This window comes from Candoia aspera, chromosome 1 (genome assembly GCF_035149785.1).
Source record: "Candoia aspera isolate rCanAsp1 chromosome 1, rCanAsp1.hap2, whole genome shotgun sequence".
NCBI classification, from domain to species: domain Eukaryota; kingdom Metazoa; phylum Chordata; class Lepidosauria; order Squamata; family Boidae; genus Candoia; species Candoia aspera.
Genome location: NC_086153.1, coordinates 219,677,713 through 219,821,891, shown reverse-complemented (window position 1 = coordinate 219,821,891; position 144,179 = coordinate 219,677,713). Strand labels below are relative to the sequence as shown.

At 39.6% G+C, this 144,179-nt stretch overlaps 1 protein-coding gene and 1 long non-coding RNA gene across 4 annotated transcripts; one reads left to right on the top strand and one right to left on the bottom strand.

Annotated features, from left to right (window-relative positions):
- The first annotated feature begins 50,157 nt into the window (after positions 1–50,157).
- SLC15A2 (solute carrier family 15 member 2) lies at positions 50,158–141,761 on the top strand. 3 transcript variants are annotated; one of them, XM_063288789.1, is made up of 23 exons: positions 50,158–50,240; positions 59,143–59,189; positions 64,129–64,216; positions 66,472–66,613; positions 66,979–67,071; positions 70,212–70,311; positions 85,237–85,327; positions 89,555–89,632; positions 95,134–95,216; positions 98,165–98,251; positions 101,840–101,929; positions 102,613–102,657; positions 107,012–107,044; positions 108,730–108,818; positions 110,217–110,298; positions 110,574–110,699; positions 115,078–115,242; positions 119,504–119,550; positions 121,632–121,742; positions 124,626–124,722; positions 127,777–127,923; positions 131,184–131,288; positions 140,951–141,754. In XM_063288789.1, the coding sequence occupies exons 1-23, from the start codon at positions 50,192–50,194 to the stop codon at positions 141,125–141,127; spliced, it is 2,172 nt and encodes a 723-aa protein (XP_063144859.1). In that variant the 5' UTR covers positions 50,158–50,191; the 3' UTR covers positions 141,128–141,754. The 3 variants fall into 3 exon arrangements, with proteins under 3 accessions (XP_063144859.1, XP_063144860.1, XP_063144858.1); XM_063288790.1 differs by lacking the exon at positions 131,184–131,288 and having other exon boundaries at positions 140,951–141,761; XM_063288788.1 differs by lacking the exon at positions 50,158–50,240 and having other exon boundaries at positions 59,085–59,189; positions 140,951–141,755.
- LOC134487171 (uncharacterized) lies at positions 87,145–88,168 on the bottom strand. The gene is made up of 2 exons (XR_010066831.1): positions 87,847–88,168; positions 87,145–87,750 (listed from the first exon to the last, which is right to left on the bottom strand). It is a non-coding gene; the product is annotated as an uncharacterized LOC134487171 (long non-coding RNA).
- Positions 141,762–144,179: the final 2,418 nt, after the last annotated feature.

The following is a 144,179-nucleotide window of genomic DNA, read 5'->3' as shown; positions in this document are numbered from 1 at the left end:
ATAGGAAGACTCTGCCAAAGGCACTCTTCTTGGGGCTCCCTTTTTGCTCTGACATCAAAAAAGCCCCAGGGCCTAGGAGACGTAGGACAAAAATCCTAGAAGATGCTGGAAGGGGCATCTGAGGTCAGGTCTCTTTTTCTGAGGGGAGACTGCTGTGCTCTGCTCTGAGAAGGAGAAAACTAGATTCCCTTCCCCTCAAGGTTATTTGATCCCCCACTGACCTCCTGGAAGAGCAGACGAAATGGTACTTTCTGATCTTTTGGCCTGTATAGATTTTAGATAAGCTGTTTAATTAGTTGCTGTCATGACCCATTTTGCCCACGTTTGAAAATCCACGTAACATCCCCCAGAGCTAGTGGACAAACGGCAGCCAGATTAACAGATCAGTGCATCTGCATGGTGCACTATAAATCAGAGGATATTCTAAATGGTATTCAGAGGTATCTGCAGGAGGGTCAAAAAAGTCAAGGTGGTGGCCACAACCATGCAATGAAAGCTCACCCCTTTTTTATGTATATCACAATGTTAATAATAATAATAATAATAATAATTCTCATAGTTGCGGCCACCATCTGGACTTTTTTTGAATCCCTTCCTGTGCACACTCTGTTAATGCGTTTTCAGTATTGTTTTCATGTAGGCTGATAATGAAACTTAGATCTTTGAACAAATTTTGGCTCCTCTCCCTTTTATCTAATAATATTAGGTGATTGTTGTTGCATTTAACTATGGAAATGATACAAAATATAGCAGTTCTGAACAGAACTACAAGTTCTTCTAGGATGGAACTGGATAACAAGCAGCCCTCGCTGTGCTCTTGAGTATTCCTAAGGACCCCTACTCATATTCCTATCAAATTTTGATGGAATGGTTTGCCACTGAAGGTAGGTTTTGATGTGATTAGCTCTAATTCTCACCAGCTCCTCATGCCATCAGTGCTGAAAGAACCTATGAGACTGATCTAGGAAGTTGTCAGCCCTTTGAAGTAGTCCAGACAAGAAACCAATAGCACGAGTACTAACACTTTATTGGAAGGTTACAGTAACAGAATCTTGCAAGTCTGAAAGCGCATCTCTCCCGGCTTGCCTGTTGGCATTTTTTTTCTGCTCTTGGCTACCATGGTAATTAAGTACTTCCTTAAGCATCGGCGGGGTGAAGAGGTCAAATTTAATTGTCCTCAGTTTAGGTGTTAATAGTTGCATTGCCTGAGGGGAAGGCAGCTTGCAGGACTTTTGTTTAGTTTTTAGCCTTGCAGCCGAGTAAGCAGATCACTCCTCTCTGAGAGCGTGTGTGCATGCACAAGCCTGTAAATATATTTTTGTGCTTTCTGTAAATAAATTTATTTTTATAGAAATGCCTGGTGTGTGATTTTTCTGATCTCTCTGGGCCAAATGCTTTCTAGCACTCTGCAAGATTGCCTTCACTTTCCAGGGAACTAGGGAGGGTCCCTTCTGAGGCGCTTTCCATTCCCCCCCTTCCTTCTGTGGGCTGAGATGTCTCTTACCTGACTGTTGCCCTGGCTCCTATCTCTCAAGGATATTCCCACAGACCATCACAGCAGTACTACTCACATGGTCTATTGTCTTGATTCAATATAAAGATCTTGCCAAATCCGACTTCTTTTGTCATGGTACTGCCCCTTTCAACATATCAGTCAGCTATTATCTAATTTATCCAGGAAGGAGAAAAAGCAACCATGGGGGAAAAAAATTACCAATGCATCAGTAGCTAGCAGAAACAGCATTGCTATCCAGGATTAAACCACCACCACCACAAAGATCGGCCAATATTTTTTGTTTGTGTTTCTTTCATCTGAATAGCTATTTCTATTTCTCCAAATCAAAACTGGAAAACTCTCACAAAGTTCTGAGCATGCTCACTCCATTCCACGAAGAAGTCAACTTATGAAATATAACAATATTGATTAAAATCAAATAGCTCAGTCAAAGTCCATTTAACCCATTATTCGTTCTCTCACAGGATATTTTTCACAGGAGCCTCCTTCCTGCTTTTGTGATGTGTATGAATGACTATTAAAACAGGATAGAAGTTGAAAATAAATTGGAATTGGCGTTACTCCTCCATGTAAGTGCTGATTCTATACAAAGCTGTGGTAGTAAACTACAGAGGGCATTCAGAGTGTAAGCCACCCGGAGTCACCCTGTATGAGTTGGGCAGCCATATAAATTTGTTTAATATATAAATTAATAAAAATCAAAAACAACCCTTACAGTTCTCTGTCCTCCATATGAGGTACAGGTAGGCATTGATTTTTAAGGCACAGATTGCATTTAAAATTAACATGGCCATTTACTCTTAAGGCCCTATTTTTACAAGCTTAGTATGCCTGCAACTATTCCAGGATAAAGCCCTGTTTCTCCTGTTCGTTGAAATTCCATCCTGAGCTAAATCAAGCTATGGGGCTTGAAAGAAAAAGCTCCAGATCAAACCAAACTGGACAATAAGTATGCAGGCCAGCAATAATATTCATAAACGTATAATGCCATTATAATTTGTAGCCCAACTCACTACAGTTAAAGCAGTGAATTAATATTAATAAATAGTAACTCATAAATGCTACAGTGTAATATTCTCTCTAATAAGATACTACATTGATCTACAGCAGCAAATTACAATTTTTTGATAAGTAATACCGTGCTTTTGAGTTGATGAGGTAATTTAAAACTTCCAGAGGTTTTGCTAATGCTGACTGAACAGAAGCAGTTCAAAGTTTTAGTTATTTTACATATCAATTGGGAAAAGTTATTCTTTCAGCGTCTCTCTTTGGCTTTGTTTCATCAAATTTTGTCAGCATAGGTGTAAACATGGCTCCAGGTTCATAAATCCAAAACAGACTCAGTTGTTTTAATTAGAATTTGGTTTGCTAATATGGTTATGTTTGTTCAATCTAGGAAGGGAGGGAAGCCCCAGAGTTGAAAGGGTATAATATTCAGTTTTATCACCATTCAACTGCAAACACCTTTGAGAGTCTTCACTAATTAAATGTAAACATGTATCTTTTTTTAAATATATGGATCTGAATTCCAGTGTGTTCTGTCAACAAGTTTAAATTTTGTCCTGACCTTGCACCTTTGTCCTGGCCCTGCCTAATTTTTGGAATATGACTCCTGGCAGACCAATCAAAGGTCCAGAGCTGGCCTTTGTTGGATGACATCTGAAGGATCATTTTTAGTGCCAGTAAAGACCTTCACTCATAGAAGAGGAGTGAGTGGTGTTTACCAAGGCCCATCCTGGCCTACATCCTATATTGTTCTAAGTAGTGTGCTTGCTAAGTTGTGGAAGTAGGGAGGCTGAGGTTCTTCTCCCTCAGCCACTAAAACTTGCTAAGTGAGTTTGGGTCAGTTCAGTCTGCCTCAGAGGGTGTTCTGATGGAGAAAAAATAGAGAAAAGAGTACTCCTGGAGGAGAATCAAGATTTAAATCCATTAATAAAGAATAGTAATACATTTGTAGTGAGCCTCGTGTGGCGCAGAGTGGTAGGCAGCAGTATTTATTTATTTTTATTTATCAAATTTATCACCGCCCATCTCCCAAAAGGGACTCTGGGTGGTTTACAATAAAGTATAGCAACCGAAACTCTCCCCACGACCCAAATTCGATCCCAGCAGAAGCTGGATTCTCTCTCGGGTAGCCAGCTCAGGTTGACTCAGACTTCCATCCTTCCAAGGTTGGTAAAATGAGTACCCAGCTTGCTGGGGAAGGTGATGACTGGAGAAGGCAATGGCAATCCATCCCGCTATAGTCTGCCAAGAAAACATCGTGAAAGCAGCATCCCCCCAAAGGGTCAGACATGACTCAGTGCTGGCACAGGGGACCTTTCACAATATATCCATAGGTTCATTCAAACAGGACAAAGGCCTGGTATGCATACATACACAAACATATGTACAGGTATAAGGGTCAACAACCTTTTGTTAGCCAAGGCCTACACTTTGGCTAACAAAAGGAGGAAGGGCCAACAGCTGCAAAGTGAACAGGGTGCTCCATGTCAGGATCCAGTAGTAACCAGGACTGAACACAAACATTCAAGGGGCAAGTCTTTCTGAGTTCTGATTAATAGATGTATTAAGAAAAAGATTCAATTGATTACCAAAGAATTTCAGTGAGTATGTTTGTTTTCAAATATAAAGGTAATACAAAACTATTTGTTGCCATGTAGTGATCTTCTGGATTTTAGCAGTCCAGATATGGTACCCCTAATCTTCATCCAGTGGCCCACTTCACTCCAGGGACACCAGTAATTTAGACTGTCTAGACACTTAATCCTATATTCAGGAACCTACTTACAGCAGAAACCCACAGATACAACATGGCTAGATAAGGTGCTTTATTATAGACAAGACAACAACTATATATGCGCAGAAGATCTCCGTACTGTAGAGATAGATAGATAGACAGACAGACAGACAGACAGACAGACAGACAGGATTCTTAGCCTTTCTCTGCCACCTTTTTGAATCAATGGATATTTGGCCATTCTCTTCCCAGCTCTGAGACTGGGAAACATCTGCTCAGTGCTGGTGTGATGGAACGATCTAACCTGAGAACTGCTGGTTCCCACCTCACCAGCTTCACCCCTTGCTCCTAAACACATCCCTTGGAGCTTTGTTTATGACTTTCCTCATACAAATCTGCATGAATATTAAAGTCTGTGTTGGTGAAGGATTCTGCTTTAGATTCTTTCTACCAGGAGGGTTAGATGCACTGGTGTATGAAGCCTATTCTCTTTGGTAGTGTTGGCTGAGGAATGTCTATCCAGGATAACTTACTTCCACATATGTCTCCTTATTTTCAGGAAGAAAAGTAAGACTTTAAATCATGGTGTTTGTAGAAATGTGATTTTTACAATACTCCCTTTTGTGGAGAAGAAAGGGATCAGATCTAATTCTGATCCACAATTTTTATTTCAACTCTCCAGAAACACATTTGTAACAAACATAAAATGACCTCTAGGTGGCAGCAGCTTAATATGAATGTTAGGATTTCCAAAATGGGAGAAAACAAAGCTATTTGGTGAACTGTTTTCTTTTGTGAAGTTTTGACCTTTTTCTGTGCTGATGACTGTAGGGATGTGTGTTTATGAAGTTTCAAGAACCCTAATGTGGGATATCAGACAGTAAGGAAGAGAAGCAGTAGGTATATGAACGGATCTAAATGTCAAGAGCACCCTTGCAAATTTCAAGTTGGAGGCCCCAAAGATGAGAATGAGTTCATAGCAAAGTTTGGATTATACTGTATTAAATTGCAAAACAAGATTGCACCAAAATTGTCCCCTTAAACACTGGCTTTTATTTTGTAATTGACAAAATAAGTAGAGTGGGAGAAGGATAGTAGAGACACTACTACATTTGGAGCCCTGCTACTTTACAGCATTTGAACCTCTTAACGTGTTGGATTACCAACTTAACCTACTCGGCCTCTTAACCTGTTGGATTAGTACCCAGTCCCTGATTATTTGCCATGCTAGTTGCAGGTTATGGGAGTCGTACTCTGAAACTTTTGGGTTATACTAGGTTGTATATCTCTGGACAAGGCCAGGAGGTGGGGGAGGTGAAGATTTTCATCACTGTTTCCTGCTCTCAGTTAAAATGTACAGATTCCCCCCTCAATGGTGAAACCAATACTAGGGAATGAAATACCATGGGCATAGCTATTTGGAGATGGGCTGAAGGAAAAGTGGGTTGCATCCACAAATTCCCGCAACATATTCTGAGGATGTCCCATTAAAGTCCCCTTTATCATAGAACAAACTATGAGAGGGGCTGCAACGGAGTCTTCTGCCCCCACACTGGGAGGTAGGGAGGGAGGGGGCAGGAGACCCCTATTCACAGAGCTGCTCTCCATTCATAAAGAGAGAAGCCAAGCATCCAACAGTCACTGATAGGACTGCTCAGTTAAGCAAGAATTCATTGGATCTTGCTATGAATTCCATATCCTGGCCTTGAATAATCTTATGGCACATACTTCCGTGTCTCTATAAGCAAAGTTATCAATGCAACCTTATTTATTTTTAAGCAAGAGATTAGGAGTATTTAAAATGTGCACCTACTGAATAAACATTAATTTGAGTTTCAACTGCTGACTGCTGACTACCTGGACATAGCCATGTTGTTTTCTTTGGTAAAATACAAAAAGGTGGTTTATCATAGTTTTGTTCTGTGATGCCTTTTAGCCTTCCCAGCCCTGGGATTCTCTGGTGGTCTCCCATCTAAGTGCTGGCCAAGCCAAATCTTAGATTTTTTAACAGGAGGTTGGCTAAGGATGGCTAGAAGCTGCCACTAAAGGTAGGCTATGCTGAATGCGTTAAATTCCTAAGCCTGTTTAATTTTTCTAATGATAGTCACATAAACCAGAGTTTGATCATACTCCATTACAAACAGTGATTGCGATAGACTTGTAACAGTGTCCCTCCACTGTCTCTCTTCTGCAGTAATGTTTAATAATGTAGGGGGGAGCAGTGTGAAAATCTGCAGCACTTTGCATTGCTAAGTGTAATGAGAGAGGAAAAGATGGAAGAACGGAGGCAGGAGGCACAGGGCTGCCATTTTCAGTATCAGACACCTTAGTATCTGATTCAGTATCAGTTCTGCCTTAGGTGGGTAAAACCAGATTTTCCTCTATTTCCATAGCATCTGGCAGAATATAGGTGAGTGTGATAGTCAGCCATCTAATCCCTTGTCATATGGCCAACTTGGTATCTTTGAATCAAAGGTCAATTCATGTGTTAATTTTCTAATGGGAAGCAACTTCCAGCTATCTTCAACCACCAGAGATCTACGTGACAGTCAGCCATATAGTAAGTTCAATAGACAGCAAATGACTCTCTTGCTGTCTTAGACAAACTGATGTATCAAAAAAGCTGGGAAGGGAATGCATTTTAAGGCTGTTAGGTTCATGTAATCATAGTTTGTCTGCATTTCCTCCTCAAGAGCAACCTATGGAAACCCAGAGCTAATATTAAGAAAATGCACAAGAGAACTCACTGTTTCTCTATGCTGTGAACCAGTCTGTTGTAAATAGCATTTTCCATTTATTGTGTTGTGAAAATATCCAGACATTTTGCTACCTTCCTGTTTAGCTGTTCTTCCTCCCCTTTGGAATAAAAACAGTTAAGAGGGATTTTAGAGCTGAAACCAAACTTACAATAATGTTTTTAAGTTCTCTGACTGGCATGAAATAAATATCACTTGTACTTGTATTCTAAAGCTTTTTGTGTAGAGCATTGTGGGCTGGTTTTGTTTTATCAGCAGCTTGCTTTCTTCCACCTGCTACTTCAACTAATGCTTAATTCAATAGGCACTTACAGGTTAATCCTCCTGATTGCATAGAATCGGCCTTAGGGACATTGAAATTTATTTATCATATCAGTGTAGCAGCTTTTCTACAATAATGCTGGGGATTATTCCATTTTAACTTCTGCCTTCTGATAATGACTAGCCTAAAGACCTTCATGGAGAGGTGAAAATATGAAAAGAGGGAGGTCTTCTTGGTCCAAGGGTGACATTTTGTCCACTATCAACCTGACAGTTGACCTCAAAAAACAGTAGTTGTGAAGCAGGGAGAAAGTTGATGCTCTATCTCTTTGGAAAGGCACAAATGACTCCTTTCTTTTGGCTATTTATTCACCTTAGGAATTTAATCATGGATTCTGCGGAAAATCTCTAATTAAAATCTGCACAGTGTCTTTGCATTCTGGATTTAACTTCCTTTTATGTCCTCATAGGCTGGCATTAGAACATGATCTTGGCACTCCAAAATGTGACAGTTGTACATTGCTTTGCCGCACTGTTGTAAAAAGGCTCAGAATCAGGTATAATCAGCTAGGTTGGAGGTTAACCTCCCTGGTCTAATTGGAGTTGTTCTTGTAATGAATGGAAATGTTTCTTCTCATCATTATTATAGGACAGAGGGAAACGGGAGAAATCTTTCAATGCCTCCCCCCTACTTTTGTGGGAAAGAAGCTGCTTTCTGTTCTAATAAAGCCTGTTTAAATCAGCAGTTAATTGAAAGATTATCTTCCCTCTGAAAGTGGGAATGGCGTTCATATAAAAACCCTGTACAGTAACTTAATAGCTTTGCTGCAGTGACTCATGTCTGTAACAGAGGAGGGAGGTTAAGAATTGTTGAATTCAGGCTGGTTCAGAGGTACCTCCAGGACAAGAAGAGAGAGAATGACACTTTTACTGTCTTATGTTTGTCTGGGTGGATCACACAAGCCACTAGGATTGATCTGTCTCTATTCTGGTTGCTACCATAACTGCATCACACATGATATATGAGGCAGGCAGGCAGGCAGGCAGGCAGGCAGGCAGGCAGGCAGGCAGGCAGGCAGGCATTCTTTGCTGGCATCTGAAGAAGGCTGTGGAGGGTAAACTTGTGATATGCCTAAACCTGATTAAGGTTTCTGCAAGGTTTCCCCTTTAGATGAGATTACAGATACCCATTCTCTGAGGTTCCAGATACTTCCCTCAGAGCAGGGATGGTCCACCCACAGCTTATGGGTCCTTCCCTGGTGGCCTCTGATTATGCCACTGAAATTACTCAGGAAAGTGGATAAGTTTTGGTAATACAATTCAGGAGAGTTTAGAGTGGGGGAGGCTCCCTACTCTCATTTACATCATAAAGTCCCCCAAATAATGTAGGGGGAAAGGCAAAACCTTGTCCCTGCCCTTGACATCATTAAGTCTCCAGATATTTATTGTACCCTTCTGCAAGTCAGGAAGTTGTGTGGCAGCTCTCAGCTGCCTAGTCCTATCAAGTGTTGATCAACCCTACTATAAATTGCATGCTTAGTGTATAATTACCCAACAATCTGTGTTGCTTGCAGTTCTTTCTTGTGATCCAATGGGGCATAAGCTCAATGGTTTAAACAACTTCAGGAAATTAAGAAGAAAAATATGTATCCATATAAATATTCCTGGCTTGTTGGTTTTTTGCCTTTTGTTCTCCTTTGTTGGATGCTAACAGCTTGATTGCATTCTGGCATTGGTGCCAGCTTCACAAGGATGGATTTGGCAATCAAGTTATTACATATAGTGCCATTTTCCTTCATTTTTGTTCAGCCAAAGAGGAGTGAACATTTTGTTCCTGCCTCAAGGATCAGAGTAATAATTAACATTTACTGCTTTGGCCAATGAAGGTAAAGGACATACCCATGATCCAATCCAACATTTTTTTCTGTTTGCATCAGTATTTTAGTGACTTCCAAGAGAACCCTAGAGCTATTTAGGCTATTGAAGCCTACTTCCCGTTCAGTTAAGGAATCCCAATTAAAGCATCCTTGCTAAATGTCTATCAGTCCATCACTGAAGATGTCCAAGGAACCATTTTAGGTAATTGTGCTCAAGACATGGATGTTCGAACAAAAATTCAGGAAATATGTGAATTCGCTTTGAGAAACCATGTGTGGCCTGCAGAACTGGCTGTTGCCCTGTTTTCCTTGAAATCCTTGAAGAAGTATATTTTAGAATTTATGGGGACACAATCCCCACCATTGTCAGCATTCTTAGTGGGCTAGAACATGTATCTATCCCAGTCTCCATTATGACTCTTATGGATTGCCATCTTGAAAGATGTTCAGTAGACACTGACTTTTAAATGTGTAATATTACAGGTGGTGGGGAGGAAGTCCTTGCTTCTCCAGGGCTCTTCTCACTCCTCCGGTCCTCTGTTAATCACTTGATTGATTGAATTGATTGATTGATTATGTACCATCAAGTCATTTTCAACTTGTAGCGACCACATAGCTAGATTTTCTCCATGATGATCTATTCTTAACCTGCTATTTCAAGTGTCCCAATGGTGCACTCATCACTACCATAACTGAGATCGCTACCACCTTGCTGCTGGTCATCCTCTTCTCTTTCCTTCCACCTTTCCCAGGATTCTTTTCCAGAGAGCTGGTCTTTGCATAGTGTGCCCAAGGTAGGATAATTTGAGCCTGGTCATTTGTGCCTCAAGTGAGAACTCCAGGTTGATTTGTTCAATGATCCATCACTTTGTTTTCTGGGCTGTCAACGGTGTTCTCAGGAGCCTACTCCAACACCAAATTTCAAAGGTGTGAATATTCTTCCTATCCTGCTTCTTTAAAGTCCAACTTTTGCTTCCAAAGGGTGTCACAGGAATACCATGGCTTGCACGATTCTGATCTTTGTAGGTACAGCCACATCATGGCATTTGAATATCTTTTCCAAGGCCTTCATGACTGCTGTACTGAGCACTAGCCTGTGGCGTATTTCTTGAGTGCTGGTTTCTTTACTGTTGGTGGTTTATTCTAAAAGGCAGAAATTATTCACCACTTTGATATCTTCATTGCCAGTTCTAAGGATGGTTGTTCTACCTGCTTCATTAGTTTGATCTACTTTATATTTAGTTTTGGTCCCATTTTTTCACTGTGGTCTTTGACTTTTAGTACTAGGGCTTGCAGATCCTTTGCATTTTCAGCTATCAGGGCAGTGTCATCAGCATAGTGCAGGTTACTGATGTTTCCTCCTCCAGTTTTAAAACCACACTCATCTTCTTCCAACCCAGCTTCCTTTAATATATATTCCGCATAAAGGTTGAATAAATAATGGGAGAGTATGCAGCCTTGTCATACTCCTTTGCCAACCTGGAGCCAGTCTGTTTCACCATGTCCTGTCTGTACTATGACTTCCTGACCTGTACATAAGTTTCTCATGAGGATAATGAGATGCTCTGGGATCCCCATTTTTCAGAGCACTTCCCACAGCTTGACATGATCGACACAACTGAAGGCTTTTCTATAATCGGTGAATAACATTGACTTCTTTGGGGCATTCTTTGGCTTTCTTAATTATCTAGCATGCATCAGCAATAATGTCTCATGTTCCTCAGCCTTTTCTAAAGCCAGATTGAACATCTGGCCCTCTTCTATTCCTACTGAGGCAAAGACAACTCCAGAGATTCCACACAGAAAATGATGCAGCTGGATTAGGAAGAGACAGGCAAGCAAAAATACTGCATTCTTCTGGAACAACCATTAATCCTAAACATTACTCAATCAGTATTAACAAGGTTAAGCTAATATTTGACATAAGAATGCAGGTGACACTTAGATTTAACTATAGATTTAAATTCCTCAGGAATTTAGAAGGTGGCAGAAAGAATACAGCAAAATGCAGGTAATCAAAATTGCAGAAAATATGCTGAGTATTTTCCATAAGGCAGAGGGAGAGAAAACAAGCAGAGTTGTTCCACAGGCTCTCTTGAGAGATTAGCTTCCTCTGGTTCTTCCCAAATGTTATCTGACACTTTTTCTTTTTTAGAAAGTATGTCTCAGGGCTTACTTCTAACCTGCTCTGGAAACTGTCTAGTAATTGAAGAAAAAAAAAAAGGTGGACAGAAGAATGGGATTTCTGATGTTGGATTCCCTACCCCTCAAGACTGGAACTTTTGCTTTGACATCCCAAATACTCTATCATTGTTGGACTACGTTTCATATATCTGGGTTATGTGTTGTGTTCTGTTATAAATGCATTGTGGGGTTCACTGTAGAAGTGTGCTACTTTCTCATTCTGGAGTTACAAAGCAGGACTGGTCAAGATGGTGGAAATGAAAACCCAAGCAGGGATTCAATCATGAATTCCTAGTGCTAGCAGGAGTTCAGATCCAAGCCAGATGGCTTGATATAAACAAGCTCTCAGTCACAATGGGCACCTTGGACTGCTCCAAGTGAAAGTCAGACAGTATGCTAACATGCAAACAAGATTCAGATGTTATTTCAGTAAAAGTTTCTTCTCCACAGAGGTTTTAAATAGGCTGCAATTTTGTCCAGACGGCTAGCTCTACTCTCTCCATGATTTTTGGCTTAATTTCCACGCTGAATGTTGTTGGAGTTGTTACTAATAGCATTGGAGGGAGAGATCAAGGCTTAATTTTAGTGGATTCTTTTGTTGTTCACAATCCAGGTATATGGATAAATTGAATGAATGAATGAATGGTGGTAAGAATAGTAGTTACAGTGTATACTAATTTATTATGGGATCTTATCAGGAGTTTTAATCAGTGACATCATCTGAATAAGCTATCAAAACCCATGTGGTACAGACATCACTAGATCACAAAACCAACTGGATGTAATGCATTGCCTAATCCCATCTGGAAAGACATTAGTGCCGGGTCATGAACCTCCTACTGGATATGACCACATAGGTTTTGATTTTTCACTTTGATGACATTACTTTGATTAAAACTATTGATAAGTTCTCATTTTAAGTTAGTATATACCATAACTAACTCCCCCGAGTGGGGGAGATGGGCAGTAATAAAAATATGACAAACAAACAAACAAACAAATAAATAATTACAGCCATGGTTGCTATACCTGGGTATACAGTCAGGGTAAATCCCTCTCCCACTTGGACTTTTCCTGACAGTTTATGGCACAAGGATTGCAATTCCAGGGTTATGACAAGTAGTGACATCATTACTTTTCAGCAGTTAAAGCTGGCAGCCAGCTTCTGCATTAAACATACAAAGCTACTGTAGTTTATTTGGAGGTTGTTCTTTGAGAGGAGATTTAGATATGCACGAAATGCAGTGATTGTGGGCTCCCTGTTCAAATCACGTATCTGGGTGCATTCTTCCGTTCTGTAGAAACAGCATTAAGACTGGAATGAAACTGTTTCTGGGAAGATGGCCGACTGAACAGACTGCCCGCGAGCTTAACGGGCAGACCTGGCAGTGTGTGACTCTTTTTGGAGGTGCAGGCAGGTTTTTCCTGTTGCTCTAGAGTGTTTTCATGGACAGAAAACACTTGGAATCATCCCATTTGTACTTCAGAAGTCACCTCGTAGTCTGTGGATCGTCAACAGCATTGGTGCTAATCCAGTAAGAGGAGACGGGAGTTGGGGGATACCACCATTTTCCAGATCATGCTTCAGCCTCTTTGGGACACTAGGTCAAGTCTTTCTCACTCCTAAATCACCCAATTTATATATTTTTATGTTTTGTACCTCAAGAGAAACTCCACAGCAAGAAGAAATGAATCTCTTGGAGTTAAACATCAATGTTTCTGGATTACTCTTAAAACCTTCCTTTAACTGCTGGCTTACTTCCCATTTAAAATTCAAGGAGGATTGAAAATAAATAAGCATCTCTCCACTACTATTTTTTGTATCTAACTTGAAGGATGTAACTTTTTCCTACACGTTTAATTTGATGTTTTGAGTTTTCAGCTTTCTGTTCACTTTCCTTAGATGCTATATCTGCTGGTTTGCATACTTTTTGTTTTGTCAATATCATTCAATAGCTTCTGGAAGTCTTTCATAGGGAGCTAGATTTTACTTGATGGATTATGGAAGACCTTAAGGGGACTGTTTTAGGACTCTGTGCTGAGCTGTGTGCTGATTTCAAACAAATTCTCCATGAAACTACTCAAGCTATTTTGCAAGATGTTTGGGATATTATTTTTTAAAATGTATCAATTGGCTGAGGACTTTGAAGGGAGTGGAAGAGATTTATCAAGAAGGAGGCATTTTTCCCGATTGTGAGAATCCAGAATGTGAAGAAATGCTAGCTGGTGAATATGTGCTGTTCATGAAGGAACTACAATTCGACTTGCAAGATAATGGCTGGTCTGTTTGTCTCAGGGTTTGTTTTGGGAATGAGATGGCTCTGTTATGTGGGAAGTTTTTTGCGGACTTCCTAAGGGGGACATTTGGGCTCCTTGATTCATTTACAAAAAATGTCCTGTGTAAATTAAGAATAAGTATGTGGATTGATTTCAAGGCTGTATGATTCTATTTTTCCATAATGATTCAAAGTTGGTTTGATTTTTTTTCTTTTTTAAAGTTTAATAGAGGCGAAGAAGATGAATATGTTAAAAACTGTATGATTAAATGGGCTAAGAATTTTGGGTACAATATTGTGATAGAACAATGGGAGAATATGTGGATCAAAGGTATGAAATTTACTTTGAATTATAATTTGAAAGAGAATTTTTATAAAATGATGTACCGTTGGTATTTAACTCCTGATAAGCTGTCTAAAATGTATAATGGGGTATCAAATGTCTGTTAGAAATGATCACAGGGGAAGGAACTTTCCTATAATTTATGGTGGACTTGTGGAAAAACTAAGAAATTCAGGAACCAAATATGTAGTACTATTCAAAAGATTCTTAAAGTGTACTTACAGCTGAAACCGGAACTGTTGCTCTTGGGTTTGATGGACCAACAGCTTGAGAAGCAACATGGAACTCTGTTCTTATATATGATGACAGCAGCAAGACTCTTATATGCTGAAAGATGGAAGGATGCACAAATTCCCTCAATGGAGGACTGGATGATTAAGTTGATGGAATTGGTGCAAATGGCTAAGCTGACAGCATTGATAAGAGAAAACAATGCAACTGGATTCGTTTCTAGCTGGAAGCCGCTCTTGGACTATTTGCTTGTAATGCAAAAGAATGAAGTCTTGATTTTAGGTTTTGATGATTGAATGGTTTGATTTTAGAGATACAGTGTTACTACATGTTTAATTAATAGTAAGAGATTAACGTTTTAAGTACTTTTATACCTGTGCTGGAAAAGGTCAGAAGCCACTGGTCTGATATGCTTTTTTGCTTATTCCTTTAGCCTTTCTTGTTCTTTTTTAGACTTGTATTATGTTGGTCTTATATTCTGCATTATGTGTCTTAATTATATCTTGAACAATTAATAATAAAAAAAATGAAAAAAGGCTGGAATGAAACTCAGGCCTACTACATAGCAGATGAGAAGGATTGTGAATTATGCTGGGCTGCAGGACAGCTTGATAGAGGTGTGGTGATTTTAAATCACCCAGGCATGGAACCTTCTTTCTTTCATTCCACCCATTGCATTTTGTTTATGTGCCTTCACTTTGTTAGATAATTCTGCCCCCTCCTTAGAATTTATATCTTAATACTGCTACCTTCTCCTGATCTAATAATCTCTCCAATAAGTTCTATAGCAATATTTATCTCTTTCAGTCTTCCTATTATAAATCAGTTGCTCCTACCTCTGGCAATTTTTAAACCTTTTCAGGGCATATTGCTTAACCAGCTAGCTGCTACTAGGCTTTTATTGTAGGAATATAGACCTATAAAATGGCAGTTTCCCAAATCATGCCTTCACCAACAGCCTTCTGTACTATTTACCCCCAAATAAGCTTCCCTGATAGGCAGTGGCACCTGTGTATGTGTGTGTGTGTGTGTGTGTGTGTGTGTGTGTGTGAAATACTGTAAATCAGTCTGATGAAAGCAACTTCATGCCATTGTGCCATACTGTAAGCCCCACCCCTTTTGTGCATGGCTTGTGATGTTCCACACACATCTAAAAGGAGCAAGCTTGCAATGTAACAGGGCCATGCTGCTTTTGTCATTTTGATGAAAGTAGCAGTAGCCTGCTGATAGGATATTTATCTGTCACTATTTATAAACCCTCCCAGCAACTCTGGGCAGTGTACAAGTTAAAAAACAAAATCAATACAATAAAACAGATAAAAGATGGCAATAACCAGGTGCCAAATATACCCAACTCATTAATGCAACTCATTAATGCAATTTCTCTTCAAGACACATATCTTACCTAACCCAGGGTCTGAAAAAAGCCCTGGGTTTGAAGGCCTGTTTCAAGGACAGCAAGGTCATGGTTGAACCTTCAGGGGGATCCTGTTCCAGAAGGCAGGTACTACAACAGAGAAGGCAAGTTTCCTGAGGGCCATCAGATGACACTGTTGTACTGATGAGACCTGTAGCACATCCACCTTGTCAGCACTTATCACATGGGCAGAGACAATGGGAGACAGGTGTTCTCTTAAATAACCATGTCTGATGTCATGAAAGGCTTTATAAGTAACAACCAGCACCTTGACTTGTACCCAGAAGTTTACTGGTAACCAATGCAGCTTGCTCAGCAAAAGTGCTACATAACTGTTCAAGCTACTGTGTTCTGGACGAGCTGCAGTTTCCGAGGGGTCCTCAAGGATAGCCCCCTGTAGACCTCATTGCAATAGTCCACTCATGAGGCAACCAAGGGATTAATGACTGTGAGAAAGGATTCTCAGTCCAGGAAGTAGTACAATTGTACCAGGTGAACCTGGGCAAAGGCCTTCCTGTGATGGAATGTGTCTCTGAAGGGGAAGGTGATGTGATGGACTTCAGTAATGCTGCTGGTTCTCAGGATGGAGGGAGCACATTCCAAGGAGGGGAGCAAGATAAGAGAAAACACAGTTTGGAGCTGGAACATGGGAAGACTAAGAGGTTCAGAGCAGCCCCGCCCTAGAGCCTCCCAGGTTATTTCTCCTTAGGTTAGGTAGAGTCTGGCAAGATTCTGTCTATACAGTGTGAGCAAATAAAGAACAGATGTTTGGCTGGATTGATTCCTTGTCATTCTTGGATGGAAGCTATGGTCAGGCATGTCCTGACACCTCCTGACAATAGCTTCCATCTGCTGTTTGAGAGGAGCTCTGAGTCCAGGAAGACCCCTTAATTATGCACCAGTTCTGTCCTGGGAAATATGACCCTATTCAGAACTATAAATGGAAAATCCATGCTACTGGAAAAACAAGAAACAAATAGCCACTCAAAGTTGCCAAAATAGAATTTAAGTATGTTCCTCCTCATCCAGACCCAATAGCTGTCAGGCACTGAGACAAGACCTTGGCAACATCAGTTGGCTGACTTATGGTCAAGGGATACATCTAGGTATCATCAGCATACTGATGATACCTGACCATGTGTTGGTGGATGTACTCACCCAGCAGCTTCATGTAAATGTTAAACAGGAGGGGTGAGAGCTTTGAGCACTACCTCTCTCACTCTGTCAACACTGACTGGAACTGGCCATGGAGAAAGAAGTAGAAACTCTGCAACACCATGCCTCCCAACTCCTAATCCCTGCAGTCTAGAAGGATACTATGATTTATGATATCAAAGGCTCTTGGAGAACCAGGAGAGTCACCCTACCTCCATCCTGGCTCTGCCAAAAGTTATCAACAAATGTGATCAATCCCATCTCCATAATCTATTCAGGCCTGAAACCCAACTGAAAGAGGTGACTGAAAGATGAGAAGGTTGGGAATGGATCCATGTCCCTAAACCATTCTCCCCACATCGGTTATGTAGAAATTTGGTCTGCCCAAAACCTCAACAAGTGAATAGAAGGGATTGGTTCCTGCATTCTTTCCTCCTGCCTTGCTATTATGTAGAAGGAAGGTACCAGTAGGGTCAAGATCAACAGTGTAAAGGGGATTAAGGGATCATATGGGATCCAGTCTCCTTCTTTCCTATTTTGCTAAGTAGCAACAAACACTATGAAGCACTTTATTGCAGTATTATTCTCAGTGTAGCATTCTGCTGCCTCTCAATTTTTTAAAAAAGCACTCTTAACAAATGATTGGTTCATATATATATATATATATATATATATATATATATATATATATATATATATAATTTTTTCTGCTTTATGCTGTACCATTTTCAGTTAGAATTCCATCTTACTTTAAAGTGAGTGGAAACTGAGTGTGGGAATTCACTCCCCTGAAAAAATATTCTGGAGGTGGCATTTGGGTATTGTCAAAATTCTGTGGAGTTGGATTCAGGATGGTTCATTCATACATGCAACTCAGACCCTAACTGCACACTCACTGAATGACATACTGTATGTATATGAATCTATCCAGAACCAGTTCTCTGATGGAACATAGGCCTGGAAATTCTATTATTGAAGTGGTATACAGTAATATGAGTGGCAAAACTGTTACTTGAAGGAAAGAACAAAGTGAAAGTGACTGTTGAATCCCCCCAGGGAATGCATTTCCCCCGCAACTTCTACCCAGACTCTGCCTAGCTGGGTTTGCTGACCTATGTTTGCTTCTTGGCACAGGAACAGGGGCAAAGTACAGGGGCAAAGGGCTGCCAAACATTTATTCCTTGAGGATCAACTCCTATGACGTTTAGTAGTTAGTTGTTCAATGGGGATTGGTTTTCAGACATGCATTGGACATTGGATAGCCATCTTGGTTTAAAATTCTTACCTGCATTAGGCAGAAATGTCTTGCTTACATTTCTCCTGGCAACCACTTGCAGTTCTTTAATCGAAGAGGCAACACTGATGGAATCCAAAGTTATTTCAGCAGGTATCATTTATGGAATCAGATTTCCTCTCTCTCACCTTCATCTTGTAACCCCCTTCCCCTATATGACCTCAAAACCTTTTCTGAAGGCTGGTAGGATCCTTCAGAGTACATGATGAGCATGTGAGAGGCTACAAGTGATGGGAGAATTGGTTTCTTATTTTGTGAGTAGAAATTACTCCTGTCCATCAAACAGTACCACTGGATTCTACCCCAAGTTTTTATCCTTTGTGTGACATCACTGTCATTGTTCTGTTTGTAGAATTTTGACACAGCTCAATAGAAATTTCCATTCCATGGACTGTTGAGAATAATAAGCTCTGTTGCCTCTGACTTATATTTTTTCCCACCACTCTACTCAAACAGCAAACTTCTGTTTTAAAAACATAGTTTTGTTTCATAGAAGGACATTTGTGCTCACAACTCCGAATATAAACATTTGGCTTAATAATTGATACATTGATCATTCTTATCAGCAAAGGTAAATGCTATAGTTGTATTACATCAAACAATATGAATAAAATAAATTTATATATATTTTATAAATAATAAGAAACTGAAATTATCACTCTTTTGATGATAACATACTTCTTTTAAATAGTGATGCGACACAATTGAGTTAGTTAATGTTATAAAGCATGATTGTCTTTACTTGCTGCAATCAGTGTTTTATTCACAATTTTACAATAGGTGTAATTTTTTATCTTTTGTTAGGCAGGCAGAAGAATGAACTGAACGTCAAGAAAATTGCTTAAGAATTGGCTACAGTGTCTAATGGAATAATAACTGGTTGAAGGTTCAACCATTTGGCAGAAAAGTAAGTATCATAAGGGTCAGATGGTTAAAAAAGTGAAGAAAAAGAAAAGTCTGCAACTAGGAATCTACTGTACCATATCAGCAAAATGGTTGTGAGTTGAAGGATAAAAATGAAGGCTTATGACAAAAGCTTCAAAAAAAAAAGTGTTACATCCTGGACTTCCTTTTTCATCTGTAAGAAACAAAAAGAATGTGAACAAGACAATGACTATATAACTAATAGAAAACCAGAGGTTCAGTTGGGTATAAATTCTAGTACATAAAATATTTTGGCCTAGAATTTTACCAGATAGCTGAATTACGTCAACAAGAAAATTAAATTCTAAATACACTGAATAAACCCAATAAATCTGGCAGGTACATATTGATGCATATTTGCTAAAGTGGTAGCCCTTTTCAAGCCACTGAGATTCACAGCACTTTCATAAAAACATGCTGAAGATGTGGCTCCTGTCCTGTCAATATTGATTACTATGGATTTTGGTTTCATTTCAGTAGGGAGATGAGGTGTTAGCAGGGCATCATTAAGGTGCTGCACTGATTATGGAGGGATCCTTAAATACCTACAGGTTCAATCACATGAAATATCCAGTGCAACTGTATATGAGGCTTACAGCAGAAGAACAAAGATGTATTAGTGATAGGAGCCACCCATTTAGAACTAGTAATATTAGACCAGTACATTTGGGCTACTGGGGGCACTGGAGATTATTTTGGTTTGGTTTGGTCACTAGGAAAAGGTATAAGATGGTGCAGTTGGGGTACTTGGTCTTGGATCTGTTTTTGTTCATGCACACCTTTTTTTAGGTAGGCACACAAGGAAGACATACTGTAGCTACACCACAAATTTAAGTGATTTTTTTTCTGATTAGGTTCCATAATGATGACATGCTATGTCATGGTGCAAAGTATGCTCCATGAATGATGGGGAAGAAGCACATGTTGGAGAGGTCATGGAATTGCATGCTGAGGCATCAGCTCCAAATTAGAACATCACATCTTTTGCCCATGAGCAAAATCTGTCCCCACTTATCTCAAAGCAGCACAATGTATGTGCCCTCTCATTGTATTTTCAGGTAAAGAAACCACTCTCATATCTGGCTGCAGTTATTTCTCATCTTCCCTGCTAGCCCCTGCACTGGATGGATGGACATCATGGTGGATTACTACAAAATTTTGGATGTTCCCCAAAGTGCCTCCATGAATGATATTAAACGAGCGTAAGATAAATCCTTCAAATCATCTTTTTCTCATAGAATTCCACCCACCCAAACATTACATTTCTTGCTTCCCTGTGAATATTGGCTCACTGGGCCCGATAACAAGTAACTGGTTCTTTTTAGAAGTTTTGTCCTCTTCAAGCTTGTTCTTGATTCACATCTATAGCAGTGATAGAAAAAAGAACATTACTGTGGTAGGATTCCTCCATGAATAATTGAGTCAGAAATCCAATCATAGTCTCATCCCTATTACTATGGCAAGTTACTCTCTCTCATGTGAATAATGAGAAGCTGTCTGGAATAATGATTTCAAAAACAATTAGTTGCTTCCAGTATATGTGGATGGTTGTATGGATGTCTGGATCAGTAAAAACCAACAGGTTTCACTGTCTGCCTTAGCGAGACAATATTCCATTCTGGCAATTTTTTGTATGGATTTTAAAAAAGTAGAAAAATCATTGCTTAGATTTACTGTCATCTAACATACACAGCTTTAGTATGCCTCTTCTCCTGATTATGTAACTCTTAATGTAAATTGCTTGAAAACCCTTTTTTTTAAAATGCCATTCACCTGTCTTCCAATCTTTTATGTGTATATTTATTTGATGCAAGCTTTTTAATGCAAATTTCCCCAATCTACATTCTTTTTCTATTCCTGTAGTACTTGTGCCATGGCAAAGTCCAGCAGAAGTATCCAAATTTGCTCCCAACATAATTCATGGTGGAATTCTTTTATATCCTAACTGGTTGATCACTAACATTTTTGCGACTCTCTTATGGCTCTAGTTGTTTGGTAACTAACACTTTTTGCACATATGTGAAACTATGCAGGTACCGGAGTAAAGTGCTCAGATGGCATCCAGATAAAAATCCAGATAACAGAAAAGAAGCTGAGCAGAAATTCAAGGAGATTGTTGAAGCTTACAAAGTCCTTTCAGATCGTAAGACCCCCAGTTCCTCTCTTACACCTTCCTCTCTCTGGGTCTTTGAAAAGATTCAATAGCTCACACCCATTTATTTTTGATCAAGTAATCCAAAATACAAAACTTTTTTTTAGCATAGATGACATCCTACTCTGGAATAAATTTAGATGAAAGGCAGCATGCAAGTGATTACAATAAATACATGTAAAAAAAGAGAGTAAATCTAAATAGCAACATTCCATTCATTAGGTCTCCTTCCAATTATACTGTATATAGTCAAATGATACACCTTTCTTTGATTTCCTCCAAATGCACATTACTAGTTGGCTTTTTGTTCACATTATCAGGAGGCTTAAAGCACAAAGGGCTCATTCCCATCTGCTTGTACTCTGCACATACTGTAGGCTTGTTGTCCTGTTTGATCTCTCGGTTTTTCCTTTAACCGATTAAATGAATGGGCTTCCACCAATGAGACAGAATGCTCTGCTTCTTTCCTTCCCCCCGCAATTTCTCATGCATTTTCAAAATCAGCTCTGGAGGCTTGAGTGAGGGTGGGGGTGGAGTGAGGTGGGCAGTTCCCTCAGAACAATTTTTAGTGCAGGTTGCACAGGGAAGAGGAAATTGCACCACTCCATTTTGCCAGTATTGGAATTATGCAATTGAATTTTATCTTTTATTCTTACGGCTTCCTCTTTGTGTATCTATTTATTTGAAAACATATACCTGCTATCACTGGTTTTGTTAGTCTTTTTATATTCTTATAACAGCTTTCTTTTATCTATGTATCTCATTATACTCTGTGTGTGTGTGTGTGTTTTCCATTCAATCGTGTCGGATTCTCAGAGACTGCCTGGAGAAGTCCCTGCAGTTTTCTTGGCAATATTTCAGAAGTGGTTTGCCCTTGCCTCCTTCCTAGGCCTGAGGGAGAGGGACTGGCCCAAGGTCCCCAGCTGGCTTTGTGCCTAAGGTGGGACTAGAACTCCCAGTCTCCTGGTTTCTAGCCTGATGCCTTAACCGCAGTATATATTGAATGGCTATTTACGGGTGGAGTAATGAGCAGTTGTCATGAGAACAGAGCTGAAATAAGGGTCACCCATTGAGTTTATGGAACTTCCTAGATCACAGATGAGTCCTGATGAATGTTATTCTCATCAGAAGCAATAACCCCTGAATTATTCAAAACTAATGATAAGGAGGCAGCTTTAAATTCCCATAGGTTGTTGTCTCTTCTATTCCAGAAATTACACGTGACCACTATGATGGGAGTAGCAAAGATACTTCCAAAGGAACAAGTGAGTACTCTAGAGAAGACATAGAGGCCTTTTAAAATCAAATCCAATTATTTCATTAAGGGCTTGATAAAGGTAAAGGTAAAGGTTTCCCTTGACGTAAAGTCCAGTCGAATCCGACTCTAGGGGGCGGTGCTCATCTCCGTTTCAAAGCCTTGGAGCCGGCGTTGTCCATAGGACACTTCCGGGTCATGTGGCCAGCATGACTCATGGAACGCCATTACCTTCCCGCCGAAGCGGTACCTATTGATCTACTCACATTTGCATGTTTTCGAACTGCTAGGTGAGCAGGAGCTGGGACGAGCAACGGGAGCTCACCCCGCCGCGCGGTTTCGAACCGCCAACCTTCCGATCGGCAGCTCAGCGGTTTAACCCGCAGCACCACCGCGTCCCTACCAAGGGCTTGATACCTCTGCTAATAATAAATATACACCATTGATCTTCTTATATCCTCAGATCTTCAGTAAGGTTAATACACACTTGCTGACTTATAAGACTATGGAGGGAACCAAAATCTGTTTCCTTTTCTCATTCAGATGTGAGCTACTATCACTTACAAACAGCAATAAGAAAATATATATGCGCATCCTAGCTAGGAGTTCTGGAGGCTACTGTCTGGTAGATGAGGCATCAGCTTAGAGCAGGGCCTGTTTTAGAGGTGGGGGCATCCAAATTATGGCTCAGTATTTGAAATTATCAGATGGATTGATACTTTTCATTCAAAGCAATAAAACCAATAGTTAAGATACAATTCCAAGAGTGTTTTCCTCAATATCTTGGCTCAGAGGTTAAGAATAACTAACAGAGAATGGTATAGTCAAATTTTGTTTTATTTTTAATCCAAGCAAGAATAGGCTAGAGTTTTTTTTTCTACTACTTTGCAAACATAATTATCAAAGACAAGCTCTTCTATGCAAATGGAAGGAATCAATCTCTGAGCAAAGATCTCTACTGATGCTTTCCTTAATGACCTCATAAATCACCAAAAAAGAAAATGCAACAGTTTGGATGATATTATTACTTGTTAAGGTCATTTTCTTTACTCGGCACTCCCTGCATACGTATGTGACAGTCTCATCTTGTCTTATTTTCTCTCTTTAGAAAAACCTGAGGATGAGAAACACTTATCAGTGTTTGATCAGGATGGCATCAAAATATTCTTCACAAGACAGCGTTCCTCTTCGGGTAATATTATCTGGGAACCCAATCTAAACCCTTTCTCCACAATTGGTCTTGCGCTGGTTCACCTCCTTCCTCCAGGGCTGGTCCCAGTCAGTGGTGATAGGGAGCGAGAGGTCCGATCCTCGGCCCCTCCTTTGTGGGGTGCCACAGGGTTTGGTACTCTCTCCGCTCCTTTTTAACATCTACATGAAACTGCTGGGCGAGATCATCCTTCACCATGGGATGAGGTATCATCAGTATGCTGATGATACTCAATTGTATATCTCCATCCTGGGTGAAGTAAGTGATGCCATGACTGCCCTTTCCGAGTGTCTGGGGGCTGTGGGGGCCTGGATGGGGAACAACAGGGTTCAACTGAAGCCTGGTAAGACCGAGTGGCTGTGGGTTAATGGTTCTTCCGCATCTGGGACATTAACATCTCTTGTTCTGGATGGGGTTGCACTGCCCCAAACAGACCCGGTGCGTAATCTGGGGTTCCTCCTGGACTCATGGCTCCTGCTCGAAGAGCAGGTGGCAGCCGTGGCCAGGAGAGCCTTTGTGCAGCTACATGCTGTGTACCAGTTACGCCCTTTCCTGGATCAGAAGGCCCTTTGAACAGTCACTCACACCCTTGTTATCTCTCATATAGACTATTGCAAAGCACTCTACATGGGGCTACCCTTGAAATATATCCAGAAGCTTCAGCTGGTCTAGAATGCAGCCACGTGAGCTGTTTTTGGTGCCCCCAGAAGGGCACATGTAACACCACTGCTGTGCGAGCTGCATTGGGTACCAGTTTGCTTCTGGGTCCAATTCAAGGTGTTGGTTATTACCTTTAAAGCCCTACATGGCATGGGGCCAGGTTACCTGAGGGACCGCCTCTTCCCCATTACATCAGCCCATCCCACCCGATCGTGCAGAGAGGGCATGCTGCGGACCCCATCTCTAAAACAACTTTGTTTGGTGGGGTCCAGGAAGCGGGCCTTCTCTGCAGTGGCGCCTGCCCTATGGAGCATGCTGCCCTGGGAGGTGAAATTGGCCCCATTGCTCCTGGCCTTTTGGAAGAGTCTGAAGACCTGGCTCTGCCGCCTTGCTTGGGGCGGAGAGGGGAATAGATCTACATGGGGATGGCTGCTCTAGACCACTCCTCCCACACTTGGACTGCTTTAGATTCTTTTGCCACTTGGACTTTTTTATTTTTTATTCTTATTTATATTATTTATTATTGTAATTTTATATTGTGGATTTTATGATTGTTGTTTTAATTGATTACTGTAAACTGCCCAGAGTCCCCCGATGGGAGGAGATGGGCAGGAACAAATTAGATACATTAATTAATTAATTAATTAATCTGGACTACCCGTAGTTAAACTTCTTTCTGCAATGAATTAGCCAGATCTTCTTTTTAGTGGTCAAATTTGAAGGATTTTGCCCAGACTGAAAATTTAGTCTAGCAAGAAACAAAGCAGAGATAAATGATGAAGTCTGCATTTATCCGAAAAGAAAAATAAAGTATTTGTCATCATGTGTAGACAAAATTTATTGTTAGTTCAATAGTTTGGTGATTTGGCCTTTGGGCATTTAATTCTTTACGTAGCAAATTTATATCATTGCCATCAATCTTAACTAAATAACACTGGGTGGCTTATAAAACACTTAAATAAAAACACTGTGTCAAAGCTGTAAGGCAACACCAAATTAAAATAATTGAGTCTCCTCCCAGAACTGTCTAATTGCATAACAATAAAACACACATACCAGGGTCCACTAATCTCCTGGCCCCAGCAGGTCTTCACGGCTTGTATGGTGAGTTACTATGACAATAGAAATAAAAATTGAGGGAATCAGATTATTTTACTGAGGCATCAGAAGAAAGCAGAGGGGAAAATAGGTCCTGTCCTTATTCATTTAATAGTGGGAGAAAATAGACAAAGCTAATACAGAAGTCTGTGGGATAGAGAATTTGTGACAGTATTTGGACCTTGGTGGTGCTCTAGTGTTAGAGTCCCTTGTATACCTGAAGCAGTAGTTTAAAGGGAAAAGCAGGGATATATGCAGATGCATTTGGAAGTGATCACACTTAATCACACATATATGTACTCTGTATTTCAGATTTTTCTGTATCTTTCTTCAGTGCTCCTAAAAGATTCCACCACTTTTCTATCATGACCGCCTTCATCAATGGCAAAAAGATCACAACCAAGAGGTAAGAGTAGAAAGTGAATCTCTTCCTATGACTCTTTCACTTGAGACTTAGATTTCTCTGTACAGAAATGTTAATGTTAGGGATGAAAAAGCATACCCAGAAAGCTTATCAGTATTTGAAGACCCTCACACTCCAACAATCTAATACAAAAATTAGGAGGGCAGGGATGACCTCCTGCATTTCTTTCTACCAGTTCTCATTCACTTCAATAAAATGAGAACTTATTTTTGAAAAAAAAATATTTCAAAGGAAAACAGAATTTTGGAGAAATTATCATCCCTAGATTTCAGTGGTTTTAACTAGTAACCTTGCCAAGAGAAGGGTATGTGGGTGAATGTCTTGCCTTTTATTGTACAATTATCTTTTCAGTTATCAGTAGCTCCATTGGTTTCCCAGGCTTCAAGTAAAACCCAAGGGAAGACTTCATGGAGGCCCCAAAACTGGACATTTTTCAGTTGTGAAGCCACTGTTTCTTAGAGAAATTCTCCCTCTCCTAGAGAAGTTGAAAAAAATGTCCACCCCATTTCTCTACCACACCGTTGGTAAAGAATTTGTGCCCAGATCTAATTTTTCCCCAATATGTGACTTGATAATAGTCAAATAACAGCTTTTGTCTTTTACATAGGTATTGTGAAATGTGAAAGATGGTGATATATAGATGTGTAGTTTTTTTTTCTTTTGTCATTTTTATGGTGATATTAATTCACTGTAGGTCTAGCTTTCTCCCTATTCATTGTAGAGTGGGGGCAAAAGATACTACATTTGTAAAAGTCTGAGTAATTCGATTTTTAAAAAATTGAGAGGGAATATTATTGAGTATGTGTGAGACAACAAAACATGAGTTGGTAACATTATTTCTCAGTCGCTCTCATGCACAAGCAGTTTATCATTTTAAAAAAAACATGCAGAATTGCCTTCATAGGAAAGCCACCTACATGTAGAAAAGTTTTAACATTAGAATTCTCCTGGGGAATTTTGAGAGGATCAGTTTCATCTTCCCAAATGAACCTGAACTTAAAAGAAATTTCTGAAGTGTTCATGTCCAAATCAGTCCTGAGGAGAATTCTTGTATATAGGTGAATTTTATGAAAAATGAGAGGCAGTGAGATCTGTCTGTCTGTCTGTCTGTCTATCTATCTATCTATCATCCCACCTTTATTATTTTTGCTATATAAAAAAGGAGTTCACAGTCTGAAGGTTTAATTTATTCTTAAGTAAAGTCTCCTTTGAGTTGAGATCAACTTCTGATGACATTTTGGATACATCCTATAGCCCTTATAGCCTCTGCTGGTCTCCCATCGAAGTACTAACCAGGTCTGACCCTGTCTGTTTTCTCAAAATCAGCCAAGATCTGTCAGATCAGTGGTTCTTAAACTGGGAGTAATGGAGCAAATTGTAATTGCTTGTTTGTGAGTGGAGGATCCAGTTTGGGACTGCCACTGCCAATAGAGTCTGGTTTTTTGTGGGGGTAATTACATTATTCAAGACAAGGAAAAGGGGTAAGTGGGTCAGAGAGTTTAAGAACCACAGTGTTAGATGCTGCCAACTGCTTATGTAGAACAGTAAATAACTCAGACTGTCAAAATGCATAATGAACAAGACTTGTAAAGTTTGTTTGAAGCCTAAGATAGAAATCCTAAATGTCTTTCCTGGAACTAAATACAGAAGAAGAAGAATGAAGTAACTGACTAATACCTCTCTTTTCAGGCATCTTGAGAATGAAAGCAAGTACTTGGAAGTGGAAGAAGACGGGAAGACGGTATCTATCCATGTTAATGGTAAATTTGAATGGGTCAGATTACACCTCCTGGCCAGTGTTGAATATTGTTTTTAGTGTTCATAAGGCTTCTTGAAGGAACCTGATTTTCAGAGAGCACTCTGGGTGCCTTAATGAAAATTGTGACCCCAAGATAATTCTGACTCAGGTAGGCAGGCAGGGAACAAACAAATGGCAGTATTTTCTTCCTACAGAACTCAAGCTGAGTTAGAGGGACTTATCTTTCTTCTTTCTGAATTGTAGGCATGAAGAGACCCAAGCAGCCAATAAATAAAATAGGTGAACAGAATTCTTCCCAAAGAGAGTCAAACCTAGGGAAAAAACAATAGAATTGAAAGAAACACATTTGACCCGGTTTCTGTAATCTGCATGTTCTGCTGCAGTCTTGTGCCATATTTCCAGTTTGTCAGTATGTCTGCAACAGCAGAAATCAAGAAAGAAGGTTAATCGAAGGCATTGTTTATTATGAAATAAATTGCTTTCTGCAATACAAGCAAAAGTAATTGTTTAAATATTACTGTACTACTTTTAATTAAAGGCATTAATCCTTATTATCTGTCCTACAGCTCTTTTAATGGTCAGGCTATTTAGTTTTGGTTTGGAGCATTGTGCAAATCCAGATACTGTGGCTTGTATACCATAAATTATGGCTTAGTAAATTGTGCAAATCTAGCAAATTGTGATTTATTAAATAAGCTATGGTTAAATATGCTATAGCTTGGAGTGATATAGAATCCTAGCCAATAAGAGTTCTTTCTTTTTCTTACTGAATTTCATCTATGTACATCTATACTGCATCTATATGGAATAGATTCTAGAAGTTATAGAAGCTATAATATAAATGATTTGACAATGCTGTTTTGGGGGGAATTCTCTTAGTCTGAGTAGCATTACTACCACTCCTGTTAAGTGTGGTTTAATTCTGGAATTGATACTGGATAGATTACTGGGTATTTTGACAACCATTGACCAACCATTGGTTGGACAACTGCTTCTTGTTTAGATTCTTATAAAGTTTGCTAAATTTTGATCTTAGAATACTTAGGGTCTTTTGCTGCATATTATTTGTGTTAGATGTTAAAAACACAGTCCATTATGCCTACACAGAAGCAAGTTATGCTGATGGAAAGTAAGTTCTACTAAGCGGCAATTACTCTTTAGGACATGAGTAAGTAACTGCTACCTAAGGGACCCTGACCATGAATATACATTCTTGCCATAAAGGCTTATGTGTACGTTTACAGTTGGCCATGTGTGTGAAAGAGAAAAGAGCATAGTAGGACTGGCTCAAGATATTTGGCTTGGTTGTCCAAAGTAAAGGACAATGATTCTCCCGCTTGCCACCTACAGAAGCTAATTCAATTCCCCAGGAGAATCATGTCTCAATACTGGAATATGACACGGCATCCTCTACTGCATCTGATCACTCTCTCCTTCTGGGGAGAAAGGGTCAATCATGTTGCACACACTACTGCCTCCTTGAACACCAATATTTTCTGCCAGCAGTGTCCTAAGTGAGCTTGGCCTGTCACCAACCCTTAGCCAAGGCTACCTCACAGAATCAAAGGATAAAAGTCCATGCATGCCACTTTGAGCTCCTCCATGCAGGAAAACAAACTATAAACAAATAAAAACAGGGTGGATCATTTTATGATTGTCAAATTACTTTTGCCTGACATTTCTAATAGAAAGCCTAGGCTGGGTAAGCTGGACATTAATTCTTACTCCCATTTAGAGACTAGGAAGGTTAAGAACTCTCCTATACACAAATTCTGAGCCATGGAGTAAGAATCATAAACCTATTTCTATGATTCTACTGGTAGAACAGTGCTCTGGGTGATTAATGTATTCCACTTCTTGCAGGTATTCAAGTTTATGACAGAGAATTTAATGGATTGGCAGGAAGTTTGGATTGGGATTGCAGGATGGACAAGGGGCGCTATCGTCCAGACAAGTTGCGTTTCTGGACATGTGAAAGACAACGGTGGGCGGATGAATGGCGGCAATGGGCAAATAAATGGCGGGACTGGGCTGAAGAGTGCCGTGATTGGGCTGAAGGAAGGCACAAGACAGAAAGTCAGGATAATGCTGGGCATCACCAGGCAAATGCAGCAGAACATCCAAAAGCTGGTCAAGAGTATCTCAAGTCAGACAAGAGTTGTTCTAGGCCAGGAGGAAAGCTTCATGGGTTTCCCATGCCAGGAGAGGGGAAATCTGATTCAAAAGAAGGCCATAGCAAGACAAATAAAGGGCCATCTTGGTCAGAGGAGGAACACTCCAAGCCAGATACAGGATATTTTGTTTTTCCAAAACCAGGTGAGAGAAATTCTGGGATGGATGAAGGGCATCCTAGGACAAGCAAGAGGCAACACAAACCAGAGGAAGGGAACATTTTGCCAAATGTTGGTATTGCTAGGCCAGGGGATGGGCCTGCCAATCAGGATGAGGGACATCACAGAACAAAATATGGGAAACCAAGGTCAGAAGATGGTCAGGCCAGGCCAGGGAAAGTGCATCATGGATTACAGAAGTCAGATCAGGAATTTTCTAATTATAAACATTCTGAGGCCATCAGCAATGACATTCCTAGGAAACGCTTTTCTGAATGCAACTCTCAGGCTGAGATAAGTGAAACCCACGTTGAGAAACAGGAGCCACAGTCTGAAGGAAACAAGAGCCATGTTATGAACCTTGAAAGGAAAAATCCAAAGGATGAAAAATTGGAAATGGAATGCCAGAAAGGTGGGACTCCATTAGAGTCTGAACCAGAGAAGGGAGTCAAACTAAATTATCAAGAGAAAAAGTATTTTGCGGACCCCAAACAGGCTCCTGGAGCACAGGTGGTTGGCTATAGTACCATAGGGTTGCCCCTGAAAAGGAAAGAGTTCCAACTTCAGACAAGAAAGCCATATGCCAAAAGAAGCAGGTCTCAGGCTAGGAACAAAAGGTTACATAGCCTTAGGAGGAACAAATCTCAGGCAGGGAAACATAGGATTCCTGATGGGCACAATAGAAGAGAGCTGGAGGGGAAGTTCTCCTTGAATGAATGCATAGAGATGGGTCCTGACGGAAAGAAGTTGCCTGCAGGGAATAAGTGTGCTCTACCAAGTAGAAAGAAAGGCCCTTTGCCACCCCTTCAAAAGGCCCTCTGCCACTCCTTCTTTCCTCCCCAGGCAAAAAAGAGACTGCCCAGAAGAAGGGCATACCCCACATCTGAAATTCAGAGTGAAAAGCTTCATTTTGTCTCTGAAACCAGCCAGCTTTTGAGCATACATGGCCAACAGCAAAGGAAGCTGATGAAATTGCCCTGGGTCAGTGCACAGCTTCCAAGTATTCAAGGCCGGAAGCTTGGAATGAATTAGCTCCCAAATGTGAATCGTTGACCATTTGATGGATGCAATCAAGCTAGCACTGAGCAAGGTTGATTTCCATGGTTCACAAATTGTGATCATCCAGATTTCTGCATTCTGGCCAGGTGATGCAGAACACTACATTTGCTGGTCTGCAGTAGAAAGGAGAGTTCTAAGAGTTCATGGCCAGTGAAGGAGGTATTTTTTTCCCCCAATAAAGGAAATATAATGTAATTCTTACTGTTCTCCAATATGTGTATGTTATTGGGTGAGAAACAAGAGCTTTCTGGAGATATTCATTCAGACCAAATTTGTTTTAGATTTCTGCATTCAGTCTCTCTGTATCAGCATTCCAAAATTGGAATATATTTTGGCTTATTACTCTTTTGCCCACTTTTTACATTTCTTGATGTATTCCAAAGCAAAATATGTGTTTGTAACTTTTAGGGGAGAAAGGTAGGGATTTACACGCTATGCCTATGTGAAGCTTCAGTGCAACTGTAATTCAAATTTAATCTTTGAATCAAATCATTGAATAGATTGGATATGTCAAGTTGAATCGGGGGTGTTCAAATAAAACATTTGATGGACTTCTGCATGTGTCCACATGCTTTTATCCAAATGTAAATTTGAGTCAGCTTGGTTCTTTGAATCAAGTTATATATTTGACCTGAACTGGATATTGGTTGAATTAGATATCACTAATAAAGTGATAATAAAATGGATTATGTTTTTCTAACAATGGATTAAAATGCATAGTAAATCCTGAAGATATTACATAAGATAGAAGAATCAACTGAGATTTGAATATGTTCATTAGTCACATTGGTTTCCAGTAGAAGCCACAATGATGTCCTATGCATCACGATATCATCATGTAAATAACTTGAGTTATGTCATTTGCATCAGTCCCATCATGATGTCATGGCGTAGATGATGCACAGTATGTCATTTGCACAATAGTGTGCATGATGTCAGTTGCTCCCCTCTAGACACCCATGAGTAACTATGAAAGCCCAATTATGAAGTACAGTGTATGTCCTCATGTCCTCAGAGCACAGCCAATGCATATTATTGGCAACTCAGTCAGGTATCATTAAAGTATAAAATGCCTATATATCTTACATTTTAAAAGAATGTTAATTATGGAAGTTCTTTTTTTACCTTGAGAATGCTTTTTCAAATCATAACTTGGCTAAAATTTAGTGGTGCTTCATAAGATGACATTGTTTTGCAAGCTGAATTAAGTTTACAAGCTGCCAATTGCAATTCCCAGAATACCCAATACAATAAGATCAATGGAATATCTCATGTCAAATGAGTTTGACTCACTGGACATGTCAGGCAGTTTTCTTAACAATAATATGGAAGTGATTTGGTGTCTCTTCACCTTTCCTCTTTTTACCTCCAATAGTTAAAAAACCTGGTATTTTCTGAGGATTTTCTATTCAGATATTAATCAGGTCAAACCTTAGATTTTTTTCTAGAGCATCAGCCAAGGTGATGCAGATGCTGGCACTAAGCCAGGCTACCAATATCAGTATTAAGATAAATGTGTTGGTGCTATGTTTGAACAACAATGTCTTTTCGATGACCATACACAAAACACTTTTTGAGATATTAGCCAGTTAAATTTAATAGCTTTTCTTTGCTATGCAAATGTCTCGTGAATTTGTAGCAGTGTCTCTCATTTCTGCTTTTGTGTTCTATATCACCATCACATGATGAAATAAAAGCATTAAATGTGAGATACAGCAAACCAGTTCATCAAAGACAATCCTTGCCAGCAATCTTGTTTGCTATAATGCCTTGAACTTTTATGTGAAATTTGCTATTTCTTTTGGGGCAAGCAATGTTAGGCAAAATGCTGAAAAAAGTAAGAAAGAGTGAACAAAAGAAATTAAAACCATAAGATAAGAGAAAAGGAAATACAGCTAAATCTGGTTTACAAGGACACTATTTCTCTATACCTCTCCATATCTTTCTATGCTTACAAACCATCCCTGCTTCTACCATATCTACACAGTTTCATACATTAACTTTTATTCTTAAACTTCTCACTTCTTTCTTTTTAAGGATCTCATTAACTCCATCCAACCATGACTTTTTTAGTCCTCCCCTCTCTCAACCCATTTACTTTTCCTTTATATATTTGTTTTGTGATTTGATCCTCCTACATTCTCTTTACATGACCAAAACCCCTCAACACATTTTTCCATACTAATCCCTCATTTTTTTTTCAATCCACATTCATTGAGCACCCATTCATTCTTGATTCTATTTCTTCTAGTTTTAACACCTACTGCATTCAACATTTTTTATGTTTCTCCTGACAAACAGTTCTCACTTCCATATAACCAAGTAGGCAAAGCATACAAATGATTAGCATGTTATTGCCAAAAATTACAAAGATCTATAAAATGTTGTTACAGATGAATTTAGAAGATGAACAAGTTAAAGAATGTGTGATTAAATGGGCTAAGAATTTTGGATATAATATTATGCTGGAGCATTGGGAGAACATATGGAACAAAGGTTTGAAATTTACTTTGAATTATAATTTAAAAGAGAATTTTTATAAAATGTTGTATCATTGGTATTTAACTCCTGATACATTGTCAGAAATATATAATGGAGTAACAAATGTTTGTTGGAAATGTTCTCTTGGTGAAGGAACTTTTTATCATCTTTGGTGGACTTGTGAGAAGGCCAAAAATTTTTGGGATCAAATATGTGTTAATGGTCAGAGTATCCTTAAAGAGGACTTACCAAAAAACAAACAAACAAACAATCCAGAACTGTTTCTCTTGGGACTGATGGAGAAGCAGCTCGGGAAACAACATGGGACTTTGCTTTTCTACATGATTACAGCAGCAAGACTTTTATATGCACAGAGATGGAAAGAACCACAAATTCCTACAGTGGAGGAATGGATGATTAAACTGATGGAACTGGCCCATATGGCCAAGTTAACAGTGTTGATAAGAGAAAATACCATGTCTGGATTTATCTCTATTTGGCAACCACTTTTAGACTACTTGCTTGTCTCAAAAAAAATGAAATTTTGATTTTGGGTTTTTGTGATTAAATGGTTTGATTTGATAGAAATAATGTTACTAAGGTTTAACTAATTGTAAGAGATTATATTTGTAAATGCATTTGTATCTGCACTGGAGAAGGTTGGAAGTCACTTTCTGTTTTCTCCCTATCTCCACACTTCTATAGTTTTTCTTTTTTCTTTATTTCTGTACTCTATCTTTTCTATATTCTACAGTTTGTATTTTAATTATACTCTGAAAATTAATAAAGTTCTTTCAAAAAACACGTTATTGCCAAAATGTATAAACTTTTATTGAAATTTGAAACAGAAGAACAAGTGAAAGAATGTATGATAAAATGGGCTAAAATTTTGGTTTCAGTATACAAATAGAACAATGGGAAAACATGAGGTTGAAAGGTTTGAAATTTACATTATGTTATAACCTTAAAGAGAATTTTTATAAAATGATGTATCGTTGGTATATGTCACCAGAGAAATTGTCTAGAATGTATAAAGCCACCTCAAATTTATTTATTTATTTATCAATTTATCAAATTTATCACTGCCCATCTCCCCTACAAGGAGGGACTCTGGGTGGTTCACAATAAAAACACTTGATCATAATATATAAATATAATATACAATAATATCAATAACAATAAAATGTAGATATGTTAAAATATAATAACATCCAGATGGCTAAGGTATTCTCTCTGTCTGCAAGCAAAACAAGGCAATTCTATGGAGCTAACCATCCCCAAGAGGAACTATTCTCTTTCCCACCCCAGGCATGTTGACAAAGCCAGGTTTTTAATTTTTTACGGGAAAAAAAAATACGTTGGAAATGTGAACAACATGAAGGGACATTTTATCATGTTTGGTGGATGTGTAAAAAGTTTTGGATACAACTACATACACTAATTCAGAGGAGCTTAAAGATTAACATACAGTTGAAACGGGAGGCTTTTCTTTTGGGATTGATGGACAAACAGCTGGAAAAAAGTCATGGAATTTTGTTTTTATATATGATAATTGCAGCAAGATTATTATATGCACAAAAGTGGAACGATTCACCACTACCCACAATGGAGGAAAGGGTGGTGAAGATGATGGAACTTGCAGAGATGGCTAAATTGACTTCCTTGATTAGTGGAAAGACAATATTTACATTTATTGCTGACTTTGTTGTTTATTCGTTCAGTCGCTTCCGACTCTTTGTGACTTCATGGACCACCAGAGCTTCCTGTCAGTCGTCAACACCCCCAGCTCCCCCAGGGATGAGTCTGTCACCTCTAGAATATCATCCATCCATCTTGCCCTTGGTCGGCCCCTCTTCCTTTTGCCCTCCACTCTCCCTAGCATCAGCACCTTCTCCAGGCTATCCTGTCTTCTCATTATGTGGCCAAAGTATTTCAGTTTTGCCTTTAATATCATTCCCTCAAGTGAGCAGTCTGGCTTTATTTCCTGGAGGATGGACTGGTTTGATCTTCTTGCAGTCCAAGGCACTCTCAGAATTTTCCTCCAGCACCACAGTTCCAAAGCATCTATCTTCCTTCTCTCAGCCTTCCTTATGGTCCAGCTCTCCCAGCCATATGTTACTACAGGGAACACCATTGCTTTAACTATGTGGACCTTTGTTGTCAGTGTGATGTCTCTGCTCTTAACTATTTTATCGAGATTTGTCATTGCTCTTCTCCCAAGGATTAAGCGTCTTCTGATTTCCTGACTGCAGTCAGCATCTGCCGTAATCTTTGCACCTAGAAATACAAAGTCTTTCACTGCCTCTGTTTTCTCCCTCTATTTGCCAGTTATCAATCAAGCTGGTTGCCATAATCTTGGTTTTTTTGAGGTTTAGCTGCAAGCCAGCTTTTGCACTTTCTTCTTTCACCATCATAAGGCTCCTCATTTCCTCTTCGCTTTCACCCATCAAAGTGGTATCATCTGCATATCTGAGATTGTTAATGTTTCCTCCAGCGATTTTAACTCCAGCCTTGGATTCCTCAAGCCCAGCACGTCACATGATGTGTTCTGCGTACAAGTTGAATAGGTAGGGTGAAAGTATACAGCCCTGCCATACTCCTTTCCCAATCCTAAACCAGTCCGTTCCGTTGTCTGTTCTTACTGTTGCTACTTGGTCGTTATACAGATTCTTCAGGAGGCATACAAGATGACTTGGTATCCCCATACCACTAAGAACTTGCCACAATTTGTTATGGTCCACACAGTCAAAGGCTTTAGAATAGTCAATAAAACAGAAATAGATGTTTTTCTGAGACTCCCTGGCTTTTTCCATTATCCAGCGGATATTGGCAATTTGGTCCCTAGTTCCTCTGCCTTTTCTAAACCCAGCTTGTACATCTGGCAATTCTCGCTCCATGAATTGCTGAAGTCTACCTTGAAGGATCTTGAGCATTACCTTACTGGCATGTGAAATGAGTGCCACTGTTTGATAGTTTGAACATTCTTTAGTGTTTCCCTTTTTTGGTATGGGGATATAAGTTGATTTTTTCCAATCTGATGGCCATTCTTGTGTTTTCCAAATTTGCTGGCATATAGCATGCATTACCTTGACAGCATCGTCTTGCAAGATTTTGAACAGTTCAGCTGGGATGCTGTTGTCTCCTGCTGCCTTGTTATTAGCAATGCTTCTTAAGGCCCATTCAACCTCAATCTTCAGGATGTATGGCTCTAGCTCACTGACCATACCGTCAAAGCTATCTCCGAAATTGTTATCCTTCCTATACAGGTCTTCTGTATATTCTTGCCACCTTTTCTTGATCTCTTCTTCTTCTGTTAGGTCCTTGCCATCTTTGTTTTTGATCATACCCAGTTTTGCCTGGAATTTACCTCCGATGGTTCTAATTTTCTGGAAGAGGTCTCTTGTCCTTCCTATTCTACTGTCTTCTTCCACTTCCGTGCATTGCTTGTTTAAAAATAATTCCTTATCTCTTCTGGCTAACCTCTGGCATTTAATTGGGCATATCTCCCCCTATCACTGTTGCCTTTTGCTTTCCTTCTTTCTTGGGCTACTTCTAGTGTCTCAGCAGACAGCCATTTTGCCTTCTTGGTTTTCTCTTTCTTTGGGATGTATTTTGTTGCCGCCTCCTGAACAATGTTGCGGACTTCTGTCCATAGTTCTTCCGGGACCCTATCTACTAAGTCCAATCCCTTAAATCTATTCTTCACCTCCACTGCATATTCCTTAGGAATATTAGTGAGCTCATATCTAGCTGATCTGTGGGTCTTCCCTAATCTCTTTAGTCTGATCCTAAATTGTGCAAGAAGAAGTTCGTGATCTGAACTACAGTCAGCTCCAGGTCTTGTTTTTGCCGACTGTATAGATGTCCGCCACCTTTGGCTGCAAAGGATGTAGTCAATCTGATTTTGGTGTTGTCCATCTGGTGAAGTCCATGTATAAAGCCTCTCTTAGGTTGCTGGAAGAGGGTGTTCGTTATGCAGAGTGAGTTGGCAAAATTCTATCAGCCTGTGTCCTGCTTCGTTTTGTTCTCCCAGGCCATGCTTACCTGTAATTCCAGGTGTCATTTGACTGCCCACCTTAACATTCCAGTCTCCCATGATGAAAATAACATCTCTTTTAGGCGTGTTGTCCAGTAGGTGCTGCAGATCATAGAACTGCTCTACTTCAGCTTCTTCAGCATCTGTGGTTGGGGTGTATATTTGGATCACTGTGATGTTAGATGGCTTGCCCTGAATTGGAATTGAGATCATTCTATCGTTTTTTGGATTGTATCCAAGCACTGCTTTAGCCACTTTACTATTAATTATGAAGGCTACTCCATTTCTTCTGTGGTCTTCTTGTCCATAGTAGTAGATCTGGTGGTCATTTGATGTGAAGTGGCCCATTCCAGTCCATTTCAGTTCACGGACGCCCAGAATGCCAACAATTGTACCAAGACATACAAAAATATACACACATAGCCCAACTAGCACACCTTAAATGTTGCTACAATCATTCCTTTTATATTTATCCATTAATGTAGTAAACAATCAATGTGATGCCACATTCCCAGTTCGGTGTATTAACTAAGCATTCCATTTATTCTCATGTGTGCTTCATTTCATCATATACTGTTCTTAATGCATTCAGCTACAAACTTTCAACTCCCTTTTTGTTCAAAACATCCCGTAATTCAAGCCTACCATGCACTTTCTCTGAATCAGAAAACGTACAATAACATCCCTTTTTCACATTCATACAATTCTCAAAGACCTGCTGAAGAGCAAAAATTTGATCTGGAGAACCCGTTTCTGACATGAAACCAAAGTAAACTTCCCAAATTGTTCTTACCGTCATCTCTCATAGTCTTGCAATCAGGATTCTAGCAAACGTTTTCCCAGGCGCACAAAACAAACAAATCCTCCTATTCTTTTTGCATTCCCTCTTAATATCTTTTCCTTTGTATCAGGGAACAATAACAGCATTCTTCCAGATGTGAGGTACCGATGCAATCTTCATACATGTTAAAAAATATCCCACACCCATTCCATGAGCAAATCACTTTCCTATTTTAACATTTCCCTATTTACACTATCTACATCTTACTAGTTTTTCAACACCCTTCCAGCACTGACTTCATAAATTCTTCCTTGGACACTATTGCTTATAGAATTCATTTCGATTCCACTCTTTGACATATAATTGTAATTTATATACAAATCTCTAAAATACTCCTTCCAGCATTCCCTTACTTTGGTTTCAACCTAAATATTTCATCTCTTTTATTTTTATATTTATTTATTTACTTGTGCCTCTGAGTCCGTGTTGACTCCTGGTGACTGCCTGGACAAGTCCCTACTGTTTTCTTGGCAAGGTTTTTCAGAAGTGGTTTGCCCTTGCCTCCTTCCCAGGGCTGAGAGAGAAGGACTAGCCCAAAGTCACCCAGCTGGCTTCATGCCTAAGGCAGGACTAGAACTCCCAGTCTCCTGGTTTCTAGCCTCGTGCCTTAACCACCACACCAAACTGGTGTAATTTGGTAGCAGCTACAAGTAAGAAAGATGAGCAGAGAAGAAAGCTTGCAGATTGAGTTAGGTCAGATACTAATAGCTGAAATTTTTTAGCGGAAATTGTAACAGATTCAAAAGTGTTATTAAGGCTTAGATGTTGTGCTGTCTGCTTGAGGAATCTCCCTGCATGACCTATGTGGTCACTGCATATTTATAAATAGCTTATTTATATTATATATTTATAAATAAATATAATAAATGTACTATGTAGTACATCTGTACTACAATACACTTTTTCACACCCAAAAAAGCCTGGGTAAAAGTGTCAGTTCCTGGAGTTTCATACTGCTGAAGAATGCGGAGTGAGCTCCCCTGTTGTAACTTACAATGGAAGTTAACCATCCTTATCTAAGTGCCATTGTACTATCAGGAGGAGGAGGAGGAGGAAGGAATGAGGAGAAAAGAAATCTCAAAAGAACACCCAAATCTCATAACAATAGTCAATGTCATGAGAGTTTCACAGCTTTTTTTGAGGTGACAAGATGCATGCTGAGGGCACATTGAGTGCAGTATTGCTGACTCCTGCAATACTAATATTCCTTTTCTCTCATGACATAGGCATTACTTCAGGGTAGATATATCATCTACCCTACATCATTATTGAGCAAATAGTTTTAATTATAGTTTATCTCCTTCATTTTAAGCAAGTATAATTATTCCAGTGTTGTTGCTCTTGCGTTATATTATGCCACATTTGATATGAAAAGCAGATTTGGGGACTGTTAATTCTAGGTTCTGGAGATCAGGTACTCTGTAGCACCTTATCTTCTGTAATTTATTTGGAGGTAGTTCATCTTTAATGACTTGTTTACTCATTAAATAGTTATTAAGACATCACTCTTCAAAGACCTTATTATATAATTAATATGCCATATGTGGCTTAGTAAGTGAGTAATTGAGCAGGAAATTATTAGATGGACAAAACTCATGGTCTGAATGGAGCTGTACATTTGCTTTTTCCTGTCAAGAATTGGTCAAGGTTAGGTTTTTGGTTTTTCTGGGTTTCTTTTTTTTCCCTTCTAGCACAGAAAGTGTAAGAAACTCACCTTGCCATTGTTCTGCCATTATTAAACTTTATTATGTTTAGTAAATAAATTTTAATGTAGATACTACTCTCTTCTGGGGTTTGACAAACCTCAGAAGAAAGTAGAAGTACAGATTCCAACATTAGGGATCTTCAGAATTCTCCTTTTACAAATTACAAATAGGACAAAAAAGTTAATATTCTAGCACAGAAGATAAATTTTGTTTGAATTTCGACAGACAAGTGTTTCAGGGAAGAAATGGTGAACTGAAGACAGCTCCACTAAAAGTGGAGCCAAAAACCTTGGCAGAATGAAGAGCCAATGAGTAGACCAGCTCTTTGTAATACCTCTCCAGACAAGAAGAGGACTTGAGATCACCCACAAGTGCTCCAGATGGTTGCTCCTCATGAGGAGACTGCAAGACAATGGTCTCTGGCGGGTTTTAATGCTCTGGGAGATGAGGGAATAGCCATCTTGCTCAAACCATGGTCAGCACCTTTAAGGACACTGGGTTCATATACTTACTTTTCTAATCACTTTAGAAAATTGCTTGTTAACTGCTTTTCAGCTATTAGGAACCTTTGGATCAACAGGTTTTACAGCATTCAGTGAGTTTCCTTCAATCCTTAGTGAAAGAAGTTTTATATACAAGTTTAAGGACTTAATTTTTTTTTCTTTTGGAATAAACAGCAAAAGGGTGATTAGAACTTTGATTTTGAAAAGTTACAGTTGGACTAAGGGTCCAGATGGATTTGAAATAAGATTTTGGAATTAATTATAAGAATCCTTCCTGTGGGAAAATGTTTTTATTCTGAATTCTCTTTAAAAGCAGTTCGAAAACATGCAAATGTGAGTAGATTAATTGGTACCGCTTCGGCGGGAAGGTAACGGCGTTCCGAGTCGTCATGCTGGCCACATGACCCGGAAGTGTCCTATGGACAACGCCGGCTCCAAGGCTTTGAAACGGAGATGAGCACCGCCCCCTAGAGTCGGACACGACTGGACTTTACGTCAAGGGAAACCTTTACCTTTACCTAATACAGAATGAAGGAAAATATTCTAACATTGGCTATATTGAAGGATATTTTTTAACAATAGTGTTAAAAGATGTTATGAAAGAGGAACAAGTTTTACCTGACAAGATTGAGACTGATCTGAAAGTGGATTTAAAAATGACAGGCTACAAGAAGGATATGGAAAAAGATGCTACACTGGACATATGAAAGAAAATGGCTGATGTCTTAATAATTAAAAGGGATATACAAACAACAAACCAATAGAGTGACCTGGATGTTGGCAGAATGCTGGGAAAGCCTTTAGCCCAGGAGAGATCAGAAAAGTCACACACACCAGGCATATCTATAAAAATAATTTATTTACAGAAAGCAAAACAAAAGCAAAACATATTTAAAGGACTTAGCTCTCATTGAGAGCTACCTGGCTTGCTACATGCTGGCACAGAAGAGAAAAAAGGAACTGAAACAAGTCCGGGCAGGTTCCTCCCCCCAGGTGCAATAATTAACATTCGAAAAGGGGGCAGTTGAATTCAACCTCTGCACCCGGCCAAAATGATTAGATACAATAGCACCTTAATCTGTTAGTAGGAAAACCATTAACACTCCCCTTTTTATACTATAGATTAAGATGCAAAACAATCTTCTCTGACAACTCTGTATGTCTTTTCATTCACATTATTTTACCATTATCTCCCCTTTGGTTTAACAGAAAGCTACCATCCTTCTTCCTGTGTTTTTCCAAACCTAGATTGTTATAATTCCAAGGCTTTTTAATGTGAAATGGCTTTTCATGCAGGCTTCAAAATCAAGCCTTTGTTTTTCTGTTGATGTGAACAGCAGCAAATCATCAACATAAATGCACAGATACATACAGCCTTGTTTGTCCTTCATATATACACATGGATCTGCTTTTCCTTTTTCAAAACCAAAACTCTGCAGTTTTTCATCTACTTTTTGGTTCCAGGATCTAGCAGCTTGTTTTAACCCATAGATTGACTTCTGCAGTTCACAGACTAGATTCTCCGCATGTATAATCTGTGGTCTAAATCACCATAGAGAAATGCAGTTTGAATGTCATAGTGGTGAACTGACATTCCTTTCAGTGCAGCAACTTTTAACAGTAATCTAATTGATTTACCTTTAGTAACTGGTGCAAAAGTCTTGTCAAAGTCTAAATCTTTCCTTTGAGTGAACCCTTTTGCAACCAACCTTGCTTTATATTTTTGGATTTTGCCATCAGCATCCCTTTTCAGTTTGAAAACCCACCTACAACCCAGACAGCGTTCATTGGGAGGTAGATTTACCAGTTTCCATGTTTTATTTTCTTTCAAGGATGCTAATTCCTGTTGCATGGCAGAATGCCAATTTTGTGCAATCTCAGGTGGTAAAGCATTCACTTGTTCTAAAGACTCAGGTTCTGTGAATATGTGAAAAGCCTTTACTGTTTCAGCCTGAAAATGTGATGGAGGAACGCCTTTATTACTTCTATGAGATCTTCGAGGTAATACAGGGCTTAAATTTTGACTCCTATCACTTTCCTGAGAAGCATCTGTCTCATCAGACAGATCTTCAGTTTGCTTTTCTGGTATAATGTCCTCATCAGGCAAAAGATCACCATCAGCAAGTCCTTGCTGTTCTCTTGTGGTGGTCAGATCAACTGGAGAGCTAGAATTTAATCTCCCCCAGTTTTGTTCAGCAAAAGAAGCGCTTTTGCTAATTATTAATTTCTCTCCCATTATGAACCTGTAGCTCCTCTGGCTTTGTTCATAGCCAACAAAGATGGCTTTCTTTGTTGTGGGGCCTCCTTTCCTTCTCTGCTGTTTTGGAATGTGAACCCATGCAGTGCTACCAAACACTCTAAGATGGTTTACCTTTGGTTTCACACCATAAAACAAATGGAATGGAGCGTCCTGAATCACAGAGTTATACAATCTGTTTTGTACATAACAAGCAGTAGATATGGCCTCTCCCCAATACTTAAAAGATAAATACGAATCTTTTAGCATGCATTCCATCACATTTTGCAAGGTTCTGCCCTTTCTTTCAGCAACACCATTTTGCTGAGGGGTGTAAGGGTTAGAAATAATTTGTTCTATCCCCTTTTCCACTAGGAACCTTCTGAATTTGTGAGAAAGGTATTCTCCTCCTCTATCACATTGGAGTGCAGATACAGGCCTAGGGAATTTTCCATTTGCCCATGTCACAAAACTTTTAAATTTCTCAAATGCCTCATCTTTATGTTTTAAGATGTAGATAAATGTGTATCTTGAGAAATCATCAATGATGGTCATTGCATACCTTGCTTGTCCAAGACTTGGAGCAAAAGGACCAATAATGTCAGAGTGTACAATTTCCAAAGGTCTAGTTGTAACTCTGTCACTGTGCTTACTCACAGGAGCTTTTAGTGTTTTGCATTCTTTGCAAACTACACAGTCCAAGTATTTATCACAGGGTTTTATCTTTAGGTCAGCACACAGCTGTGGCATTTGTGCTATGTACTTGAAATTAGCATGACCAAATCTCCTGTGCATCAGGTGTACACATTGGTCATGATATGGAGTGTTGCCAACTGCAGCCTTGCAGCTTGGCTTCCTTGCATTTTGCACAATGTACAAGGAGTCTTTTAACATACCAGTAGCACACAATTTCTCATTTTTTTGTATCTCACAACCATTTTTCTTAAATGTTATGATATACCCTGTTGCAGCCAATTGTGCCACAGATAAAAGGTTTGATTGTAAATTTGGCACATACAACACACCTTTTACAGTTTCTCCTAAGCAGGATAAATACAAGTCACCTTGTCCCATAATTTTGGTGACAGACCCATCAGCCAAAGATACACTTTGTCTTTCAGTTTTAGACAGTGACACAAAAGAGCTTTTACAATTACATAAATGACAATTGGCCCCAGAATCTAACACCCATACATCAGAATTACCCTTCTCAGCAACCTGTGCAATTTGGGTTGTCTGAAGAGCCTTCTTCTGTGTTGCCCTTGTGTTCTTCTTCTCTGTCTTTCTAGTCTTGGGTTTCATGGCACAGTCTCTTTGCAAATGTCCAGCTGAACCACAAGTGAAGCATCGCTGGCTGGCTAGCGCTGTGGCCTCAGGTTCCTTTCCCTTCTTTTCCCTCATTTTCTGGTATTGCAGCTTTCCAGAAGAGATGGGGGGGGATCTTTCCTCTCTCTTCTCCCATTCAGCGAGTAAGCGCTGTGTAACATACGATGGGGTGAGGTCTGCTTCAGGCATAGCCTCCAGGGTACAAATCAGTGTGTCCCACGTTTCATTCAGTGAGGACAGGAGGATATATGATTTTGTGAGAGGTGTAAATTCCATTCCTCTCTCCTGCAACTCAACAAACAGCTGCTGAATATAATGCAGGTGCTCAGGAAGGCTATCTCCTTCTGCAAGGTAGGCTCTGTACAGCTTTTTCATCAGAGTAACTTTACTCCCTGCTGTTGCCTTTACATACAAGTCTCTCAAAGCGTCCCAAAGTTGCTTTGCAGACTGCATGCCTCGCACGTGGACTAGCTGATTGTTCTCAACTCCCAAGATAATAGTGGCTCTAGCCCGCTCATCCTGTCTCAGCCATTCAGCACTGGGATTTTGGAGGTTTTGCTCACCAATTGCCAGCCAAAGATTCTCTCTGCGAAGATACATCTCCATCTTCAGGGCCCAATTCAAATAGTTGGTCTCTGATAGGCGCTCCAGAGGCATCGCTGAGGGCTGGGAGGTAGCCATGGCTTCTTCCTTCTTTTGCAAGTCACCTCAGCTAGCTTCTTTGTCCTGTAGACCGGCAGTTGCTGGAAAATTTCCAGGTGGCTCCAAAGAAAATCTTCACAGGTCTTTGCTACCTGCCTTTAAATTGTGCATGAGGTGTGGAGCTGATTTCTCTTTTCTCTCTGGGTTTTACTGGGCTTACTGGGCTGCTCACTGGGCACATAACCTGTTGGCAGAATGCTGGGAAAGCCTTTAGCCCAGGAGAGATCAGAAAAGTCACACACACCAGGCATATCTATAAAAATAATTTATTTACAGAAAGCAAAACAAAAGCAAAACATATTTAAAGGACTTAGCTCTCATTGAGAGCTACCTGGCTTGCTACATGCCGGCACAGAAGAGAAAAAAGGAACTGAAACAAGTCTGGGCAGGTTCCTCCCCCTAGGTGCAATAATTAACATTCAAAAAGGGGGCAGTTGAATTCAACCTCTGCACCGGGCCAGAATGATTAGATACAATAGCACCTTAATCAGTTAGTAGGAAAACCATTAACGCTGGATAATTTTTCTATATTGGATTTACAAAAGAGACTTGTTCAAGCTTTGAAGAAATTTGTGAAAAGAGGCAAAGAAAAAAATAATGAAAGGAAATCAAATTTGAAAAGAAATCAGGACATTATTTGAAAGAACTAAAGATCAAGATTGTTGTCAGAGACCAGGCCAAGAACTACGCTGAGCTGATATCTCCAACTTTAGTTCTTTATTGTTCTCCCCTTACAGAAAGAATCTTGCCAGACTAACACTACTCAACTAACCTAAGGGAAAATAACCTAGAAGGGCTCTAGGGTGGAGCTACCTGTAACCTCTTAACCTTCCCAGCAACAGAGTCCGGGCTGTGAAGCCTCTTATCAGTCTGGAATGCATTCTCCTGCTGAGAACCAGTGGCAGCACCAGAATCCACCACGATTGTTAAAAGTAAAATCTGGGGGGAGATGGGTGGTGGCAAAATTTGATGAATAAATAAAAGGAAGGAATATTAAGTTGGCTTATTTGATCAAGGTTAACATAGATAACCTTCCCTTCTCCTAGAACATTCCCTAGAAAATACTCCACTGTTAAGTGGAGGTGTTTAAAGCATTCCGATTGGACTGTAGAGAAGGGGAAAAATACAATCTGTATATTAAAAGTGGGAAAACTGGCCTTTCAAATTTTGTTGAAGAACAAATGTCAGCATCCTTTATCACTGATTACCAGGAGCTGCTGAATGCTGCAGTTTAGCAACATCTGAAGAATCACATCTTCTCCACCCTGATCTATAGATTTACTCAGAAATAATTTCTGATATATTTAAGAGAAAATAGTAAAATGTTTTGGATTGCAGCCTTTGTTATACACATTGTTTGTCTTTAAAATTGCAGTTCTTCTCCCCACCCAACCTTCACTTTTAGTGAGGTTATTTGATTTTCATTCTGCAGTCCTTTATTGATTGTGTCAAGTTGTTTTGTATTAAAAAATAGCTTAAATGTGTGTAGTGTTACTAAATAAAAAGCAGTAAAAAGGAAACAAATTGAGAAGGTGGAAACACAGTCTGTTCTATTGCATGAACTTTCAAACAATATTCAAAGGACAATAGCCCAAACATACTACATTGATTTTATGTTTTAAGGTCAGAAGCAAGCCTGAGTGTTTTTTTTAAATAAATACATGGCTTAAGGGGGTTCTTTTGGAGAGTATAATTGTGTTGAATTTTTATCAGGGAAAAACACAAGCTGAACAACAAAAAAGGAATATTACCATCATAATTGTATGATGGTAATATTAGCATCATAATTGTAACAGCAATAATGACAGCAGTGACAATGACACCAATAACAATATTAATCCTCAGTCCAGCGTAAAAAATGTAGAATTTTAAATAATATAATCTAGCTTTACCAAGTCTTACCAGACTTCTCTGCCTTTTGTTACAACATAGTTTCATACCCAGAATAAAATAACTCTGAGAGAACCCAATATAATAATAATAATAATAATAATAATAATAATAATAATAATACTGAAGACAGTGTTGTCCATGCAATATCAGTTTGTTTTTTAGTAACTGTAGTACCCAACAACTTTCTGGAAATTGTCTGAGTCACCTAGCTTAGATACTCTTAAATGAATTAAACAAGATATTGCAAGCAGATATTTTTCAAAATCACTCTTTAAGGTAGAGAATGCCAATCTTAACTTTCAATAATGGCCAACATTTTTCCCCTAGAGAACTGACCTCTACGTCTCATCAGAAAAGCCAAGGGATGTTCACATGTCATGTTTGATTAACATGCCATATTTCAAACCACCTGGCAAGCTTACTGTCATAGACCAGGGTGGGCAACTTTTTGGTGACCAGAGGCTGCTCTTCATGGTTGGAGTAGGAGTAGCAGTAGCTGAGGGCTATAGTGATTGGGTGTGTGTGTGTGATGATGATGCAAAGTTACTGAGCCGGGGTTCCAGTAGGTTTGTTTGAAGGGGATCTTTGTTTTTGGAATTGATCCAAGCCTGTTTTAGGTATATTATATAAGTTGTCTATGTTTCCCATGTCAATATAAAGTAGTGTTTCCCAAAGTGTGGTCCAAGGACTCCTGAAGGAGCAGTGGCATGGCAACATGGAAGTTGAGTGTCCACAGTCTGTTTTCCATCCTCCATTTCACAGTCTGTTCTGGGAATAGGACAGCAGTTGGCTGGGCCAGCTGTCTGTGGTGAGGTGGCTGTGGCTATGGCCCTGGGAGTAGGAATCCTGGCTGACTGGAGGACTCAGATGCCCAGGTGGATAACAGCAGTGGGAGCAGGAGTGGGCAGTGCTGCTGTGGGAGAACCGACCTGTATTCTGTGGCTACCTGGATAGCCACATGGTCCAGCAGCCATCTTGTTAGCTTGTTCTTCCCTCTTTGTGGGACTCAAGACTTGGATGGACTGTTTTGATTTGATTGTGGTGGCTGGTGGCCTGAAGAGAAAACCTGGACTATTCAGTGAAGAACTCATTGATATGTCAGATTCCACATTGCAACTAACTTTTGACAAACTACCACTTGTCGAGTTTTGGTGTAGTATCAAAGAAGAATGCCCACAGTTATCTGAAAAGGCTGTCAAAATCGTTCTCCCTTTTCCAGGTACATATCTGTGTGAAGCCGGACCATATACTTCAGCTAAAACAACATATCACAGTAGATTAAATGCAGAACCAGATATGAGAATCCAGCTGCCTTCTATTGATCTGAAGATATTTGCAAAAATTTAAAACAAAGACACTCTTCTCATTATTTTTTTATTTATTAAAAATATAGGGTTTTTTCATGAAAAATATTTATGTTAACATCTAATGGGTTTAATATTGTTATTTTCACATGATTCAAAAATAAATGTTCTATGAATGTGTCAATCTGAATTTTTAATACTGTAAGTATCAATAAATGTAGCCCATAGAAACAAAATATTGCAATACTCGGTCACAAAAGACTACAGTGGCAGAGCAACGTGTAAGTGAGCAGCAGACCTAGAGCTCCTCAATGCTTACTCTTCACCAGCCTCTTTTCTTATTTATTGTTTTAAATAGTTTTAAATTTTAAATTACTAGTTGTGCACTAGTTGTGTACTTATATTACTGCTTACTGAAGGCTATTAAAAAGAAAATGTTTGAAATATGCTGCTGTTTAACGGTATCATCTCCGATCCATCAGACAGCAATTTTGTTTTACATTTCACTATACTGTATTATTCATATTGATATCTCTCCCTGTCAGCCCTGAAACATTTTCCTAACTACCTCCTCAAGTTTTGAAATGGTACTCTAATAGTGTCTATACAGGGGGCAAGAGGGCAAATGGCATCATATGTGAACAAGTGATGTCATTTATGTAACTTGCATCAGTTACATCCTCAACTGTGCTATGATGACATGATTTCATCGTGGCTTGTACTGGATCCCTATGATGCCACCATTTTTATACTACCCATTAGGTTTCACTTTGTACTGTGTTATAATATGGTTTCCTGCTTTTTTGTTTATTATATAATATGAACCCAGCCACTGCAGACAGTAAATCATGGTTTTATGGCTTAGTGTAATGTGTAAACTCAGCCTGCTTTGTGCCATGTGTTTACCCAGTAAATTATGGTTGTTAAACGAACTACTGATTAGCAGTGCATGTTCCTGGCCACTGTGTCAGCCCTCCATCTGAAGGAGTTGTTGTTTATTCGTTCAGTCGCTTCCAACTCTTCGTGACTTCATGGACCAGCCCACGCCAGAGCTTCCTGTCGGTCGTCAACACCCCCAGCTCCCCCAGGGACGGGTCCGTCACCTCTAGAATATCATCCATCCACCTTGCCCTTGGTCGGCCCCTCTTCCTTTTGCCCTCCACTCTCCCTAGCATCAGCATCTTCTCCAGGGTGTCCTGTCTTCTCATGATGTGGCCAAAGTATTTCAGTTTGGCCTTTAATATCATTCCCTCAAGTGAGCAGTCTGGCTTTATTTCCTGGAGGATGGACTGGTTTGATCTTCTTGCAGTCCAAGGCACTCTCAGAATTTTCCTCCAACACCACAGTTCAAAAACATCTATTACCTTATAAGTAATAATTTCATAGGCATTCAGTTGAAGGCAATAGGACATCCCACATACATCATGACACCTCATGCAAATGATGCAAATGATATAATTTAAGTCAGTAATCTCATGACATCATCATGCAAATGATGCCGAGAATACAATTTGTATCATTCGTGCTATGACATCATGATGCTCTCCCCCCTCCCCCACTTCGTGGACAGTCATGAATAACTTATAAGACTACAAATATTATAAAACATGTTTTCCCCTTGATCTGGACAAGATTTCTCAAATGTGAATAGGTTATAACATTTGGAAATAATGGCATCCCTTTATGTTATCTATAGAAGATGGTACATTTGGAGTGAAAGAAGTTCCTTTTTCTGTCATGTGGATGTACTAAATACCAGGTTCCCAGTGGTGTAAAATGGCTTCATTCATTCAAGATGAAGCAATTTGGACAATTTAAACCAAGCAGTGAACTAGGCCTTAATTAAGCTACACAGACATAAACCCAGCCCTTTTTAAACACTACAACAGTTGTAACTAATGCATTTTTGAAGTGCCACTCTCGGAAACAGCATTAAAAAAAGCTTTTACCAATAGACTACTTTTAAATCCAAATGTAAACTCTCTAGGCTTTTAAAAAAATTGCTAGCCCAGCTGAGAATAAATAACATCAGTTAATCATATAGTTAAATACTGTAGCTGAGGAAAGGAGCGGTATTTGTGAGTGTATGAGCACACATGCATCCAGAGGTTTGCATGTTTTTTTAGTCACTAGAAGTAAAATATTAACAAGTCTTGGAAGAGAGATAGTCAGGATATCTCAGAGAAAATCTTACTTTGGCAACCCACAGCTGGATTTGCAAGGTTCAGAGGAAATTATAGAAATGCCTGAGAAGGAAAGCAGAGCAAAAGAAAGGAAAGGAAAGGAAAGAGGTCAGTAATTTGGATTGATTATCCCCATAATTGACTGTTCTGTCTGCAATCTGATGTGTGCCTTCTTACAAAGGACTGTATTTGAAGAACTGTCAGTCCTTTCTTGGCACATCGCCCAATCGAGGGCCCCTTAAAAAAAAAGATGGAAGTGAAAACGCTCTGAGACTGCCACCGATACTAAACAAGCACACGGGTCTCCTGACCACTGTGGTCTTCCCACTACAGTGACATACTCTGTGTGTGTGTGTATGCATGTGTGTATATATATACATACATACATACATACATACATACATACATATTTCATTTCTATTTAAATTACAACTGTAGTAACCCTGTGCAGCATCGTGGCTTAGAACACAGGCTTCTTAGTTTGCGTGAAGCTGCCATATGGATGAGAAAATGGCCGAGAGGAATTTTTCAGGAGACTGAGAAGAGGACTTTAAAGGAGCTAGAGAAACAGAGGAAAATGTGTCTAGGCAGACCAACAATGTGAGTGAAGAGGAAAAGATATTGGTGGCAGCCACTCCTACATTCTTTTGACCATCGGATTGTTTTGTGGCACTAAATGAGGGCATGTTGAGCACGGTATGCTGGAGCGCACAACTTTTTCTGCGTTGAGGGCCATGTTTGGCTTTGGAGTGCTACTCTGAAGGCCAGACCTCCAAAAGTAGTTGGTGGGACTAGGACTAAAACTAAACTCAATTTCATTTTATTTATACTTTATGCCTAATTAACATTAAATAAAATTAAGATATGATTACTCTATTATAACATTGAATAATGTGCTCCTCCTTATCCCATTAAACATGACAATGGGGTAACTAAATTTGAAAGTCTCTGGGGACTGCATCTAATGCCTCGGGGCGGGGGGCGGGGATTTTGGTTGTGTATCTCTGCCTTACAGCCATCCAATGCCCAGCCAGATATTAGTATTTAAATTATTTCCATTTGACAGTTCCTTGGGTTTTTTTTTTAATTCCTTGTCCCCTTGCTTGTTAAATAAATCCTAGTGCTTGTGCTTCATCTTCCACCCTATTCTTTAAAGGAGCTGGAGCAGTGCAGGTTATTTGGGGAGTACAAAATTCCCTTCCTATTATTGTGAGATCAAAGTCCCATTGTTCCCACCAATACAACAGGTGGCTGGCAGGAAAAGTTACATAATTATTTCTTATTTTACATTGGTGATATAAATTAATATGTACAAAGATTATGCTAATCTGTATCCTCTTTGGGGTAACGTATGAGTGGCTATAATTATATACAAATGGCAGTCTCCTGTCAAATAAGATTGCTCATTTCCTATACAGTTAAGGGCTGAATACAGTGCACATTATTTACCTGTGGACTGCCTTTCACCACTGAAAATTAAAGTTTGTGTGTATGAGTATGGTCCAGTGGCAAAACTCCTATATCCACCATGAAATATTGGATTATGGTACTGTATATGCAGATACAATGGAAATATAAAACGCATTGCACTGGATCAACAGAAAAAAAAGTACTTTGGATCAGTCACCTCATTTGGATTTTAAATGTCATAGCAATTTTTGATGCAACCTGTTGGCTAGATGTGACATTTTACCTGAGTATTCCTAAGGTTATCTTAAAATTCTTTACTACTTTAAACATTTTACTCCCATTAAGTTAAATGGGGTTTACTCCCAAGAGAGGAGGTAATTATGAAATTTGTTTCCATCCATTCAAAATCCTTTAATGGAGTTGCTGTTCAGTAATGCTTCCACACAAAAATGCTAATAATACAGTTTTAAAAAAAATATGTAATTAAAAAAGGAAAAGTTAGATTAATATTGTACCTGCTTTGATTCTCCTGCTGCTGGGCCATTTTAAAAGTACGTTATTTACCCAAGTTTCTTTTCCTTTGGAATGAGGTCATTGGTAGCTTATTAACACTCCATAGTTCGCATTTTTATTTACAGGAATGTAAATGTAAAGTGCATATGAAGCACTTTAATAGTTACTGCTCTATATCAGACCTTCTAATGGAAACAACGGCCTTCCAGTTTGCCCCTTGCCTGTTTGTCTGCATCTGATACTGTTCTGAACACATAGGCACTTGGATTATAATAAGATTTCTTATTTTTCAGGGAGAGATGACGTCTGACTGGGTCATCCTCTGCTATTCAAAAGGCCAGCCATTAATAATTACCACTCTGTAACAGAGGAAATATGCCAGCTTTAGATTGGCAAAACCAGTCTGACTATTTTAACAACAGGATCACAGTCACTGCAGGGATCCAAGAGATCATCCATAATGGTACAATATAAAATTTGAAAAAACCGTAGAGCGCTCATTGTCCTCTTCTGAATTTTCAGAGCCCTCCTTGAATGTTCATGGTGAGAAACAGATAATACAATAATTTAATTTATTTATTTTCTATCCCACCTTTATTATTTTTATAAATAACTCAAGGGGGTGAACATGCCTAATACTCCTTCCTCCTCCTATTTTCCCCACAACAACAACCCTGTAAAGTGAGTTGGGCTGAGAGAGTGTGACTGGCTCAAGGTCACCCAGCCGGCTTTCTCATCTAAGGCAGGACTAGAACTCTCGGTCTCCTGGTTTCTAGCCTGGTGCCTTAACCACCAGACCAAACTGGCTCTCAATGTCAATCAATCAATCAAATTGATCAATCAAAATTTATTTACAGTCCAAAACCAAACACAATTAAAGACCAACAAACAATACAATAACTATAAAAAGACATTTTAAAAACTGTGAGAATATCTTATAAGAATTCTAGCAGCTAACAATAGCATGAGGGAGGAACCAGGCCATTACCTTTCCCCTGGGTAACCATTCTTCAGAAACCTCTAAGAAGGCAACAGCATTCTTATCAATAGCTATAGTTGTTAGAAAATGCAGAAGATGGGAAAAAATTGCTGAAAGCTGTATAGCAGCTAGGATGAACAAATACATTTGTCACAGATCTGCATTCAGTATAGATGTAGAAGAAGGATTTCAGCAGTGTAACTTGCCTACAAGCTGTAAATACTGAAGTCCCCTCTTTCACACTATTATTAAAGGTCCAGTTAGTTTTCTAGTCTAATATCAACACAGCATCTTGTTTAAGTGTAGTTCTAGGCCACAAAAGGTTATGCTGAAACTTTTCAATTTTAAAATTTAAAATCATTCAATAACCAAAAAAATGTGATCCCGTTCTGTACTTGAGTCTAATACATGCTATTAAACTATTACATGGAAACAATTTGCAAGTTCATTTTTGAAATCATGCCTTCCTTTGTCCAAGCAAATTTACCATTGTACACAAGTTACTGGAGTCAGTTGTAATAGATTATAACACAGAGCATAGAAATGGACCTCACTTTTTAAAAACAAAAGCATATTGTGCCACATTATGACATAATTATAATAAAGCATACTAAGATAATTATAGATAGAACGTTTATTGCTATGGTTAAAAAGATCAGCATACAAAATACTAAAAAATCTGAAAATACCACAAGATAATACTACCTGTACATCATGAAACCCAAAACAAAAACTAACTGGGGACAGAAATCTCTACCAAAGATTGAGTGCCTTAATTGCACTAAGCAATAGACAATGTGTAAGTCAAGCAATGCCCCCAAACTTTGCTATGCTGCTGGAAATGCTCAATCTCTCATCTAATAGGAGATAAGAAATATAGAATTCAGACTCTAGGCCTGGAAAATTCCTTAGAAGGGGTGGAATAAACATCCCACATATATATATTTATTAAGCAGACAGCATGGAAGAATATTTCTACCTCATCGGTCCTGTAAGGGCATAAAAGTGAGCTAGTATAAAGATTCAGTCTGGTGTGGTGGTTAAGGCACCAGGCTAGAAATCAGGAGATGGTGAGTTCTAGTCCCGCCTGGGCACAAAGCCAGCTGGGTGAACTTGGGACAGTCCCCCTCTCTCAGCCCTGAGAAGCAGGCAAGGGCAAACCACTTCCCAAAAACTTTGCCAAGAAAACTGCAGGGACTAGTCCAGGCAGTCACCAAGAGTCAAGATTGTTTCAAAGGCACCCCACTCCCAACAAAAAAAGTGTAAAACCCAGTGATGTTCCAGCATTGTAATACTGGAAAGATAGGTGGCAGAAATGAAGCTATTATTACCAGACACGCAAGGGTCTGGAAATTAAACTTCTATTCCATGGTAAGGATGAGTCCTAACTTGCTGCATGACACAACATAGTGACTAATCCTGAAGAGAAGCCGCTGAACTGGGGAGGTTTTTTTTCCTCTGTGATTCTCTTCCATGTAGATTAAACTTGTCTTCTGGAATTAAAGAGGCTAAGGCAGTTGGAACAAATATAAATTTTAGCAAAGGCCGAAGAAAAGGAACCAGATACATGTTCCCACCGAAAATGGTCCTGGCACTATCACTTTCGACACATTCATGGGATCTATAAGAATAAAATGTGAGAATTTGGAATACACCACCTCCGTCATTCCTGTGTTCTATAGGAGCATATTTGGACTCCAGCAGCTGGAGAAGCATCAAGGTGTGCTGACCAGCATAGAGTAATAGTGATCTGGCCCAATAAGATATTTCTTTAATGTTATAAATGGAAAGAAAACTTCCTAAAAGGCACCCCTGCATGACCCATTTCTCTATGGGGTGAATCTGAGAGATGCCCTGAGGATGGCAGCAATTCTTAAGTAAATGGTTTCCTGGAGCCAATGAATCAGCAACAGTATGTGTCCAGTCAGTGGAAGCAATTTCAAGTGTCTTCCAGAATCTATCTGTGAAGATCATAATGAAAGCTATTTTGAAATTAAACACTGCAAAGAGAATCCTACATGAGGAAGAAGGATCTCTTTTAACAAGACGATGCATAGCTGACTCTTGATCCAAAGTTGCTCAATCTGTCCCTCCCCCCCCATTGTTTGTTCACTTGCTAAAATACTTTCACTATCTAGTCAATGAAGAAATGTGCAATAGAGACATACAATTACACTGTAATTAGTTTTGGGTCTGTGTTCTGCTGGTTCAGCTTCTTTCTCCTTTGTGTAAAATTGAATCATTAATGCATTTTATTCACTGATACAGGTAAGAAATGCTGCTAGGACAGATGCATACCAATTTGTATGGTCTACTTACAGTTTGTGGGGTGCATGGAAGACAACACCTCAAAATCTATTTTAGGAGCGCTACCTAGAGGCCAATCAAGTAGCTCACTTGAACCTGGTCCAGAGTGAAATGTGCAGTCAGAATCCACCACATAAATAGACCAGAAGTGTGTCTCCCACCCTTCTGTGGGAATGAGCCAGTCCCATTTGTGCTCATTGCTAAGTAAGTACTCATCAGTAATGCACGAAAAAATTGCTGACCGCCTCAGCCCAGGGCCTAGGGACTACAATTAATTACTTCAATCCTCCCCTTGAGAAATCCCCCTTCCTTAACTAAAACTTTAGGATGACTTTTTAATGAATACAAAGGTGGCAAAGAGAGTGAAGCACTTTCTCTGTATGACATGCATCCAGCCATTAAAGCATTCCTTCCCTTCCTGTCTGGAACCTGGATTTAAGAGATGAAGTTCTTAACATTAGCACATGGCACAACTGTCTTAAAGCTTGGTATTGGTCAAAAGCCTGGGGAAACATCTGTCAGTATTGTGGAATGGATCTGGAGAAGATCTAGTCTGGTCTAGTGGTTGAAGCACCAGGCTAGAAACCAGGAGACTGAGAGTTCTAGTCCCACCTCAGGCACGAAAGCCGGCTGGGTGACTTTGGGCCAGTCTCTCTCTCTCAGCCCAAGTCACCTCACAGGGTTGTTTTGTGGGGAAAATAGGAGGAGGAAGGAGTATTAGGTATGTTAACTGCCTTGAGTTATTTATAAAAATAATAAAGGTGGGATAAAAAATCTGAAAAAAAAAGTATTCCTGAAATTTCCTTTTCTAGCCTTGAGGATGTAATTGTAATAACTGCACAAGTATAACTGCAATAATAAGATATGAGTACCAGTGGGAAAAAAAATCTCACCAATCTTGAAATCATTCTACATGCCACTGAGCAGGCAGTGTACAAGTTTGACATTTCACAACTGCCTGAGTAGGATAAATGGAAATGTTATATGACGTATATATTGCTACAGTTCTCTGTCTGCACATTTGATGCCTGCCTAGTCAGTGGTCTCTGCAGAAGCTTGCTTCTTTCATCAGAATGACAAAAGCAATGCCAGGCCAAGCTGTGCCACTTTTGTAGGCGTGACAGCAGAATGTAGAATCAAAACTTTTATGAGGAAATCTCTGTTGCTAAAGGACCAGCCATTGCACAGGATAGGATGATTTGTTCCTTCTCAGGATTTCTGTGTTGGTAGAAAAGAAGAGAATTTTGGTCATGCCCAAGCTGCTTTCGAGGGGCCGGGACCAAAAATGGTGGTAATGTGGAAGTGTCCAGGATATCAGCATTAGCATACACATCCATTATTAGAAGCCCCCCTGCCCCTCTCAATAGTTCCACCCCAGGCAAATTTGCAGAACCACAGCAAGGGTTTCTAGACCCAGTTATTAAGAATGAAACAACCACATTCAGACTGTTGAAGAAGAATGCGTAGGAGAAATCCTGGAACTGAATTTTTATCAAAGGCCCTGAATTTGGTTCTCATACTGATAAATTCCTCAGCTGAGTGTGTGCTCTTTGCATGTGTCAGTTCATCTGAACTGCTATGTAGCACTTAGTCTGTGGTTGTTGGATCTCAGGATTCTAATAAAAACAGACTAGATCTGAAATCTTTTTTTATAAAGACTTTATTAGAGTTTCAAAATATGGATAAAATACAAAGTATAGAAAAGCTTGAGGAAAGAGCTAAAAGAAAAAAGAAAAACGAAAAAAGTACAGAAATAACTGGAAAGAAATACAAAGAAAGTGACTTCCAACCTTCTCCAACACAGATATGAATACAAATATTGATACTTTCATCTCTTACTCTTAACTAAACCTTAATAAACATTATTTCTATCAAAAATAACAATTTAATCATCAAAACCCAAAATCAAGACTTCATTTCTTTTCATTTAGAATCAAATAGTCCCAAACTGGTTTCCTCATAGAAACAAATCCAGTCACAGTATTTTCTCTTATCAGTGCTGTCAATTTTGCCATCTCCACCAACTCCAGTAATTTTACCATCCATTCTTCCATTGTGGGAATTTGTAGGAAAATCTAAATCTAAACCACATTGATTTTGCAATGCTGGAATTGCTGTCCCAGTGTTTATTGAGGGTGTCAAGTTGAGGAAGACAGTTTTAGATAATTCAAAACACACTTCAAATTCATTATTTTCAGTGAACACTGTCATAACCCCATAAAGTAGACTTGCAAGATATGAGTTGAAGTTAAAATACAGGGACATCTAAGGCCATATGTTAAGTTTATGGCTAAGGTGAGATCTCAACCAATTCCTTGCATGCTCAGACACTATCCTATACCATTTCTGCATTGCAATAGATAACCTGTGGCACCTCTGGCAGCAATGGTGTCAACAGTGATAATACTTAACTAGAAATACCTACAACCAATTCTATCAGTGGTTCTGGTACAGTCAACAAGACTCAAGGCTTAACAATAGCTTTAGTGGTATGATGTTCTTTTCCAAAAGGCCAATCAATAAGGCATTGTTATCCCCAATAAGCTGTTAATTATACTCTGTCCCAATGGAAATCAGACCCCACATTCTCTGACCTGAGTTTGTTTATTAAAAACATTAGGAACAGAAGGACTCAGGGCTTCTCTTTCCCTATGATTCCTTGCTTTTCATTTCTTTTCTCCCTTTTTTCTATCTGTCGTGACAATAATGCTGAGAAAAGGTGAATCAATCAACCAATTATTTTTTTTTCAGTGCAAGCAAAAATGAAAGATGAGATGATTCATCAAAGCTGTGTGGAAGGCATAGACAAAGATATCATTATGTCGAAAGGAATGAGCAGTGGAGGACTGGACAGTTTCTGGAATTTTCTCTGAAATACTATAGTCAAGTTTTCTTTACTTAAATTATAGCCTATTGAGGAATAATTACCTTTTAGGCAGAATAAATTTGCTTTCCATGCACCACAGTGGACCATCTTGTCAGAAGCATCCCACAAAACATAAAGAGAGTGACAAAAGTGCTCTGCAGTTATCTCTTCTGAGGGGTCTATGAAGAGATTCATTTCCTCCTCTAGTTGTGGCATAGGTGCTTGTAATGATAAGAAGCTATTAATTAAAAGATATTTAGAGAAGAATACAAGAAGCTCTTCAGAATTTATACTGTAAATATTGTGCAACACTGGTGAGATTCCAGAGCCATCCAGGGCATGCACATACATAGCAAACAAACAGTAAAAAAACACAGTGCATCTTTGCTCTAAGGCCTCAGTGATTTTTTTTTGTTTCAGCCAGCTCCTTTTAAATAGGCAGAAAAGTCTTTGCCCCCTGGCAGCTAAGCCTACTGTTAGCAAAAAGATGGCCTAAAGACACACATTTTGCAGCTAATTATAACTTTCAGCTTTTGCAGAGCAGATTATCATTGAGTATGTAGTTGGCTGGACATGAAGAGCACTTGAGGTATGTTATAGCAAGAGAAACTGCACAACTGTGCCCAGAGGTGTTGGAGACAGCCCTGTGATCTTGCTGATTTAAGGACAGCTCGCTCCATCCAGATTAATTTTGCTCTTGTCCTTCAAAGTTATATCGTCTTCCTGCCTCAGCATGGCAGAAAGGTGCACAATCAGGGTTAACATAAAACTGAACTAAACTCCAAGCCACACAGTTGGAACCCTTCCCTGCCAACTGACCACGACAGCAAGGAGTTATATGAGACAGATTTTAAAAAAACAAACAAACAATAACAGGATGGACCTCTCACAGAAAGAAGACCCTAAGAAGACTTTATTCATTTCTGTTTCTGCAGGAGCTGATCCTTCAAAAAGAGTTTGCCCTCCTGAGAAAATATCTCCGGTATGTATCTGGAGGGCTTTGTATTCAGTATTTCTTTTAACTTCATGAAAGCTTCTGTTATTTTTGTCATTGCTGTATTCTGGTCTCAGAAAACAGTTCTTGCCTAGAATTGATGTCAGCTTTAAAATTTTGGAATGAAACGCTTCCTTGATTAATCTATTAAAAAGAAAGTTAAAAAAAAGAAGAAGTGAGGGTGGGAGAAACAGAACCAGTGGCTTCTTTGAGCTAATCACTGCACTGGCAAGAAAGCTCACTCTAGGAATTTGCATCCAAGGCATTTTCAGATGGAAAATACATTCCAAGAATTTTCACTCTTGAAGTATGAAATATATGTAGAAGGGAAGCTGATGAGATCCTAAATCATGATGTAGTGTATTTCAACAGTGGAAACTACACCCCAAAACAGCTGTACCACAGTGGTATTTTAAGTTAGTGCTATGCACACATTTTTGCCGCTGTTGTTAATGTTGTTTGTTGTTTGAGGTTGAGTTTCTGGACCTTTCTAGATCCTGATTAGGCAAAAAGAATGGGTTTATTCTTAATGGTATATTTGTATTAGTCCTGATCCAGCACCAGTAATTTGATACTGTGCCTTCAGGTAGTGAATGAACAATTTATAGAAGCTTCCTCTAACTGGCAGCCCCAATACATCTGGAGGATATGAGGCTGGAGAAGACTAGTTTATAAGCAGCTGCAAGAAAGAGACTTGTAGTTATGGAATAATGATTCCCCAGTAAAATAAGTAACTATGTAAAGGAGATGTGCAGTCAAGCACTAGAGAAGGCAATAATACCTATACCAGATAAAACAAATGTTAAATACATTTGTAAAAGGCAAAGGTTTGAGAAGAGATAGGACATTGTTTCAGATAAAGGAGAAGGAATAACCTTAATTAATTAATTAAATTAATACATTAAATTAAGATTTCAGCCTTAATTAAAATGGGATGCAGCACCCCGTGAGAGCTTATAGCCTGAAGTAATATAGCAGGGAACCATTCTGCTTCTCAATTAAAAACATTAACAACTTTTAAAAACTGTGCTATTTTAAACGAAAAAAAAACTGGTAGGCATAGAAACATTCTCATGACAAGGAGTTTTTAATTGTTCTGGGAAAATGTAAATAACTCCTGAGTTAGGAAACCTATCCTGTGCAATAAATGAGTAATTTTACCCATTCATTGCATGTACAAATGAGCATTTTGAAGCCCCCTCTAATTTAAAACTTGATCAGATCAAACCTTTTCATTCCATATAGTTTGTTATTTGAGCATTTATGGATTAATGGAGGAGAGCATTAAATCAGTCATTGGTGTGAATGTATAGATCAATGCTGGAATTATCTCAAAGAATAGATTATCAAGTGTTTGTACTCCTTCTCCTAAAGCCAATATCCACAGAAAGAGGCTATAAGCTAAGAACAATTGTATTACAGAAATAATCTTTAACTGCTATTTTTCTCACATTCATCTTTTCCCTCTAATTCTCTTTAGGAATGATAGGGAAGAGAGATTGCAACTTTAAACACATCCACACATGCATATAAGAAAAATTTGTGTATAAAATCCAATATATGTAATGGGTGAATGGCATGTGAATTTTCTTATCTAGGCAGTAATGAAATGCTCTGAAACAATATATACTGCCATTTTTACACCTATGCTGTATTTGAAAGCTATGCCAGGCGTGGATATTACATAAAACAAATATACCAGAGGAGCTAGTGGGAACACATGATGGGTAGGCTGGGAAGATGCAATCTGCCAGGGTTGCAGGAGAAGATCAAAGAACAATTTCATGTCAGAATCTTGGACAGTACCTCTTGCAAATTAATAAACAAGAGTAATTTTGAATCAAACATACAAAAATGTTCTGGATTATTAGGGGTTTTTCTCAGTTATTAGAAGTGTGTCTTTTGTGTCTTGTATTTAATCTGTAAACATAATCTGAGCTAAGGGAAAACAGTGTGTGAGAAGGGACTTCAAAGTGGAAAAAGTGGCCAAAGGCAATACAAAGCACCCTTCCTACAGCTTCTTTGCCAGCCCAATAATTTTTCTTTGCATGAAGAACTAGTAATTGGACTTTGAAAGATAATTGCTTTATGGAGTTGTATCCTCATCTGAAGTATGAATGCTCTGCTTGATTAGGAAAGATTCATTTGACTTTTCAGTCCAGTTTTGATTTTCAGTTCTATTTTTCATGCTCTCTAAATCTCACTATCATCCTGAACCTCATGCTTCATGCATTATAATTAATAAGTAGGCTAAAGTTAAAATGGATGAGCATGTCCCAAAAAAAGTATGTACATATACATGTAAAACTGAAATTGAGTAAAAGATATAAACATTTACTGGAATAACTGGAAATAAATGCTAAACAAATCAAGCTTTTCCATGGTACGGGAGGAGCATGTGCATATTGGGAGGGTTGAGGAACCAAAAGTGTTATTCTCCATATGATATTAGCATAGTACAAAACAGAAGCCAGATTTTTAACTATGGCTATAAAAACAAGGCTTTTAGTAACACATCAATGAGTTGGGGTTTTAAGTCTATTGTGTAATATTTATTAAATATTTTATTTGTTAAACTGTTTTATCTAATGTGAAGTTTAGATTATATTTGTAACTTGCTTTTGGGCCTTTTGGTCGTAAATAAAATTGAAGTGAATATGGTGTTAGCAAGAGTGCAGAACTTAGCTATAAAGGGGGCTCTCATCTACCAAATAGAATAATACTTCCTCTATATCTGACCTGCCAGAACAGTATGGTAGCACTTGGGACCATTAATGACCAAAAACCAGCTCATGTAGAAAAGACAGCACAATAGCACATGTGTGACTATCTCAGTGTCACCCAGTTGCCAGGGGCACATTCAGTCTTGACCTGGATGTTGTTATATCCCCTTCTAGTATTATTGAGGCAAGGTATTGAGCCCCAAGGACAAAGTTCTCCAGTGACTGTAGGAGGTGTGTTGCCTTCTTACATGTCAGTGCGTGTAACCAAAGCTATGGGGACTTTCATGTTGAAATAAAGTTATTATTCAGTCAATTAAAAAAAAATGGAATGAGCCCAAACAGAGTACAAAATGGGAGTTAGGGTTCAGCAGTTAGCTTTGGTATGAAACAATGTTGACACTGGATTCATCCAGTTTTGATAGCACAATAACATGCATCTTATAACGCAGATATTCTTTATAGAAGCTCTAATGAATGCGTGTAGAAGGGAATGACTTTGTAGCAGCAAATTCCAGCCTTTAAATCTTCATCATTTAACTTATATGGAAAATAGGAGTGGGTAGGAAATGTCTTTCGTTTCCATTTCACTGCAGACTTACCTAATTCACATTTCCCAAATTAACCAATGAAGCAAAACACAATTATATTTTGATATGATATGCAATGCAGTACTCCAGTCATAAAACTTGAAAAAATGTGTGCACGTTACTGAACAGAATATATGATAGTACACCATCTTGTTGGAAATTACTTCCACAAATATTTATATTGGGAAAATGATATACAAATGGCATCTATGAGAAATGCGTAATACACACGCCCATTTTTTGTGTGGACATTAACATGTTTGCAAAGTGGTGGGGAAACAGGACAGAAAATGGCTAAGATGAGGAAGGAAAAACCAACAAACCTGAAACGGACATATTCATCCATCCCTAATGGAGAGCTTGCACAGACAGGCATAGGAGGCCTTTTCTATGTGCTCAGGAGCTCTGCTCCCGCCTGCCCCCCCCCACGTTTCCTGAATGTAAACAAAGAGCCATTTGGGCATGTAAATGGTATATTTTGGCATTCTCTATACACAATCAAATCCATGTAGGTTGAAACAGAGCCTTGTTAGTGTGATTCGCCTTCCCCGCCCTGCCCCCATTTCCCTGCCCCTTCAGGGAAATGTCATTGAGTGACGGTAATAGGCCTACCATGTTTCTTCAGGAGCTTTTTCTTGTCAGGTACCATTAAAGCATGAACTGAGAAACCACAATTTGTAGTTTTGTATCTGACTCCCATTTAAATAACCCCTTCCTGGGAGACTCATCTCATCGGCCCTGGAAGAGTGAGGATTTCTCACTGTCAAATGGGTTTCTCCCTCTTTGCAGGCTCTGTTGCCGCTGCACGTCCTGGGATAGCACTGCAAAAGTGTTGCGGAAGTGTCCTAGGGAAAATGCCAGCCTGCTTTGTTTTCTTATAGTGCCGTGAAGCTTCACAAATTTGAGAACAAAAATGAAGTCTGGACTCTGACAACAATAATACTGCCATTATGTACTTAGGCATGTGGTGATTCTTTTGTGTATGATGCTTGGATCCTCCTGACGCTGAAGTTGTTAGGTTCTTTTTTCCTATATTTTGTCTGGTGACACAACTACTTTGTACAAGCTGGAGGAAGAAAAAGAACATCCCTGTTGGGGTTTGTGTCTTGATTACAGCAAGAACTTAGATTAGTCATAGAAATTTTATGGAAACCTACAGACATTCACTAAGCTCATCCAAGTCACAGAAAAATCTTTTTGCTCTGTATCTTCTGATGAGAGAAATTTTCAGTTTTTCCTTTGGCACCTATCTGTACTTCTCTAAATAATTTTATGTAAGGGTCCAAGCCACACACTGTTGTATCGAAAACAAAAAGGCTAATTCTATTTGATATTGAATACACACACAAACACACATACACTCATAATATTTATATAATATTTTCAAGCTTTTAAAATGCTATTTGATATTCACACAATGTGTTGAACTTCGCTCTTTGAAACATGACTTTGTTGACTTTAAGCATTCCATTGAATTGTTTCTTCATGGTCATACCAGATATGTGTATTGGTTTCAAAGCCTGCTTTCTATGTGTACTGTTGTATCAATTGTGCAAATGATCAAAGGATATGTTTTTACATAACACTGCTGTACCTCTTTCTGCTTGGTTTCTTTAGAAAATATGTGGCACCCCCTATCCTCTCAGCATTGCCTTCATTGTGGTGAATGAATTTTGTGAGCGCTTCTCCTACTATGGAATGAAAGGTGGGTTTTTCCAGCCCTTTCTGAGGAAAATTCAGATGCTTTTTCTATTTATTTAGGTAGAAGAAGGGCAGGGAGAAATTAATGGCTGGAATTGTTGAAAAGGTGTTTTGCTTGATTTCTCACCCATGATCTTGATCGGATTTATAAATCTTAATGGTCTGTGCTAAATGTAAATGCTAATGTGATAGACAGACGAAGGGTCATAAATACAGAAGGCTGGAGGCAAAATGTAAAGGTTGTTCTAAAGAATGTTCTGCAGAAGATGGGAACAGAACTGAAGTCTGAGGAAGAAACTGTTGGCCTAGCCAGCCTTTCTCAACCATGGCAGTTTCCAGATGTAGGGACTTCAGTTCCCAGAAGTCTTCAGTCATCATATTGTTGCTCAGAATTCTGGGCATGGAAATCCACTCATCTAGTGCTACCAGATCTAGGCTGCAAAAATGCAGATGACTACCAGATGGCAAAAAAGCATTAGAATTTTCTATATCTCTTTGCTATCATCTAGTGGTTGTCCAGAGTTTTGCAGTCCAAAACTGCTGACCCATCATACATCTGAGAGGGTGCCTGGACTGAGCAAGCTGTCCTAGTATCTAATTTCACCAGATTTTCCCTTGTGGCAGGCAATATGATTTTATTTCTGGGATGATGGTACAACATGCAGAAAGGCCAGTTTGTTCATTACTATATTTTTCTGCCACTGATAAACTTTAATGTTTCTTTTGTTACTGTTAAAGACACAAAGCTATTATCAAGTGGCAATAGATAGAGCACCACAGAGATGACCCTGGAGAAGGAATGTGGCAGTCAGCAAAACATGATTTCAGTGCAGGAAAGGGAGAAAATGTCAGAAACAAACTGGAATGGAGTCTGCCTTAACCTTCTTTGGTGTAAGGGGAATACAGGGACAATGCTGTCAGGTTTTCAAGATTCTGTTACTAACGTGTATATCAGTAAAGTAGAGTTCCAGTGTTTCTTGTACAGCCTGTTTTCTGATGTGGCGTATCTGAAAGGGTTGACACAATACTACCAACAGCCTCCTACAGCGTTACAAACTGGACCTTAATACTATCATATATTACTGAGGCCTGGACGGGCATGGAAGGGGGAGTTCCACTCTCAGAAATATGCCTACCTGCATTATTATGTGTGGTATCAGTGAAGAGCCCAGGGCAGGGATGGTGGAGAAGCTATGGTCATCCAGAATACTCTGGTGGCATTCAAAGGCATTGCACCACAGAAAACCGGTTGTGAGACCCTGTTTGTAAAGTTGGGCTCTCGGGAACATTTGGGACTGTTGCTGCTGTACTAGTCTCCTTGCTACATAGTAATCTCCTTGCCTGAGTTCCTTGAATGTGACTAGATTGGTGGTGGAGTTCCCCAGGCTTAAGGTCTTAGGGGAGGGGACGTCAACTGCTCTGGGGGCACTACCCCAAATAGAACCAGTGCACAATTTGAGGGTCCTCCCAGATTTGCAACACCCATATGAGGAACAGGTGGTAGCGATGACCAGGAATGCTTTTGTACAACTTTGTCTTGTGTGCAGTTGTGCCCTTTCCTGAACCAGGAGGCACTGCTCATGGTCATTCATAGCTTAGTCACTCCTGAGTGGACTATTGTAATGTGCTTTACATGGGGCTGCCCTTGATAGGACATCCAGAAGCCGCAACTGGTCCAGAATGCATTGGCACCAGCAATTATGTGTGCACCTTAGTACGCCCATGTTACACCTCTGCTCCATGAGCTGTACTGGCTTCCAGCATGCTTCCCAGTGCAAATCAAGGTGCGAGTTGTTACCTATCAAGTCCTTCATGGCATAGGGCCAGGTTTTGTTCATTCCACTAGATCTGAGAGGCTTGTTTTGAGTTCTAATCAAAGAAAGTCACCTAGCAGGATCCAGAAAGTGGGCCTTTTCTGCCACAATGTCTGCCCTTTGGAATCCCATACCTATTGAGATTAGATTGACCCTGACCTTGCCAGCTTTTCAGGAAGCTCTAAAGACTTGGACATAGGCATGGAGGTCAGGCAGTTGGTTGGAGCCCATGAGATGTCATTTTATTGTTGATTGAGCAATGCCTTGGCTGCCATTATAGACTTTTTATACTGTTGTTTATTTATGTTTACTTTGTATTGTGTTTTTATGTGTTAGCCTCCCGGAGTCACTACAAGATAGGCAGCTATATAAATTAGATTAATAAATATTTGTGATATCCATTATCTTGTGTTTTTTGTTTTTGTTGTTGTGTTTCTTTCCTCAGCTGTCCTGACTTTGTATTTTCTCTACTTCCTGCACTGGGATGAAACAACCTCCACATCTGTATACCATGCTTTCTCAAGTTTGTGTTACTTCACACCAGTCATTGGTGCCTTCATTGCTGACTCATGGCTGGGGAAATACAAGTAAGAATGAAATATACTATCTACAGTATTTAGACTTTCTCTCTCTTGTAGGCTACCCCATTTGGATTGCCAGGAACAATTCAGAGGAACCCCGGGGTCCAGCAGGGAAGAGAAACTGCCAATCTTAAGTGGAACCATAGTATACTTAGCATTATCTCACCCTTCTGGTTAGCAATAGCCTTTTTTCCAAAACTTAGAAGACCAACAGAGAAAGAAGAGTTGTAATTTTGGTAGATATCCCAGTAGCAGAAAAATGCTTCTCTCTCCCCTATCAGAAACCACAGACATGTATTTGGCTTTCTGATTATAAATGCAACTGTCTTTGGCTGATAATGCATCCCCCCTTTTCCTCTTTTCCTCCACAGAACAATCATTTATCTCTCCATTGTTTATATTATTGGGCACGTGATCAAGTCAGTTGGGGCAATACCAAGTGTGGGAAACCAGATTGCTCATGTGTAAGTAATGAGGAAATAGGCCTGCTGTGTTTTGATAATGTTACTATTAATTAACTTGTATTAATGAGTGGTACATTCAAATGCACCTTGCAGTAAGCATTATGTGGCTCTGTCAGACCTCTTGTTATCTTGGCACAATGTGTGTTATCCCTGTCAGGTCTGGATATCACAGCCTTGACAGCTGCCAGTGCCTACCTTTTGAAAATCTGCCAGTCTTGACTCTCAGGGTACAAAGATTTGTTCCAGACTAGCCTTCGTGTGTTTCAATGGAAAGAGCACTGCTTGGAGTTCACCAATCAGCTGCTGATTAGTCTCTATATACAACTGAGGGGCCGTGACTACAGCCGTTCGTTATGTTTAGCATGATAAGGAGGATTTTGTTTACTATTGAAGAGCAAACACAAACAAATATGAAATGAACCACAGTGTTTTCAAGTATGGTTCATTTCTCAGAAAGTTGGATTGGTAGGATTCTAAGGTGACTTTGTACTGTTGCTGCAAAGTTAGTTGTGTTACAATTTTGGTTCTGTTAAATTTAAATTCTATTAAAATGGAACAATGTTACTTTGTATGTGATGTGTATGTATGCAAATTTCATCATGGAGATCCTGATCTTGATGGTGAGTATATGGCATAAAGTCTACCGACCAACTTTCAATTATTTATAGTTGGAAAGCTTGTTAAATGGTTCAGTCCGCCTCCGCCTCCTAATATTTAATTCATGAATTGCAGTGGAATTTTGTAATATGGGAAAGAGCTATTATGTACTAGATGGGAATATATTAAATTCTGACAAATTTGGAATCTGTGGTGGTTAACTCTGTCTTTTGAGGAAATATACATTTGCTGGGTTTGTTGTCTAGATTCTAGACAGAGCATGGAGGATCTTATTGAGATGTGTGCCATAAACACCATTTTTTAAAAATCCTGTTACTGTGTATATGCTACAAAATTCAAGAAGGTGATGCATGTACAAAATACAATAGAAAGCATGCAAATTACATGTTGTACTTTGTATATATCTTGCAGTTTCACTAAGAATATTGTTGTGCACAGTCAGAGAAGGTCAAATGGTATTAAAATGATGAAATCTGTGTTTTTAATCATAGCAACCATTTAGTCATTAGTTAAAATGAAAATTAAACAATAAGCCAATTGTACAGTTCTATACAATTGATTTAGAAAGCAATTTCAGCTTGCAATCTAGATAATCTTTTTTCTTTTACTTGACAAAAAAATATATATGGAAAATTGTGATCCATCACCTAGCATTCTTTAACTCATTTTTAATCTAGCCAATTCAAATGTTTATGGAAAACACTTTTAATATTCTCTTGGGATTGTTTTACTCCAAAAGCTAGGTGTGGAATCACAAAATTGAATATTCCCTGGTATCAAAAAATTCTACCTAAAAAGAAAGTAACAGTGCCAGAAAGAGACCTGGGAAAAATGTTATTTCTGATGTGCTAGCTTTCCACATACATGGAGATGTAGTCATGAGGAAGCAGTGGTCCTAAGGGAATCGATTTATTCAAACGCAGTTCTCAACAACCCTATGTATGACTGCAGCTGCATTGTGCATATAAACCTGTGTGTTTCTATGTTGCCTGCTTAGCTGCATCTGCATGTCCACCCCTCTGTAGAAGTTCTTTGTATTCAGGAATAGCTTTTTGAGTGAAACAAGGGGCTGCAAGAGGAAAGGCAACAGAAAACCTCAGCTGGCACATAAAACAGCTGGGCAGCCTTTGTTTTTGCAGATGTATTATTTCCCAGATTGATTCGTTATTCAAGGAAACATAGGAATCAATCAATCAATTACAATCACATTTATTTGATACAATGGTTTTGTATTTTGTATTTTTTAATTGTCTCTGCACTGTTCAGGAGATTTCAGTTATTGGGCAGTTTCAACGCACAAACAAATAAGTGCTAAAAAAATAAAATAAATAGCAATAACACAAATTCAAACGCCACCTAATAGGTTAACCCACTTAATAACTTGGAATACTTCAGCTTTCAGAAAGTTGCCTAAAGAAATAAAATTTGTACTTTTTCCTTAAACTCATTAAAAAGCACATTGACAGGCTTTCTTGGCAACTGTGTTCTGTAGTCTCATTCCAGAACAATGTAATGTGATTTTGCTGTGTATTTGAATTGGGGTCAGGCAGGAATTTACTTGCATTTCATATTTGTTGGTGGGAAGCAGGCTCCAGATGATCTAGTCCCAGGTTCAGCTTCAAATTCCCAATAATCATTCATCTAGAATGTTGAAGCACCATCAACATTGCCTCTGAGTTTCTTACACATAATGGTGCTAGAATGCAACATCAGCATCACCAGAGCAGATGTCTTATTCATTCCCCCTACCCCCATCTCCATCCATATATTGCCACTTGGGCCTCAATGATGGCACAGTTACAGCAGCCAGCCTTTCCTTTGCACACCTTTGAGAGAGTGGGTTTACTTAATGCCAAGGGCAGTATAAGAATCAAGTGGTTGTTAGATCATGGCCCATTCCTGCAATGTTAGCATCAGGAATGCCTATTCACTGGGAGACAAGAAGGCTGGGGGTTCTACCACTTTCCCTTTTTAATGGAAAAAAAATATCCCTTAGTGGCATTAACTGGTGATGGCATCATAATGAGCCATAAACTGAGTGTCTGCTGGTCTGCCCCTCAAGAATTTAAAAGTGAATGGAGTAGCTCAGTGCTATGATGCAATATTGGATCAGGGACCAAGTATTTGCTTACATCATCAAGCAAAAGAAATGGATGGGAGAATTCAGGCTTCCCAAGACTGCCTATTCGAAAAGACACTAAGCTACAGATCCACCCAATATTGTGATCTCATTTCAACTTCTCTTCTAGCATATTTTGAGACTAAAGACTAGAGACATTACTGATCCCACCTTGATTTTGCTCATTTTGTTGGCTGAGATCCATTGGATAGAAACTGGAAAGGTGGCCTCCCCTGCATGATTCCTATTGCAGGATTTGGTCTTGCCACAGCATAGTGTTTATCAGTCCTCACTAACATGCTACAAAAGACTCTGTCATGGAGTTAGCAGCTCTACCCCAAGTCTTCCTCTGCTACTCCTCCAAGTCTTTTTATGGTGCTGAGATTTTCCTCCCTGTTTGAAGGATTTTGTCAATGATGGGCCTGTCTCTGATTGCTCTTGGAACGGGAGGAATCAAACCCTGTGTGGCAGCATTCGGTGGAGACCAGTTTGAAGAAAAGCATGTAAGAATTGTGTTTCTTTTCTTCCACATCATCTCTTTATCTTTATAAGACTTTGTTTATTTATTTATCCAATTTGTCCCTGCCCATCTCCTCCCATCGGGGGACTCTGGGTGGCTTACAATAATCAATTAAAACAACAATCACACAATAAATAAAATATACAGTATAAAATTACAGTAATAAATGATATAAATAAGAGTAAAAAATAAAAAGTCCAGGTGGTTAAAGAATCTAAAACTGTCCAAGTGTGGGAGGAGTGGTCTGTAGCAGCCATCCCCATGTAGATCTGTTCCCCTCTGTGCCCCAAGCGAGGCGGCAGAACCAGGTCTTCAGACTCCTCTGAAAGGCCAGGAGCGATGGGGCCAATCTCACCTCTAGGGGCAGCATATTCCACAGGGCAGGAGCTACTGCAGAGAAGGCCCGCTTCCTGGACCCCGCCAGATGAAATTCTTTTACAGACGGGGTCCGTAGCATGCCCTCTCTGCACGACTGGGTGGGATGGGCTGATGTAATGGGGAAGAGGCGGTCCCTCAGGTAACCTGGCCCCATGCCATGTAGGGCTTTAAAGGTGATAACTAACACCTTGAACTGGACCTGGAAGCAAACTGGCACCCAATGCAGCTTGCGCAGCAGCGGTGTTACCTGCGCCCTTCTGGGGGCACCAAAAACAGCTCACACAGTGGCATTCTGGACCAGCTGAACCTTCTGGATACTTTTCAAGGGTAGCCCCATGTAGAGCGCATTGCAATAGTCTATATGAGCGATAACAAGGGTAAGAGTAACTGTACGAAGGGCCTCCCGATCCAGGAAGGGGCTTAACTGGTGCACAGCACGTATATATGATATTTATTTTACACCAATCTATTGCAATGAAATGATCAATGGGCCAGAGTTCCCATATAAAGGGTAGTTTGGGATGTTAACTTTAGAAAGCTTTGTCCAATAATGGGCTAGATAGAAATATAAGGTATTTGCTCATCTTCCTCTGGTATGTGCAAGAGATAGAGGCTAGATAGATGATACAAAGATGAGCAAATACCTTATATTTCTATCTAGCCCACCATTGGACAAAACTGGCAGCAGTTCCAATACCAATATTGCAGGTAGAGAAACGTCAGCTACCTCTCTTACCATACCCATGGTAAGAGAAGGAAGATGGATGAATGTAAAACGACAAGGAAGAGTAGACAGAAAAGTATATAAACACAGAAAAAATCCCTGTGCAATTCCCAATTTCCTCATCTTGTCAATATAGGTTGCCAGCTCCAGCAGAAATCAGTCTGGGGGATTCACCAATAAGTGTGCGTGCCTGGTATTGTTAGGTGCACATATATGTATGTGCTAATATACTTGCCAGAAGCTCTATTCCAAAAAAAGGCAGGGCAGGATAAATAAATACATGAATAGTAATTCAATTAACAGCTACAAATTAACATTAATTAATAAAATAAGGTGCCTATTTATATAACGATTTCATTTCCCCACCTTTGTATACCAACTATTCTTTCTCTTATGCCCATAAACAGACACCTGTGCACACATTCCCTCAATCTTCTAACTGAAATAACAAAACATAATAATTAAAAAAAGCAGGATGGAATTGGGGTACAGTTAAGGAGCAACTGCACTGGGAAAGGGTAAAAAGAGAAAGGAAGACAAAAGGGAAGGAGTGAAACTGGCTGGAGAGGAACAGAGGCATCTGCAGCAATTCAACCACCAGTGAGTCAATTCTTCTCCTTAAAATGGGAGAGGAAAAGCATCATATCCTTCCTATTAGACAGGAAAATATTTTGAGCAAGCCCTGGCTTAAAAAGCCAGTATTGTAGCACCAGGATTCATTGAACTTCCACCTCTAGAACTGCAGTTGCCAACTAACTTGGCAAACCAAGTGTTCAATATCCCATTATTTTCTAAAAATTTGTATACTTGGTTATTCAAAGGATGGCCTTTTCTCTCAATTTCTTTGCTAGCCTTTTCTTTAAGCATTTCCCCCTTAACACCATTATTGAAGCAAAGCTCAAAAGAGTATCTGCACTCATAGCTATTTCTTACATAGCATGTGTAGTAGACTCATGAGATGATACATAAGCCTATACGTGTTCTGGTCTCTTATGAGGAGAGGAAGCCATTCTTCTTGACTTGTCTTTACTGGACCACAGATTCTCAGTATATCATGAGTAAAATGAAATTTTACATGGAAAGGCATCATTTTATTCTTTGTTTCATGCCAGCAAAAAGATTTGGACTGTCCCCACAAGCTACCCTACACGTGGAGTAGGAGAGGGGCACTTGATACAAAGCTTGTCTGTGGAATGGAATTAAGAATAAGAGAACACACAATATAAACCCACCCAGTGGTAAACTGTAAAAGTCACTTCTTCCCCTTTTCTCCTATTGCATTTGGAGAAAGATTTACTGTGGGTGGACTGAGCCAGCTTAGTCCCCATTAGACTTTATGAGGGGTTGGCCTCCAGAGTTTTTTAAATTACTGAAGTAATAACCTTGAAGTTATCCCAAGCATACTGATACATTCCTCTTGTTTCTCAGCCATAATGTTTTGGTCACATTTCTGTCAGTGGCCACCATCTAGGGTCACTATTAAAGAAAATGGCAGAAGTAGTAAGGATGCTCAGGTTTGAGATCAAAGTCATGCAGAAGAGTGGCCTCTTCTAGCACCAATGGTGTCTCTGCATGGGAAGCAATCCCCATGAAAGAGCAGGTCTGAGGGTCCTCCTGGACTCACCACTCCTGCTGAAACAGCAGGTAGAAGAAGTGATCCAGGTAGGCTTTGCCCAGCTTTGGCTGGTGCACCAGCTATGGCCCTATCTGAGGTGAGAGGAGCAAGCTACAGTATCCCATACCCTGGTCATCACTCATTTAGTGTAGAGAGTAAGAAAGATGACCTTGAAGGAGATATGCAGAAGCTGTTGCCTAGGCAAAAGCAGCCAAAGCAAACATCTGGATAATATTCAGTTCAGATTCTGAATCTATTTCACTGAACTATAAGAAGGAGGAGGAGGTACAGCACAATCAGACTTGCAAGATTCTGTTATTATTTTATTAATCTTAATAAAAGTAGTTTTAACCTTCTTATGGAAGTGATGTCATGGTCTGGTCTACCTAGTGGGGCTGACATCTAGACTATTGCATGCACTCTCCATGGGGTTACTTTGAAAGACCACTTGGAAGTGTCAGTTTGTTCGAAGTGTAACAGCTGGTGTACACTTTGGCACTCACCAGTAGGAACATATTAACACGAGTGTTAGGGGCCCTGCATTGGCTATCTGGTGCAATTTAAAGTGCTGGTGTTAATGCATAAAGCCCTTGAGGACTTGGCACCAAGTTACCTTTAGGAATGCATTCTCCCACTAGAACTGGCCTGACCAAATCAATGTTTCTAGGAAAAGCCGCTGATGGTTCTCCACTCTTGGGCGGTGCAGGAGACCAAGGCTCAGAAGGACCACTTTTCCCTAGCAGCACCAGCCCTGTGGAGCTTAGGCTAGCTCTAGCATTAGCTGTCTTCTTGGAAGCAGCTGAAAACAGAGTTCCTCTGGAAGGTGTCTGAATTTTGATGCTCAGCTTTGGATTTTGGATTTTTTTAAAATTTATATATATTTTCAAAGTTTTTGTTTCTATTTTAATCTGATCTTCGATGTTCTAGCAGTTTATGTATTTCTGAAAACCACTGAGAATCCTGTGGGATTGTGACAGGATATAATTAAAACAGACATGCAAACAAAAACATAAAGCATCGAAAACAAAGCCAAGGAGTTTTCTATCTGCATTGTGAAAGTGACTAAGAGATTTTGAAATTGGATGGTTCTCAGATAAAACAAGGGTGTGAAATTGACTAGAGAGCAGGTTAAATGGCAAAGGGAGCTGTATCCCAATCTTTACTTTTTCTAAGAATTTGGCAGAAGGGAAAGGTAATGTGGGTGTCTGTCTATAAACTTAAATCAAATGTGAAGAAACTAAGAAACACATATGCAGGCAGGACCCTGGGTTTGACAAATAAACAAATGAGCAACTTCCTAAGCTTGTAAGTCCTACTTTTCTTGTCATGTATCTACTGAATAGCAATAGCTTTTTAGAAAGCTTCCATCATTGTGGTACTTGACATAGGAGAGAAATTGTAAATTGCCCTTCCCTTCTCTTTTCTTTCTCTTTTTCTGTACATTCCTATACATGGAAACTTGTTAAAATGAGAAATGAGATCAGAGTTACTAAAGCTATGGAAGAGGAGGAATGCTAATGCACACACACACACACAAACCATACACAAACACAAACAACACAAACACATACACATACATTTCCATGTGTGGATATATATGTATATGTATACACATATATGTGTGTGTGTATGTGTGTTTGTGTATCACCCTGTCCCCAAATCTCTTAGGGACTGTACAATAATAGGATAAAAAAGATAAAGAGACAGCAACCCCAAACACATGAAAATCCAGATCTCAGGAAATCAAATAGCAGCTCAGATGGAAACAGCAGCCAAGTTACTGTTACATCTCATAAACAACCTTAACATTAAATTCCAAATGCCTGTTTGAACAAGCTGTGTGGACGATCCATAACAAGGTCAGACGTTCTAGAAGCATCAAATGGTGGAGCTATTCTAGCCCAACCTTCAAAGATGTGCAAGAAAACCAGATAATTATCCTCAAGAGGGGGATGTTTAGCCTCTTCTTAAAAACCTCCAGAGATGGAGAACCCACAATCTCCATAAACAGACTGATCCACTGTAGTGCATATCTTGTCCTCAAGAAGCTTTTCTTTATATTCAAACAAAATATCGTTATTTCTGGTCCTAGTTTCTGTGGCAGTGGAAAATAGTTCTGACCATCCTCCATATGGCACCCTTTTAGCTGCCTCAACACTGAACATGGAATTCAGAAAAAAGCTTTAAAAAGAAAGGAAGAAATAGTATTTGAGAAATTGGAAATCTTGTATTAATTATAGCACAGTAACAGCACCTGAGGGTTGTATCATTCCCCTAAGTGCAACATTTATGAACAATAATAATTAATCATATTTTGTAATCATCCTTTAATTAATAGATAATTAGGATGTGATTATAATAGCAAGAATATGCAGCACTTGTTTTTTAAATGCTTTACAAATTTCCTCTGTTAATCACTGATCTTCTCTGGGTGGTTAAATATTACCTTTCTTGACTAAGCAGTTCCCTAATGGGTTGCTAAAAGCTAATGCTTAAGCAGGCTGATAGACCTTTGAACGTTCCCAACCAAATTTCCAAACTCTGAGTGAAGAAACAGTTCCCTTTCTAGTAGATCCATTATCATATGGCCGCTGCCTGAACCAACTATTCCTTAACTAACATGCACCAAATTTAACCTCTTCAGATCAACATAGGAAGAGAGCTGTGTTAATTTAAGCCAGCAAAAAATCAGAAGGAATCTGGTAGCATCTTTTCTGAGTAACGAAATTTATTAAAATAATAAAATTCAATAACATTAATTCAATGTATTAGTCAGAAAAGGTACTACCAGACTCCTCCTAATTCTCTTCAGATCAAGAAATGTAAGTTCATTAGTGAAATATGAAGGCTCCACATGGAGAAGAGGGGACATTTGTCATTCACCCAGTTTCTACCAAGAAAGTAAGTTTAGAATGAATGGGAAACCCAACATGGTTCCTGGTAGGAGTAGAGGTAAAATATATGAATTTCACATGGGTAGATAACCCTTCTCCAATCTTTTAGAAGAGATTGCAAGAATGGAAAAAATATATCTGAAAGGCATAACCATTTGGGAAAAGGTCCGAGAGTTACATGACATCTGGAGAAAACCTAGTTAAGGAAGACTGGTGATACAGAAGAAGGATAGGGATCTATAGCAGCCTTCCATAATCTGATATCTAGCAGGAATACCTTGGCTGTTCAAGCTGCCAGCTCCAACCTGGTGCCTTCAAGATATATTGTATTTCAAGTCCCACAATCCATATAATGAAATCGGAGATACTACGGAAGTCAGCCAAAACACCAAGAAGGTACCAGAAAAGGAAAAACAGGAATAAAGAAATGGAAACTGAAATACTGTAGATAGAATAATAGGAAGGCAACTATCTTGCCCAAACTCCTGTCCCCATCCCCACCGCATCTTGCCTGGGGATGATTAGGGTTCAAGTTGAATAAATAGAAAGGACACCAAATTGGACAAAGTTGGTTTTAACAGGAGGGCTGTATTCCATAGAATAAGCAATTAGCTTCAACTGCTGTCCTGCTCTTTATGCAGATCAGTGGCGTCCTCACAGGGAATCATAACTGGGATAATTGTATACCTTTTTGTGCCAAGTCATCTTTCATCCAATCATCCAATCCTGAGAGTCATGTGAAAATTCTGTGCATTTCAAACTGTTTCTATTCAGTCTGGATCAGATAATTAAAATATGAGTCTATGATTTCCCCTGTCCTATTCAAATGATTAAATGCAAACCCCTCCCTGGACCATGAGAATATTACCTTACATTCTTGCATGCACAAAAATAACTATTTGTGCAGCATTAATGTTGTGTTCCATGGTGCAATATAGGCTCAATCCAACTATATGATTGTGAAAATGATTTACAAAAATCCATGACTGAGAGTGAAAATTTCTTTTGACATCTGGCTCAGGATGCTCAAGTTTTGTCCAAGAGGTATATCAGATATTTGTAACCCAATTCCTACATCCCAAAAGAAGAATTCACATATGAATGGGAAGCATATGAAGGTTCCCTAGGGCAAACTGAAGGGGCTTCAGCATAATTACATCTGCTCAGAAATACATACTGGACTTCCTGGATATTGCCACTCATTTTGAAGCCTAATGAGATGCCCAAAAAGTCACCAATCCAATGCAGCAACAATCACACTTTCAACAGTTCAGGAGTTATTGTTGATGCAGCTGTGGTCCTCAAACACAATAAGCATCTTCAGACAAGCTACATTCTAAGAATCCCAAGTGATTTGATAATCCCTTGAGTCAGTCTTAGAAACAGGTAAGCAAGCAAGGTATATAATTAAAACATCAGGAGATAATGCAAAGCAAGTATTAAATCCTGGGAAGTCAGCTTAGTCTCAACCTCCACAGGGCAGCTGCTGAAAAATAACAATTGCAAACAGTGCTTGCTCAGACATGAGTAAAAATGTAAGCAACCACTGACTGAATTCTAACAAGATGTTGTAGAATCCTGACTTTGGGGTTGACCTCTCTGTGGTACCTTTCTGGGCAACATGTACCTGGAAGGGCTAATGCATAGGTTAACTGTGGGTAAAATGTTGGAACCAGACAGGTTCTGGGGTGGGGGCAAATCAGCAGTAGCATTTGCCTCCTAACGTTAGAAAATCATAATAAGACAAACACTCTTTAGAATACTTCAGTTTATTTTCATTTCCTATATGTGTCTGTTTCTTCAGGTGCATATAATTAGTAAACCCAAAACCAAATAAGACTAAACTATATTTGCTATATTTAGTTGGGCACTAAGTTTCAGTATATACTAATTATGGGCTATACCTCTGGCAGCTCTAAATTTTGATATTTGAGCTAGAGGATAGGGTTGAGCTTTTAGTAGAAAATACTGTTCAACCACACTTACCTCTCAAGCTTATTTTGTTCTTTCAAAAGGAAATTAGATTGGCTAATTTTGGGAACCCCCATTCCTAACTGGCCCCATCTCTTTTGGACGAAAGGCTGTATGGCCAATAATTCTTCTGCAAACAGCAGGAGTTCAAATCAGTTGGTATCTTTGATGAACAAGTGAAAACAGTGATAAAAAGTTGCAACATAGTCTTGCTTTCCAAGGATAGTCTCTTGTCCTAGGTTCTGAGAGCAGGTTATCCATGCTCTCTAGCAAGGGGCAGTGACAGCATTCTATTGCTAGCCTCCAGTTTTCCACTGCTCATTTCTAGATGAGCATTCATGGCTGCTGAATCTGCTTAGTCTACATTTTGATGGCCGTTTTTTGCCTTGTCTTAAAGAAATAACTGATTTTTTGCTGATCCCAGCAGTCCTCTGTGCAAGCTGCTTACACTTGTTACCTAATGACCCTGTTTTGGTTCCAGTCTTACTGCACTCATCACCCAAGTATGACATTAAAGAGAGTCACTGTAATTAAAAGAGTTGGTTTATATCATAATGTAAAAATAATTGCAAAAGCTATTCAGTAAAAGCAGAAGTAGCATCAAACCCCCCTTAAGAAGAAAGCCATTCAGTTTCTTTCTAAAATCATCCCGTGAAGGGTCTTGCCAGTGGGATGAGCAGTAGAAAGGAATTCTAGAGGCCATGCCTGTTTTTTTTAGAAAACTTTATTAAAGCATTTTCAAAATATACATAAAAACTAAAAGGATTTAAGCAAAGAAGCCTAAAAGAAAAAGAAACAGAACTAAAAAGGGGTGAATAAGCACAAAACAAACTACTACAAAGTGACTTCTGCCTTTCTATAACAAAGATCTACATAAATCAGTATCAATCTCTTCCTCCAGTTCATATTATAGCAAACATTATTTCTATAAAGCATTTAAATTCTCATGATTACATTCCCTTCTAAAACAAGATTACCCTCCCAATTAAAGAAAAACATACAAAACCCTTCAAACATAATTTGGAACCTAATACAGTAACAAGCTCTGCCCTTCTTCGCTATCCTTTGCTTCTAGCTGCCAACTAAACTAACATTAACCAAAAGTATAAAAATTATCCAAACAGCATAAACATGTATCTAAACCCTTCAAAAAACCATCCTGATAACCACATTTAAACAATAACCTAGGCATTTACCAAAAAGGTAAGAATTTTCAAAACAGCATAACCATTTATCCAAACCTTTAAGAAACCATCCAGATAAACACATTTAGACAATTGTCCCACTTCAGAGTAAACCAAGCCGTTTACATGTCTCAGTATTATGTACAGAGCTTTCTTCTTGTCAATTTCAAGTTCTACAACCTGCTTTAAAAAGCCCAAATATTTGTCCAAAATCTTCCAGCCTTTAGAGTTTAATTCTCTTTCTTGATCATGGTGTGGCGCCAACACTGTCTTCTTATCTTCAACTTTCGACAACTCAATTTTCCTTTGACTATTTAAACATAAGTCACCAATTCTCATCTTTTTCTTTGGAGAAACCGCTTTGCTCTTAAGGTAGTTTTCAGCCTTATCAGTTTCTCTCAATTCTTGTGACAATTTGGACTCCACAAATTCTGAGAAATGCTCCAAGACTTGAATAACAGCATTGTAGAGATCTTTAAATATCACACATATTAATTTCCTCCATATTTCTTAACAGTAAGATAGATTATGGCGCCCTCTAGTGCCTCAGGAAGGTAAAGTTATTAACTCTGTAACTGAACACTCTCTCCAGCCTTTTTATCTCTGGTGTGGCCAATCAGGAAAATAAAAGGTAATAACAAACAGCATTCCCATGGGAAAGTGAAAGCAAATAGATCAGAACTCCAATCCACAGATTCAAGAAAGAAGAGAAAGTTTTATATTCCTGAAAAATCACTTTAATAAAAAAGCAATAAAAAACACAAAATTCTTTAAATCTCAATTTAACAAATTATACATAAAAAGCCAAATTACCAAGTTAATAATGGGAGTCACCAAGAGATTCCACATTTCTTTGTTGTAGAAAGCCTCTCTTTGGTAAAATTCAAACAAAAAACCCTTAGTGCTGTAGAAATGGGGTAGGCAGCTTTAAGGCCTGTTATGGCTTCAGAGCTTCTTGGGAAGAAGATGACCACCCCACCTTCCAGCTGATCACTTACCAGTCAATCGCAAAACAATTTTGCGGTCTTTTGGCTGTGACTAGCCATCCGGAGAACACATGGGTTTATTCCTGGGGTTCTCCTTAATCCAGAGAATGCTTCTGGGCTCCAAGGAAGCCTGCCTGAGCCCAAGAAAAAAAGCTGCTCTGACAGGTCAGTCAGCAGACAGCAGAAAAAACCAGCTCAAGCCGCCATTGTCTCCACTGGAAGTCCTAGAGGCCATACCTGGTGATTAATGCCCTAGCATCCATGCAGAAGCTAGGAGCAAGCAGAGAAGAGTATCTAAGTAAGATAGTAATCATTAGGTCACATGAAAGCATGTATTCCTGCAACGTTTTGCTGATCAGCTATACTAGGAAATCTGCTTTTTACCCCTGAAATATTATTGGTACAAATGAAGCTTAGTAACTAAAGATGGAATTGCATGTGAGACATGATATAATACTACCTGCAAGATTCTCGTGGCTTCTGGGAATAGGGGATACAAACCCTGGTGGCAGAATAAAATCCTGATTAGAGATTTTGGTGCCCATCAACATTAGGATGATTTTTCAAAACCTTCTGCCTTAACCCCAGTTTGCAGAGTGCTGATAGCATAGATTTCTTTCTGCATCTTTCATTACTATGAGCCAATGGGAGGCAATTGCCCTCAGTGTGGCTTCATTAGTGCATATGCAATTCAGTATCACAATACTAATTTTCAGAGATATTTACCCCATTAGAAGGATCCAAAAGAGAAGGTTGTTTTTAAATAATCGTATTTTTATTTTCAATTGTTTGTATTGCTTGTACATGGCTTTTACAGGATTGTTATTCTTGTCCGACTTCACTCAGCAGGCAGGACTATAACCAAACAGATAAGTTTACAAGAATTCAAGAACTGCTGATATTCTTCTTTGAGGACAGGTTAGGAGGCCGTAATCAAAAAATCCTAGTGACTCCTCTGTTCTTGATCTTGATCTCTTTTCAGTCTTCAAATTCTTTTGCACCTCTTTCTTCTTCCCACCCTAAGTAACAGCCTATTGGGACCCCACTTTTACACAAAAGGGTCAGCTTCCATCTGTGCCTTGTTTTTGCAATAATCAGGTTTGCTACCTTGTTTTTCAGTGACTGTGTGAAAACTAACTCTCATAATCCTCTCACATTCTCCATGTGAAAGCGTAAAGAAGAGTTTTTCCCCACTGTTAGTTTATAGGCATGGAATTTTCATTTAATTCCGCATGGTTTCACTCTTCACAAGATTAAATGTACATGGATCTTGTTCAAGGATTATATATTTACCTACTGATAGGCCTTAACCTGAAGGAATGCCTCCATCCCCAAATTGTCACTGACCTGTAATGAGCATGTTACATAAATGATTTTCTTAACTCTCCACTTCTTCTATTCTCCCCCTATGTTTGCATGAACTGGTTAGCATAACAATTCCTTTATTTTTCCCCCATTCCCAGGGAGATCAGGATTAATGTGAGTGGTATGAGACCATATTTTCTTTTCAGGAATGAGCTGGGCATATAAAGCAATCAGCTTAAACACTGCCTAGTAATTCAGATCTTTTCTAAGTATTAGATATCAGTGTTCATTAATACAATTCAAACCATTTTACAGTGACAATTGGTTTCTAGTTTGTTAAGCCACAATGAGTGTTTAATTCCTTTATGCTGTTTAAATAATTAGGCAACTTATTCATCTTCATATAGACAGGGCTTACATTCCATGTGGAAGAATAAGAATAAGCCATTTTGTACTTGCTTTCTGATTCCCTCTGAATTTACTATGTAAATCATTGGGACTGTCCTTGCTCAACTCTGCTACTACATGTTTGCAGATCTAGAGTGAAGATGCTGTTAGGCAAACCGACTGTGAACAGGGGCTTTGTGAGTCCAAGGGTATGGGTGTATTGAAAATAACTACATCCCAGCCTCAGAGAAGGTGTGGTATAAATGTTTCATTATCTTTACCATTCACTTCTTCCAATGCCTTCCATTCTTGCCTATTATCCACTTTTGAAACTCCAGAGTCCTTGGTGCCAAATAATAGTCTTGCACATAAAAAGACACTTTTCGGTCAACTCAGTTAACATTAAATAATCCTTGGAGAACTTGCAACATTTCTAGGGATACAAACGTTTAATATATAGCTTTCCTTCCTACCATCCTTCTCATGCAGTTATTATATAGGATAATGGAAGCGAAAAAAAACCCAGTTTGGTCTATCGCTTTTGTTAATCAATACAAAAGTATAATGGAATAACAGTGATCTGGCAAAGGCTTTCAAGATCAGGATGAGTCTTGAATTCTTTTATTTCCTTAGCAATTCCTTGCTCTGCTCTGTCACTCACAGTTGAATAAGTAATCATGAAATCTGAATCTTTAGACTGTTATGTGGATAAATTTGATTCTAATTTCCTGAGCTGGGTGTATGGAACATAATCAGTCTTGATTTCACAGCTGACTTTGAATTGTGCCTTGAGTAATCAAAAGGTGCAGCCATAATATTTTATGTGGCTTTTCAAACTTATTTCAGAAAACCTGAAGGTAACTTCAAATATCAAGCAAATGTCTGTGCTATAAAAAAAACGCTAATTGTTCTGTTCAGTCCCTATTATAAGCCAGAGCTACCTCATAAAAATCTGGGTATTTTCATCATCACTTATCCTATTGGTGCAAAATCAATATCTTATGCAACTCATTTCTTCATCTACTTTCCTCTTGCAGTTCCCATATTCGATCTTGAATATGACCAAAACGAAAAAAATGAAAGGGCTGCTGTTCATATAATCCTATACATTAAGAGCAAACCCTTCCTTTGAGCGTTGAACTTTATGTAGCTAAAATAGCACCATCCATACAGAAGAGGACAAAATTAACAAGCATCAAGGAATTACAATAGTGTCAGTTCAAATATTTATTTTTTTTAATTTATCTATCACATTGGTCACTGCCCATCTCCTCCGACCGGAGGGACTCTGGGCAGTTTACAATATAAAACAATAAATATATAATAAAATTCCAATATAAAATACACTTTAAAACAATTTCACAGAGCTACCAAATATAATAAAATCCAGAAGGCTGTGGTCTCATTCAGTCACTGCGTAGGAGGGGCACTTCAAGGCACTAGCCAATCCCAGGTATGACTCTTCTCCTCCCTGCCCCAAGCCCGGTGGCAGAGCCAGGTCTTCAAATTCCTCCGGAAGGCTAGGAGCGATGGGGCTAATCTCACCTCCGGGGCCAGGATGTTCCAAAGGGCGGGTGCTACTGCAGAGAAGGCCTGCCTCCTTAAAGGAAAATGCTTTAAAGGTTTAATGGACCCTTCCTTTTATAGGGCCCTTCGTGGGGTGTAATGTTACCAGCTTCTTGTCGTTCCCCCCTCCCTATTGACATCAAGGAGCTATGATGCCTCACACTTGTTCCACGGGGTATTTCATTTTTTCCAACCCAACAGAATGCTGGAAAGCAGTTATATACAGGGGCTCAGAGTATCTATCTGTCCATCAGCAAGATTAAAATTGAACAGAATGGGACCAAATTTGGTAAGGTGGGAGAAGCTGGCAAAAGACTGTCAAGTTCAAAAATGGGCTGGCTCTGGCTAGGAGATGCAGAGAAAAACATTCCAGGGGTGGGGTGGGGTGGGGAAGCATTGAATCCTATGGGAGAGGAGTTGGGCAGTGGCTTGGAATACTGCAGGCAGTTCCATTCTAAGCCTGCCTTGCTCCTCAGTCCTGGTCACATGACCCAAGACAGATCTGTTATTAAGAAAGGCTTTGTCTTTCTTGCTCACTTAAGGAAAGGGGTGGCTTTGCAGCTTCCATTCACAGTGAAGAGGGGTTTTTTTCCCCCCTTTCTCTTCTCCATGAAAACATCTGCAATCATGAAACTGAAGGGCAGAGAACTGGCTGGCTGATGATTTTTGCACACACCTGGTGGTCAGCGAGTGGGGACACTGTCAGCTCATGCAGAACACTGAGCATTGAAAGACAGCAGTACTGCTGCTGGTACAAAAATGCTGGAGGGTTTGGGGATGATGCCAGTGATCATGTGAAAGTACTTTAGATGTTGCAAAGAGGATGCAAAAAAAGGAAAAGGAAATTAGAACTGAGAGAGTATAGAATGGGATATCCTGAAAGAGAGCATTGCCAGTCAGTCTACTGGCTAACCAGTTCAAACAGATATAAATTGAATAAAATAAAATAAAATACTGCACACAACAACTAAAATGATTACACAGAATATAATAAAATATCATAAATACCGAATAAAATAAAAGTGCACCTGACAAGACAGTTCTGGTGCAGTATTTTTGATGCTGCAGACCTCACTTATATCAGCGTAATTAACACATAGCAATATTTATTCTTCCTTCTGGTAGTATAACTAAAAACTAATTATCTCTTGAATGCATCTGGTAAAAATATTATTTGTTTTTATAAGTAAGTTCCACTGGAATAAATGAGCTAACAGTTCCAGGCAAATGGACTTATGACTGAGTTGTTATTGATTCAAAATAGCCAGTCCACTATTCTGAGATTACAACTGTGGTTGGTAATGTCTTATCAACTATAGTTTCCCAGTGACAGCTGATTTTTCTTGTAATCATGTTTCTAAAGATAGAATGAGCTGCCAAGGATTGCCAGGTTAGACCGATTCAATTAAAAGGCTTGCACTGAATGAGTGACTATTACTTTCCTGGCAAATCTATTCACCATGCAGCATTGCTTCTAACTACTTTGTGTGTGTGTGTAGTGTGTGTGTATACGCACACACACACAGTATGTATGTATGTGTGTGTGTATACACACACACACACACACACATACAGTATATATGTAATGTATGTGTGTGTGTATATATATACACACATATACATACACATACATACACATATAATGAGTGAGATAGAACCCATGCCTAATCTCTATTTTAACTCAGCTTTTAAAAATGTAATCTTAGGTTAATTGTTAAAAATTTTATTTTAAGTCAACTAATTTTTTTTAATTTTATGTCAGTTTTTAAGATGTTAGGCCAGTATCTTATTTAATCACCATAATTCAGTGGGACTGTTGGAATCCTTTTTATGAAACCAATGCTCATTTTCTAAGATGTGCTATAACATCAGACTGATGTGATCTTGTCTTGTTTTAGGTCCAGGAAAGGAACACATTCTTTTCTGTTTTCTACCTTGCCATTAATGCAGGAAGCTTGATCTCCACTTTCCTTACTCCTGTGCTAAGAGGTCAGTGTTGGTTTAGAACGACCATAGGGATTGGAATTTAAAATTCACCCTGGGGAAACAAGATCAGCTAAAATGCCACAGATGTGTGTAAACATTTGAGCTTATAACGATTAGATGCATCCCCACAATGCCCATCTGCTTCTAGCTTCTCTTCTGAGCAAAGAAATTAAATGTCCCTTTGGAATAACTTCACTAAACCATTGTATTCCCTCATTGATTCTGAAGAACAACAATCGTTACAATTTTTTAGAAAACACCCAAAAATGTAACTTTGAAAACATCAAAATACCACTTGTTCTTTTACATTGTTGGAACCTCTGCAGATTGCTACAGATATGCACAGGTTTTAGTAAAAGGGAGTGGGTCTGAAATCTTTTTGTTCTGTTTTTTGTCTAAGACACAGATTGTTTGAAGCCTCAACAAAATTTTGATTGCTAATATGTCTACATTAGGGTATGTGTCTTTTCCTGCTTGCACATTTTAACAATATTTTATGATGAGAGAATAGGACTATCAGTGTACTGAAAACAGCTACTGTAAGAGATTTAGGTCAGAAACAATGTGCAGACTTCTAGATAGGGAGATAGGCAGAGCGTGCAGGATGTTCTATGACCTTCCCTGAAAATCAGAAGAATTGGAATGCAACTTTAGCAGAAGCCCTTGATGAGAGGGCAAAGTTCTACACTTCTGTAAGCTTCACTGTCATTGACTCAGTATTATGATGACTGACCCATCAGGTTCTTGTGAGATTTAGATTGGCAGAGACCTTAGGAAGTAAAAAAAACAAAAAGTGGAGGGAAGCCCAAGTGCCAGTACAAAAGATTTTATTGTTTCCCAATGTATCTCACAAAATATTTTTCTAAAAGCAAGGGGAAAAACCCTTAAAAGGAATGCAGCAGCTTATAAAATATATAGTATATTTGTATATGTTACATTTACAGTATATTCTTTAAAAAAAAACCCCACAGATAAGGACTATTAGCATCATAGATATACATAATAAAACATTTATAAAGCATTAAAAAGTTACATCCCCAGCTTTCAAATAGCCCATAGGTTATTTGGGTTACTTAGGAGTTGAGGTATTACAGGAAAACAGATATATTAGTCTCTGTTGGCAAAAAAACAACAACAGGAGTCTGGTAACACCTTTTCCAACTAATCTTTTTTATTAAATCATGGAAGCTTAAAACAATTTGTTAGTTGGAAAAGGTGCTACTAGATTCCTGATTTTAGGATCTGAGAGTGAAAGCCTTTTATGTCAGGTGATTGGAAAAGTGATAAAGCAGTGCATCATGGGACTTTAATTTTTTTTTTAAAAAAAAAGCACAGGGAGAAGTAGGAAACTGAGGGAAAGAAAAATAATTAACAGCAGCAACAAAATCCTGCTGAGTTTCAAAACCAACAACCTTCTATTTGTAAGACAATATCCATAGACATTGTGCTATTAGAACATGGTAAAAGGCAGCTTTAAAGGCTATGAAAGAGGATGGTAAACATTGACTCAGTTGAAGGGAATTTCCTTCCTCAGCAAATTTCAACAAACTGCTGGGGTTAGCCTGCAACATATTGAAGCATGATATTCAAAAGAGAAAGGAGCCCTGGAGACAACTCAACATGGAAAAGTGTACTTTGGAACTAGAACAGAAAAATATGTCCTGAGGTACTTTGATGAGTGGGGGATTAATAGAGGGCAATATCCCTTTCTGCTGTCCAAAAAGTGTTGCCTGCTCTTTTTGGCAATGGGACAGCCCTAAGTCTCAAAGATAGGTTGATTGCAGACAGAGGAAAACAAAGTAATAAGCCAGAAACATGAATATCAGAAACACGGTAAGGTCTACTTTATATATTAGTAACAAAGATCCTCAAGAGATGAATACATTTTTGAATAGATACGTGTTATTAAAATACCAAAGAGGATCTTACCTCAATCTTTGAGTGTTATTTGCACTCCTATTTATAAAGCAAAGATGATATAGTACATTGTAATATGGCTCACCTTTACTTATGTGCATAAATCAAATATTGTTGCTGAATAAGATGACTGAGACTGGGAGCAGCTGTTATGATCTGTGAATAAACAAATAATCTTTGATTGCAAGGAGGGACTCTCATCTTTAAAGGGAATGATTGCCACTGGGTCCCTGATATTTTGATTGTTATACCTGCCTTCTTCCTCTTTCATCAACATTAGGAAAACAATACAAAAGTTCCCAGGCTGCCCTCTAGGCACTGACCAACTCCAGATGAGTGTAGCTGCAGCATATGGATCATGCCTTAAGGTGCCAAGGATAAAGGCAGATTAGAGTTTGCCTTCACATTTCACAGAGCAGTTCAACAATATGTGTACACATTTTTTTTATTCTTTTCCCTGTGAAACAGCTGGATGGAATCTGAGGACCTGCTAGTCTTCTGTATTTGTTCTAATATACAACAGAGAAAACAAAGCCATTTAATTGGCTTAACATTGATTAACTTTTGCTCCAAACTTGATGACGAAAAAAATACAGGCTTCTTACATCTACAGAGATCATTGTTGGGAAAAATAAAAACAGTGGTATATTTTGGAGTAGAATGAGGATACAGGATTCTTAAAAGCCTTTTTAAAAGAAAAAAAGAAAATGACCCTTATTTCCTCAGAAATTTGGCAGTTGTATATGACCTTTCAGGTTTCAGTACTGAGCAGCTTCAAATGTCTCCTGCTGTAGATCAGAAGTAATCTGCTCATGGGGCAGAACACTTCCTGACTCGACTGTAAAATGTTGGCTCATCTTCTGGAAAGAAAAATAAATAAGCTCATATCAGGCATAAAAGTGAGCTTCGGATAGAGATGCTACACAGTAATCACAATCAATATTTTATCAGCAATATTCTACCCTGTTGGTTGTGCAGCTGTGTCAGGATTTTGTTTTCATTTGCTCCTGTTTTCTGTTGTGAAGAATATTTAATGGGGGTGGAAAAATCCAAACTTTCTGAAGGATATGCCTCAGCTTGGTCTGGGTGTGTGCATGTGCATGCATGTGTGTTGCACCATACAACAGAACCAAAGACCAGCATGTGGGATTATTTCAGGACTTTTTCTCTGTTGTAACTTGTAACAGGGGCTCCAACTTCAATGCTTAATTAGCTGTCCCCATCTCTCCCCCATCCCACCTTACAAATGCCTCTGGTAAGTATATATCCATGCACCCAGTGCTGCTATTTGGTAAGCTTTCCTATAAACAAAGCCATGTAGCTTTCAGATCAAGCAACGTCATAGTGTTGGCTCAGATTTGAATGTCATCTTCCAGCAGCATGAAGACCTTATTTTCTTGACTCCTCTCCCTGCCCAGTGTTCCAATACTTGCAGAATTGGATTGTATTTTCAAAAGTTACTGGTCTGAGTCTTGCTAGATGTGAGATACCAGGATTCTCAAACTGGAGATCCACCAGCAGGAAGATGCAGACACAGTAGGTCAAAGAGAAGCATGCAAGTTGCTAGCTTGCTCTCCACTGTGTCCAGTGTTATCAGTATAAATGTCCAGAGTGGATTTGCAGCCTATCATCAGGTGACAAAAGAAAAGAAATGAGCCCCTTTTCCTAGCTCCTTAGTCTGAGAAACTCTTTTCTGTCCTCAGATTTTGCTTAATTGCCTGTTTTGTCAGGGCCTCCTATAATGTAAGAAACCAGTTCGTTGAGAACATGGCTTAGAGAAATCTGTGCATAGTTCATGAAGAAGAAGAAGAAGAAGAAGAAGAGGAGGAGGAGGAGGAGGAGAGGAGGAGGAGGAGGAGGAGGAGGAGAGGAGGAGGAGGAGAGGAGGAGGAGGAGGGGGGGGGCATTGTATGCTGTGATGGAATTTTGAAATTACTTCATTGAGGCTCGACAGCCAGAATCTTTAACTCACTAATATTTACAATGCCACTTCACATTTTCAAAGCTGAAATCAGTTCAAGTTACAGTGTCCTTGAGAATGGTTTAGTGCAGTCTCAGAATGACACATTGTCCAAAGAGTATCTGAAAGTGGGTGGGCCCTGGACCTGTTTGTGGCTGATCTGCACACAGATGGAGCCATTCACAAGACAGCCTGACTCTGTGCATGTGGATCCCCTGAGAGAAACTTCATCCTGTGCTGTAGGAAAAAAAAAAAGTAATCTCAGGAAACTCCCTCTTTTTACAATATAGCAATGGAGGGAAAGGATGGAAAATCTTAACTGAAACATAACAACTTATTTTTCACTTTCTTAGGGTCCGTGCAATGCTTTGGAGGGGACTGCTATGCTCTGGCTTTTGGGGTTCCCGCTGCTTTAATGATCATAGCTGTTGGTAAGTAGCAGGTGTAAAAGAGAGAGGTTGAAAGGGAAAGGAGAAGGGAGGGCGACAACAGGTCCTGTGAACAATTGCGTCACTTAAAAGAGATGATTTTTCTTCTGTGTACCACAGAAGGAAATCTGTGTGACCCCCCAAGGCTCCTTTTGTTTGGTTCTCCTGGTACTGGAATTGCAAGGCAGAAATGATGAGCCCCAGAAGCTCTTTGTCTCCAAACAGCAGGGAATTTCAATAGAAGTCCAATTGTTTCCATTCTGAAGAGGCCTTTCTACCGATCTGAGTTATCTTTAATTCCCACAAGCCACAGCACGTTTTTGACATACCCCAAGGATGCAGCTTCAAAGTACTTCTGGTTAATAGCCTATTTTGTAAAATGAAAACTATTTATCCATCTTGCTCTGCATTGTCCAAAGGGGGGCAACACATGGGTTGCAGGCCAAATACAGCTCTGTGGTTGCATTTTCCTAGCCTCCCAAGATCACATCACTGAAATTCAGCAACAAATATTCAGCATGATTTTAAAGGGTTTGGGTTTTTTTTCCAAAGACCCCAAAGCAGGTGCATTAATGAATTTTGGGTGAAAATACCCCCCGAGCCCTCTCACAAATGAGAAAAACCCCAACATTTGCCCCTAACCTTTATGGTGTATCTCCAGAACACCCCATAGCCCATGCGGCTGTCTAAGTCAGCTTTTTGAATCCAAAGACAAAGCAAAACAAAAACCCCAGAGGGAAATAAAATGTTCATCCCTGGTTTACATTGCTATTTCAAAGAAGTGGAGCTGCAACAGAGAAGGTTCAGCGCTTTGGACCCTGACAATGACAATCCCTAATGGATGGGATCTGGAGCAAGCAAACTCTGCTCCAGTGTTTCTCAACCTTGGCCACTTGAAGATGTGTGGACTTCAACTCTCAGAATTCCCCAGCCAGCACGGGTTCCCCCTGGCTTGGGAATTCTGGGAGTTGAAGTCCATCCATCTTCAAGTGGCCAAGGTTGAGAAACACTGCTCTGCTCAATGGGCAGAAGCCACTGGAAGTAAGTAAACATCCAGGCCCATAAATATCCAGGCCCTAAGCCACACGTATTGGGCAGAGTGCTGCAGGATCGGTAGCAATTTCAGGCTGGCTAGTGATTTTGTCCTCAGCATTTCTAAGTCAGCAGATGTGAAGGTAATCATTAGTTTCTAAACTGGTGGCAATTTGGTGGGGTCCCCACTCTAAGCATTACCTGACCTTAGTAACCTTTCTCTCAAAGCTGGTAACTAGAGGTAATTTATATTTTATCCAACTTTGACTGTCAGTTATTTATGTTTGCAAGATCTTATTGTGCAACACAGAAAGTAATCAGATGTGAATATTCTACAAATCAAATAACAAAAAGTCAGACCACAAAGTAGAATAGAAATAGAACAGCAGATTAAAAAATAACCTGCAGTGGTTGAGTCCCAAAAGTCAATAAATAAAAACAGCTGTAAACCCTTAAAATCAAAATGGCCTGATGGCTTTTTCAGAGAGAGGCTTCCTTAGGGAGGACATGACCACTGACCTTCCTTCTTGTCCATCAGTCTGAACTTAGATGACAAGTGAATCTGGAGCTAGGCTATATGTGTCCAGGCAAATGAATAGGAACTGGTATTCCTTGTAGTATCTGAACCAAGACTGGGACTAGCATTAGCTTCTTCCATAATGAGCAATTGCCAGGGGCTCAGGAGAGCCTACAGCAGTTGATGCAGTTCTGAGTCCCTGCCTGCTCACATCTGCACCCAGCATCCTTAACAAGGCCACCCTGGCCAACAAATACATGTATGCTGGGAATTGCTCTTGTTGCTAACAACAGGCCTGGGATACATTATGTCTTGGCAGTGGGACCCATGCAAGGGTTCTGAGTCTACATAGGTATACTGGGTAATGCCAATCCTAGCACATTGGAAGGGAAGTGGCATCATTTAGTAAGCAGTACCACGTGAGCTCTACTTGGTGTCACCCTCTACCTGCTATCTAGTAAATGGCAAATTCTAGAGTGGAGACGCCATGAAGGAAGCACTTTGTCAAGGCTTGATCAGACCTAGAGCCAAGTCTTTCCCTTACTTTCAGACCACTTAAGGCTCTAAGTAATCCACAGCCTTAATCTGTACGGAAACTGAATCTATCTCCAGAATCAGTGCTTCATATCAGGCATTAGCTGGGAAAGGGAGTCCTTAGATTCCCTGTCCTCTACCTAGCTGTTCTCTGCTAGTACTTAATTGTCCTCCAGGTTTGTAGTCGTGTTGCTCAGCTCCACAGAGGAAGTGAAGAAGAAAGAGAAGGGTGTGAATTGGTCTGGGAGTATTGTTTTTCCCCTTCCCACCCCTTTTCCGCTGACACTTAGTTAAGCTGTTGTTTGTGTTTCTTTTTCTCTACACAGGAGTGATGCCTGTGGTCAGCAAGATAAAGTTGAATCATATAAGCAAATAAGCTCAGAGTGAGCCGAGGGACAACTGAGAAAGGTGGAAGTGAAACTGCTGCTGAAACAGCCCACTATCTTCCCCAGCCATGGCTGCCTCATTTTCAGGGCAAATTGCCATTCATTTTAAGAATTCATCCAAACCCGCCTGCATTTTTCATCAGCAGCTGCCAGGGACAACATGGATAGTATTCACTGCTACCTAGGTTTATTCATTGTCTGAGGCTGCCTAATGGCTGAACTGGCCCTGAACAGTGATCGGCCTTTAAAAACAAGACATAGAGGCAACAGCCATTCCTGTCTCCTGTTATTTATCCACAAGGGGATATTACAGACAATATTGTTTGTTTTCAAAGACGTACAGGTAGCCCTTGTTTAGCAACTATTCACAGTTATTACGGTGATGAAAAACTAACTCTGCAACCAGTCCTTGCATTCATGACCTTCGCAGGTCAGTAAAGCAAAGGAAAGCTGAAGTAACATCATAAGCAAAGTTGCGGTTTCACTTTGTGACTGCTTTGCTTAACAACCAAGTTGCCAGTCCCAGCTGTGGTTGCTAAATGAGGACTACTTGTATTACCTCAGGATTGCAAGTTCATCTTCTCTGTCATGGTTGCTAGTCACCGAGTGTCCTCTGCATATTCACCTGTTTTAAAAAATAGCTACCAAAGTTATGAGATTTGGGCTTCTGGAAAGGGACCACTATGAAGTCCTTCTCAAATGGCCTCTAAGAAAAACACCTCAAGCCCTCTTCTCTCTGAGATGACATGAAGTTCTGAAGTATATTCTTTGTATATACAAGGTCTTGGATCTGTTTTCTGACATTTTCAGATTGAAGCTAAGAAAGATACAATTAGTTAGTTAGTGTAGACCAGGGGTCCACAAACTCTTCAGTTCATCAACCCCTTCATGAAGTTTCAGATTGTTAATCAACCCCCAAACATTTATTTATATGAAAATAATTTAACTAATAGTACTTCAAAGAATAACAATAACAAATAATATACAAATAATAACAATAACACAAATAATAACATACAAGAACAACATCGACCCCTTGGATAGTCCCATTGACCCTTGGGGGTGGATACTGACCACTTTGGAGAAGCCTGGTATAGATAGTTCTAAGCTAGAATGGCCAGTGACTAACTTGAGCAGTTTTCTGCACCTCCAGGTTTCTATCTGCTTTATCTAGCTGCATGATTTGCAGTAGGAAAAGGGTTTTGCCAGCTGATAGATGGCTAAGTGTTAGCAGTGGAAAGCAGTTGATGTTACAGGAATTTTATTTCCATTTCTCCCCCTTCCCCACCCTTCACAAGGCCCAAAGCTTCCTGTTTAATAAGACAACTGTTTTGTGCTTAGTATTATTTTTAATTGGATGTCATCACATGAGTAGAACACAGAAATGGTCAAGGGAAAAGTTGCTAGCAAATGCTGCTGTTCCTTTTTAAAGTCTACCAATTAATAAAATAGTTTTTATTGGATTAGAATGGCATATAAGCCCCATCAAGCAAGCACATAAATAAAAAACAAACAAACAGATAGGCAAATCCTTCAGTGGTAATGGAGTGGATATACACTACAGGATTTCAAACCACTCAGTTTAAACATGAACATGCTTTTCGGGGCTGGGCCATAATTTGAGATACTAGTTTCCTCCTGTACCGTGTGGAGTACTTACCAAGGAAGAGAAATATTTAGAATAGGCAAAAGGTCAACCACAAAGCATGCTTATGTTACCTTTGAGCATTTGTGTCCAGGACTATGCATATTATTTATTTAAGTTCATAAATCGCACCTTCTACTACCAGGTGCCTAGCACCATGTGCCACAGTAAAATGTATCCTAAAACCTGGAAAAACAGGAGCAAAACCCAGAGAACGACATTTGAGAGAAACATTAAAATCAGTGAGCAACAAATCATCCTAAGAACCTGATGGTAAGAACAGTTTTTTGCTGTCTGTCCAAAGTAGAGAAAGGAAGGATTTTAAAAAACTTCTTTACCTTATGTCCCTGTTTCAAGCATTTTTATCTAGCTCAGCTCCAGCTCCCTCTGGTTAATAGAGATAGAGACAGAGATGGAGTATCTGCTGAGGCAGAATGAGAAAAGTAAAGCAGGACAGAGTAGGGATTTTGGCCCCTTCATCCACACTTGCCTCCTTTTATAGCCATTTATGGGGGTGGCTGGCACTGTGACTGCACCAAGCAGAAGACCCTATTGCCATCTTGAACTTTGTACTTTATATTTTTGTATTTTTATACTTGTGTTTGTTTTTATGTGTATTTACACTTGTATTGATCTTATATTGTAGTGTTTTTACTGATTGTCATTTTATTATCGGTAAGCTGCCCAGAGTCATTGTGGTGGCAGAGAAATTTGACAAACAAATAAATAAATTTTAGAAGAAAAATGTGGGTGGCCCTCAGTGTCCTGGAACTGATCTCTATGTATTTTCCATATATGCATAGATCGTAATTTGGAATGGATTTTGAAGGACGTGTAGTCAACCCACATGCTCAATGCAAGATTTTAATGAAGCACCCCCTCTTCCAAATTAGGTCACTGGAGGAAGTCAAGATTGGATAGAGGTACCATTTGCTGGCCTCTAGCAATAGAGAACAGCCATACTAATGAAAGAATCTGTCCTGCTGACCATGGCAATCTTCTGCCTGCAGAAGATTGCATAGCAAACAAACAGACAAACAAACAAACAAGCAACTAAATAAACACAGCCTCCCTAATCATTATCACCTCTGGCTGGTGTGATATTTGAACTATATCACTTCTTTCCTCTTTTCTGATCCCACGTCTGTAAAAAGGAAGCTAATTTTTGGTGATCTTCCATAGTTTTTGCAGCCCGCTCATCTTATTCTCTGGTGCTTTAGAGAGTCCTTCAGCACCAAGGACCAGGGTTCCAAGGCAGGAAGATACAGAGGATAACAAGAAGACTGGTGAAAATCAGTGCCCCACCTTGTGGAAGAAGTCTTTTTTATTGCTACTGTCAAGCTATAATACCCCCTTATTTCTATACTGAAATTACAACTTTTTTTTCTAGTTGTATTTGTTGCTGGAAACAGACTTTACAAAAAGACTCCACCACGAGGAAATATCTTGCTGAAAGTTTGCAAGTGCATTGTAGTAAGTGTGTTTTTTAGTTTCCTTTTTCATGCGCAGAATGTAAAATGTATTTTCTATTGCATGATCATGTATTTTACAATTAAAGACACAAACATATTGACAAAATGCTCAAAAGTCAACCAAATTTACTCTAGAAAAATAGTTATAGGATTAGGGTTCTGCAAACTAAGAGAAACACTTTGCTAATTATAGTTTCATAAATTTATATAAGGACTAAAACAATTTTTGAAGCCGGAGGCACTTTTATTCCTTTACTATACAAAAATATTCTAGTACATCTTTGAAGACACATTCCATTCTAGTTGATAAGAAAGAGTTTGTGGGTGCATCTTATGACTTTCGTTGTATTTTTTTCAACGTTCATCTATTAACATTTATTTAATATTTATTTAAAATGACAAGTTATCTGCAGGAAAGCAGGGAGATGACCTTGAGGGAAATAGGCAAGAAGCATTATATGAGCAAAGAGGGATGAAATATTCCTCAAGTCCTGGGAAACAAGACAGTGTTTGGAAGAGGCTCAGGCGGCTCCTTCCTGATTCAGTGGGGTATAAGAAGGAGGGGAGGCAGAATCAGGCTTGCAAGATGCTGTTATTATAGCCTACCTCAATAAAGTATGGTTCTAGTCTTCCTGTGGGTCTGTTTCCTGACCTGGTCTACCCCAAAGGGCTGACAGTACCTGCCTTTCCAGTCTGCCTTCCCAATGATATAGGATTACAACTTTCAGCATCTCCAACTGGGACAGGCTTGAGCCATACTAGGGTTTATTGTCAATTGGTGAAAAGATATGCTGTCTGATTAAGTGGGAACAACTTTGTAGTTTATTAAAAGTTTTAAAACTGATTAAAAGGATTAATATTATACCCTATTAGCATGCATGTGTGTAGGAATATGCCGGGTGGCTGCTCAGTTTAAAAAAGGCCACCATCTTCCCTTAGAATTCAGTTGTGGAATGGGAAGCCAGGGAGGTTTCAGACTGCTGTAGCACATCTCTTAGACAATGCAATACCGTATTTCACCCATGAGAACAGCACCCCCAATGAAACCAACAATTTCTCTTTCATCAGACTGAATTAGAATGGTAAGAAAAAAAAATGCAGGATACATTTTTGACACAATGTTAAACTATAGTTAATCTGCCACTTGAATTTCTCAGCAGGTTCCTAATTTTGCATAATGTTGCGCTATGGTGGGATATCAAAGAGGCAGAACCCAGCTATATACTGTAGGTTGGTTTCCTAGTTTTACCTATCACAAATGCTTGATAATCCTGGCATGGTCTTCCATTAGAGAAAATGGCCTTGAGGAAATAACACAGGGAACCATCTCAAAACTGGAGTTTGAACTCCACCTCTATAATATGGAGTTAATTAGTACACTCAAAGAAGCAGTTAAATTATTTTTCCACAAGTAACACATACACTGAAACTACGTGCAGATCAACACATGGAAGCTAGGAGCATGGCTGGCACATATGAACTCATTCACATGCATTGATTATCCCTTCATTGTAGGCATCTGCCTGGGTTTTTAATGACTTCATTATAGTCATTTGCATGGGGCTTTTATATTACAACTCTAAGATCAGTACCAGATTTGATCTGGGGTGAGACTTAATCTCAGTAGTTATTCAGCCTTTACATTTGTTCACTGGATAATTTTGTCAATTGCTTTCCAAGTATTGATGCTACATAGGAGGCTTTGGGTTACAATGTACAATATATTGGTTCCTTCCCATCCTTTATCCTCTGTAGCATTACTGTACTGCAGCACTGAGGTCATAACGACAATTTACACCTCAAAGCACTTTGGGCTTTTAGGAGAAAAAAGGATTTCTCAAAGATGTGATTTCATCAACATTAATACAATTCTGAATAGTGCAGAGGATGAAAAAAATGTCTCCCCCCCACCCCCCCAAATCTATGAAGCATAATACAATTCAGGGTCATTCAGTGAAATTGATTGGTTCTACATTCATTAGTACAGACAAAAGGAAGTATTTTCTCATATAATAGTTAATGGATAATTATTATATGAAGTTAATTAACATCAGATGCAGGGATACTATTAACTTAAGATAGTTATATTTTAATGAACTGATATCTTAATAGAAGGTGGGTCATTTAGGTTGCTGTCTATATTATCTATTATATTATATTATTATATTATCTACCTATAGGGGAGCCAAAGTCATTTGAATCACAGAGAGTTGTGAGATATGCAGTAGATTAATCATCACAACTAAATGGAACAATGGAAGATTATGAAACTGGCAGTTCAACATGTCTAAACAAGACCAGGTTGGGCAAATCTAGATTAGATATTAGAAAGAAGCATAATCATCATGCACTTTTCAGGAATATTTGTTTCATTACTAACAAAAAGGTGGATTATGAATCTTGTATGAATCTAGTAAAGTGGTATTTATGATATATACTTCTTTGTTCAGAGTGGAATCCTTTTGCTTATAATTCAGATTTCCTTATTCATTTTTTTTTTAAAAGAGGGATATTTTATAAAGCATACCTCTATGGAAAGGCCTCATACTAGTTCAGGCCTACAGCCTACCTACTGAGTTCTGTAAAAGAGATCCAGAAGCAGCTATGCTGCCTTTTTTGAGGGTGGGTGTCACCTCCCAGGAAATAAATTCAAAGCAAAACCATACAATTCAGATTTGTTTAGGTGCTACAGATGGGTGTTGAATCCAGGGTTCTATGCACAGTTGTCCCTCAAATAATTCTGAAAGCTGGCCGATAAAGCAACAGAAAAGGTGGAAATTCATTTAAGACGTATTTATAAAGCCAAGAACAAGATGAAATTGTTTGAAGTAATAATGCAAATCAGTGCGATAGCCTTTAGCACTGGAGTAATAGAAACAAAGGTAAGGTGCTGATATTGGATAAACTCTTATCCACATGTCTCCTTTAATTGTTTGCATTCATCTTCAGTTTGCTCTGAGAAACCGGATCAGAAATCGTTCCCCGGAGATACCCAAAAGAGAGCATTGGCTAGACTGGGCATCAGAAAAATACTCAGTAAGTGAACTTTTGCATTTGAATAAATTTTATATACATGTTAGAGGTTTCTTATTAAAATTCAATGAAAAGCACTATCAGTGATGATTTATCCTGACTTAATATTCAGATAGGGACGTGGTGGCGCTGCGGGTTAAACCGCTGAGCTGCTGATCGGAAGGTCGGCGGTTCGAAACCATGCGGCGGGGTGAGCTCCTGTTGCTAGTCCCAGCTCCTGCTCACCTAGCAGTTCGAAAACATGCAAATGTGAGTAGATCAATAGGTACCGCTTCAGCGGGAAGGTAACAGCGTTCCGTGTCGTCATGCTGGCCACATGACCCGGAAGTGTCTACGGACAACGCCGGCTCTAAGGCTTAGAAATGGAGATGAGCACCGCCCCCTAGAGTCGGACACGACTGGACTTTATGTCAAGGGAAACCTTTACCTTTACCTAATATTCAGATATGACTGAAGCGTATTTGTTTTCAGTAGCATTCAAGCGATAGGTCTCCATGGGATCTATGATGTAATAACCCTCTCTTCTCTCTTTAGCTAGTGAGAGGAGCATAATCGATGGGAAAAGCAATAATTTGCCCACTGAAAAAGACACAAGCCCACTTCAGATGTTATGCCTACCAACATATCTGGGATGTAATACCTGATTTCTCTACCTCAGTTATGTTTGTGCTTGTTTTATATATTACTCTCTGTATAGTGGAGAACAGAAATCTGTGTTGCCTGTTTATCTAATTTAGAACTTACTTACTTACTTACTTACTTACTTACTTACTTACTTACTTACTTAAAATTTCTAAATCATATAGGATCAGTCAGCTTTGGCTGCCTGTCAGAGTGTTTGAATTGTTCCCTTACTTTGTTGCACTTATAGAATTGTAAGCAGGGCCAGATCTGTTGCAGATTTGAATGGGAATGCTAGAAAACCCAACCGCAATAGGCTAGACAAATACTGTAAGTTAAAAAAAGAATCCTGGTAGAAGATAATGGCAAGCTGCTTCCATATTGCTGCCATGAAAACTACAGAAACTCTGTCCCTCTTATGAGTAAACGGTCTTCACTCACAGCTGCATGTCTAGTACTTTCAATCTTTTTTTTCTTTAGCACCATTAAATGATTGTTGCTGCCAGCAATGGATGGGTAATCTTCTGCCCAGTGACTGGAGACCACCAGATTCCTGCCCTCTATGATAGCTTCTTACTCACATCTACATCTACATCTACATCTACACCTACACAAACACCCACACCCACACACCCACACCCACTGTTTCATCACTAGTATAGCCATGCCACACACACACCCAGATTACACCCCTTAAGTTCTTTGAGTAAGTTGTTTGCATGGGTCAGAAGGTCAGACTGGGTTTCACTTTTCAATCACTTAAGAAGAGGTTACAAAATTAAGCATCTAAAGTTTGGCAAGTGATTGCAAAGTTTAGCATTCTAATCCAAGGCAAGAGTGGGGAGAGAAAGGAACAGGGCCTGGGGAAATATCTCTAACAAAGTTTCCAAGGTGGAGTGGCTTCCTTTCTTCTGGCGTTATTCATATATTCATTTTCTAAGGCTGCCCACTTGTCAAGCCACTCTGGGTAGCTTATGAAAGGATTAAAAACATCAACATAGGAAGGAAAAGGAAAAAAAACAAGACAGGGGAAGATAGGATCCAGAAGCTTCACCATTTGTTGTACTTGGTCAGTCTCTCAGAGGCAAGGTCAGGTGAAGAAGGAATGCTGAAGAAAGTGGGAACCAACTGGCTGATTTATTCCCCCAAGACCAAAAGTCTTTCTCTCTTATTCTGCATGTCTCCCTTTTCAAATGCCTTTGGAGTTACAATCTACTTCCCATGGGTTCTTCACCATACTTTCCCGTATTCCGGATGTTCCTTTGTCCCTTTTTTCAACTCTTCCAACACACAAGCATGCATCTGTTGGCATTTCTTTAGGGGTAACTATCAGCTTCTATTTTCTTGCATCTCCTGACAACTGAGTATCTAGACTCAGTTATTCCAGTGAAATCTAAAGACCGTGTGGTAGGGTGTATATAAATAATTAGGTTAGAAGCTATGTACCTTTTGCAAAATGATGTTAAAGCAAAGCAAGAACCATATTATCAATATGATAATTAATTATATAATTAATTGAAAATTGGTTTTATCATCATATTATCAATGCTTCTAATATGGCTTCATTCATTGTATATAACATACGATCATCAAGAGTCCACCAGGAGCCACAGTGGACAGGAAAACTAATTCCCAGCAGCAGCCATAGTAGACAGTTATTGTAAATTCAGCTGACCCCCTTATAAAACAAATCATCCAAGAATAACACAATGTGTTACTGTATCATGGAGGGAGATCGGCAAAAGAACCCAATTTTGTTATCATGTCTATAGTGTTATGAAAGTACTTCACAGCTACGTTCATTAGAAAGTTACTTCATGTATTTATACTGTACATCTGAAACTATAGAACGTTCAGGGATATCAACCTTTTTATTAATGGCTTGGATGGAGAAGTAGAAAGAACGTTTATCAAATTCGTAGATAAGATAAAACTTGACGTATAGGCATCGGGGGGACAAGGAGGACAAGTGACAAAATGTTGCAACGTAAATTCTAGTCTTTAGGTACTTGCATGCACTTCACAGTGCAAGTATGGAAGCATGGAGCCTGCATCACAATGCATGCTTAATTTTGGTACTACTGAGATTAGGAATAGATACATATGACTGAGTGGAATAGCTAGCATCCAAGAAGACAGGTATAAAATAAAAATAATCTTGACAGGGAAGAGAAATGAGAGAATTTCACAGAGACAAATGCAACATTTTTCACTTAAGAAACAGAAATCCGATTCATTGGACATGTTCAAACAAGGGCTAGCAGGCCACTGGTGTAGGGTGCTTTAATTTGGATTCATACACTGCACAGGGGCTGAACTTAGTGGCCCAAATGGCCTCTTCCAACTCTATGACTCTATCACTGGTACACAATGTCTGCTAACCATGTTACTTTTCTTTGTGATTTATGCCATATTAGTCTACAAAAGTTGATGCCAGAATAAGAGAGCCAGTTTCATGTAGTGGTTAAGGCACCAGGCTAAAAACCAGGAGACTGTGAGTTCCAGTCCCACCTTATGCATGAAAGCCAGCTGGGTGACTTTGGGCCAGTCATTCTCTCTCAGCCCAACTCACCTCACAGAGTTGTTGTTGTCGGGAAAATAGGAGGAGGAAGGAGTAATTAGGTATGTTCCCCACCTTGAGTTATTTATAAAAATAATAAAGGCAGGATAAAAATTCTAAATTCTAAAAAAAAAAGGGTGATGTGTTTGCTATCACAGATTGACATGAGTACTCCTCAGAAGTATTTTAACTCATCCTTTTTACTGTATATTCACACTTCTTATTCCAGAATCGCTCCCACATAAGATGACTATCCTGGTATGCAGATACAATTACTCAACATCATTCTGAGTGTGCCAATACTCTCCTCTCTTTTTGTCATTCTTCTATGTCTTGTGTCTCAATGCCCAAACAGGCATCGAACACTGAGGTATATTTTTTGCAACATGCATTTGTGCTTCCTTCCATAGAACCAACTGATCACTGAAGTTAAAATGGTGATGCGGGTCCTTTTCCTTTTTATTCCATTACCAATGTTCTGGGCGCTATTTGATCAACAGGTAATGCACAAAAATACTAAGCAAGGTTTCACTATACCCAGCTCTGATTTTGGGACTCAAAAGCTGGGTACACACTATACACTGTACCTCAGTACACTAAAATAGGATTATGTTCTTCATACATCAATGAGTTGTGGGAATCCAGCCATCTTAGCATGCTGTATGAACTGGTCATCATTTAAGCCATTGAGTAAGTTATTTATCTATTTATGAATAGCATGTTGTGCAAAGCCAGCTACTGTGTTTTCTTAATTCAGCTTTATGTTTTCAACATTATCTGAATCCAGCCAGTAACTTTTAAGAATGGAAAACAAATGCATCGAAGATACATTGTTTTGACAGATGTTATTTTAACAAGTAACACAGAAATCTACTTCCCTATAAATTTATCTATTAATGTTTATTCTTCCTACCTGTATAAGCAATTATGTATATCTTCAGGTGGGTCTGTTGAAGTTCACTGTGTCTCAATAGAATAGATCAGGGTTTCTCAACTTGGGCCACGTTAAGTTGTGTATTGCTGACTGGGGAATTCTGGGAGTTGCAGTCCACACATCTTAAAGTGGCCCAGGTTGAGAAACCCTGGAATAGATGTTTGAGATAGGGTTCATATTGGCCACAGCCAGTAGTGATGAATTATGGGAGTTGTAGTCCAGAAATTTATTTTTCTTTCCTCTCCATAGGGGTCTAGGTGGACTCTACAAGCAACTAAAATGAATGCTGACTTTGTAAGTGGATAAAATTAGTTCCAGACAGTGATATTTCTTCCTTTAAACATTTGAGCAAATGTAATTGTGTACTAAAGATTACACCTTTATTGATTTTTAAATACATACATTTTTAATTACAGCCCTATTGACCAGGTAAAATAATTCCACAAAGTGAAAGCAGTTTAACATGGAACAGAAGAGGAAATGAAGAGTATCACAAGACTTATAATGTGTCTTGGCTCAGTTAGATCCCAAGATTTCTTAAAGCATTATATTTGGATTTTAGAGTTGCTTCATCATCATCATCATCATCATTATACTGTTATTGTTATCATTACTAGCAATACATTAAATTCAGCTTGAGGAAAAACTGTAGCGCAATGACAATAAGATACTTTCTACACATAAATTTCAAGATAGGCCTATCCATTCTTGCTAGAAAAGGGTGTCAGATAATGGAACTATTTTGTTGTTGTTTATTCATTTAGTCACTTCCGACTTCATGGACCAGCCCACGCCAGAGCTTCCTGTCGGTCGTCAACACCCCCAGCTCCCCCCGGGACGAGTCCGTCACCTCTAGAATATCATCCATCCACCTTGCCCTTGGTCGGCCCCTCTTCCTTTTGCCTTCCACTCTCCCTAGCATCAGCATCTTCTCCAGGGTGTCCTGTCTTCTCAGGATGTGGCCAAAGTATGTCAGTTTGGCCTTTAATATCATTCCCTCAAGTGAGCAGTCTGGCTTTATTTCCTGGAGGATGGACTGGTTTGATCTTCTTGCAGTCCAAGGCACTCTCAGAATTTTCCTCCAACACCACAGTTCAAAAGCATCGATCTTCCTTCTCTCAACCTTCCTTATGGTCCAGCTCTCGCAGCCATATGTTACTACGGGGAACACCATTGCTTTAACTATGCGGGCCTTTGTTGTCAGTGTGATGTCTCTGCTCTTAACTATTTTATCGAGATTTGTCATTGCTCTTCTCCCAAGGATTAAGCGTCTTCTGATTTCCTGACTGCAGTCAGCATCCGCAGTAATCTTCGCACCTAGAAATACAAAGTCTTTCACTGCTTCTACATCTTCTCCCTCTATTTGCCAGTTATCAATCAAGCTGGTTGCCATAATCTTGGTTTTTTTGAGGTTTAGCTGCAAGCCAGCTTTTGCACTTTCTTCTTTCACCTTCATCATAAGGCTCCTCAGTTCTTCTTCGCTTTCAGCCATCAAAGTGGTATCATCTGCATATCTGAGATTGTTAATGTTTCTTCCAGCGATTTTAACCCCAGCCTTGGATTCCTCAAGCCCAGCATGTCGCATGATGTGTTCTGCGTACAAGTTGAATAGGTAGGGTGAGAGTATACAGCCCTGCCGTACTCCTTTCCCAATCTTAAACCAGTCCATTGTTCTGTGGTCTGTTCTTACTGTTGCTACTTGGTCGTTATACAGATTCTTCAGGAGGCATACAAGATGACTTGGTATCCCCATACTGCTAAGAACTTGCCACAATTTGTTATGGTCCACACAGTCAAAGGCTTGAGAATAGTCAATAAAACAGAAATAGATGTTTTTCTGAAACTCCCTGGCTTTTTCCATTATGCAGTGGATATTGGCAATTTGGTCCCTAGTTCCTCTGCCTTTTCTAAACCCAGCTTGTGCATCTGGCAATTCTCGCTCCATGAATTGCTGAAGTCTACCTTGCAGGATCTTGAGCATTACCTTACTGGCATGTGAAATGAGTGCCACTGTTCGATAGTTTGAACATTCTTTAGTGTTTCCTTTTTTTGGTATGGGGATATAAGTTGATTTTTTCCAGTCTGATGCCCATTCTTGTGTTTTCCAAATTTGCTGGCATATAGCATGCATTACCTTGACAGCATCATCTTGCAAGATTTTGAACAGTTCAGCTGGGATGCCGTGTCTCCTGCTGCCTTGTTATTAGCAATGCTTCTTAAGGCCGATTCAACCTCACTCTTCAGGATGTCTGGCTCTAGTTCACTGACCACACCGTCAAAGCTATCCCCGATATTGTTATCCTTCCTATACAGGTCTTCTATATATTCTTGCCACCTTTTCTTGATCTCTTCTTCTTCTGTTAGGTCCTTGCCATCTTTGTTTTTGATCATACCCAGTTTTGCCTGGAATTTACCTCCGATGGTTCTAATTTTCTGGAAGGGGTTGCTTGTCCTTCCTATTCTATTGTCTTCTTCCACTTCCGCGCATTGCTTGTTTAAAAAGAATTCCTTATCTCTTCTGGCTAACCTCTGGAATTTTGCATTTAATTGGGCATATCTCCCCCTATCACTGTTGCCTTTTGCTTTCCTTCTTTCTTGGGCTACTTCTAGTGTCTCAGCAGACAGCCATTTTGCCTTCTTGGTTTTCTCTTTCTTTGGGATGTATTTTGTTGCTGCCTCCTGAACAATGTTGCGGACTTCTGTCCATAGTTCTTCCGGGACCCTACCTACTAAGTCCAGTCCCTTAAATCGATTCTTCACCTCCACTGCATATTCCTTAGGAATATTAGTGAGCTGATATCTAGCTGATCTGTGGGTCTTCCCTAATCTCTTTAGTCTGATCCTAAATTGTGCAAGAAGAAGTTTGTGATCGGAACTACAGTCAGCTCCAGGTCCTGTTTTTACCGACTGTATAGATGTCTGCCACCTTTGGCTGCAAAGGATGTAGTCAATCTGATTTCGGTGTTGTCCATCTGGCGAAGTCCATGTATAAAGCCATCTCTTAGGTTGCTGGAAGAGAGTGTTTGTTATGCAGAGTGAATTGTCTTGGCAAAATTCTATCAGCCTGTGTCCTGCTTCGTTTTGTTCTCCCAGGCCATGCTTACCTGTAATTCCAGGTGTTGTTTGACTCCCCACCTTAGCATTCCAGTCTCCTGTGATGAAAATAACATCACTTTTAGGCGTGTTGTCCAGTAGGTGCTGCAGATCCTCATAGAACTGCTCAGCTTCTTCAGCATCTGTGGTTGGGGCGTATATTTGGATCACTGTGATGTTAGATGGCTTGCCCTGAATTCGAATTGAGATCATTCTATCATTTTTTGGATTGTATCCAAGCACTGCTTTAGCCACTTTACTATTAATTATGAAGGCTACTCCATTTCTTCTGTGGTTCTCTTGTCCACAGTAGTAGATCTGGTGGTCATTTGATGTGAAGTGGCCCATTCCAGTCCATTTCAGTTCGCTGATGCCCAAAATGTCTATCTTTAATCTTGACATCTCACCAATAACCACATCCAATTTGCCCTGGCTCATAGATCTTACATTCCAGGTTCCAATGGTGTGTTGATCCTTAGAACATCGGATTCGCCGTTCACCACCAGCACCGTCGGCCGCCAGCCGTCCTTTCGGCTTTGAGCTAGCTGCGTCATCACGTCTGGGGCTAGTTAAACTCATCCTCTGTTCCTCCCCAGTAGCATTTTGACCATCTTCCAACCTGGGGGTCTCATCTTCCGATGGTATATCGACATATCTCTGGTTGTACTGATCCATTTAGTTTTCACGGCAAGAATACTGGATTTAGTCTAAAAAGGCTTCATGTCTCCATGTTTATATTTATTTCTCACGGAATTCCAGTTTTATGATACTTATAATATTCCTATGTGGTCAGTTAAATTGGAACGTGCAGTGAGTTTCATAGTTAAGTAGGGATCTGAATACTTTTTTTCCTTCTTATTGTATTGTCTTTCCTAATTCTCAGAGGAACAGTGTTAAAAAGATAATCATGTTCATTGCTGGGGGAACCTACATGTGAGTGAACAATTTCTCTTTTCTGTGGATATATCGGATCAGCCATAACCTTAGTGTAAGAACCAGTTGATTGCTTTTGGACTAAAAGAGCCATGGAATGCTTGACAAACCATAATGTATAAGAAAGACTTTAATTGGGCTCCACAAGGATCGTGAATAGCTCACTCAAGTCAAGTCCCCATCCCAAAGACCATCTTCCATTCACTAGATCAGAGCAAGATTAAAGTCAATGTCCCCGAAGAACAATATTGAAGCATCACATCAACGCTCATTATGCACCATGTCATTCAGAACTGAATGCAGACCTGTTTTAAAAACAAGCATTGTTTCTCTGTGATTAACACCACCATCACTGTTTACAGATATAATTACTAAAGAAATAATATGTTCTGCCATGAGATCTCTATTATGTTCTGCCAGTGATTCACTTCAAAAGCATTGGTCCTTTCATGTCAAGGAGAAGGTGAACTCAACCATAAAAATAAACCTTTAGCTATAGAGAAGTCACTTAAGTCCCCCATCCCCAATACCATATGTTAGCTACCTGCTTCACCAGTGCCAGTTCTGCCACTGTTGCCTTATTTTGTTTACTAACCCTTTTTCCAATGTTGCTGTGTTTTAGGAAGGATTTGTCCTTCAACCTGACCAAATGCAGGTAAACCAAAGATATTTCCCACTCTGTCTGTTCTCTCATTGAATACTCTGATAGGATTGCAATGTCTCACTCAAATGACATTCATTTTCTTACTTAATGTTCATTTCAGTTATCCTTTTTCATCTTGACCAGTCTGTATTTTTTTAATTTGGTAGTGATTCTGGCATGTGATAGGAGAAGATGGCAGTGGCCCCAAAAAAGGGCAGCTCTTGCTTTCTCCATGATATCCCCAAACACCCTAGACTGATATATAATCCATGGGATTCTGTGAAAACAGTGGTAACTTCACAACTCTGGCAGATGATCATCCAGCATCTGTTTGAAGATCTCTAGTGAAGGAGAACTTACCACTTCATGTGGCAGCTTGTTCCACTGACTGGCAGCTTGTACCATCAGGAAGTTCCTCCTTGGTTTACTCTAAAGCAGGAGAAAGTAGGAATTAAATTAAGAGTTGTAAACATGAGGTTAAATAGTTTGCCTGTGTTTTTCTTCTTCGCTTCAGATCAGTAGTTTGTAGTAAATATGCTATTGAGACATGACTGCGTAAGGGTGAGAATGTCCTGAAGGGGTTCTTGATAAAGGGCTACTAATTATGGAATTCTGTTAGATCTTAATTTAGTTAATTTTTAGCATCAACTAAATATCTCTCAAGAGAGCCAGTTTGGTGTAGCGGTTAAGGCACCAGATTAGAAATCGGAAGACCATGAGTTTGTCTTGCCTTGGCACAAAGCCAGCTGGGTGACCTTGGGCCAGTCATTCTCTCTCAGCCCTGGGAAGCAGGCAAGGGCAAACCACTTCTGAAATCTTGCCAAGAAAACTGAAGGGACTTGTCCAGGCAGTTGCCAGGAGTCAACACTGATTCAAAGGCAAAAAGAAAGAAATATCTATCTCTTTGACCAGACTTTTGGTAAACCTTATTCTGCTTATTCTTATGTTTATATTTCTCTCAGTGTTGTCATAGTCCTATGATCCAGCTTTATGGTTTTAATTTTTGTAATTTTGGATAGCTTTAGCTTTTGAACTTCAGATAGTATTATTTTATTGTATCCAACTTTGGGATTAATTTCAATGAAAAGCAGGAAAGAGTGAGAAACAGATCTAATTATCATACTTTGAACATATTGTGACTAGACTTAGCTCTCTAGAGAAATCTGTAATGGTGGGAAAGGTGGAAGGAAAGAGAACAGGATGACCAACAGTGAAGTGAAAGGACTCAGCAGTGGGTGCACCTGAAGGACCTGACTGGGGACAGATCCTCATGGAGAAAACTATCTATATGGTTACCAGGAGATGATTTGGAATCACCTGTTCCCCTTCAAATATGGATTACTGCACATTCCTACTGTGTGTGTATCAGTCCGTGTAAATTGTTTCCTCAGAATAAGTTGTTCCTGAGTCCTATAAGCACAAGAATTCGCAGGGAGGATAACAAAATCTGCAAGCTGGCATTACAATCCAACCCCCTTCCCTTTTGTACATGCATCAGTGTTAAACATACAAAATGGATGGGGATGGGGCTTTGATTGTGATGCTGTACCTACCATTTTACAGATTTTGTACACACACACACACACACACACCCTAATGCCCTGTTGCCTGTAAGGTTTATCCCCTACTAAATTACTTTGGGATTGTATCCTTACTAATAATGAATTAATAATTTCCTGCAATCTTTGGTATTTCAGTTCTTAAACCCTCTCTTGATCCTTGTCTTCATCCCAGTCTTTGACTTTGGACTGTATCCCTTGATAAACCTGTGCAAACTTAATTTCACGTAAGTACCTAAGAAGAAAACTCTGTGGTTCAGCTGGTGCCCTCTGAGCATGTTGGGTTACAGGTCCCACCCTCACCAGCCAAAGGATGGCCACAATTGGTTAGTGCTGAGGAGACCTTGCCCAACCTACCTTGAGACAGCCAGACTGGGGAAAGTTGGGTAGTGTCTTCTTTCTTTTAAAACTTACAGAGCAAATTCATGCATACTTGTACACTGGAAATACCTAAACTATAAGAAAGTGAAGTAACAGGAAGATAATTTACTTGAACTTCTGCAAGCTATATGTTTTAGAAAAACATACATTCTCTTTCTGCTTCTCTGCAATAAAAACATCAGACAGGCTATTTTGCAGGGTTTAGGTCACAGGTTCACACAACCTTAGAGAGCCAGTTTGGTCTAATGGTTAAGGCAATGGGCTAGAAACCAGGAGGCTGTGAGTTCTAGTCCTGCCTGAGGCATGAAAGCCGGCTGGGTGACCTTGGGCCAGTCACTCTCTCTCAGTCCAACCCACTTCACAGGGTTGTTGTTGTGGGGAAAACAGGAGGAGGAAGGAGTATTGGGTATGTTCACCGCCTTGAGTTATTTATAAAAAAAATAATAAAGGTGGGATAGAAAATAAATAAATTAATTAATTAAACCTGTCAAGATAAGATGGTTTGCTTAATTTCAGTTCAATATATTATATGAACCCAGCCATTATGCTTTGTAAACCATGGCTAATGGCTTCTGTATGCTTTGTGGACCTAACCAATTGTGGCTTCATCAACAAATAAAAAGATTAAGGAAACCATGGCTTATTGTGAACTATGAACCCAGTTATTCTTTTGCAGCTATGCATGCAAGCAGGTCCTGCAACCCCAATTCATTTTAGTTGTCTGCATAACAGGCCCCAATATTTTTCTTCAAGGGCAGGAAGTCTTCATTAATTAAAGCATCCTTTTAATATGCCCTTTACCAGTTCTGGGATATTCACCTGCAAATCCCCTCTTTTGACTCTTTCCATTGTGAAAAAAAATTGGAGATGTGCACTTTATTTCTAATATCCTTTCAGTTCAATAATCCTACAAAATTTTTCTGTCTTACTTCTCAGAAGTAAGCTGGACCTAAATCATCAGTTGTATTTTCCTCCACTTTATACATTAACTAAATGCCAAGCTCAGTTCCCTCCTCAAAGAGCTAAGAGGAACTTAATGGGAAACTTGCAAGCAGGGAGCATTTTTAAAAATAGCAAATCCATTTGAATAGCCCTTGAAAATGTTCCATATATATTATGGAAACATTCAATTCAAGGATTGCTTGACTCAGCTGAATCAAATGCATGTGGCTTAAATGCAGTGATCTCAGACTTGGAGGGATGCTGTACATTATTCTAATTAAGTTGTATTTATTTACTTTCAGGCCCATTAAAAAGATGGCAACTGGCATGATCCTGGCCAGTCTGGCATTTGCAGCTGCAGCTATTGTGGAACTCAAGATAGAGGTGAGTGCTGAGTAGTGTCTATAGGCACAGAGGTGGAAATACTTTCTACATTCACACACCATTGGCCATTTTTCTGATTTGCACTGTGTTATTGATTGCTCATCAATGTGCTAAAAAAGAAACTGGCTTCTGTATTTGGAAATGAGGCTGAAGGGTAAAGAACTTGCGACTCTGTGGACTCTAACCAATCCACTGAAATCTCAATCAGTAACAATTTACACTCACACAATCCCAAGTTTTATTTTGCTGTTGGCACACTCTTTTCTCTTAATTAGGAAAATGCTATGCCTATCCCAGTTCCCAAAGAAAGCTACATTCAAGTGCTGAATTTGGCAGACAGCAATGTTGAAGTGACTATTGAGGGTTATGACTTGTTCTGGCAGCCGATCAAACCTTTTCAGGTGAGCAAGTGCATTATATGTTTATTTTCTGTTTACCTCAACAAAATCCAGTGCAAATATTTTTGTTTATGTCAATAGACAAAGCCATTCAACCATACTTACAGATAGGCCAGTCCTGGTTTTGTTGTGATTATCACTGTTCAGTATTTGATGCTGTAGATCAGGGTTCTCCAAATTGGTCAATATTGACCCCCAAGGGTCAATGGGATTATCCAAGGGGTCAATAAATGTTTGGAGGTCAAAAGAGGGTCAGTAAATGTCTGGGCGGGGGGTGTCAATAGGTGATTGATAAATGATAGGTCAATTGGGGTCAATTAATCTTTTGTGATTTCTGTAGAGCTCCAAGCCAGTCCCTAGTCCTAAAGGTGAGGTGGCTAGGGTGGGACAATGTTACCCAGGATTGGATGGTCAGCTACCAGCAAAAGTGGTCTTGAGTTGTCACTATTATTGTTGTTGTTGTTGTTATTTGTAGTATTGTTAGTTAAATTATTTATTAAATTATTTTCATAATAATGTTTGGGGGTTGATGAACAATCTGAAACTTCATGAAGGAGTTAAGTGGGGACCCTTGCTTTAGATGGACTTCTTGCATAGATAGTTTCAATAGTAGAGAATATATGTAGCTCTGCATTGAACTATTAGATTTTTGGTGTTTTCCAAGCTTGGTTTTTTTTTTTTTCAGATGTTTCATTACTGGGCTAGGTAATGTCCTCAGTACATGTGACAGTGCAGTTTGCTGGCTGTTTATACAGTATGTAGCTTGCCCTGCCAGTCATGATCCCTGTAAACCAAATATTCTTTTCCCTTTGCTCAGAGGGAAATGGAGAATTTTATCAGAATCACAGGAGGAAGAGAAATGAATACCTCTCCTACCATCTACCTTAACCCCAATTCCCAGTGATTTGGCCTGATGCAGGATCATCCTGTTGGCCAAGTTATAGATTGGCCCAATGAAATACTGGGATCATTCACCTGGTGCGAAGAGCCAATAATCACACACAAGTTGGGATATTAAAACCTGTTTATTCTGTACAGCAATAAAGAGGGACTCTCAGGTCCCAAGTCACAAATCCAGAGCCCCAGTACGCAAATTAGCATAGTCTTTATACACTTGTGAAAACAGAAGCATGTGATTGTTAGGAGCAATGGGCAACAAGCAGTAAATTATTCACACCCCTGGTTGGGCAGAGCCTTCCCAAAAGGTGGGTTTCTTGCTAAAATATTGCAGCCCCTTCCCTTCTGTCCATCCCTAGCTGATAAGGTTGGCAGCTGAGTATGCAAAACTTTTAGCTGATTTATCTACTGCAGGAAAAGGGAGTTGGCCTTGAGTCTAAGACTGCTCTGTGTCTAGATGGTACGAGTTCTTTGATAACAGCAACCAGATGATCATTCCAGGAATTTGCAGTGCAGGGTAAGGGAGCCCAAAGAGGAACAGCCAAGAGCAAGGATGAACAAAATGGCATATCTCTAGCTCAAGTCAGCTATACCAGCCCATCAATCCCTTGCCTGATGCAGAAAGGGTAGAGTTGCTAGTGAGAATAAGTGTAGGCATTTGTGTCACGCTCTCATTTATCAACAGCCCTACCTACTCCGTATTGTGAGGTTTGAACATGCTTTTGACTCTGAAAATGAAACTTATTTGGAGTCAGAAGGGGAAAATGAAACCTATCAGGAAGGACTTGGAGAACCTAAACCAGGAAGTGACTCAGCAGAGCGGGAGAAATTGCAGGAGATGATTGGACAAACTCCGGAGGGAGATTTGAAGCCTCCAATCAGTGCTTGAGAGAGGAATGCTGAGAAGTGTGCTAAAGAAAAAGAAGTGTGATTGGCTGTTAATGGGAAATGGCATGAAAAGGAGTGAATAAAAAGGCAGGCATGCCAAGAGCAAGCTGCCAGAGACAACCGCTCCTTCAAGCTGACAGCACCTGCGGAAGAATCCTTACCAGCATCGGAAGCCCTGCCTGTAGCCAATGTGGAACCAGCACCAGCACCTCTGCCTTCATGGAACAGCCTTCTGTACGGATTGCTTCAGTAAAGCCTCTCCCTGCAGTCCCTGCTGAGCACAGCCTTGCGTCCAGCTCCAAGCCTCGTTGCTTCACTCCAACGTGATCTGGGTGTCCCTCCAGATCTCAGTCTTGCCTAAATGCTTCAATCCAGTCCAGCCTTGCCTACTGATCTCAGCCTTGCCTGAACACTCCAGCCCAGTCTAGCCTTGTCTCCATAGCTGAGCCTCGCCTAGATGCTCCAGTCCAGTCCAGTCCAGCCTAATCTCCAGATCTGAGTCTTGCCTAGGCATTCCAGCTAAGTCCAGTCCTGCCTTCAGAACCAAGCCTTGTCTAGACACTCCAGCCAAGTCCAGTCTTGTCTCCAGAACCAAGCCCAGCCTAGATGCTCCAGCTAAGCCTTATCTAGCCTTTGTGTGCCAACCTGATCCAGCCTGCATGCCAGGGCACCAATCCAAGTGTTCAGCCTCTCCTTTGCCACACACTCTAGCTCTTTCCAGTCTTGCAGCTTCGATCAGAGGATTGGCCAAGTTCTGCCTTGCTGCCTTGCCTCAGTCTGAGTCTGCAGTGTTGCCTGGGTGTCCTTTGCCACCTGGGTGGACTTCATTGAATTACCTGCTGTAATCCATTGCAAGAACTTTTACTATTGTAAATAGTTTATTCAGTAAAGAATTTTATTAGTAACTCTGCCTGGCCATCTCATAGTCTGAACAGGACATGTATGGCCCAGAAAGGGGACCACTGAAACCAATGTGGCCCTCCCCAGAAAGGCTGTTGGTCTCTGTTTCAAGGGTACTGGCATCTTTAACATTTTTCCTTGCACCTATCCCTTTTTCTGGCTTCAGTTTTAATGGAGAAGAGGATTAGTGTAGAAATGCCCTTGATTGAGCCTTTGTTGTATCTGTGGTTCAGACACCAAGTACCCATCTCCTTGTCCCCAAAAAGATACACATTCCATACAAGGAATAGTTCTTGCTCATGTCTACAGAGAGGCAGATCCCAACCCCTCTTTTTGGGGTGAAAAAGATGTGAGTCCTTTAATAAACATGTCAGAATCTGCAAATGGAACCTGGGAAAAGCACAGGACTAAGGTCTCCTTGTAGCCTTATATTAAAGTGTAGAATTTCCAGGAAAAAGGAAAAATCCAGTAAGGGAATCAGAAGATTCTTTTGCAATGGAAATCCTGCTATTTTTGAAGAAATTGGTAAATATTCTAGCTGGTAGTTGCTTAAGTCTTTAGTTTCTGTTGTATTATGCTTGCGCAAAATTAAGACTCATTGTCTTTATCTCTTGATACAAATCTCAGGAAAATCTGTTTCAAGCTAGCCTGAAATATTAAATTATTTTTTTAGCATTATACTCTACCTTTCTTTCAGGAATTCAACAAATTTTTCTTCTTTAAATGTCCTCTCTCTCCCCAGGGCTGAAGGGCTGAAACTTCCAGTCACATGCTTCTAAGCTACATCGCCAGGAGGTTGCAAGATAGTTTTTTTGTTTTTCAACTTTTATCGTTGATGTTTTAATCACAAGAAAGGCACCACTGATTGTGAATGCCCTCTCCTCTCACATGCCAGGGAAGGCTCCCTTTAGAACAGTGTTTCTCAACTTCAGTGGCTTTGAGACATGTGGACATCAACTCCCAGAATTCCCCACATCTTAAAGCCACCAATGTTGAGAAACATTGCCCTAGAAGATAGGCGATGGCAGTGGCAGCCACCAAGACCTACCCTAAAGCAGGGGCAAGGCCAGCGTGAGAAAATCCAAAGGGCTTCTGGGAGGGAAGGGTTGACACCTCCAGCTCCCCCACACCCCTGGGCTCAGCTGTTCCACTGTACCCTTGTTATCATGTGTTCTTCCCACGGGATAGACAATATTTTAACAACTGCTTTCTTTCATTACTTATTTTTCTTAGAAGTGTATTGATTCTGAAATATGGGGACAATATAATTGATTTTTTCAGTGATGATACTAGATTTTGAATGAATAAGGTTGTACATAAGAAACACTTTGAATGGTATAATAGTATGGTATAGAATGGTATAGAAAATAGGTCATTTGATTTTAAATATTGGTTTAATGATTTTTTCTGTTTAGCTTTGATATGTTTGTCTCCTCCTCCTCCTCCCCCTCCTCCTCCCATTTGCTGTGATCCACCCAGAAATGTTAAATTTCATGGAAATTACAGATACAGGCCACCATCTCAGGATTCTTCCTTTCATCAATCTTTAAAACGTGTATGGATACACTAATCTAGTTAAATTCAAAATTTATTTTTTAATGGAAAAATGCAAAGTGTGTTTGAAATTCATTCTTCATTACTAAATGAGAAAAACTTTACTACAGATATAGATAAAAATGTATTTGTTTTTGCTCAGGATCCTGCGGAATACTCCAAATTAATCCTCAATAGTGATCAACAACAACTTCATTTTAAGATACAGTACCAAGGATTATTTTCCACATTTAATCATTTGATCCGGGAAAAGTCAGTGAACAGCTTAATTTTCTATGAGAGAGAAGGAAACCTAACAAGCAAAATAGTAAGTTGGAAATCAAATGGGGGCAAAATCAGATATATGAGAATACAGGCATATAAATAAGAACTTATTTTATAGCAACAACCCACCAAATCTTGGATAATAAATACATTAGCTGTGTTAATTCAGTTTCCCAGCTATAAGAGTTCAAATTTTGTATCTACTACATGATTGTAGTCTTCCAAAAAGCCCTTAAAACATGTTTTTTCCAGCAACCGTGGGGATCCCATAGGAACAGGAAGCCTGCAAGATAGTTGTGTTGTGATTAGAATGTTGTCCACCTTCCCACAATCTTGGTTTTTTATTTATGTCTAAGTGTTTTCAATAGCTGTTTATATTTATTTTTAACTATTTGTTTGTTGTACGTTGCCCAGAGTCATGTTTGTGGGATGGGTGCTATATAAATTTGCTACAGAAAGGAAGGAAGGAAGGAAGCAAGCAAGCAAGCAAGCAAGCAAGCAAGCAAGCAAGCAAGCAGATCCAGTGCCAAAGAATCCACAGTATTCCCAAAGATGGCAGATTGCCTGAGATTTTTTAGAGGAAGCTATCACTGTTGTATAATCAAGCATTTAAGTACAGCATCTTTTGAGGAAGTACAGTAATACTATCACTAAGAGATAAGCAATGTTTATCTTGTAAGTCAAGATGGACCTATGATTACTCTTTATGCCCTTACAAGTAGTCTTAACTGCATCTGCTCTCACTTCTGTGAGCTGCTAGTCCTAATTTAAACTGCCAAATGTGACATTGGGAAATCAGAATAAAGCCAAGTTGAATGGCAAGGTCTAGAAAAATAATATTAGACAAGAATGTTTCCCCCAAAAGAACTTCCCAAGTTTGCAAAAAAGCTTTAAAGTGGTAAAGAAATAAAACAATTAGTGATATAATTATTTATTAATTCCCTTACCAAAAGTTTCCAAAAAGATCATATCAAAGCTATCAGAATAATTACACTTTCATTTGACAACTGGGAATAGCAAAACATTAATGCAAAGCATAGTTCTAGCTTTTTAATAAGTTATCTGTTTCACAACAAACCATATTTCTTGTATTAAAGCAAATCCTCATTTCAGCAAATTAAATACTTCTGTTCACATCCCAGTTTTATTAAGACTCTTTACATATGAACTTTATGTTGACAGAATAGGTCAGGTAATTAAGACAACTTCTTGTTTTCTACATATAAGTAGCAAAATAGAGCCAAAATCATGATAGCATCTTTTCCATTGTTTGCTATTTTTTGCACAATAGAATCTGCAGAACCAAATTTTAATTTTTCTTGCCTTACCTTTATATAATTTGCTCATCAACTTCACAAAAGTAAATATTTAGACCAAGCTATTTGATCTAATAAGAGGTTTAAAAGAATTTAAGGAGTGTTCCTTCTCCAATATTGTATTTGCTTTCTTCATAACTCCAGATTTCATTCTGCTGAACCCAAGAACCTTCATATCATTCCTTTCTTGCCTTTCCCATGAACTTTTGAAGCAAACATTTGTCCTCAGGACCTCCATACAATGAATCCTGCATAAACACTAGATCATCACACATGTTGATGTTTCTCTTATTTACCTTCCTTGTTCAGTAACAGAGCATGATGGAAGTTATGTCCCTCTGGTGGGAGGAGATGGACGGTGACAAATTGGATAAATAGATAGATAGATAGATAGATAGATAGATAGATAGATAGATAGATAGATAGATAGATAGATAGATAGATATCACCTATTTTCTGTTTTGGCCCAACCATTTTTGTGGGTGCTTTAGATAGAAAATGGGTTCAGTAATTTCTCCATGTATTTCGTGGCATCAGAGTTATTGATGAAATATTTGTCTTTGCCAGGGAGCATCAATAAGCTAGCTTGGATGGATCCACTAGTGAGATGCTAATCAGCCTGAATTCATGATCAAGGGAATATTGTTGCTGACTCTTTACAAACTACTTGTTCATTATTAATTGTGTTTACCTACTCTTTGTTTTATAACACATTATCTGCTTACCAATATCTAGCCACCATAAAACTCCAAAGCTTTTTATGCCTGGAAGAAAAAAAAGAAGAGAAAAAGAGAACCATGTTCTTCCTCTGGAGAGCTATAATCTAAAAAGCGTGGTGATTAGTGGGAGGAAACATGTTTACGATCTGCCATCTTATATTATGGAACTCATTATCTATCACCATTATTATTAGCAGCATCACCGTGGCCCTTTCACTTGTTCTGTTTGTGTGCCTTTACATTTTTTCTGCTGCACATGCCTCCTGAATTACAAAGGATGTTTTTAAAGGGGCCACCATCACTAGGGAAACCTAAACATTTGCCACTATATAAACTTGTCCAAAATCCTTTTAACTAACATACATATGAGGTTCAGACTGACAAACTGATAAAGTCCTTTGCTACCAAAAATGAAAATACTTTCTAGCCTCACATCACCTTTCTATTCCTATATCAGCTTTCTTTCTATTTTTCTGCTAAATCTTTTCCTCCTGACTTTCAGCAGTGTATTTGTCAAATATCCTCCCTTTTTTTGCACTGTATTTCTGAATCACACAAGATGTTGGACTTGATGAACAAAACATGTATTGGAAAAAAAGGGTCATATAAAATCCACGAAAACACTTAGAATTCAGATGTGAAAGTAAGGTACATAATACTTAGACAGTGGGCTGTTGTTCTGGATTTGAGTTCAAACACTGATGATGATGATGATGATGTCTTCAGATTGTTGGGTTTCCTAGGCCAGTTGAATTCTGTGGATAGTTCTGTGGGTGATTTGCAATAAACTGAAAGGATTTGGGACTCCCAATAGCAAATAAAATATCACTTTTTCAGTCTAGACTGCAGCCCATCTAGGGTGACCAGGCTACTTAGTTTCCAGGCCCAGCTAAGGTCAACCATACACATACAAATGTTTGTGTTTGCTTTTTTACAATTTATTTTTACAAACAGAATGGAGTATTAGCTCTATTCATGGCCCTGTGTAGGTCTGTCCTCTCTGAATACTCTTTTTCAGTTCTTCTTCCTCTACAAAATCTATGGCAAGCCATGGTTTGTTTTAAACATGGTTTGTTCACTAAGCTAAGATTACCCATTAACAAGCCATTTACAAGGTTTAAAAACCACAGCTTGTTTGACAAAACCGATTGTTATAGGGGTTCTCAGTTGTGAGTTAGGATGCCACTAGGGGCAACAAGCAACTGAGAAGAGGGTCATAATTAATTTTTAAAAAACTAGTCAGGCTTGTGTGGACAAAGTAGGAGTATTGACAAAACTGTCTCTGGGCTTTGCTTCACATGTTGCCCATGGAATCCCACAGTGGGCAGTTGTCATACCTCATAGTTTGAGAAACTTAGCAATTAAAATTTAATTGTTAAAAGTAACTGGTATATTCATCTCTTGCCCAACCCAAACACCAATTAAATCATTAATTTTATTCATGGGGGGCAGGGAGGCACACAAATTCTTTTACAGGTAGTCCTCAGTTAACAATGACAATTGGGACCAGAATTTCCATTGCTAAGTGATGCGGTCATAAAGCACAACATCATGTGACTCTGTTGCTTTGCAATGGAAATTCTGGCATTTCCAGTAGCTGTTGTTAAGCGAATCACCACAGGTCATTAAGGGAGGATGTCATGTGGTCACTTTTTGTGACCTCCTGCCAGCTTCCCGATTGACTTTGCTTGTAGGAAGCTGGCAAAGAAGATTGCAAATGATGCTCATGTGTCCATGGAATGCTGCAACCAATGTAAATACGAGGGCTGGTTGTAACTACCACTCATTCAGCACTGTCGTAAGTTTGAATGGTCGCTGAATGAGTGGTCATTAAACAAGGACCACATGGTACTGAATCATTTTAGAGGATTACATTAAATTACAGCTTAGAGGGGTGTGTAAATTCAGCTCAAGTTTCATAAGCTCACCTCCTTTTGCCAGTCAGTAGGCCTAGGTCAGAACAGAGTAACACATTTTGGCAAAACAAGTTCCCATTGCAGGCAAGAAAGTAGAGGGTTTTGGGCACATTGGAAAAATACCCTACCTGCTTCATACACCAAAGAGCCTGACAATCTTTGATCTCTCTTAGGGATCTCTCTAATGGAGATCAAGCCACTTACAACTTGATATAAAGTTTCTTAAAAGCATCTCCCTCCATTTACCAGGTTCACATTCTGGACTCATGTTTTTCATTGTGGATTCTTTGCTAGTCAGGAAGTCTTCATGTAGGCAGAAATTGTATATTGATTTTCTCTCTCTTTGGTTTTAGATTGAAGACCTGCAGAAAAAGCCATCAGAAGGAATGGCAGCTGTGAGGTGTGGACTGGCTTTGAATATTGGGGAGGGGATTCTAGATATAATTCCCCAGTTTAACAGAAATGATTAGCTCTGGCTCAGCCAGATATTGGGCTTCATCAGTGCATTTTGAGAGAGACAAAATGTAATCAGGTGGTAGTCATGTTTGTCATGGCTATGCCCATCAGCATAACACACAACAAGCTGGCACAGTAAGGAGAGAATATCATTATGTTGTTCAGGTGCAGGCTAGACCATCATCTGCTGGGAATGGGTAATCTGATTCTTACATTGAATAGGAGATTGGATTCAATGGCTTAAATACCCCTTCTAGCTTGATGATTCTATGGTCACTTAGGCAATGGTCAAAGAAGGGAGGCTGTCCTAAACCAAGAGTGTGGAGCCAATGTCCTTCTATAACTTGCTAAGCTGCAGATCTCAGCAGCTCCAGCCAATGTGCCCAATGGTGAGAGTTATTAAGCATTGTAATATAATATTTGGAGGGCCATACATCCCTACCTTATCCCATGCTGTTACTGGCAGGAAATACAAGGTTGTGATGAATGCAGGGAATGGTTGCAAATAGCTCTTAGTAGAGGTGCTACTGCCTGGAGTGTTCATTGCAGACGAGGTGGCAATATGCACTAGGCACTCCAGGACAACAGTCTGCCAAACATCTATGCAGCATGTCAATGCAACCACACCAGCTTCTGTACCTTTACCTGTGAAGGGCTTGGATGTTGACTCAATGATTTGATGGTATAAACACATGTAGTTGTGGGGATCTGGTGGGACACTTTAAATCAACTGAGCTGCAGCAAAAGCATTTGCCATCTAAAGGGTTCTGAGAGAAAGCAAATTGAGGAATATTGTCTCATCCAGACAATAATGCAGATGATCCCTCCACCTCTCCAACTCAAATCTATTATGGGAATCAAGTAGAATCACAGAGGACAAGATTAGTCTAAGCAAGTAAAGTCTGGGCCAGACAGACAATATGAAAACATTTTTCTTAGTAAAGGGTAGACAAAAGCAGGGGCTTGGGCAATTCCAAATGAACTCTAGTTGAAGCTCTCTTCTACTATGGGATGTTGTCTCAACAGCAAGGGAAAGCCATCTAAAATTTGACATGGTTTGAAAGGCATTACATAGGTTAATCCTTCTTCCCTAGAGGACTGAGTTGCGTTCTGAAACAACTCACATCTGGTTATTACAGGAGATAACTCCTGTATGATGGGAAAAGCAGTGTCCAGTCCTGTATAGTGGTTAAGGTACTGAGGAGACTAAGATTCTGATCCACCTTCAGCCATGGAAGTTCATTGGATAACTTCGGACCAGTCACTCACTCAGCCCAACCTGTCTCACAGGGTTGTTATTTGGTGGAGTGTTACATACACTAGCTTTAACTCCTGAATGAAAGGTGGAACATCCATCTTGTCTGTCTGTCTGTCTGTCTATCTATCATCTATCTATCTATCTATCTATCTATCTATCTATCTATCTATCTATCTATCTATCTATCTATCTACTTCCATTAGCAGGATTTTGTCAAGTGGTTGAGTAGTAAAAAGTTCTTAAATAAAATATTGATTAATCTCCCATCCATCCCCCAAAAGAGAAGCCTAGTTCTTTGTCTCATTTTGAATCTTCTGTTGCTCAGTGTAACTCTTAAAATTAGGAGAACTGTGGAACTCCTTTCTAACAGAGTGAATGCTTACTTAACATAATGATTAGGAAAGAATAATTACATAATGATTAGAGAAGAGTCATAAAGAAGAATCATGTTTAATCTCACACACACACCCCCATGAAAATGTTTTTCCTTAGTCAATGTTCTTCTGAATGTTTTTAGACAAGAGTACAAGCAATTTTCATTTTCTTTCTTCTAGAAAGGAAGGGCATAATGCTGCATTGTCTTGGGGGTATTAGATATATAAGGATAGGGAAACAATGATTAGTTTGTGGTCTTTTGGTTGACAAGCTTAGCATAACAATTGGGAGGTAGATGAAGCCCTCTCTAACTGTATACCTCCAGTAAACTACTGGATGCTTTATATTACGTTATTCATTTTCTGTCGTGATGAAATCAAGTTTACTTACAGGTTCATTAATACATTGGAATGGGATGTCAACATCACTCTTGGTGATGAGGAGTTAACCACTGTTAACAAAAGTTACAGTGTTTCAGACTACAGGATCCTACCAAGGGGAAGGTGAGTATGAGAGATTTTGAGGGGCTAAAAAATAAATAGGAGTTTTAGACATCGCAACCAACGACAGGGAGAGGGGTTCATTAGGAGTTTGTGCCATAAACAGCAACTCAGTCCAGGCTACAAAAAGCCTGGAAAGAAGAGATTCAAAAAATTCAGAGACTGTGCCTTAATGAGCTCACTAAGAGGGCTTAGGGTTTGTACTTCAGTTTCCAAGATTCTGTACCTTACCCTTAATTCTTGCATTAAAACTCCTTATTGACGTCTGTGTGTTTCTTGCTTCCTTGCACATGCCTTGTGAAATGGGACTCGACAGTGAGATTCTATGAAATTTCCTATGAGCATTTCCAGACTCTGATACAAGTTCCACTTTCTTGCTGGGGTTGTGTCTTGGACCTTGCTTACCACAAAACAGAGGTGGAGAGACATTTTTCTGTCTAAAACCTTCATTCACTCAGGGATAATTTATTGGGAGCAGAGTTCAAGCAAGGCCAAAGTTTGTGAGAGTAACCATTCCATTTCTGGAATGGGCTGTGAGAATAACGTTGGGGGACAGGAGGAAGAGCCGCAGCCCAGAAAACAGTCTGATAAACAAAATCTGAGTCCAAAGGAGGGATGCGGGTGGAGAAAGCACCTCAGAAGGGACCCTCCCTAGTTCCCTGGAAAGTAAAGGCAGGGGAAGGGAGAAGTCCTTTCAGACTTGCAAGATTCTGTTACTGTGACTGTACAATAAAGGTGGTGTTAGTACTCATGGTTTTGGTTTCTTGTCTGGACTACCTCAAAGAGCTGACAGTTTCTGACATCCTTCTTTCCTCGTCTCTATATCCCAAGCACTAGGCTGCAGGAAAGGGAGAGATAGTTCCTACTACAAGTCTGAACTGATTGCTTGCAGAAGGATTTTTGAATTCAGCCAAGGCCTGCATGAAGCCAGAGGTTACCTATCCCTGCTAGAATGATTATCTTTGGTCGTGTCTGACCATCTATAATTATATTCAACCTCACTTTTATAACTCTTCACGATTGAATGGCAATAGACTCTAGGGAAGAAGAGCGCTGGGAAGAACTTGATCGTTTAACAGATGGCCTTGCTCCACCAAGGCAATGTTCTTCTCTGAAGCTTCCTTGCACGTTGACCTTGAAGAATGCTGGGCAAAGCTAAAATCATTGGGTGAAAAGTGGGAGGTCTCAAACTTTATTTCCCAGAGGTCATCTGGGGTTTGCACATCTAGGCCCCTCTTATCTGCCTGGTATGGTTGCTTGATAGTTACTGCTGAAGATAGATAAGTTACCATCTATCTTCCAGGGGGATGCTTTTGCCTTGTCTCTTCCACCATAACCCTGGCATGTGATCCCACAGCCTATACTTTTCCTAGGGACACCCAGGTTCAAGTCAATGCTGGCTGTGGAATTCTGGGTGTTGAAGTCCACAGGTCTTAAGGTTGCCAAGGTTGAGAAACACTGCAGTATGCACTGCCTTTTGTTCCCCATTGGGATATACATTTAACAAACCGACAAACAAATAAATAATTGTGGAACTTTCCACAATTATTGGATGCATAGAATATCCATGACTAATATTCCACAAAAGGAAATCAGCATGGTTAGAAAGGACAGAAAGGACATAACTTAGGGCAAAGTACAGACATTAGTGTCCATACAGACCATCACAATTTCAGCACCTGGCATATTTACTTAAAACAATCAAGTATTAGGTAATACAAAAAATCTCTAGAAAGTCAACGCTATCCAAATGCACTGTATTAGATAGATAAATGCTCTGTCCTATGAATAAAACAGCAGGTTTGTGGCTCTCACTTGGAATAATTGTTTTCTAACATGATTGTCCCCCCCAATATGTGGAGGTATTTTACTTAAGCCAGTCTTCCCTTCACAAGTGGTAAAGAAAAGGATGAAGACTGGGAAGAGGCTTTTTGCTACAGTTCACTGCTTCTGTTTGCCCTACCAAAACAACGGTTAGGATATACAGGAAAGAATACTGAGTATTGGATTCTTTGCAGGAAGATACAGGGCTAGATTTTCTAGCTGACTGTTTCCATCATTATGACCATTCTATATTTGAAAAGGGAACACAAGAGAGACTGTATTGGAAGATAGACTGGGAGAGGTGCACAGATGTTTTCTTAGATGAAGTACATCAGTGGAGGCTACCAACTGTCCTTCAAAGCTGTTGCCCTGTGTCATTTATCAATGTTGCTCTCCATTTAGGTCTCCTAACCAGAGAGGCCCCTAACTGAACCTTGGGCCACTTGCCTGCAAAGCACTGAACTATATGCTTTTCCTCTTTCTGAGAGAAGTGCGTGCATGATGTACCTTACCTAGCTACTTAATATTCGACTACATTGATAGGGGACCTGTTACTCTTCCAAAGTTGAAATAAAATTCCCACCAACCCCAGACAGCCTGCACCCTGGCCAATGTGCTGGAAGAATACCAGAAAACAGAAAATTTTATGTCATCAGGATACAGGAAAACAAGTAATTAAACAATAATGGCAATTTAGGGTACTGTGTAAAAGAAATTCTTATCAATATCCTGGTTCCTAAAAGACCTTGTACATACTCACTATAGACTGAAAGCATGTCCCCAATTATTCAGTTATTCAGTACTTTACAGGCAAATGGCCCAAGGTTCAGTTGGGGGCCTCTCTAGTTAGAAGACCTGAGCTGAGAGCAACATTGATAAATGACACTGGGCAACAGCTTTGAAGGACAGGTGGTAGCCTCCACTTAGTCCAAGAAAACATCTGTGCACCTCTCCCAGTGTTTCTTCCAGCACAGTCTCTCTTGTCAGCTTAAAGAAATTGTTTTAACAGCTCTGGCCAGGAGAAGCTAACCAGGAACAATTGTTTTCCCTCTTCATATCAAGGTACAACAATGCAAAATTCCAAACGAGAGCAGAAGCATCTGCCCTGCAGCTTGGCCTCCTAGATTTTGGAGCTTCGTACACAGTTGTCATAACACATGTAAGTTGCCTTTTGAATATTTATGCCTTTTCTATTTCATTATAAATTCTTGCATTCAGCCAGCTACTGAAATCAATCCATTTTGTTTTCCCCAAGTAAAAAATCTTAAGGTCAAGGAAGTAGGCTGCAAACAAATGAGACCTACGTATTACAGGCATTATCCAAAGATTTTTAGGCAAACACAACCCCTGATATACTCAAAGTTAGGCACTTCTAAGTCCCATAGAAATCAAAGAGAAAGAAGCCACACGTATAATTCTCCTGCTGTCACCAGTCAGAGTCTGGATGAAATTCTGAGCATACTTACTTGAGAATGCATCAAATGCAGGTCAAGTATGATCATCTCTCAAGGATGAGCAAATGTATAGATCCATTGGCCCCAGTCTCATTGTTTTAAATATTTCATTTTATGGCCCAACACTCTTAAGAGAAATCACAACAGTCACTCTAAGGTTAGGCCCAGAACATTCTGAGAAAATTCAGATGACAGCCATTATCACACTGCTTTGCCTTCATTTTTTATTTTCAGCACTGGGCTTCCAACAATTTGGGTCTCTTGTGCTGCCCCATGATAAAGTCAAATGGAGGGGCCCCAAGGCAAGCATTGGGAAGGCTTGGCAGACAGCTTGACCAGGGCCTTTTCGAACTTGGCAGCAGCCATGAAAAATATCAGTTTATTTGCATTATGCCTAAACCTTGCTCTGCCATTAATAGGAAAGGCATTAATTTTATTCATTCGGTTGTTTTGTTGATTGAATTGAAATACCTAAAGTAGAAAAAAGAATGGCATACTAGGGCTATAATCCTTTGTCTATCCAGGAGCAAAACCCACTGAGCATAGCACAGCAGGACTATTTTCTGGATAAATATGCACTGGATTGAGTTGCAAACCTATCAGTTTATGGGGAAATAAACAGCTTGATGAACAGATGAATGGATAAACACATGGGTAGCTAGATATGATAATAGAGTCTCTTTTAATAGGAAAACTCAATTCTGACTTCAACAAATGAATATAAAAAAGAGGGAAAGATGAGCAAAGGCTACCTGGCAAAAATTAAACTTCCTCCTAGAAACCTTGAGGGTCTGACAAAGATTGTCCTCTTTCTCTTTCTATTTTCTCTAAATATTTAATGATTTATTATTTGTCATCCAAAGCCTTCTAAACTGCTTCCAAATTCTCAGAAGAGAATTTGAACCTGGCCAATCTCATCTTCTAGTTGAAAACCAGCCCTGCTGCTTTATTTGAGTATTTATTCATTATTGATAGAATTTACTATTGAGGTTTGGCAACAGACCCTCTTGTTATAAATAAATCTCATGTATATCAATAAATGTTTGCCAAGACCATAGGAGAAACCATCGCATACAACGTATAAGACTGGGCAGTCTGACATTTCTATATGAAGACTAGAGGCCCAGAAAAGGGTTTAAAGCACAATGGCATTTCTGTAATATATCAGGATTTAGATATTCCAAGTACTTTTGAAACCAAGTCCTGCAGAGTTCAGTCTGGCTTACTCCCAATCATGCTAGCCTATTGTTGGATTCCTAAATAAACCCACTGATTAGGGTTAGTTCTATTTAAATTAATGGAAATTTTAAAAGAAAGTCTTGAAATTATGGAGTCAAGAAAAGTCTTGACACTACAAATACCCTTACTTTGAAAAATGGCCTTAGAATTCAGTGGAATTTAGGATCTGACAAGAGCATCAAGGGAACATTACTGAACCAGACTAAAGAAACCTAAGCCAAATGACAATCAATACAGCCTTGGGGCAATGAGTTGAATGAAGACATATTTTTTGACTGGCTAGACTTTCCTGTCAATCAGTTTCACCGAAGGTTTCCAAAATTTAGTATTATGCAAGAGGGAGAAATATTTCTCTATATACTTTCTACGCACAAGGACTTCTCCAATAAACTCAAATAACTCACCTCTATTTCCCCTAAGCTCTGAAGCTCTAAAAGCATTGTCTTTCATATAGAAATATATCTCTCAAATTGCAAAAATTAGATATTTCGTACATAAATTGTTCCCTTGTTGGACATTAGGTCTATAATACTTTACAGAAGCTGCAGTGTGAACACATATTATACACATGTGACCCCTAAAAGGTTGTTGGATTCTAACTTCTATCAATGATAAAGGATAATAGGACAACATCTGAGAGAGAGAAAATGTATCCCATTCTCATATATTCATTATTCATTCATTAGTAAGATAATAATAATTATTACTTGTATTGGATGTGAGACAGCCTTTACCTGCAAATAATTATATTCTGGATTGGGCAAAAATTTGAGAGATTTTAAAGCAAATGTGGCTTAATTTTTTGACATATGTGTATTGCACTCAGAGGAAGGGGGGATCTGGATTATAAAACTGTGATTAACCAAGAGTTCATCAGCATATCTCAGGATAGTAAAATGCTGCCACTGACACCATTCAATTTGGCCCATTTTTAATTTTCTCTTGGCAATATTTCATTTCATTATATACCTGCTCTTATTATTTACCAAATCACTGATTTTGTCCAAAGCTGCCTGCTGTAATTAATTGTATGCTTCACTCTGCTTGTAGATCTATTGTACTTTATGAGGTACATACAAAGAAGCAGAATGATGCATATGGTGCAGCAATTTGGATAAACCACAGAATGTAAATGATCAGGAGTGTTACTTCCAGTGACCAGTCTTTCTGTCAACTCCAAACTTCTTTGGAAAGGATTTCTGACATTTTTCCATAGCCCAATGAGTAATGCAATTACTGCTCACCCCTTTTAGCTTTTAAAAGAAACCTTGTTATCTCTCCCTATATGGTGATTAAGTACATCTCAAACAATGCCAGCACCTTGCCAGTAAAAGCGGAGTTTTCCAATGCTTTTAAAATGGCTTTATTTCAGTCCAAGTACACAGTTCTTCAGTGGGCCCAAGAGGAAAACACTCCTACAGTTTTCAGAATGAAAACTTTTCCCTGCTGCATTCTAGCTTCTGAATTAACTTGGATTGGCTACTCTTCTCATCAACATGACTTCTTTTTCTCCCAACCAGGCTTCTACAGAAACACGTCAAGCATGGAAGATAGAAGATATTCCAGCCAACAATGTCCATATTTCATGGCAGATTCCACAGTATCTATTAATATCAGCTGGGGAAGTGATGTTCTCCATTACAGGCCTTGCCTTCTCTTACTCCCAGGTAGAGTTCTTAGGACTTCATACCAGGAGGACATCCTGAATCTAAAGTCCTTGGTAAATGAGATGCCAAGGAGGAAAGGTTGCAAAAAGCTCTCTGCCAAAGGCCAAGTCCAAAGAGATTAAATGGCACGTTCAGTGCACTGTGCACCTCTGTCCAGGTCCCATTTACTCTTTGTGATCTGTGAATAAGAATGCCTGAGATTATGGCCGAGGGACCATATTGCCCACTTCTCTGTCTAATATTTCCTTCTGTGAACAGGACTGCCCTGCTCAGGGGATCTAAGTCATGGTGTTAGTTCTTTATTGAAGGTTGGGTCAAAGGACCCCTGAGCCAGCCATCTGGTGACTCTGCCAGCCTCTTAGGGGATGGTGGAAGCAACCTCTGCCGATCAATCTAAGTACTGCTTTTTGATGCTATCTTCATCAAGGCAACTGGAGATGCCTAGTTATAACTAGTGTGGCATGTTGCATGCTCTAAGAATACCTCCCACAAATTTAATGCTAAAAACCCCATATTGGATTTCATACTTTTAAAACAAAAAGGATTTGAGGTTAATTGTGTACTTGAAAAACATTTAATAAAACACAGTTGTGACCCTGAGGCTAGAAATTGGTCCTCTTCATTCAATACACTTAACTATGTTAAATGTATTGTGCAAACCTCCTAACCCAATCAATGAACCCTCTGCAGGTTATTTTTAACCTAAAACAACCCAAGAACTATTTGTGGCTAAAATAGCTCCCACCTTTTGCACAATGTAAGATGAACTACTTCCTAGAAAATTAACTCTCCTTTCTTCATTTTGAGAGAAATTTGTAGAGAAGCCCTGCAAAATTGGGACTTCTCTAGGCATCCTGTCTTTGACTCCTTTTTATTTCCCTTCCTCTGACGCAACAACAGGATGCTGGTGAAAAGGAGATAAAAAAGGGACAAGGGTGAGATAGAATTTCTCCCAGTTCTATCCATGGTGTTACCAACCCTGTAGATTTTCAAAAAAAAATGTCCTGTTAAAAGAATAAAACAAATGAGTATACTAAAAGACCAAACAATTTGCCACAGTATGCTGCCAGTACACAGAAGTAGGCAGTTACTTGGACTCAGTTGCATCATTCAAACATGGCCATGATGGGGCTTCCTCTCTGGAAGACATGCGAGGGACAAGAGTTTTTCCATAGAAAGAAAGCAGAAATGGTCTGAGAAGGTGGGTTGGTCTACAGTGCTCTCATCTTCCATATTGCATCCATTGTTCCACTTCATTTAAATGATTCAGGGCACACTTGACTACTCTGCTTGCCCACGTTTACAGATCTGTGTTCCTATTTACTATATTTTTCTTAGATGTCATAGATTAGACTTTCCCTTCCTTTCAGATGGGCTTGTGCCCAGTATTCATCATATCTGTTTTCTAGTCCTCTTAGTTACTTTCTACTCAGAACTATCCTTTCAACTTGTCTCGCCTATAAGTACAATGCAGCCACTCCTCATTTAGCAACTATCTCAGTTAGTGACCATTTGAAAATATGGTGGTAATAAACTGTAACCAACAGTAGTAAAAAAAATCATTTTCTGACTAATGTGTGCACTTACACCCACATTTTCTGCGCCTGACAACAATGCACGCCAGAGTGAGAGTAATGCTGGCATTGCTGCATGAGAGAACTTTATCTGAATGAGATGGCAGCAACCAGTGATCTTTGCAGCATCTCTCTCTCTCTCTCTCAGTCATGTGGTTGCTTAGCCACCATTTCACTTAATGACAAAGTCACAGGAACAGATTGCAGTCAGTAAATGAGGAGTGGCTGTACTGTTTGTGTGCAGACATGGCTATTTGCTGATGCTCAGTTTTGATATCCAAATAAGGTATTTTTTAAAAAAGAAGCAGAAAGGAGATATTCTTTCTACAGATCATAAGGAATGAACATTTGGAGTAAAAAATCAAGATCTGATTCAAAAATGACAAACAATGTTTTGAAGTATAAATGATGTCAAATGGAGAGAAACTATGGTCCACAGAAATCCAGTGGGAGCAACGGCCTCCTGAGAGAACACTGTATCTTCCAGGAATCAGTAGAAGTATTAGCAACTGTCACAATAAATGACTTACAATTTATTACACAATTGGAAAAACTGATCTGTGGTATGCTAAGTAATCCTGAATGATCTTTTTAAATTTAAAAATTTAGTAATATACAAGGCTTATAACCACATGGCAGGAAAGATAATTGGGAGCAGGTTTCTGCTGGGCCATATGTGCTCTCTCAAATGTTTCCTTCACCACAGTGTTTTGTTGTGCTGATGTAGTTGTGGATCAGTTCCTATACACGTCAAAGGCAAGGGGTAGGGGCGGAGCACATGCTTTACCTGCAGAAAGCCCATTACATCCTGGTATCTCCAACTTTTTAAATAAAGGATCAAAGTCAGGAGATGAGAAGAAAAAACCAACTCTGCCTGAGACTCCAGGAAGCTGCTCCTAGTCAGAACAGTACTGGGATAGGTGGGCCAATAAATGGACCTGTGCTGGCACACTTGATCATTGGAAACATGTACACTTCGCAATTCTCTGGCAAGCAGAAGGCAGCTCATTTAAATAACTATTGAGCAGTCTGGATGAAATAAATACAACAAATAGCTACAGAACATTAAAACCACTGATCTTAGATGTCCAGTTCTACACCAGGAGAATGAAAAAGCAAGATTAAGGATAGATTGGTACAGGGGCTATCTGGGATTTCTCCAATTTCATGTATTTCTGAAGACTTTTGTTGCAGTTCCTATGAGATTATAAACAGAATCCTCATAGGACATAGGGAAGAAGGATGGGGGAATGCTGCTTCCTATATGTGAGCATAGCCAGAGGGCAGAGAAACAATGCACTGAGTCTCAGAAGCCTCCTCCTCTTCGGGTGCCATATTCTGATATGGTTTGAAATGAATTCGCCCACTTATCGTCATCCCTCAATGACTGCAGCATAAAACTGTGAGGTTCAGGGATGTGCAAGTGAGCCATTGGGCATCGTTCTCCTGATTAGTATGGGCAGATCACTTAACATTGCCCCAGAATGGTATTTTTTCCCACTGAATCCATTACAGAACTTGACTTTGAGAATTATTGAATGTTCAAGGGACAGTGTGCTCAGAACCGCCATGTGTTTTGTGTCCTGTTCGACAAAGTGGGTGGGCTAGTCCCAGGATGGTACTGAATGGGAATATTGAAGGAATTTTCCAAATATTTGGGAATGTTTTGTACTTTCTCCTTTTCAGGCTCCTGTTAGTATGAAATCTGTGCTGCAAGCTGGCTGGTTGTTAACTGTGGCCTTTGGAAATGTTATTGTGCTCATTGTTGCTCAGTCTGCACCTCTGGTACAGGTATGGCTAGCATATATTATTCACTGTCCTAGAGAAATGAGATCCAGAAATGAATTGATCACATTTTTTCCCTTGCAGCAAAAGAATATGAGTGGGCCAGGAGAACATGTTTGACCCAAGGTCACTTAGTGAGTTTTATGACTGAACAAAGATATTAACCCAGTTGTCTCTGGTCCACGATCAGATTGATACGCTTCACTGTTTTCTACCTGTCCTTTGGAGCAGTGCATTTCACCAGTGTTCAGACTCTTCCTATCTTTCTTACAAATTGATATATTTTTACACTAACTAACTTGATTATTCAAGACAGAGATGACCAACATGTCAACCAGAAGTTCCACACCTTTGGGACTTCTACACAGAGAATACCCACTGCACTGCTTCTCCTGCTAGTGTGTCGCAAAACATGAAAAGATTCCCTTGCCCAAATGTCTCTTCCTGCACTGAGTGTTAAAATACAGGAGCAAACAGTTTGGCTATTCTCCTAGGATTCACATAAAACACACTGAGTTGCAAATTAGCCAACCATATTTTAGCTGAATATGTTACATAAAACCAGCTCATGGGATTAACTGATTGTTTGGTATGTTGTGTAAGCCTAAGCATATGGGTTAATTGAGTAAGCCGTAGTTAAATTAACCAACATTAATGTGTTGTGCTTTTGTTAGGGCCCTATCCACATTTGTCACAGGACTACTATAAAACTGGGCTGTTGAGTTGCTGAGAATAATAGCTCTAATACAGTGTGTGTGTCCACGTATCTGACAAATCTGTATTCCAGAACATAGGTATGTAATAGATAGAAGTGCACACACTGGAAATCAAGTTCTTACAAGAATAACTAAATTAAAATTGCCAGGCAGAAAGACTGATTGTCCACACTGAAAAGCTTGATTAGGATACTTGACTTCCAAAGATATTTGTAATAAATGCAGAAGTAACTTTGTAAGTAACTTATACTGAGAGGAAGAGAAACACCTCAACAGTAGCTGATTAACCTGCACAGATGAGAGAGAAAGGCCATTGAACAAATGAGCAATTAACTAATTAAGCAGTAAAGCAGGTATTACAAGAGAATGCTATTAAAGCCGCATCCAATTGTATCCTCTCTCACATATTCATGGTTCAAAAAAATCGGGGTTGAGCATATATGCTGTTGCAGTTAGTATCAGTAACAATGGATATTTATGGGTAAAAAAGAACCCTTCTCAGAAAGGAAACTAAAAACGGGGGAACTAACAGATCTAGACTTCTAAGAGCCAATTTACATGTGTGTCAATGCCACTAAATTACTCCTAAATTGCAGAATCAAATTCATCTATAATAATTTTCTAGCCTGTGAATGCTCTTTGTTGCAGAGAGAACACTCCATGCACACTAGATTTTGGGCCATTTCTGTATGTACTGCAGAAATTCCTGTGATCTTCCAAAGGGACATCCATCCCAGCATCAAATTCTCTTGTTTGATGAGATCTGCTGAATTAATTTGTACATTTATTTATTTATTTATTGTATTTCTTCACCGCCCATCTCATGTTGTGATGACTCTGGGCGGTTTACAAGTGAATAAAACAATAAAAAATAAAAGATTCATTATAAAGTATAAATATACATAAATATAAAAATATAAATATAAAATATAAAGTATAAAATACAGAGTATAAAATCCAAGACAGTCTTAGTAAAATTTTCCACGGCCACATCAAGGTACCAGCCACCCCCATGATCAACTGTCCCCCCTCTCACCCCAAGCGAGGTGGCAGAGCCAGGTCTTAACTTCCTTTCTGAAGGCTGGGAGAGTGGGGGCCTGCCTCACCTCTGGGGGTAAATTATTCCAAAGGGCGGAGGCCACGGCAGAGAAGGCCCTCTTCCTGGACCCTACCAGTCGACAATCTCTCATGGACAGGGTCCGTAACATGCCCTCTCTGCCTGACCAGGTGGGATGGGTCGATGTGATTGGGGTGACGCAGTCCCTCAGGTAACTTGGACCTGTGCCGTGTAGGGCTTTAAAGGTTTATAACCAACACCTTGAATTGTACCCAGAAGCAGACTGATACCCAATGCAGCTCGCATAGCAAAGGTGTTATATGTGCCCTTTTTGGGGCTCCTGAAACTGCTCACGCAACCGCATTCTGAACCAGCTGTAGCTTCCGGATACTCTTCAAGGGTAGCCCCATGTAGAGTGCATTGCAGTAGTCTATGCAGGAGATGACTAGGGCATGAGTGACTGCTTGGACGGCCTCCTGATCCAGGAAGGGACATAGCTGGCACACAACATGAAGTTGTGCAAAAGCTCCCCTGCCAACTGCTCTTTGAGCAGGAGTCATTAGTCCAGGAGAACCCCCAGGTTCTGCACCGGATCTGTTTGGGGCAGTGCAACCCCATCCAGAACCAAAGATGGTAATTTCCTGGATACCGAGGAGCCCACATCCCACAGCCACTCTGTCTTACCAGGGTTCAGCTGAAGCCTGTTGTTCCCCATTCAGACCCCTACAGCCTCCAGGCACTGAGAGAGTGTGGTCACAGCTTCACTTAAGTCACCTGGGATGGAGATATATAATTGAGTATCATCAGCATATTGATGATACCTCATCCTATGGCAATGGATGATCTCACCCAGCAGTTTCATGTAGATGTTAAAAAGGAGTGGAGAGAGTACCAAACCCTGTGGCACCCCACAAAGGAGGGGCCGCAGGCCGGATCTCTTGCTCCCTATCAACACTGATTGGGACCAGCCCTGGAGGAAGGAGGTGAACCAGTGCAAAACTGCCCCACCTACCCCCAACTCCTTGAGCTGACCCAAAAGGATACCATGGTCGATGGTATCGAAAGCTGCTGAGAGGTCAAGGAGACCAAGGATGGATGCACTGCCCCCATCTTGCTCCTGCCAGAGATCATCTATAAGTGTGACTGTTTCCATCCCATATCCAGGCCTGAAACCCGACTGAAAAGGGTCCAGATAATCCGTTTCATCCAGGATTCTCTGGAGCTACAGCACCACCACTTTCTCAACCACCTTCCCTAAAGAGGGGAGATGGGAGATTGGACGAAAATTGTCCAGCATGGTGGGATCCAGTTTCTTGAGAAGGGTGTACACCAGTGCCTCCTTAAAGGCAGCTGGAAATACTCCCTCCCTCAAGGATGAATTTACCATCACCTAGACATACCCACATGTCACCTCCCGAGCTGCCTTCACTAGTCAGGAGGGACAAGGATCTAACTGACAAGTGGTGGTATTTACAGTCCAGAGAACCCTGTCTTATTTACCACAGGGCTACCATAACTGGATGCAAAAATCAAGAAAACCACTAGATAACAGGAAAGAGAATGTTCAGTATCTGTGACCATCTGAATTTTTGTTGCTTGGATATGACAGCCCTAAATTACTTCCAATATATCCTTGTGATCTCTGACACTCTTTCACATGATTCTTTCACATGATTTCATGTGAAAGAAACCATTACTGCCCATCTGAAGCTGTTTCTCCTATCTAACGGTATATCATAATCATCTGGGAGTTATATGTGATGCAAAACAACCATCATGTGATGTAATGTTTAACAGACCTGGGGAACAGAGGAGGGAGCAAAACCATTGTTGTTGTTTATTCGTTTAGTCACTTCCGACTCTTCGTGACTTCATGGACCAGCCCACGCCAGAGCTTCCTGTCGGTCGTCAACACCCCCAGCTCCCCCAGGGACGAGTCCGTCACCTCTAGAATGTCATCCATCCATCTTGCCCTTAGCCGGCCCCTCTTCCTTTGCCTTCCACTCTCCCTAGCATCAGCATCTTCTCCAGGGTGTCCTGTCTTCTCATTATGTGGCCAAAGTATTTCAGTTTGGCCTTTAATATCATTCCCTCAAGTGAGCAGTCTGGCTTTATTTCCTGGAGGATGGACTGGTTTGATCTTCTTGCAGTCCGAGGCACTCTCAGAATTTTCCTCCAACACCACAGTTCCAAAGCATCTATCTTCCTTCTCTCAACCTTCCTTATGGTCCAGCTCTCGCAGCCATATGCTACTACGGGAACACCATTGCTTTAACTATGTGGACCTTTGTTGTCAGTGTGATGTCTCTGCTCTTAACTATTTTATCGAGATTGGTCATTGCTCTTCTCCCAAGGATTAAGCGTCTTCTGATTTCCTGACTGCAGTCAGCATCCACAGTAATCTTTGCAGCTAGAAATACAAAGTCTTTCACTGCTTCTACATTTTCTCCCTCTATTTGCCAGTTATCAATCAAGCGGGTTGCCATAATCTTGGTTGTTTTGAGGTTTAGCTGCAAGCCAGCTTTTGCACTTTCTTCTTTCACCTTCATCATAAGGCTCCTCAGTTCCTCTTCACTTTCAGCCATCAAAGTGGTATCATCTGCATATCTGAGATCGTTAATGTTTCTTCCAGCGATTTTAACTCCAGCCTTGGATTCCTCAAGCCCAGCTTCTCGCATGATGTGTTCTGCGTACAAGTTGAATAGGTAGGGTGAGAGTATACAGCCCTGCCGTACTCCTTTCCCAATCTTAAACCAGTCCGTTGTTCCGTGGTCTGTTCTTACTGTTGCTACTTGGTCATTATACAGATTCTTCAGGAGGCAGACAAGATGACTTGGTATCCCCATACCGCTAAGAACTTGCCACAATTTGTTATGTCCACACAGTCAAAGGCTTGAGAATAGTCAATAAAGCAGAAATAGATGTTTTTTTGAAACTCCCTGGCTTTTTCCATTATCCAGCGGATATTGGCAATTTGGTCCCTAGTTCCTCTGCCTTTTCTAAACTCAGCTTGTACATCTGGCAATTCTCGCTCCATGAATTGCTGAAGTCTACCTTGCAGGATCTTGAGCATTACCTTACTGGCATGTGAAATGAGTGCCACTGTTCGATAGTTTGAACATTCTTTAGTGTTTCCTTTTTTTGGTATGGGGATATAAGTTGATTTTTTCCAATCTGATGGCCATTCTTGTGTTTTCCAAATTTGCTGGCATATAGCATGCATTACCTTGACAGCATCATCTTGCAAGGTTTTGAACAGTTCAGCTGGGATGCCATTGTCTCCTGCTGCCGTGTTATTAGCAATGCTTCTTAAGGCCCATTCAACCTCATTCTTCAGGATGTCTGGCTCTAGCTCACTGACCACACCGTCAAAGCTATCCCCGAAATTGTTATCCTTCCTATACAGGTCTTCCGTATATTCTTGCCACCTTTTCCTGATCTCTTCTTCTTCTTCTTCTGTTAGGTCCTTGCCATCTTTGTTTTTGATCATACCCAGTTTTGCCTGGAATTTACCTCCAATGGTTCTAATTTTCTGGAAGAGGTCTCTTGTCCTTCCTATTCTATTGTCTTCTTCCACTTCCGCGCATTGCTTGTTTAAAAATAATTCCTTATCTCTTCTGGCTAACCTCTGGAATTTGGCATTTAATTGGGCATATCTCCCCCTATCACTGTTGCCTTTTGCTTTCCTTCTTTCTTGGGCTATTTCTAGTGTCTCAGCAGACAGCCATTTTGCCTTCTTGGTTTTCTCTTTCTTTGGGATGTATTTTATTGCTGCCCCCTGAACAATGTTGCGGACTTCTGTCCATAGTTCTTCCAGGACCCTATCTACTAAGTCCAGTCCCTGAAATCTATTCTTCACCTCCACTGCATATTCCTTAGGAATATTAGTGAGCTCATATCTAGCTGATCTGTGGGTCTTCCCTAATCTCTTTAGTCTGATCCTAAATTGTGCAAGAAGAAGTTCGTGATCGGAACTACAGTCAGCTCCAGGTCTTGTTTTTACCGACTGTATAGATGTCTGCCACCTTTGGCTTCAAAGAATGTAGTCAATCTGATTTCGGTGTTGTCCATCTGGGGAAGTCCATGTATAAAGCCGTCTCTTAGGTTGTTGGAAGAGAGTGTTTGTTATGCAGAGTGAGTTGTCTTGGCAAAATGCTATCAGCCTATGTCCTGCTTCCTTTTGTTCTCCCAGGCCATGCTTACCTGTAATTCCAGGTGTCATTTGCCTGCCCACCTTAGCATTCCAGTCTCCCCTGATGAAAATAACATCTCTTTTAGGCGTGTTGTCCAGTAGGTGCTGCAGATCCTCATAGAACTGCTCTACTTCAGCTTCTTCAGCATCTGTGGTTGGGGCGTATATTTGGATCACTGTGATGTTAGATGGCTTGCCCTGAATTCGAATTGAGATCATTCTATTGTTTTTTGGATTGTATCTGAGCACTGCTTTAGCCACTTTACTATTAATTATGAAGGCTACTCCATTTCTTCTGTGGTCCTCTTGTCCACAGTAGTAGATCTGGTGGTCATTTGATGTGAAGTGGCCCATTCCAGTCCAGTCCATTTCAGTTCACTGATGCCCAAAATGTCTATCTTTTATCTTGACATCTCACCAATAACCACATCCAATTTGCCCTGGCTCATAGATCTTACATTCCAGGTTCCAATGGTGTGTTGATCCTTAGAACATCGGATTCGCCGTTCACCACCAGCACTGTCAGCTGCTAGCCATCCTTTTGACTTTCAGCTAGCTGCGTCATCACGACTGGGGCTAGTTGAACTCATCCTCTGTTCCTCCCCAGTAGCATTTTGACCATCTTCCGACCTGGGGGTCTCATCTTCCGATGGTATACCGACATATCTCTGGTTGTACTGATCCATTTAGTTTTCACGGCAAGAATACTGGGGTGGGTTGCCATTACCTTCCCCAGGGATTGGATTTAGTCTGACCTCTCTGTCATGACCTTCCTGTCTTGGGTGGCCCTTCACGGTTTAGCTCATGGCATCATTGAGGTGCTCAAGCTCCAGCACCACGACAAGGTAATGATCCTTTGCTGAAGAGCAAAACCATTACATAAAACAAAAAACATTATTTTGTCATTTCAGGAAATATGAGCAAATAATTCAGAACTCCACCTTAATTCTGCTAGATATAAGTTGAGCTGGAGAATTTATTTATTTATTTTATTTATTTATTATTAAAATTTAATTACCACCCATCTCCTCCAAAAGAGGAACTCTGGGCAGTTTACAATAAAATCAAACTATAATCATAAACATTAAAATCTCATAAAACCAGACACATTACAATTATTATAAAATGCAATAAATACATATAATTGTATTGCTTTGGCAGGTTTTCAAGATTCTATTACATCACTCTATTAGCAATAAAGATCATTCCAGAATTCCAAGTAGTTTTTGTTCCCTAAGCTTGCCAGCTTCAAAGGTCTTGACAAACTATGAGATAACAGTTTATTCTGCGTGTTCATTGTTCATGCCAATTACCTGGTTCACACAGCATATTAAAGTATAATGTGGTTTGTTTGATTTTCATCCAGAGTGTTGTGTGAACCTGTCTATTGCGGTTTATAAATCATGGTTTATGGCTTACTGTGTTGTGAGAATCCAGCCACCTGTACACTTATTTAATGAATAAGGGTTAGGCAAACCCATGGTTTAGTATTAATCAGGTCAACCCATGGTTTAGTATGTTTTATTAGTCGGGTCAACAGTTAAACATGGGTGGTTATCCATTAAGAACATTGCTTGCTACTCCTCCAGTGTCATGTTCCCGTTCCAATGTTTATGGTTCCTCGTAACGTTTCACATGTCATATCTGCAGTTGCGTGCCTGCCTGGCCACGCTGGTAAATTTCCTTTGTGCTGACTTGTGATCTTCTGGAATGTATGTTTGGGTTATCTCTGCTGTTCAAGGTTACTTTCTCAGGCCGATTCTAACGGTTGCTAGCATCTGGGGTGGGTGGTTGCTATGCTAGCCTGAGGGGAGGGTTCGCAACGGGAGCAAGGCTTTTTAAGTTTGTATTTGGCGCGCTTTTGCTCATTCTCAGCTTTCTTCGTACTTTGCATACTATTCATTCAATAAATTAGTTTTCTCTAGTAATTACTGATGAGACTCCTTTTATTGGAATAGGCAATCATTACATCCAGCCAGTTTTGCTAAGGTGTTCCAGAATATGGAAAGCCATGAAATTCAGCAAAATGTCTTATACTTGAGGTTTATCCTCATCTCCTTCTTGTCCCAACATGGGGGTTATGTCTTTTACCAATTTGTAAGGCAGGAATAAACAGTGTTGCCCTCAATATCCCCATAGCCATAGCCTACCATGAAGGCAACTTCCACCAATCTTTTCCTGTTCCATGTCCAAAGTAGTGTTTTCCAGTCTCTGCCAATCACTACCCTCTTCAGCCATTTTGTCCTGAGTTGCTGGACCAGAGAAATGGGGAATTATTTTTTAACCAATCTACTGGTTAACTGGTGAAACAGGGCTCCCTGCCTTCCTTCCTTCCTTCCTGTTGTTTTTTAACCAGTCCACTGGTAAAATGGTGGGCCTTTCTTTTTCTTTTTAATCATCCTATCTAAATGACCTAAAAGCAGGGAAATGGAGGAAGGATAGAAGGCTGCAGTGGGTGGTGGAGAGAAAGGAAGGCTGCAAGAAAGAAAAAAATGAGAGAAAGAAATGTGTATATGTGGAAGAGTTCTTGTTTGCATGTACAGCAAATAAGACATCCTTCAGTTTTTAATAACTGTGGCCAGAGGGGGCTAGGTTAGTCCTAAAAAAGATGGTTGATGGCCACATGAGGTTCTCCAAGTCACAGATCGTCCATCTTGTTCTTGGGCCAAGCAATGTCTAAAAACGAGCAAAGTAATTTATCTCAGTGTTCCTCCAGGGACAATTCCTTAGCTTAAGTGGTCCTTAATTGCTTTTAGGAATGGTCTTTATAGCTGAAATGCATCAGATCAAAATAAGCAAGATGGAAACCAAGAGTTTCTAGTACAGCTACTGGACATGTGGTACTTAGGGGATAGTCTTTCAAAATATAGGCTAGCTAGCTACGTGTGTTCATATATTTGCTATATTCCCTGCTTTTGGCACCCATCTACAAATGCTAAAATGTTCTCCTAATCAGAAATTTCATGCTGCTGTGCTCCAAGTTTATGTTAATTATCTCAGAACTCTAGCATCCCCAGAATCAAATAAACATATCTTCACCACATCAACTTGTACTGCAAAGTGTTTACTAAAACTAAACCAGTAAATAAAGACTTGTTTTACAGAGTAAGGAAAAGGGATTGGGCTGAATAGATTATCCTGCTAAGACATTTTATGAGATTAAAGTTCTACATGCACGGAAGTTCTCAATAATCAATTCTGAGGAGGGGAAAAGAAAAAGGGGGGGAGTTACATATTTGAACCACACACAACATTCTTTTGATCCAGAAAATTATCTGTATTAAGCCCACAATGGAGTTCTAATGCTGAGGTTAAACAGGCCTGGCTCTATAAACTGCTTGAAGTTAAAGGGGGCTCTGACCAGGAACCCAAGAAAAGTAACTTTTGATTGTTTCATAGTGCAGAAATTTAACGCCAGCATTTCGTTACAGTACTGCTTACTAAGAACATACTACAGGTATCAATATGTACAGAATGTCACTAATCGTTCAGGAAATACGTTTTCCCACAACCCAGATGCTGATTAAATCTCCCAGATGATTTGCAGGCAGACTTCCCCTTCTGTACAACTTACATATGTCCAGGCAAACGGGTCAGAAGTGAAATATATTTGCATTGTGCTATTAGAGGAAAAGCAGAACAGAAGTTTTGTAAGCAAATAAATAATGGAAGTAACGTTTTGTTTAATCTTTTCTTTCTCCAGTGGGCTGAATTTATACTTTTTGCCATGCTCCTTTTTATCGTCTTTGTAATTTTCTCCATCATGGGATATTTCTACATTAGCACAGACCCAGAAGAACTTGCTGATAAAGGGAATGAAGAAGAGACATCAAGCAATAAAAACATGATTGGCCTTGCTACCAGGAAAACAGAGCTATAAAGGGGCTGCAAACACTGGAGTTAAGTTTGAGAGGCTTTTTCTTTTAATAGGATGGTGATTTGACAGATTCTTCCTCATGCTATGATCTCATCAGATATACTCTGAGGGAAAGAGCAAACTAAATTATGGTGCCCCAATACGTCAGCTGAATAAATGTACGCAAACTCCTGGAAAGCTGCCTTATTAAAAAGTAAATATAATGTAGTTTTATCTCTTCTGGCTCCATCAGGCACTAGGAGTAATTCTTTTCAAGTTCTATATTTAAAGCACAATTGTGTCTGTCTGTCTGTCTATCTATGTATGTATTCATTCAATAAGTGAGTCTTCAAATTAAATGAAACTTATTTACGGTTAAATGTGTATATTACTACATTGTAAGTCACCATAAATCCAGTGAAGAATTGTGGGCTGAGAGGATCTTTGCACACGTTAATCCATTTTAAAATATTTTCATTAATCACTCACTTGAAATAATGCTTTGATTTTGTATTTCTTACTGTAATATAAATCAGCTTGCCCTACTACAGCTCTAGCATATTTCTGTTCTGCATATGTGTAAATCCTTAAAGCATGATAGATTTCCTATACGGAATATATTTGCAAAGAGGAAATAGCATGCTAACTTCATGTGGGATAGTTGATGTTCATCTATGTCACTTCATATCAACCTGGTTGTCATAGAGATTGCTGGGCCAGATTCAGGGTACTGAATAAACCTGAGTCAATCTCAACTGCTGTCCTTTGAGACAGAGTACTGCTATACTAGAAAGGGCAGGAAGTAAATAGAACAAAAGTAGAATAAAAATTAGATGGCTGGAGAGATCTCTAAACACTGTTCTGTAGATGGCAGAGCCTATGTGAAAGTTAAATGACTTTCAGTGAAGATTTTCATATAAGAATTCTGGCCATTCATGTGTACATGGATGCACATTCAATGTTTCTTCTATTTGTCAGCTTCCCCATTTATTGTTCTTTTATTTTGAACATATCTGAAGAAGTCCTTTTTGCTGTTCTTAGTATCCTTGGCCAATTATACATTATTTTAAGCTTTAACTTTTCTGACATCTTCTCTAGGCTACTCATACTATATGTACCATTCCCTAGGGATCTATCATTTATTCCACTTCCTTGATACCTTTGATCCTCTTTCTTGCTCTCTTGATTGAATGAGAGGGCTACCTAGATATTTATTAGGTATGAACAGGGTATCTATCTAATATTGTTCAGCATTGTTTTGCAAAGGTTCTTTCTCATTCCCAGGTTCTGAGAATTTCTCCCTCCCCACAGTCCCTGCCCTCCTCCTTCCCAGACACCACAGTCACAGAGGTTCCCCCCATCCCAGAATGAGAATTTATGCAATCTAAATCAGGTCCTCATTCCTCATAGTCAGGAAGGGAAGGGTTGTAGAAAAAGGGCCTCCTTCCTACTCTTAAGTCATGGGAATGCAATAAGGTTGTAGGTATCATGGGGACTGAGGCAAACAACCCTCCCCTCAGCAATCTCTAGTTCAACAGATATAGAGTGCGTGAACATCAGTAGCAGCTTCCTAAGACCTGTCAAGGCAGACTTTCCATGGAATTAGTTGGTCTCTTCTGTGTCTAGCATCCAAAATGTGTTTCCTTCAAATTGGAAAAAAGTCTATGGAGCACAACGGACACAGAGCGGTGGGAAGATTTTCATTGAGGCTGGCAGTTTTAAATGAAAAGCTACCAGGTTAATGTGAGCAGCTACAGGGAGGGAGCCCCAGAAACTTGGAATTCAGGTTCTCGTAGGGCACGATGAGGTAAAAACTTAGTGGAAAGTCAAAACATGATTCTTCAATGCAATAGAGTCAGCAGCATGTTTGTAAGAAACCTTGGCAAATGTCCAGTTGTCCCTTGAGAACTAATTGTGTTGTTTGTAGCTCTTCCAAGAATGTGGATGCCTCAGAACAGAAAGAAAAGGGGACATGATGGGCAAGCAGTGAGAGTTAGTCATAAACAGCCTGGAAAGAGCAGAATTGAATGGAAGGATGCTCTGAGTTGTTATATGCACATTCAGCTAGCAATAATAGATTAGGTCAATTGCCTTGTTGGTTGGTGATATAGCATTGTACGTATTGCTCAAGAGTCTTATTTATACCTTCCATTTCACCTTCTGACTGTGGATGATGGGCAGAGGAAAAATGAACCAAAACACTGAGTAATTAGAACAGAGCTTTCCAAAAACCTGAGGTAAATTGAAGACCGTGATCTGAAATGACAAGTTTAACCATCTTTCTGTACTGGAAAGGGCCAGTTTGGTGTAGGGTTAAGGCATCAGGCTATAAACTGGGAGACTGTGAGTTCTTGTCCTGCCTTAGGCACAAAGCCAGCTGGGTGACCTTGGCCAGTCCCTCTCTCTCAGCCCTTGGAAGCAGGCAAGGGCAAAAAAACCTTGCCAAAGAAACTGCAGGGACGTGTCCAGGCAGTCACCAGGAGTCAACCCTGAAAGCACACACATACACTATACAAAAAAGTATATGCAAAAAAAAAAGTGCAGTGGTATCTGGTTTAAAGGAAAATATTTACAAGGAAAGTGAGCCATTTTAGTCAAAAGATGCATAACAACCAAAATAGTGGTCAACATTTGGGAAGTCTGTACCAAATTCTAAAGAAACAGTTGTACTGCCTAGTTGTTACAATTCCTTCCATTTCCCAGGACACTGTGGGAAAGGGAAAGAATTGTAACAACTAGGCAGTAACAACTCTGGATGTTACTGGCTTTACCTGACAGCCAATGTGAAAAGTTGAAATATTTGCTTTTACATTTGTTCTGATGTGAGGCCACCAACAATCTTGGAAATGAGATGTATGCATACTTCAGCCCTGCTTAATGTACTCAGCAAGTACATTAAGGCAGGTCGTCCCTGATGCCTTTGGTCTTCTTCCTCACTCTACCTTAATTTGAGGAGGGGCTGGCTGCTTGCTTATAAGATACAAATGGACTGTCCATCTCTTCTGGTTCTGCATTGTTTTGCAAATGTCCCTTCTCATTCCCAAGCTCAAAGAATTCCCTCAAACCTCTGACTGTT

Coding starts and splice junctions, on each gene's coding strand:
- SLC15A2 (XM_063288788.1), top strand. CDS start 59,085: ATGGACCTCTCACAGAAAGAAGACCCTAAGAAGACTTTATTCATTTCT. Junction 110,299..110,573: donor TTGTGGAACTCAAGATAGAG/GTGAGTGCTGAG, acceptor TCTCTTAATTAG/GAAAATGCTATGCCTATCCC. Junction 115,243..119,503: donor GAAACCTAACAAGCAAAATA/GTAAGTTGGAAA, acceptor CTTTGGTTTTAG/ATTGAAGACCTGCAGAAAAA.